At 42.8% G+C, this 137,500-nt stretch overlaps 4 protein-coding genes, 1 long non-coding RNA gene and 10 other non-coding genes across 23 annotated transcripts in view; all 15 read right to left on the reverse strand.

The window, feature by feature from the left end:
- Positions 1 to 2,124: 2,124 nt before the first annotated feature.
- LOC139651124 (uncharacterized) lies at positions 2,125 to 6,961 on the reverse strand. Of its 2 annotated transcripts, XR_011695669.1 has the most exons (15): positions 6,945 to 6,961; positions 6,440 to 6,484; positions 6,165 to 6,215; positions 5,940 to 5,987; positions 5,230 to 5,272; positions 5,057 to 5,105; positions 4,833 to 4,862; positions 4,582 to 4,623; positions 4,345 to 4,387; positions 4,103 to 4,156; positions 3,868 to 3,917; positions 3,290 to 3,340; positions 3,076 to 3,104; positions 2,711 to 2,774; positions 2,125 to 2,239 (listed from the first exon to the last, which is right to left on the reverse strand). It is a non-coding gene; the product is annotated as an uncharacterized lncRNA (long non-coding RNA). The 2 variants fall into 2 exon arrangements; XR_011695670.1 differs by lacking the exon at positions 3,290 to 3,340.
- Positions 2,563 to 2,636, reverse strand: LOC139651133 (small nucleolar RNA SNORD47). Its single transcript, XR_011695677.1, has one exon. It is a non-coding gene; the product is annotated as a small nucleolar RNA SNORD47 (small nucleolar RNA).
- On the reverse strand, positions 2,851 to 2,923 carry LOC139651134 (small nucleolar RNA SNORD47). Its single transcript, XR_011695678.1, has one exon. It is a non-coding gene; the product is annotated as a small nucleolar RNA SNORD47 (small nucleolar RNA).
- Positions 3,183 to 3,248, reverse strand: LOC139651130 (small nucleolar RNA SNORD78). The gene has a single exon (XR_011695674.1). It is a non-coding gene; the product is annotated as a small nucleolar RNA SNORD78 (small nucleolar RNA).
- LOC139651128 (small nucleolar RNA snR60/Z15/Z230/Z193/J17) lies at positions 4,232 to 4,310 on the reverse strand. The gene has a single exon (XR_011695672.1). It is a non-coding gene; the product is annotated as a small nucleolar RNA snR60/Z15/Z230/Z193/J17 (small nucleolar RNA).
- LOC139651136 (small nucleolar RNA snR60/Z15/Z230/Z193/J17) lies at positions 4,459 to 4,540 on the reverse strand. Its single transcript, XR_011695680.1, has one exon. It is a non-coding gene; the product is annotated as a small nucleolar RNA snR60/Z15/Z230/Z193/J17 (small nucleolar RNA).
- On the reverse strand, positions 4,697 to 4,775 carry LOC139651129 (small nucleolar RNA snR60/Z15/Z230/Z193/J17). The gene has a single exon (XR_011695673.1). It is a non-coding gene; the product is annotated as a small nucleolar RNA snR60/Z15/Z230/Z193/J17 (small nucleolar RNA).
- LOC139651127 (small nucleolar RNA SNORD79) lies at positions 4,931 to 5,012 on the reverse strand. The gene has a single exon (XR_011695671.1). It is a non-coding gene; the product is annotated as a small nucleolar RNA SNORD79 (small nucleolar RNA).
- LOC139651132 (small nucleolar RNA SNORD75) lies at positions 6,054 to 6,121 on the reverse strand. Its single transcript, XR_011695676.1, has one exon. It is a non-coding gene; the product is annotated as a small nucleolar RNA SNORD75 (small nucleolar RNA).
- Positions 6,341 to 6,406, reverse strand: LOC139651131 (small nucleolar RNA SNORD75). The gene has a single exon (XR_011695675.1). It is a non-coding gene; the product is annotated as a small nucleolar RNA SNORD75 (small nucleolar RNA).
- On the reverse strand, positions 6,577 to 6,658 carry LOC139651135 (small nucleolar RNA SNORD74). Its single transcript, XR_011695679.1, has one exon. It is a non-coding gene; the product is annotated as a small nucleolar RNA SNORD74 (small nucleolar RNA).
- An 803-nt stretch (positions 6,962 to 7,764) lies between the features above and the next one.
- Positions 7,765 to 41,353, reverse strand: LOC139651122 (oxysterol-binding protein-related protein 9-like). Of its 6 annotated transcripts, none has more exons than XM_071527971.1 (24): positions 41,238 to 41,353; positions 39,756 to 39,806; positions 36,810 to 36,888; positions 29,437 to 29,513; positions 24,883 to 24,978; positions 23,982 to 24,029; positions 22,287 to 22,316; positions 22,147 to 22,197; positions 21,520 to 21,558; positions 17,573 to 17,666; positions 16,172 to 16,276; positions 15,177 to 15,336; positions 14,507 to 14,619; positions 14,029 to 14,147; positions 13,725 to 13,810; positions 13,330 to 13,510; positions 12,786 to 12,870; positions 12,199 to 12,309; positions 12,036 to 12,099; positions 11,797 to 11,937; positions 11,570 to 11,648; positions 11,249 to 11,340; positions 10,590 to 10,725; positions 7,765 to 10,069 (listed from the first exon to the last, which is right to left on the reverse strand). In XM_071527971.1, exons 1-24 carry the CDS (start codon positions 41,346 to 41,348, stop codon positions 9,995 to 9,997), a joined length of 2,223 nt encoding a protein of 740 aa, XP_071384072.1. In that variant the 5' UTR covers positions 41,349 to 41,353; the 3' UTR covers positions 7,765 to 9,994. The 6 variants fall into 6 exon arrangements, with proteins under 6 accessions (XP_071384072.1, XP_071384069.1, XP_071384073.1 ...); XM_071527968.1 differs by having other exon boundaries at positions 13,300 to 13,510; XM_071527972.1 differs by lacking the exon at positions 21,520 to 21,558.
- A 2,550-nt stretch (positions 41,354 to 43,903) lies between these two features.
- Positions 43,904 to 68,898, reverse strand: LOC139651121 (tyrosine-protein kinase ABL2-like). Of its 3 annotated transcripts, XM_071527966.1 has the most exons (12): positions 68,478 to 68,898; positions 55,778 to 55,942; positions 52,618 to 52,913; positions 51,865 to 52,137; positions 51,480 to 51,564; positions 51,169 to 51,346; positions 50,828 to 51,012; positions 50,562 to 50,714; positions 50,021 to 50,110; positions 49,262 to 49,444; positions 46,561 to 47,456; positions 43,904 to 46,515 (listed from the first exon to the last, which is right to left on the reverse strand). In XM_071527966.1, exons 1-12 carry the CDS (start codon positions 68,689 to 68,691, stop codon positions 45,616 to 45,618), a joined length of 3,618 nt encoding a protein of 1,205 aa, XP_071384067.1. In that variant the 5' UTR covers positions 68,692 to 68,898; the 3' UTR covers positions 43,904 to 45,615. The 3 variants fall into 3 exon arrangements, with proteins under 3 accessions (XP_071384067.1, XP_071384066.1, XP_071384068.1); XM_071527965.1 differs by having other exon boundaries at positions 43,904 to 47,456; XM_071527967.1 differs by lacking the exons at positions 43,904 to 46,515; positions 46,561 to 47,456; positions 68,478 to 68,898 and adding an exon at positions 56,387 to 56,579 and having other exon boundaries at positions 48,639 to 49,444.
- A 1,256-nt stretch (positions 68,899 to 70,154) lies between these two features.
- Positions 70,155 to 80,180, reverse strand: LOC139651125 (sterol O-acyltransferase 1-like). Its single transcript, XM_071527976.1, has 15 exons — positions 80,030 to 80,180; positions 78,221 to 78,279; positions 76,381 to 76,529; positions 76,083 to 76,142; positions 75,848 to 75,955; positions 75,380 to 75,659; positions 75,105 to 75,183; positions 74,818 to 74,902; positions 74,650 to 74,695; positions 74,387 to 74,516; positions 74,109 to 74,206; positions 73,892 to 73,990; positions 73,450 to 73,585; positions 73,066 to 73,211; positions 70,155 to 72,280 (listed from the first exon to the last, which is right to left on the reverse strand). The coding sequence occupies exons 1-15, from the start codon at positions 80,178 to 80,180 to the stop codon at positions 72,209 to 72,211; spliced, it is 1,698 nt and encodes a 565-aa protein (XP_071384077.1). The 3' UTR covers positions 70,155 to 72,208.
- Positions 80,181 to 123,507: 43,327 nt separating this feature from the next.
- The window catches only part of LOC139651123 (voltage-dependent R-type calcium channel subunit alpha-1E), a 63,629-nt gene continuing 49,636 nt past the window's right edge, over positions 123,508 to 137,500 (reverse strand). Inside the window, exons 29-46 of the mRNA XM_071527975.1 lie at positions 136,703 to 136,904; positions 135,794 to 135,958; positions 134,378 to 134,488; positions 134,192 to 134,272; positions 133,745 to 133,930; positions 133,041 to 133,132; positions 131,866 to 132,037; positions 131,352 to 131,479; positions 128,881 to 128,977; positions 127,950 to 128,055; positions 127,675 to 127,782; positions 127,350 to 127,450; positions 127,015 to 127,121; positions 126,606 to 126,771; positions 125,686 to 125,814; positions 125,250 to 125,397; positions 124,390 to 124,571; positions 123,508 to 124,120 (exon numbers count right to left, since the gene is read on the reverse strand). Coding sequence (XP_071384076.1) covers positions 123,557 to 124,120; positions 124,390 to 124,571; positions 125,250 to 125,397; positions 125,686 to 125,814; positions 126,606 to 126,771; positions 127,015 to 127,121; positions 127,350 to 127,450; positions 127,675 to 127,782; positions 127,950 to 128,055; positions 128,881 to 128,977; positions 131,352 to 131,479; positions 131,866 to 132,037; positions 133,041 to 133,132; positions 133,745 to 133,930; positions 134,192 to 134,272; positions 134,378 to 134,488; positions 135,794 to 135,958; positions 136,703 to 136,904 — 2,845 coding nt within the window. The 3' untranslated portion in view covers positions 123,508 to 123,556. The remainder of the gene's footprint in view (positions 124,121 to 124,389; positions 124,572 to 125,249; positions 125,398 to 125,685; positions 125,815 to 126,605; positions 126,772 to 127,014; positions 127,122 to 127,349; positions 127,451 to 127,674; positions 127,783 to 127,949; positions 128,056 to 128,880; positions 128,978 to 131,351; positions 131,480 to 131,865; positions 132,038 to 133,040; positions 133,133 to 133,744; positions 133,931 to 134,191; positions 134,273 to 134,377; positions 134,489 to 135,793; positions 135,959 to 136,702; positions 136,905 to 137,500) is intronic.

Here is a 137,500-nt window from a genome sequence, read left to right on the forward strand (position 1 = left end):
TTTTCTTCATTGCTCTTCAAGTCTTAACACCCTAACTTCCAATGAGCACCTCTCTACTTCAGTGTGTTGAGGGCGACACTAAAACATGCCACCTATTCAACACTAGGGGGAACTCTGGAATACATTAGGCTTTTACATGGTAGGCTAATTACATTTACAAAAAAATAATTGAACAATTAAAATGAATAAATAAAATGAGCATATGAAAAGAGAATATAATTTCATTGCAAGTTTTACACAATGCTTTTATGTAGTTGCAGACAGGGATGAACCTCGATCATATCGGCACTGGACCACATGACTGGCAGACTTCTGATATTTACTAAAGGCCAATATCAAAGATGGGCAAACCGATATATCTGTCTCACCCTATACAACCTATTGCACAGATGGACTCTAACCTATGGCTGCAACCTACTGCATGCAACGTGGCATGAATGCACTGATAGGATCCCTTTTTGCAAATATTTAGAATGACATCAATAGCTGCACATCTGCAGTCCTGTCTGCTGTATGTCCTGCACTGTCCTCCTGTGTCTGAATGTGTCCTGTTGCTCCTATATCATCTTAAGTGTTTCTGTTAGTTGGCTGTCTTTGCACCACTGCCAGCTTGCCAAATTCCTGTAAGTTACAGAATAAAGTGGTTATGATTTACAGTTATTTATTTTAATATTTACTGCCTCACTGGACTGACCAACACACTCACAATTACAGATGGACGGGGGCAATAAAGCACCGCTAAAAGAAAGATGAATCTTAATACAGTGTAGTCTGATACCTGTGATGTTGTTAGTTATCCTGCAGTCTCCAGACTCACAGCACTGGCCCAGGCTACAGTACCACTGGTGCAGCAGGCTGATGTAGTCCTGGGGAAAACCTGCCCAAAGGTCCCTGGTAGGAACTGCTCACATCAACAAGACATTTCATGCACAAGTCAGTTTATATATTCCTGTTGTAACAGCTAGGTAACATGTCAAAACTATGAAAGCTATCAAGTGAAAACAAATGGTTATAAGATTAACAAGCACAGTACAGCAATGTGCATAACTGACTAATTCTTGTATTAAACATTAGTCTATACCTTAATTATGATTGATGGATTAGTAAAAATATTAGTATATGCTTATTTGTGTACCAGTATTGTAAAGTATTACCAAAATAACTACATTTATTACGCTTTTATTTGATGTATAGGTAGCCTAACGTTACATGCATTACATAAAACCGTTGGACAACTCCATCCAATGTGGATCTACTGGATGTCCGTTTTTCGCACTGATTTTTAACCTAATTGCCGATAATTAATAAATAGCTATAATTCATTCCGTTCAGAATAATCTCTTACCTTGCTGGGTAGCATCATCCTGGTTTGGCTGACACTCCCCCTCCCATATATTGCAATAAATATAATTAAAATAGTACGTGGACGCGTTTGAAATGCTGTCGAACTGGAAGAAGTCAGCCTCGGCGGACAAAGCCCAAAGTAGAGGCGCAAACGAGAAGAGAAACATTGGTGAAGCAGCTAGTTTGAGCCCGTCAGATGAAGACTGAACACCTCGTCCCGTCTCAACCCCATTTAAAACCTGGCTGGCTGTTTGCCTACAGTTGCTATCCCTGGGCTGGTCACCAGGAAGCGACTGGACGCTCTCTTACGTCACTTCCCGTCATGGCAACCGGCTCCTGGCACTCAAGGAGGTTCTATGATGTTCTATGGTCTAGGTTCCCGGATCTTTAGTAATTATTGGAACACGCAATTTACATCAAATAAGGCAAATTCGACCAAACAGACATCTCAACGATCTTAAACATGACCAAAAATATATAAATTCATACCCCAGGTTTTCCGCTGGTACACGTACCATGTACTGAATAACTGTTTTGTTTAATCTGGTCTCGTAATACACGTTTACACTACAGCAGTAGCGTGTACTCACGTGCGGGCAAAAATGTGTTGAATTTCTTCCAAAAACTGTAGTTTACCTACTTGGGTCCAGTTGGCTAGAGCAAAAGCCTGTACACTTGATATTACATGATTTGAAACCACTGATGTACTTTGGACCAAACCGTTTGTCAACAAGTTCACTATCAAAAAGACAGTTTAAAAATAATAAACACCACAATAATCTGCTTGAGTATTTTTTTTATTGGCACAATATTTCAAGTTACACTTCAAAAACAGGTTCTTAACAGTCTTGAGTCCTGCCACAGCTCCCGGGCCGCCATCAAGCAAGGACAGGATCTTTGAGAGGGGGAAAGAGAAGATTAGAAACTCTGAGCATAGAAAACACTGCATTGATTACACTATTGGTTCAACTTTTCATTTCAAGGGCCCCTAGATCAAAATAGTTCTGCAGAGCCCCATTTGATAGAGGATTTGTCCATCTGAGATAATGTCTCTGCTGTAGGTGGGGAAAGTCAAACTCAGCTCAGGTCTTGCACACCCTCACTGTACTTTTCGTGAATGAAATTATAGGGAAAAGGAACTATTCCCCTTTGTCTGGGACCCCCAGCACCCTTAAAGGACTGCTGGGGGTCCTTGGTTTGGGAACCCCTAGTCTACACAACCTCAGAATTAATGGAACGGTAAGGAGTATAATCAAGAGATCTCATTTGGCAGAATCATTTCTTCACAGGTTGTTCCAACCCCCCCCCCCCAAAAAAAAAGACAACAATACAGTTTTTCAATCCAGACACCAGGCACAATTCTCACTTTTCATTAGGATAGCCAGGTCTCCTGCGTCTGGTGCACGGCTTCCTCATCCCAACACAGGCAACTTTTGGAGGAAGGAAAAACTACTTTAGGGAACCCAATATTGGAAACCAGAAAACACCATGTTGCATTGACCATACAACCTCAGACAAAAATGGAACGGTAGGGGTATAATCAGAAGAATCATTTGGCAGAATCTTTTCATCACAGGTTGAGAAGGTTTATTCAAAAGGCAGAGTCCAGAAGCCCATTATGGCATCTAATCAGTAATATTACTGCTATTCAGTGATATATTTGTCTTTTCATTTTTCTACAAATGAGCAAGTTCCTGGACTAGCCTCATTTCAATTTGATGAAATGCTTACCAAGATTATGCTTAAGATCCAGCTGTCACCTGAAGATGGGGATAAAGTAAGAAAAATTAAGTTGCAACTACTTTCCAACTGGTCAGAGTGAGATTTGATTTACTAGGTTGCTCAGTAAAAGATAATGTCCACATTGATGTTCAGGTCAGACATTTGTGAAAACATCACTGAACCCATTCATGCTGTGTATGTTGTATTAGTCATGCATTCTCACTTTAGACAATCCCATCTTTCAGTCCATGACTTCCAAACGAAGTCACCACACCTGAAGAGACAGATGGACATGAGAACAGACACGTACACACACTCAGCATCAGGATGACAGTAGAGTACTGACCAGCTCAGCTAGAGCTAATATTACAGACTCCATGGTTTACTCGTCAGTCTTTACTCGTCATCACAGAGGCCAGACTACAGGGATCTAGAAAGGCGTACAACACCAACTGAGATCCCGACTACTGTACATGAGCAGCTCTTCAGACCCAGATGTGGCTGAGATGGAGGGACATTTGGTTGCAAGTAGTGTTGGGTATCAGGGAAACAATTTTTGGTATGACAAGCTTTAAAGTGTTAAACTTCTTGTAGTAAAAATATCAGGATTTTTACTATTTTTGAGAATACACAAGGGGATAGCAGGTAGAAATATTTGTTGCAGAATAGGTGGGATCTTTGTGTTGAAAATTAGTTTTAACTTGTTCTTAGTTTTGGAAACAATTTAAAAAAAACTTATACCCAGCCATACTAGTCATCTGGATCTGAGGCGCTCATGGGGTCAGCCATGTTTATACTCACCATGTTTCTGGAGGCATCTTGTGCATGCGACTCGTCATGGAAGTCCACTCCTGCAAAGCCAACATAAACTTCAGTTTCATCTTACACACTCAAGAATTTACAGTTTACACCAGCTAGACAATCCAGATCAGAATGAATGACTTAATTCCTCAACTGGATCAGCGACCTGATTCAAAATCATCACATCTGATTGTCATCGATGCATAATGGTGTTAATCAGGGACATGATACCTACCCATATCAACTGTATTGTGATATAGTCAGTCCATGTTTTGATCACATTGGAATCCTGTATTGGGGAGAAGAAAAAAAAGTAGATGTCAGGATGGATAAATTGATAATGAGCCATCTGTAGCATTCAAGACTGATACATCAGCTAGGAGCGAAAGACATTGATCTTCGTCATGGTTATCGGTTGAACTATGCGATCATCATTGTATCAAGTCTTAACAAAAACCTTAATGTGCAAAGTCTCACCGTTTCAGGGATGTGTGATTCTCCATCAGCAAGTTGTACACATCTGGGAGGAGGAAAAAAACCCAACTTAAGTTTCCATGTTTTAAATACTGAAGGGCCAAAGGGCAATTTAGGTCGATACATCAGCTAGGAGCGAAAGACAAATTTATCTTCTTCACAGATTATCTGCTGAACTATGCGGTCATCATTGTATCACGCGTCATCAAAACCTTGCACTAAAAAACATCTTTCACTCACCTTCAATTTCCCTTCTTTTGTACTAGTCAGCCATTTCTGTTTCTGAAATGGACGAGGAAGAAAAAAAAAGTTAGGAATTTTTCCAAAAACCAAGTGGCCTGACAGGTTGTTGAAGCCGATACATCAGCTAGGAGCGAAAGACATTGATCTTCGTCATGGTTATCGGTTGAACTATGCGATCATCATTGTATCGGGGAGAAAATAGTTTTTTTTAATAGGTTAACGCATCTTAGCACAAAGTCGCAACTCACCTGCAACTGATCCAAGAAGATGGAGACAATCTGTAAGTTAATGTCAAAGCATTAATTTAGGCCAGACAATGTGCAAATGGCATACGTTTTGCAGTTTGCACTGTATCAGTATAAAGTCATCTTTCATTCTTTTTCAGAGAGATTCCCATTGTTTTTAAAACAAGATCATCATTAACAGTGTGAATGTGATTGTGTACATTGAACAAATAATTTGGGTCCATTACCTGTTCTGGATGTTGGGGTTAATGGTTGAGTCCAGCAATTTGAGAGCATCTGTAGAAATGACAAACAAAACATGAGAAATCAAGTCAAGGCTGTGGAACAAATGAAAGCCTTTATTCTACTGCTTCCTTACAGGCATTCAGCAATGAGCCTTCACAAGACTGCAGTTCCTTACCTGGAGACCAGACAGCAGTGCGCTGGCAGGAAGCCATCACCAACTGCAAAGGAAAAACCAATACATTAGTTAAGCACTTAAAGTCATTTAACTTCAGGACTGTTTCAAGTGATCTGTGCCTCAGAAAATGCAAAAGGTGGTTGCAGTTTCGTCATCCTGTCTTGTCAAGAGTAGCAAATAGGGTCATCACAGCAGCACAGGCATCATGTGCAGATGAACTGCCATGTCAAGGGGAATGTCACCCATTTTAAAAACTCATGCTATTCCTGTGCCCAAGGACTGTTCATCCAGTACTTGTGAAGATGCACCATTCTTTCCTAAAGCTAGAAACTGGAGAAGCCTGATTCATCCCATTTGTGATTCAGGATGTAAATTCTCACAATGCGCCATTGAGAATGAATGGAAAATGACTTAGTGGACAATAAGATTTGAGATAGAGTTCTTGCACACAAATGGTTTAAATTCTGGTTTATGTTTGTTAATATGAAAATATTAACTTATACTTTAGTGTGATTTAGCATCTTATGGCTCCACTAAGTCAGCACCATATTTTACATCTCGGTGACATCACATTCAAAGGCCATCTGATTTCTAACTGTAGGAAAGACTGGTCCCAGTTCAGACTGTCCTCGAGCACAGAAAAACACCCAAATTCTTCAAACGGCAATATTCCCCGTTAAGGAAAACTTGTAACTGATGACTTGTCTTACCTCTGTCAGTCTTAGGTCTTTCATTGTGTTTTTCTGCATCTCAGATACCTGTTGAGAAACAGATTTTAGTACAGTGATACTTTTGAGTTTAACATGCTTAGTTGGGAACAGGGAAGTCTCAGTGTTTAATTACTCAGAAATCACTTCTGTCCACTACTCTTATACATGAATCATCATCGACTTCCAGTCAGATTGAACATGGATTCATTGGTAAATGCTGCTTACCCATCAGGATTTGTGATGACTTCACAGACAGCAACAAACAGCAAGTTTAACCTGATGAGAGGAAACACTTCAGTCATGCAGTTCTGAAACATTGCTCAACTGAAATAATGGCGCATGGCACCATGTTTAAAAAAAAAAAAAAAAAGTTCAGGCTTTACTCATACATCTTAGTTACCAGCCTCAGTGAAGAAGTCTCAGAAATCACTTCTGTCCACTACTCTTATAATGAAACATCATCAGCTGTATAAAGTAAAAAATATACAATGTGTCCTTACCAATTGTTGAAGTCCAGCTTGACTTTAGAGATCTCATCAATGGGCCTAAAAACAAGATGAGCCATACATTTGTTAATCCTTTCCCCCAGTTGAGTGTTTTACAAGTTGAGTTTTGAGTTGACACTGGATGTTATTTTCCCATGCAGTCAGAAAGGTTGGCGTTTCCTCAATTTAACTCAGATGTCCCTACCAACACTTATTTCATCATTAATGCATGGGATAATCTGCAATGCAATGACGCCTGTGGTTGAAAATGACTGGATTAGCTTGTGGCTAGTTCGTTAGCCTCCCAGCATGTGCTGTGGGACACGTGGTGCAGGTCAGGCCTGCTGCTACAGAACAAGTCTTTTTTCCAGCTAGCAGGCAAACATTTTAAAAAGCAGCAGCAGTAAAAGCACAGCAGAGTAAACACGTAAACCACAAGACAAAAACAAAGTTAACAGTTGAATACCGGTAGCCGGCCTACAATAGGTTTGAAGCCATGATGTTAGGACAGTGTAGTTACCTGCGACACAAGAGCGAGGAGAGTGAGGAAAGGAAAAGGGTGGAAGTTCTTTATATAAGGCATGCCGCACAGGCTTGTGGGAAAAAGGGACAACTAGCGCCCCTGCTGGTTGCATGCAAAACCTCCTTCGCTTGCATGGCTCCGTTCCTGAAAAACACAAAAAAACACATGCATTTTCCAACTCACAAATACAAAAAACGTGAATAAATAACTCCTTGTTATTATAACTCCGTGTTATTTCCCATAATACCCGTTTTCAAATGACAAAAGCAATACACTATAATTAGGTTCACTGCAATGAAACGTAACGCTCAACTTTGTCTTATGCAGCAAGTAAGTGATTACAATCAAAAAAGGAACACTATTTTATATAGAAATGTATGGGTATAGTCGTAGATTTCCCTCTGAATAAATACTACGGAAACTCAACATTGTGAAATGGTTCAATTGTAAAAAATAAAATGATTCACAAACCCAAAGTCAGTTCTGTAAATCTAGAAACAGGATTGCACCCCACATTTTGTTAGTAGTCATGTTTTTTTGTCACGGAGCTTGGAATATAATCATCAGACAAGACAAGAGACAAGATGACTTTTACCTCCCCATCTCTAGATTGCATGCAACTTGAGCATGTCAGGTTATTAATCAACCAAATTTTAGCTCAACTAATCACTTGTGAACAGTTCAGTATGGGGTGTATTAAATCAGCAGGCTACAACTTTTCCCAACTAAATGAATTTTCTGACACCAAGTAGCCTTTCTATGACTGGATCTTCTTCTGAAAGGACCATCACAAAAACTCTCAGGAATAAACTCATGGAGATTTAATATTATGCATCAATAAACAGGAGAGTCTGATACAATCAATGGTTATGATCAGAATGAAATAAAAAATACATTTGTTTTGATTGCTCTCTATTAAGCGATACTGAGTGATACTGAAATGTATGGCAAGGCCTCAATTCAATATAATTTACAAAGACATAACATGGAGAAAAAAGTAAAATGGCTCCGAGATTTGTATAACCTCTGCAAATTTCAATTGGCTTATTCCCAAACAGAGTTATCTACTTTAGAGGATGAAATTCAACTGTTGCAACTGAGTACAATGAGCATGTTGAGATTTTCACCAAAGGTTTTCGTTTCGTAATATGCTTCTGTCTTTATCGATCCCTTCACCAGGTCTAATTATTTTATTTATAGAGACTCAAACGTCTTTTCATATTCATTTAAATCTAGCAACTTACTTTTCATACCGGCCAAATATCTAGGAGAGGCGATGAACAAATCTTTATTTAACAAGTCAAAGATAACAGGACACTGAAGTGAGTTCAGCACAGTGCTGCGAAATCTCATTCTTGGGCATCATCAGGTGAAAAAGTCAACATTTTCTTTTAGTAACTCATCCCAATATCTCTGCATTAAGATTTAACCTATGTAGCTGTGAATGAGAGAATGAATGAAAGATGGTTTAAACAGGCAGAGGTGTACAGTAAATATTGCCCTCTATGTGTTTCTTATATTGAAAAACATTATAGGACACAGGCTAACATGGCAGCAGACTGGACCGACAAAACACAATTTGGACTCTAGCAGCACTCTACGAAACAGCAGCTGTGTCTCCAAAGTGCGCCCTTGTCTCCTTGTCTCCTCGTCTCCTCTCTCCTCGCCCGCTCACAGCACAACAGTGAACATGAGCTGAAGGAGAGAGGGAATCCCATCTGGCATCAGTGAGGTCTGAGAGGAGACGAGGACAGACAAAAAGGGACAAAAGGGAGACTTTGCAGACTCACTCCTAGCCTTACGTCCTCGCCATCAGATGATCCAGAAAGACAAAAATAAGTTAACAATCATTTTGTTCATAAATGCCTTCAGGTGAAACATTTCCAGACTATTAATTGTTGTCCTCTTGCCCATAAGGACCATGTCCAGATGAAAGCCCCTTTAGCCTTCTCTCTAAACTTTTTGGCCATCTTACTTAAAAGCGTAGTGGATACCCAAATTTATCCTGTGACAGGCAATGTGAAATCATCTCTAAATTGCATATATTAAATAAATCTATCACTACTCTCCCAATCTATGTGTTTAGAGGCTATGGGGTATGCAGGGCTTCCTTCTGGACAGCACTTTGGACACAAAGAGGATGGTGAGGGATCAAATAGGTGGCAGAGGCAAAGTTAAAACTTGAAATGGGAACAGAATGTCAAAAGGGAAAATGGAATGATTCCTAAAGATGTTAAGCCATCAAGTTCATATCCTCAAATATTTTAAACTATTGCCAGAATGAAAAAATAAACAAAAAAAAAAGAGCAATGAAAATAAAAAAAGAGAAGAATATATATTTATATATCCATCATATGTATATCTATATATAAACAACAGTTGTAACTAGTTGTAGGCAAGCCGAGAGTTTCTCCCCCGCCCCTCTGTGATTCTTCCGTTCCACCGGTATAAGGCTGTCAGACTCTTGGAGGGGACAGCAGCTTCCTTTCCTCAGTCACCAGATTCCCTGAGATGTAGAGCGCTGTTTTGTTTGTCAAGGTTTATTTGATCTGAACACCATCACCTCCCCTCCAAAAAAAAAAAAAAAAACCCAAAACATCTGTAGGAAACAAGAAACGAGAGCTGCTTGGGGTCCTGTGGCACTGCTGAAGGGTGCGGCGGTGAAGTTTGACGGACAGAGTGGAGAGACGGGACGCACCTCCGCTCCGCACTGCTCAGTCTCATGGAGGGGGGTTGGAGGGGTGGAGGGGTGGCGGTGGCGGTGGAAGTGAGGTTGGCCAAATAAGGGGAGGAGCTTTACTAATTTTCATTTTACATCTTAGATGTTTTTCCATTGATTTCATTCAATTCAATATTGTTTTACTGTCAAAATGCAAAGCTGTGTACATATTCAATCATCAGTCAGTCATTCCAAGGCTTGGATAAGAAGTGGTTTTGCAAAAGAGTTCTTATGAAGACTCTGTGTTGTGTGTGCATGTATTTATATGCGTGTGTGTATGTGTGTATCAGAGTGTGTGTGTGTGTGTATCAGAGTGTGTGTCGTCTTCTCAGTGCCTCTGTGAAACTATTCTCTTTAATAGAGGCTCGTCGTAGACCCAGCACTCCCCATCCTCATGGAACAGCTGGAGAAAGACACAAGCAGTAACGGTTACTACAATCCAAAAAGTACTACATCCTATTATTCATTTAAGGTGAACAAATACATTCAAATTGATCCTAAAATAAAATCACAACACTATCTAATGTTTCCAACCTAGTATCTAGTCTTGATCTCTGCCTACTACTGAAATAGATGATTTGGATTTGTCTGATTTCACACAAGTATGGAGTGAGCTCCTGTATTTGGCCACCAACACACTGTTTTGCCTTCATACTCATTATTTTGAATGTAAATGACACAGTGATAATGAGGATTGAGTGCAGATTGTCAGTAATTGTTAGTAATTTCTGCTCTTGTTCCCCCATTTCATTTTAGACTTTTAGTATGTAGTCAAAATATTCTTGCAGTGCAATGATTTCATACAGTCATTTTACATCCAAAAGATAAGAATACAAAGCGTGTTACAAAGTGTGCTAATGTCCAAATACTTATGGAGCTTGTTGTATTTTATCATACAATGTGTATGTTTTTTGTGGCCTCACCCTGGTCTCCCACTGCTGCTCGTTCTCCTTCCTCTCTCGGGCTTCGGCTCTCTGTTTCTCCTCCAGCCGGTGTTTGGCTTCTGTTGCTGAGTCGATGTCCTTCAGCTTCAGGTTCAACGTCACGTCTCTCCACAGTCTGATGGGTCAAGGGTTTAAAGTCAAATACACAAACAGAGAGATTCCTTTCAGGGAATGTGGGCCTGTGCAAGAGTGAAAACCTCTACAAGTGCACTCACTTGATTATTTGTGAAATGAACCATGTGGCAGAATCAGTGGGGTGCGTTTGGCTTCAGATTAAATTCAGAGGGACTCCAGTGTAGCTTTCTGTGATATGCTAGTATTTTTTATTATATTTTTATATTTTTTAACACATATGTAGGGTTGAAAACCCCAAAATGGGTTTATAGTGTTAACATAAATTTTACAGTAGTAACATTATAAAAACACTTCTTCTGGTCATCTAAACAGAAGGGGAGACACATTGTGCACTGTAGCAGATTAATTAGATTATACTGAGGTTGCAGATAGACAAATATGAATAGGATAGAATGAATGAGATTATACTGGAGTCAATAATTGGTCAAATTTGTATTGCTGAATGAAGTGAGCTTTCACACTCCTATGGATATGAGTTACCAAGAGAGGTTTTTATTTCTCACCTGCGGGACTCGTACTCCAGCTGGTCTTCCAGCTTCCTAACCTTCTTCTTAATGATGCCCATCTTCTTAGTGTCTATGAACAGTGTGTTCTCCTGCAGGTAAAAAAAACCCATAGCATTATTATCACATGGCACAATATTTAGCAAACGCTTTTTCCCACAGCAGCAAATGCTCTGTGTATTGAATGTCTAAATTTTATTCTGGTTCAACCAAGTAAATAAATGATTATCAATTAGCGCTCAGTGAGGATGCTTTGATTTTATATGTGCTAAAAGCAAAACAAAACTAAATGAAATCCAGTCAATTTAAAACTGAACTCACTCCACTTGCCCACTTGGCGTACATCACTCCGTTCCATTCCCCTTCAATGGAGCAGAAAGACTTCTTATCATTAGGTGGACTGCAAAAAGAGACAGAAAAAATGGATTATGCTTTCCTTTGTAGCACCAAGCTCATCCTTTGTTCACTCTGGCACAGCAGGGACTGTTATCATTAAAAGTCTACAAATTATAACATGAATCATGCTGCAATCATCATTTTCCTCTTACAAAATCTCAGCGGTGATCCTGTGCTTCTTGCCTCCATAGAAAGGCTTTGTGTGGAACACAATGTTGGCACTGTAGCCCGACTTGGAGCAGGAGATGCTGCACTCTCCACCCAGCTCCACCCATGGCACCGTCAGGATTGACCTGCACACACAGGCTCAGGTCTGAGTAAAGGATTTCATGATGACCAGACAGACGCATTTAGTGATGACAAAGACAGGCAGGGATGCAACAACACGTACCTGCCATATCCGTTAGGGAAGGTGAGGATGTAATGTTCGTCATGCTCCAAACACGACACACAGCCTAGATCACAACCAGCAGATAATTATTAGAAAAACATGTAGTGGTGACTAATGAGTGTGTAAAAATGTATATTGTGTGTGAGGCAGTGCTTTGCCATACCTTGGCCAATATTGTGGACGCCTATAGACATCCCTAGGAACTTGGACTTAGTCCAGATGTGAGCGTTGAATTGGATCTTCCTACTTAAACACTCTGCATAGAATGCAGAAACTAGAGAAGGAAGAGAGGAAATGATGAAGAGTTGGTGAAAAAAAAAAAAAAAGGTGTCAACTTCTCAGTGATAGTCCAGAAAATCAAATAAACCAAGCAACCTCAAGCATTACATCATCAGCTAGTATCAGAAAAATTCAGTCAAATGATTTCTGAAACTACTGGTAAAATAAACATACTCTAACCCCACAAACTAAATTTGGCCTTCCATAACCATTTTTTTGGCCCTGAGGAATGAATTTGCAATAACCTACTTATTACAAGACATATTAACAAACACAATGATGACAAAAGACCTAAGAAATGAATTCCTACTTGTTACATCTCTAAAAAAAAATAAATCAGTGTCCGCTTCACTTTTCTTGACCCTCCATCCATGACGCCTTTCAGCCCTTGGGCCTCCATGTCAAAAAGTTTCTCCACTCCTGTCAAATCCCTCAGCTGGGGCTACAACATAAATAAGGTGAGACACTCACTGGGTGGGTGGTGGGAGACCTGCTCTGCTACAAAACACACACTGTGGGATGAAGACCATGGCACTGGACCTTCTGATACTGTCTCCTGGAAGGGCAGAAGAGAGGAAGGGGATGGAGGTGGCAGTAACAAGAGAATAGATGAGGGTTAAATATTTCCATGTTATAATACTACAACATGTGCATAACATGTTCTATCATTATAATGGAGATGAATACAATATTATTTTAGCCATGAAGGGTAAGGAGAAAGGGCCAAGGGTTCCCTAAGAGGCAAAATACTAGAAAAATACACAGAGGAACCACTTCTAATGCAAAAAGACATTTGTTCAATCCAATGGATGCAAAGATACAACCACACTTTACACCGCAATATAATCTTAGAAACTGTTAGCTTGAATAAAAAGTGGTTTCCTTCTCCTTCTTTGTCAATATTAATATGCCATAAAGGCAGCATGAACTAAAGAACATGACATTGTGCTGATCGTAAATAAATCAAGAAGACAATGGTCCTGACCGTTTCAGCCACAGCGTCCTGCCGCCTCGCCGTGTGCGGGGAAGGCTCCTCCGTCTCGGTGGGCAGGTCCCAGTGGCAGTAGAAGACTTCTCCCAGGATGGGGTTGTAGGGTTTCTTGGCCACGGAGCCTTTCCTCCCCGCATGGAAGGCCGACAGGTACCACTTCACCACCTGAACCATGCGCTCCCGCGGCTCTGGCTGCTCAGCGATGCTAGTGGAAGTCATACGAATGAGTCAGTTTTTTGAACTTTCAATATCTTATAATATGAGTAGACATGGGTTAAATAGTAGCTGCAAATAGAGTTTGTTTTAAACAGTGTATTTATTTCTAATGTTATTTTTAGTATTTAGCATTCTAAACATGTATATAGTTCAGATTAAATCAGGATAAATTGCAATGAATAAGAGAGTTGTTTAAATAGTACCTGACGAATAAGTCGGGATGTGCAAAGAAGTCTGCATACATTTCTAACAAAGACCTCCTTTCTAGGATGAAGGTAGGGAGGACCACCTGTGAAACAGACAAATCGTGATTGTGTGGGTTGCTCAAAAGAGACTGCTCACACAGACACAGTTACTGAGTAGAAAGAGGGAGGACAGCAACAGCGAGAGAGAGGCAGAGCAGAGATAGAAATCAAAGAATGCAGACACTCAGACTGGAGTCCAGCAGACAGACAGACAGAGAGTGAGACAGGCAGACGCATGGTTACATCGGTCAGGAGCCTTTACCTTAGTGAGGTCCATGCCCAGCCGGACCTGGGACAGCAGATGCATGATAACGCTCTTGTGCTCCTCCACCGACTCCCCCTCACCTTCATCATCGCGGTCGTCATGGCTATCAAACTGGTCTGAAAACAGCAGCAGACAGCAAGTCTCATATTACTGTAACAACATTATGCTCACACCCTACCTTTGCCACGTGTTAAATATCACTTTTCATAGTACTTTTGACTCTTGGTAAGCTTTTCCCTCTGTGCAATAATTTTTGAATGTAGGTAAACTATGAAGTTGATGCAGTGCCAATGGTACACCTTTTAATGAGAACTTAGTGGTGTGATAACTGTCGCCAACTCCTACTACTTCAGCAGAAAACAGCTTCAACTTAGTGTGTGTTTGTTATAGTTATCAAAAAGGCAAAGCAACAGCTGTGGGGCAAAAACAGTCGTAGCAAAAAGAAAAAAAGTAGGAGTGTGTGTGTGTGTTTTACCTGCATCAGTGGTGCCGTTGGACATGGAAGAGTTGAGGGACTCATTGGTGTCGGGTCGTTTCAGTGCCGTGTCTTCATCACCGAGGGGCAAAGCTGCTGGAGGCCCTGAGGGACTGAGAGCACGAGGAAGAGAAACAGAGTGGAGGAGAGGAGAGGAGAGGAGGCAGGAAGCAGGAGGGATAAGGAAAAAAAATAGACATTTCATAAGCAATTTTGTTGCAAGCTTGTCATGGACTAGAGCGGCTTATCCTGCTCGTTTTTTTACTCGCTCTATGCAGCAGTTTCCCGCTGGTGCTAAACACTGTAATTACAGAGTGTTGCTTTCAAGCTATGAAGCAATAGATTCACTCTATGCGGCGTTGCAGGGATGCAGTGTGTGAGTGAGGTGATGCTGTAGTAACTCTGTAAGTATAGCATCACCCTCCAATGCTGCACTCACTGCACTCACTCTATGCAGTAGTGCAGGGAGGTGTTGCTATACTCACTCTATGCAGTATTACACGGAGGTGATACGATACTCACTCTATGCAGTAGTGCAGGGAGGTGATACTGTACTCACTCTATGCAGTACTGCTGGGAGATTATATTATACTCACTCTATGCAGTATTGCAGGGAGGTGATACTGTACTCACTCTTTGCAGTACTGCTGGGAGATGATATTATACTCACTCTATGCAGTGTTTGGGGGAAGTGCTGCTCTGGTAGAACTCGTCAGCGTCGTAGAACTCGTCCTCACTGGAGGAATAGGAGAAGTCTGGCACCGAGTGGGAGGGGAGGGGGATGTGGGCCGGGGAGGCAACACCACTGCTGGGGCCTGACGGGCCGCTCCCTGACGGGGGGGAAGAGACAGAGAGGAAGGGGTTAAAATATGAACACTGCACGGGTAACACTGTACTGACGCGCAATTTCTGCAATCAAGCAAATTCACAACATAGGGCTTCCTGATTCACACAGTAATTGAGTCATACTGAAACAAATCACATCATCAAACGGAGCACTCTGGTTTCTGAGGGCGCAGTACAGCAGCCTTCTCTCATACAGTAACATTAAGTCGTCTTTAACATGGTGACGGGCTCCTCTGCAGTGCATATTGACAGTGCTCCCCGGCAGCCAGCCCGCCTCCTTAGTGCACAGCACAGCATTTTAATACTGCTGCCTCAGCAGAGAGACAAACACGCAGGAAGCTCAGCCTTTCCTTGCGTTTTTACTCGGCTGTTTAATTTACTTTGTTTTTATGGACACTGCTTGCCGGGCTGGAGAAGTGCTATACAAATTAAGTTATTATTATTACTTTTCTTCTTGTTGCTAGGTTTATATTCCCTTAGCTTCATGTGGCTTGTAAATAAGAATATTTAACAAGGAATACTGACACACTGACAAGGATACACACTGTTCTTTCACCAAATTATGTTTCATTCAAACCTTCTACCAGTTAAAACTCCAGTTTTTGCTGCAGAATGCGTGTTAAAGTCACATATTTGCCCTTTGTAATACAAGTACCAAATTTTGCATAAACCTAAAATAGATCAAGAGAAAGATGTTTAGCTACTGAGCAACAGTGCCTGTGTGCCAAATCAGGAAAATAACCACACTTCATAATATTGATTTTAAAAGCAGTCCAGTGCTACGATATGACTGGCTGCCGGAGTGAAGTGACCTTTCACCTGTGCTGTTGGGCGTCGGGGTCTGCAGACTGCCCATCACCGTGACGACGGGACCCACGGGTAGCGTGGAGGGTCGTTGGTCTGATTTACACACCTGAGAACCGTCTGTGGAGGGAAGAGGAGAGAAGGCGAGTCAGCACCAAGGCCTCCAAATTGAGCTAAATCACATTACAATCAGCCTAACAGCCTGAGCTCCATGAAGCTCAGCCTGAGAAAATGATCATGGATATTAGACGCCTGGACTGTGAATGGGATTACACAGTCCATTAAGAAACAGACTGAAATTAGATTGGCCTACTTTGCAGTGTTAATTTTCACCACATTTTAAAATAAGGTCATAGTCCTTTGACAAAAATAGCCTTTAAATCTAGTCAGATTTTAGTCATGGCACGTTGATTAATTTTACTGAATTTTTTCACTGACTAAAATAGCTTAATACAATTACATTATAGTTGACGAAAATACATCCATTTCAACAGTCCATCCTTAGAATAGAAGTAGTGTAGATTACACTGCAACATTTTAACATTTTCCTCTTTTTCTGTTTATGAAACTATACTCAACCAAAATGAAACACTGTCATTTTTCTGTGAGAATAATCTAAATAGCTTTACCTGGATCAATATACTTAACACTGAAACACTGAAAGAAAAAACCCTAAACGGAAAAAAATCTGCTCCAAGCACAGATACTTAAGATAAGAGGATATAAGTCTTAACATCTTCTTCTTTTCATTTTGTCATGTTTTCATCAATGCTAGAATGAAATAAACTGATTTCATATATATCGTCATGGAACAGAATATTTACTCGTCATAGTCTTTGCTGATGAAATTGCAAAAAGCATTCGTCAACAAGCATCTCAGACATTAATTTTGTGAGGAGATGAACACTGCTATATTGAGAGTGGATACTCTCAATATAGCAGGAAATTGGGGATGACCTACGATATGAACACCAGGGGGAGCTGTTGCCACCATTAAGCAGAACAGAAAACTCTTCCATGACCCCTTTTCAAATTTCCATGACCAAATTTGATGAGACTGAATTAAAAGTTAACAACCATCAACTACACTAACTTTAAGCATTAGTTTGTTTTTCACTTTAAAATCAAGGATTATTCTATTATTTTAACTTCAGTCAGCAGCCAACAATATTTTTTCCTCCAACAGGTCTAGACTGTTTTGGAGCCAGACAGTTTTTTGTCACATTTGACGATCTTCCAAGAAAACAAATGACTTCACGAATACAAATTCATGACTTCTCCAAAACATCTCTCCCTTTTATCATTTTTCATAACTTATCCGGGCCTGGAAAACACAATTTTGAAAGTCTACTATCTTTTTCAGGAGTGTGGGAACCCTGAGAAGAGACAGTGAGCAGGCAGACAGATGTTCGGTACCTGTGGGAAGTGTGGTCTGTGTTGGCATGGTTGTGTTGACTACAGGAGTGTCCAGAGGAGGCTGGAAGATCCCATCCACTGGGTTGATGGTGCTCTGGAGGGGAACACAAACAAAAACAACCATTGCCATCAACACCACAAATACCAGCCTCGCACGTCACATCTGACACCTTCCTGCAACAGTAAGACCCCCATGCCATTGCCTACCTACCAGTCCAAAATGCAAGGGGCTAAAACCAGTATTGAAAATAAATCATGTAAGTGTATCATGTCAGTTTCTATAGGTGTATATACACTCACCGAGTACTTTATTAGGAACACCATACTAATACTGGGTAGGTATCAGTTTCAGCTCAATGTTAACCGACTACCAAAGTGAGATTCGCCTCAAGGTTCGACGTGTTGCATTCTGAGATGCTTTTCTGCTCCCACAGTTGTAAAGAGGTTATCTGAGTTACTGAAGCCTTTCTGTCAGCTCCAACCAGTCTGGCCATTCTCCTCTGACCTCTCTCATCAACAAGGCGTTTCCGTCCGCAGAACTGCCGCTCACTGGATGTTTTTTGTTTTTCACACCATTCTGTGTAAACTCTAGAGACTGTTGTGTGTGAAAATCCCAGGAGATCAGCAGTTTCAGAAATACTCAAACCAGCCCGTCTGGCAGAAAGTCAATGAGAATTTTTCCCCATTCTGATGTTTGATGTGAACATGAACTGAAGCTGCTGACCTGTATCTGCGTGATCTTATGCATTGCACTGCTGCCACATGATTTGCTGAATGGACAATTGCATGAATAAGCAGGTGTACAGGTGTTCCTAATAAAGTGCTCGGTGAGTGTATGTGTACAAGAATGGGAATGTGTGGGAGTATGTAGGCTTTGCAGTATATGCATGTATGTATGTGTATATGTAGGCCTATCTGCATGTGTATATAAATACATATATACATACAGTATATACCTCTTGTCTTGTGTGTTTATCTGAAAATTAATAAAAAGGGAAAGAAAAAAATGGAAAAAAAGGAAAAAAAGAAAAGAAAATTAATCAAACCCTAACCAATCAAGGTTTTCATACTGTCTGCAGTCATGAATGAAAACACCATTTTAGTTTTGAACGTCCAGGAGGTGTGGAGAGCTTAATTTAACAGTAAATAAATAAAATAAAATGAGGCAGTGTGCCTATAAGCTGACCACAATGACATACCATGCACTTAAACCTTTTCCTTTATTATCCAAGCCAAGTGTCTATGTAAGCTTTCACCCTAGATTATGGCACTAACTATAGTTGCATCAGAGCTTGTGTGCTGGTACATATCAGCTTAATGTTATAACTGAGCACTGACTAGAACAGTGTAATAAAATATGCACAACCCGGGCCTGAGTAGATCAATTGCTTTCACTCTATTTCCTGGAAAGAGTGGGATTACCAGATTCCATTAATCTAATCAATACGGAGCCATCTACAAAGCTTGAAATCTTTAACGCAGGCAGTAGCTTTATACAATAACTAAGAGCGGCTCCTGAACTCAGACCAACCTTCCAGTCGGACCGGAGTTAATTAACTCCGCTGGGCTGCAGACTAAATCTGTAACATGTTTCGTCTCTCTGGCTCTTGGATTTCCCCGTGGTAAAAATCTGCAGAGGCGCGCTCATCTGCTGTGGCCTGCTCTCATCAACACTTCTTTAACATCATGTGCACACACATGTATGCACACACACACAAACACAAAGCAGCCTGTTGCCTCGGTGTAATGGGGTCACTGGCACCATTGACCCAGCTGACTGGAACTCTGTCAACAATAAGCGCTAAAGAAAAACCATATCGACCCCTATTCCCTAACAACTACCCCCCCCCATACACCCTCCACCCCACCGCCCCCCCTCCACCCCCCCGCCCCCAATCCCCACCCTGGGGCTCTTGGTAGCGCTGTCAGTCTGAACGTGTCAGATGGACTTAGACCTACGTCAATATGATGTAACCGGTAGTTATTTTTTCGACCTTATTTACACAGGTGTTTTTTTCAGTCATCTGAGATCAACAGGAATACACAAGGGACAGTGAGCCAGTTAAAAGCCAAGGGGAGATTCTCCACCTGTGCCCCGACACCGGGCTGGGAGGAGGAGGAGGAGGAAGACGGCCTACAGGAAAAGACCAAGGTTAGATTGGAAAACCAGTAAAGGGGCAATAGGGCCTCCACAATCCCAGGATGCAATGTTGAGCATGTTGCATGAAAGATGATGACCAGAGAGGAAAGAAGAGCAGTGATGTAAAAGTCATGTATGATTGTTTTTCAGAATGGAATCGCTCCCTCTAATACTATTCTACAAAGCAGCAGGACAGTTTGCTGGAGAGAGATTTCACCCAGGTGGGATGGAATAAAATATCTCACTTCCAATAAAGGAGTGCTGATTGATGCAGCAATTTGATTTAGAACTCAGTATTCTCCTCCGAGTCCAGGAAACTGCCACTACAGTGTCTCCACAGTCAACAAAAATTATGATCAAAGTATGTTCAGAGGTGGAAAAGGGCATGCAGTGGAGAGCAGTGTGAGATCTCAGCTCAGAGGAAGATTTAGGAGAAAATCTCTTTTCCCTTTCTGTTTGGCCTCCTGTCCTCTCTTCTCTCTATCATCTTCCATCTCCCCTCCCTTTCTCCCTTCTCTCCTTTCTGCCTCTCCTCCGCTGCCTGGCGCTTTTTGCCTCGTCCACGTGCCTCCAGGAAAGTAAGGCAATGGCTCCTAATTATAGCCAATTACAGAAATATTGCTCTGTCATGGTGGGACCAGAGAGTGGCCTTGCAAGCAGGCGATGAATCAGAAGCAGGGGAGGAACGCAGCCGGGCAGAGGGAGGGGGTTACAGCTGAAGACGGCTTCAAGAAATGGCTAACGATCAATATATTTATTTTACTGAATGTATTATTAATGCAGCGGTTATCTAGAGCAACAGAGCGGGCCTACACCAATTATGGCACATAAATTATTTGGGACTGACCTGACTTCTGGTGGGCTTGATTTAAGGGATTTTTGCACAATGATGCAGTTTTAAGGTAATTTCCTCATCCTTCAAAGTCAGTCAAACCTGCCGCTAGTATTTAAAGTATTACCTTTAGGCCTATGTAGGCCTAGGTCTACAGTTCATTCAGCATATGATTTACACTGTAGGCCTGCAGGCAACGTGACACATACACAATCCAAACATCTAATGATTCTAAAGCTGCCGAGATATGTTTAGCACAAAGCCTATGGCATAAAAAGCACACGTGCAGTTTAATGTGAGCATGTAGCTTATACTGCCCTATTAATACTCCATAATACTTATGCCTGTGAGATTAAGTCTGCTGTAAGAGCAGTGCAGGCCCCTGAGCTGCCCTGACCCTGTGGGCTTCTTGCTTTAAAACATGAAGTCTGGAGGCCAGTGGAGCCAGTAAACAGCTCTCTGGACGGACTGCCATCTATTAGTCCTTGATGGTTCAATAAGCAGGCAAAGCGCACAGGGATAAATCGATGGAGAATTAGTTGACTCTAATTAGTGGGGGCGGGGTAAGTGAACTGTAACACCCTCTCATATGCAGGCATGCACACACACACATACACACGTGTATACACTATGTGCACATACACAATCTGCAACAAATAATGTGCATTTTTGCTAACAAACATTGCACATATTCTGTGTCTTTATGGAGAGAACAGTTCCCACCCACTGATAGAGGAATTTCAAAACTGAGCAGAAAGCAGGAAATGTGCAGAAAGCAGATAATGTTTAATTTAAACAGAGAATAGAGGTGGCAGACAAGAGGGACATTTGAGACAGAGCTTATCTCCAAATTAGATGGCATGCACTAAAAAGATTTATCTCCTTTTCTACAATGTAGAGTAAATTAAGTGGAAAAGAAGGTTAGGAGTTTGCTTGATTTCAATTTTTGTCATGGACAGAGAATGTCAAACTTACTATAAGTCCGTTTGCGTGTTGCTGTTCGTTACTTTGGTCCTTAAAATTTTGAGAAGACAACGTTAGACTACTTGTGTAGGAAGGTTCAACTGTCATTTTTAAAAAAAGCAGGAAATGAAAAAAGCATCCTGAACATCAGAGTGCAGTGAGATCCATCCCATCCCGCTCATCACATGGAACTTCATAATATTCACTAACTGGCCACATGCAGTAATCCTTTCATCACATGGTAAAATCCATTACTTCTGGCCCAATATCATACAGGTAGAATAGTTCTAACATGCCAATTTCTAGACTAATTTACCCATGTCTTCAGTCTCATTCATGGGAAACTGAGTTCTGAGTTTTAAAAAATGCCAAATGTCTCACCTAACAACCACATGAAGCAGAAATGCTTGCTCCACTTCCTCTCAAAGGGTTGAATGGAACATGTGATGAAATGAGTACTGGGCTACACCCTCATCAACCACCAACCCAGATAGCAACTGTAAGTGGGGAGCTACTTTAGAAACACAGAAAAGGTAACACAGTGCAACGTGAGGTGGGCTCACAAGAACAATGACATGGTGCAATGGCAGACCCAAACTACAGAGAGGTGAAAGACAGATGTGTTGATAATGTGTTTACCTTGGCAATTTGCAGCAATACAATACAGTGCTTGATGGACTCTACCATACTCTGAAAGAGAAAGACAAATTGAAATACAATACATAGACAAAGACTCGAAAAATGAAAGAAAGGAAAAATGTGTTTAAGTTCTGACTTACACAAGTAGTCTCTTTCAAATTTTCAATTTTCTGAAAAAGACAAAACAGATTCACAAATCAAATTACATGTCTAGCTTTCAAAAACAACAATCTCAATTGTTCAAAAGTAGAATGGCTGATGTGATCGGTTTCACTACAAATAAATAGTAAAAAACATTGAAGCACTGATCTCCAACTGGCCGGCAGCAGCTTATTTTGTGCTGTTGGCCAGGTCCAGCAGGACATCTCACATCACACCCATCTTAGCTTCTTTACATTGGTTTCCCATCAAGTTTAGGATTCAATTTAAGGTCCTTGTAATCACATATAGAGCCCTGCATGGCCAGGCACCTGTGTACATCTGTGACCTACTCCATCCCTACAAAATCGAAAATTGTGGCTCCTAAACTGTGGAACGCTCTTCCATTGGATTTAAGATCTGCGGTCTCTGTTGACTTTTAAAAAGCAGCTAAAGACTCATCTGTTCAGACTGGCCGTTGTCTAGCCTCTTGTGTCTGTAATTCTGTGTGTTTTAATGTCCTTAGTCCTTTGTTTTTATGTTTTATTGTTTTTTACTGTTTTATGGTCTTATTTTAACTATTTTACTTGTAAAGTACTTTGTGACTTTGCTCTGTGAAAGGTGAAGGAAACTTTACTTACTTACAATGGAAATCTACCAGGTATTTTCCCCTACTTAAAGGGACTGGTGAAGTCACAGTGACAAACAACTCAAACTGACCAAAAGCCAAAAGACTAATCTCAGGGAGGAAGTGAATCAGACAGCTGCTGGGATAAAACAAAAGGCCACTGACACACTAAGAGGGCCTGAAACTGAAGGCTTCCTCCAATGAAGCTACAAGTTATATTGTATATAAGACACAGATCTGCTTTGGTGGACTGATATGTTGACCTGAAAATCTAGAAAACAAGAAGTGCAACAACGTTAATGTCGTGTGAAATTCAGTTTTTTCCTCCGATCGATACGGTTCATTAAAACACATACGTCCAATAACTAAGTCATCACGTCTTAAGATAATGTTATAAAACAGACAGGGCCTCTGTGCATCAGCCATCCTTGACATCCTGAATGTGCCATTTTTAGCCGATGGGCTAATTGTGTTAGTCTGCGCAGAGACCGTCTCTGATCAGGTGTCTGTCAGTCCGCCTCCCTGCTGTTAACCATGGCTCTAATGATAGCAAATGCAAAATTGCGGGGAGCAAAATGTCACTTTTTGGTAGGATTAGATACGATCAGAAATTTGAATGGCAACATGTCAGATACGATAACGATCTATGTCGAATGAAAGCATATTTCATTACGCAATGGAATAAACTGTTCTGTGTTAGATTAGTACATTCACCTGTTTTTTGTAACAGAATCAGACCATTCTCAAACCATTTTCTCAATAAAAACATGCAGAGAAATATGTGACAAATGAAAGATCTCACTGAGAGAACCCAACGGTTTGAAACTTGGTGATACCCTTCAAACCTTTCCGATGCCTTAAAACCGACGATAAAACGTCAATATCTGCACCATGATATGGTGACCGATAGATATCTGTGCCGTGCCGACAGCTATCGTCCTTTCGTTCCCCAGCGGTACGTGTCAGCCCGCCTCCCCGCCGCTAGCTGCGGCTCTGACGACAGCGAGAGCAGGAGCAGGGGACCGGAGAGCTGGAGACTCAAGGACAGAGCAGCACTGTTGGTACTCACCCTGCGTGATTCATCCTCTTTGCAGTCCTTGATCTTCTCATCAAAGAGCTGTGTGAGAGCAAGAGAGAACAAGAGGGAAAAAAAGAGAGATGGAATATGAGCTGAGAGATGGGTATGCAGTCAAATGAATGTCTGAAACGATCAGAAGGTGAATCTATTCAGACGGTGTGGCTTGAGATAATATGTGGCAAGTAGTGAGCTATTCTCACCGAGGAAGTAGACACTAGTATTCACTTTGCTGTTCTGACAGTGTGCTTGGGAGAGTATGAGACTTAATATACTGCTAGTTCTTCAAACAATAGGACATTTGTTTTGTAAATCAACATCATGCATCAAATCAATTTTACTTTTTTTAATAACATTTCTGCTTTAGCGAGTGGACAGTGGAAATGGACAGGAAATTCACGATTCGATACAGCCACAATATGATAGATAATAATATAATAAATAAAAGTTAAATGACAACAAAGTCTGACAGTCTGTGCAGAATTATGTTTCTTTCTGAGCCACAAATCTTTCTAGTAATGGCACTGGCTTGCTAAAATGTAAACAACAATTTAAAAATGTCACTCCAAAGTGCAAATAATATATTTTGGATGGAGAGCTTGTGAAATTGTGATCGGCAAGCCATCTCATTTGTGATTACTGCAGCAGAATAACATGTAGCTAATATCACAATTCATTTTTCTGCCATTTCAGGCTGAATATTTTATTCTTAAAATTTTTCATAAATTTCACTGATCTGTGTGGTAATCTTTCCTTCAGATGGACCATGTGTAACCTCCAGCACCATAGCCAAAAACACACAAGTGAGCAGTGGATATCCTATATTTCTCATATACTGTATATGAAAGCTTGAAATATTCCAGATGAATGTGTGTGTATCTACACAGCATCTTACCTTTAGCTGGTCGATCAGAATCTGTAGGTAGGCATCAGCTTCAGCTAGCTTCTTGTCAAAGTCTTGGACGCTCGGGACAAATCCTGTCTCTGCCTCCTGACGACAGAGAGAAACAAACACACAACAGAACATTAGCAAAGCTCTGCATGCAGCCTGCATGCATGTATCCAAATCAAAGATAACCAAATCCACATCCAAGAAAAAAGGCATGTTAGTATTTGCACATTCAAATAAAATGTGCAGACGTTACCAATAATCCAGGTCATGTATTCACATGTAAGCCATTCATATAAAGAGCTGTTTGTCTGTCAGCTCCTGGCCAGGTAGGCTTTGTAACTGTTACACAAAATGGTGGACAGAAACATCAACGGTTTAGGAGAATCTTCCAGCAATGCACTGTACCGGGGCAGATATGAATAGTATTGTTTAAAGGCTAGCCAACATAAAAGGCCAGGTCTGTCTGCCTGCTGCCTGCCTCACTAGAGGTCAGCACATTTCAGGTTTCAGCAAAATTGAATCAAGGAACCGAAGGCTAGAGAGAATTAAGCCGTTGACAGATAACAGTAGATGTTCTTTACATGAGAGACATGGGACCTGTGTGTATGTGCATGTGTGTATGTATGGGTTAAGGTGCATTCGAGTTCATTCCGTGGTGTTTGTTAATTAGTTTACCTTAAAAGCCCCATCAGAAACACAGAGTCCACACAGACACACAGACACAGACATACACACACAGGCACAGACGTTTTCATTACGTAATATCCATTAAAAGGTAATTACTAGACTATTGGCTGAACAGACGTGACCAGGCATCTGTCTCTATCTGTCTGTGCTCACCCAAGCGCCCAGAACAATCCAGCTGGCTTCGGCACAAAACCGAAACAGAGAAATGAACGGATACACAGCTGCACACGCACACAACTTCCCTTAAAATCACCCTAACATTAATGTCAGGGTCCGTAGTCACTGATTAAAAAAATATACAAAACGACACTTCTGAAATAGAAAAGCAGAGAGAGCAATAGTAAAAGAGCTACTGATTATTTAAAGAAGGAAGCCCTGTAAGCTGAGTAAATCAAACACTCTCTTATCAAACCGTTCTGAGTGCTACTGTTGCTTTGGTTTTGCAGCGTCGCAGAGTCATGGTGCGTCCAGAGGAGGAGGGGGGCTTTCTCCCTGCTGAAGTGGATGTCATAGGGATGTGAAGAAAAGCCATTAACAGCCAAACACCATAAGCAGCTGCCCCAGCTCGAGCCCGACTAAAGTTTAAACTGTAAAAAACGACTCGCTTTATAGAGAACAAAGTCTGAGTTAGCTCACTAACCATGAAGCCAGCAGTAACTGTCCAAACTTCCTCAAAGGATCAAAGGTGCCTGGTGCTTTCGCTGGCAGTGTGAGTGCAATATATTGATGGCCACTTGGGCGCCTGAGCAAAAAATCAAATAAAACAAACAAAAATCTGCCAAATGTCTTCTTCTATGTGTGTGTGAATACATGTGTACGCACAGGGAGAGCTGCAAAGATTAAAAGGTTATCTCTAACAAACTCCAGATGTCCTGCTGACTCAGTTTGGCCTACTTCAGCCTATATCTGAAGACAAAGATAGGAAGGGAATCAAATGAATAAAAATAGCACTTGCTGTGGATTCTATATCATTATCAACCCTTTTCCAGGCAGGGATATGCATAGTCATTGTAATACAGGCTAGCTACATCCAGAGGATTAGCTTTGCTCGGTCAGTAGGGGGACAGGTTTCAATCACAGGGATAGATTTTCACACTACACTGTGGAAAAAACACTTCAGTTTATCAGAAAGTGCTGCAGAGCATCAGATCAGAATCAAACTTAAATTCAGCAACTTTCTGATCACCAGGATCATGAAAAATACATGGAGATACTTGAAGCTGCTCACACAGCAGTTAACAAAGCTGTATTGACAGAAATACAAAGACATCTGTCTATGTCAATAGATAGCCTACTGTTTCCAAATCAATAATACACAACTGCCCATTTTTGTGTTATGGGCCTAAAAAGGAATGGAAAGAAACTATGATTAAACAGACCCATAAATCACAGCGGGATGATGCAACTGACAAAGTGAACCAAAGAAAAAAAAAAAAACAAGATGAAAAAGAAGTATAAAGAAAGAGCCCCTATCATTATGTAGCAAACAATATCTCTGTTTTGTCAACACACACAATGGAGGGGAAGTGTTTTTCAGTGTGACCAGATAAGCTTGGAAACACAAAGTCAGAAGCAGGTGCTTGGTTTATAAACAGCTTCACAGCACTCACTCCTTTGCTGTTCCTAAAATATTCCAGGCCAAAGAACTTGGTCTGTCTGCACCTCGACTCCCACTCATTCCCACAAGAAAGACTGTGCGCTCGTGTGTGTCGGGGGCATAGTGGGGATTCTCAGAGCAGCTTGCAAAGTCTCACACACAAACGCTCACACACACACACACCCACCCACCCCAGACCCTACAAACAACAGTACCCTCCCACTCCCCTCCCTTTTCTATTTGTCTTTCCACGCGGTGTGACCCAGTTTGGAACGCTGCTGTCCCAGCAGCGCACTGCAGCCGTTGAGTTCCCCTTGGTGCAGTGGCGTATGTGTGTGCGTGTGTGTGTGTGTGTGTGCCCGCGTATGTGTGTTTTACTTACTGGATGCCTTGCTCCAATGGACATGCCTCGTCAGGCCCTGACCGTCTCTCTCACCAAACCCCTGGCCTGGCTGACACAGGATCTTTCCTCCTTCTCTGCCTCCGTTATTCTGTTTTTCCCTCCCTACAGCAACAAATCTCCTGCTCTCTGCCACTGCTGGACTTAATGTTCCCTCTCCCGCCTCCTCCCCACGGAAACAGAAAACAGTCCCCTCCTCTTGCTCTCTGCAGTCTGCCAATATAAACCACAGCAGCCTCCAGACTGTGAGCTAGCTGGGCAGCTAGTCTGGCTACAGTATATCCTTCAGCAGCAGTATCAGCTGAGCGCTGGTATGAGGGCAGACAGAGCCGAGTTAATCCTGGACCCTCCCCTGGCAGGAAGCGCACACTTCCTCTCACGCAGGCAGAAAAGAAAAAAACACAGAGCAGCAGCCAGTGCTGACAGGGACAGGCACTAACGGCTGCTCTGATTGGCTGAGGCAGTGGGGGCAGATGTTTGGCTGATCGAGCAAGCAGGTCTCTGATTGGCTACTGTTGGGTCATATGATGCTATGCCAGCAGCATGCTAACACAGTGTTTGTGTGTGTGTGTGTGTGTGTGTGTGTGTGTGTCAGTCATGCAGCTGCAAGCAGGCACACGCAGCCTGTCAGAAGGATTTTCTACAGAAAGAAGAAGGTATGGCAAAGAAAAGAGGGAGGGAGGGAGGGAGGGAGGGATACCAAATAAAAAGGTTCGTCATACTTGTCATGGGGAAAAAGAAAAGGGGGAGATGGAAGGAAAGAGGTACACGTAGAAGGGATGATGGGAGGGAGAGAGGGAGGGAAGGAGGAGAGAGGCTTGGTTTAGAGAAGCAGAGCAGAACAGAAGGTAGAGACAAACAACTGGAGGGCAGGAGAGCCAGGCAAGAGAATCGCCTGAGACGCACTCAGTCATAACACCCATAAAGCACAGAAACACAAACAGCAAGGAGACAAAACAGCAGGTATGCTACTGCTGTCAACAACTGTACAGACCAGCTGTAAATCAAGTGAAAAAAACATTGTGTGTGTGCTAAATCAAGCAGTCTTTCCATAAAACTAATAAGCACTGGTCTCCATCAGCACTCAAACCAAGTCTAACATCGCCACTAACACCCTCCCTGTTTTACTGCCCCTCTGCTGCAGTGGCCACAGAGGGACACTCATGTTACCAGATTAATTTCCTTTTATACGTAAATGACTCGTCGTTGACCCGTCGTTGCTGTGCTGCTGACTAATGGCCGATGAAATCAGGCACAAGTAAGACACATAAAGCTACAAAATGGCGAGAACAAACCCTAAGATGCAAATCCTTATAAAGCTGTCATTATATGGTTGATGCCATTTATAAAACTGATTTATGAAGTATGCAAATACAGCTGGCGCTTTTATTCTGGGTTATAATAAAAATCCCACAATAGATGATTAGATGTTATCTAAGTAAAGTGTATTTCAGTTAGTCGGCCTAGCTCTTTCTCCTGTGTGAATCCAGAACATCCAAACATGCTCAACAAAGTGAATCTATTATACATTAACACCTAGTTGACTATACACACACAAGCATATTCTTCAGGCATTCTAGAGAATAGTATGTTTACATAGGAAAATAGAGGTGGTAAATAGTAAGACTGCTAGCACAGATGCTGAAATAGGGAATTTGCCTACACAACCAACCAAGTGAACATGGATATATCTGAAAAAATAAAAGATCTTCCATGCAACAAGGAGAGAAGTGGATAAAGTGATGCTTCACAACATTAATTTGTTCCCCTACTCTGCTTCCTAAAAGCTGAAAATTCACTATAATGGATCTCTCTCTCTCTCTCTCACACACACACACACACACACAGATGAGTGCAGGGTGAGTGTACTTACCCTGAGTTGGAGGGTGTGACGGAGGATAGTTCCCTCTAAGGCGTGGATCCACTTCTCCCGCTCGTCTGCATCTCGCGCTGAGGGCAGAAGCACACAGACACACCCAGTGAGCCATGTTTTCCATACAGACACCGTCAGCACCATTACCCCTCTGTTACATATTAATGACACGAGAACAACACTGAAATGACACTAGTGCTGGGCCAAACAGCGTCAGAACCTGTGTATTCATCTCAGACAAGATAGCTGGCGTCCATACTAATTAGCCTATTTATATTCCCTGGGTTCTGTCTAACCTGATGTTCAGGGATTACGTTTCTCCGTTCTGTGCTCATCATAAAAAAGCATCATAAGGGCAAATGAGTTAAAAACTGTCCAGAGCGGTGAGGCAGTTGTGGTTAGCTGGCCTGGTTCCTAACCTGGAGCCTTGAGGGTTGGCTTACTAGACAGGCCAAGGCAAGGCAAGGCTGAGCTGGGCTGCACCCTCAGAGCAAAGACAGAGAACAAACACAGGCTGCCACTGACATTAAACAGTGACCAGACCACAGGCCCTCGACACATGCAGCACACACAGACTGGAAAAGGCACGCATACACTCAGTGTCCAAGGCAGAAAGATACAATATTTTGAACTATGCCATGTATGGAAGAGGATTATGGCAACGTGAAATTCTGAGATTCTGAGTTTAAAGACAGAATTCTAAGAGAAAAACAATCTTTATTCTTATAATAGACCCTTTTCACGTCATCATGATAACAGCTTCCATATTGAGAAACCGGTGCATTACAACTCCCTCCCTTTTATTTTTGCGAAGAGGTAACTTTAGTCAAAAATCTTGTAGCCTGTCTCTAGTTTAGATCCAGAAGTCTACAAAAATAGTCTTTGTACTTCACCAATGTTAATTTTGGGAAGGTTGTGGAGCGATATAGTGAAGGCCAGAGCTGGCAACAGGAAGTTGTAATGCACCTGTTTCTCAATGCAGAAGCTGTTACCATGAAATGTGAAAAGGGCCTATTCTGACTTTAATCTCAGATTTCTGACTTTATTCTCAGAATTCTGACTTTAAACTCAAATACATTTTTCACATGTGGCGCTAATCGTCTTCCATAGACATGACAGAAGCTTTTCTGAGTTTGAATCCATCCAGTTGGGTTGTAGTGGATGCAGATGCTGTATACAGTATGTGCTGTGTATTAAAATTTCAAAGGTTTCAGATAGTGAATAGAAAGCAGCTTTACTACTGATTTACTTTACATGTGGATGATACACATGTAGTCAAAAAGGAAAAATAAAGACATAGTCTACCAAAGCTATGAGTAAAAAATCTCTATAAACTATGCCATTGAATTAGTGGGCTGACTGTATCCTGTGCAAGTGTCATTTTTCATTGAGTTGGGAATGGACAGTATGGTAGATGAATGGCCGGGCCAGCAGAGGCTGAGCAGCGCTACAGTAGGAAAGCTTTTAAAGACATTAAAGGCAGCCGGGCTCACGTCAATCCACTCAGACAGAGGCTCGCTGCCCTCTCACTTTCCCCTCCGCCACACGGACTCTCCAGAGGAGCAGATTACTGTGGCTAATGTTGTTTAGGTCTATTCATGACTGAATATAGGTAGTAACAGGGCCATTCAACAAAAACAAATAACGCCGCTGGGCTGTATGCAACTCAAAGAACTGTGTTGCTTGTCTTATCTTTGTCCTGGTCTGTGGATCACATGCATGACTTATTTATTTTCCCAGGTAGGTGTGAGAAGCTAGCCAGCTATGTCCCATCTCCTCATGGTAATTACTGTGCTAAACAAACCTATAGAGTCGTCCACATCAGTTGGCAAGTCAAGCAGCTAGTCACATGAGAAGGACACACTGTATGTCATGACACCGGCCGTCATCTGACCTGACTCCCTCAGGCAATCTGGAACACCTTTCAAACAGTCTGTTTAACCCTAACCCCAAGATGTTTTCTTGTAAACTTTTCCTTGTCTTGATGCGGCAATAAGGGAAAGTTTTCTGCAGAGTCCCTCTCAATCCTTAAGAAAAGGCTAAAGACCCAGCTTTTTAGTGAATACCTTCTCACCTAATGGCCCGTGTAACCAAACCAAAATTTTTTTTTTGCCTCTATGCACTCTTTGCATTGCCTCATAGTACTGCCTCGTAGCACCTATGTCCTGTTGGACCAGAACTTAGCTTTATAGCACTTACTCTCGTTGTTCTCTCCTAACTAGAACCTTGCTTGTGTTGTATGAAAATCTCATGTGTAAGTCGCTTTGGATAAAAGCGTCTGCCAAATGTGAAGTTGTAAATTGTAATTATAGGATAAGATAAGATAAGGATAAGATTTAAGACAATCTGAGCACAGCCTAGTATAGTAGGTATGTGCACACACCCAGAAGTTGCTGACAAAGAGGATACTGAGACTAGCAATCATATGGTAATCATATGAAAAAAAGATCAGCGAGAATCAGCATTGTGGTTTTTCTAAGGATTTAAGGTATCTGGAATATGCATCTCTCGTTTTTTTTTTTACCTAATGGGAGATTATCATTTGCCTACTTTTTTGTCTTCTTGATCACATTCGTGATGAATACACTTAATCCAAACTAGATGCTTCCCTTTATAGCGAGACAAAGGGATAGAAGCTGTTGCTTTGCAGCTATTATCCAATATAACAGAGGTAGAAGGGAGCAAAAGTCTAAAAGTCGTTAAGTTATAGTTTATTCTTCTCTAACTCTGTACAAACCTGACATTAACAACGCACTCTGGAGTTTTATGATGCAGTTTCAATCCCATAACGCTGTAACACAGTCTCACTGCCCGGCCTCTAAGTACTGTCCTAACAGAGGAAGGTGTGCTGACTAACCCGATTAGATTCTGATGCTTCCCCTCTGCTTAAAGGGAAGCAGAGAGGTACAGCAAGGCCATTAAGGGAACAGACACGCACATAAAGGTAACTCACACCAATAAAGCCCCACCCACCCACACCTCATTACAGACAGACTGAGGCAATTGCAGGAAGACCCACAGAGATACAGAGCTCAAATAGCAGCATGGCTCCAAATGAACCTCATCTGTTTCATCTATACATGGGAAATGGCAGAAAATACTGACGTTGAATGGAAAAAATATCAACATCAATTTCCATGTACAGAAAAAAATGAATTGCAGAGCCATCTGCAGTGCAGTGGTCCTCCGTCAGCCTGCAGTTCACTGCCTTGCTTATGTGCCCTTTGCCAGTGGAGGACACCTTCTGTGCAGGGTGAGGAATTAACACCAAACACCAGACAAATACTGGTAAATTTGAATTATGGCAACTTGATTTTGATCTTGATTTTATCTTTTGTTTTTATTTACTCCTTTGCAAAGTGTTTAGTAACTGTGTTTTGAAAAGTGCTATAAAATAAAGACCATTATTATTGTGTAATTATTACTTTAGCAGGTAACCAGACTCTTTTCCACTCCACTGTGCCTGGTGAGTTTCCTGTCCTGCTTATGTCTGCTTCCAGATACTCGTCAGTCCCTAACTTACATCCACCCGACTCTCTTTCATCTTTGTTAACCTTGATGCCAAACTTAAGCCCTTTTTTTTCCCATAAGCAGTCTGGTAGGTGAAGTGGAGTCTCTAATGTGCATGAATGAAGCTACTGGGAGCAACAGTGAAAGCACATATAGGTTTTATGGAAAGGAGTTTTTGACAAGGTCACATTGGCTGCAGACAGAAAGTGACATTGCAGACAAAGATACAGAGGAGAATGGTATTAATAGCTCTATGAAACATGTACAAGTGCACATACACCACACACACACACACAGATACCTTTCATATCCTGACAAACAGACTTGTACAGTTACGCAGACTAAGCTAACAGCACCGGTGGTGTATCTCTAACTAGGTGAGTCCATCTCCCATCTCTGTGGTCAGGGTATCCATCACATACATTTCCCTTCACAATGCTCTGCCTCTTGCCATACTGCTGCTCTTTTCTCCCAAAGGGCCCTGTGAATTATTTATCCTTCCCCTCTTCCTCCTCCTCCCGCCATCTTCAGACAAACTGATGGAGTGTACGAGCACTGGGGGTGGAGAGGGGGATTCTGATGCGGTGTACTAGTAGCTGTCAATGCTATGAAGTGGTATTCGGTGGGAAGAAAAAGCATCATATCAAAATGGAAAATACTGGTACATGCATAGTAGGAGGTTTTGAGGCAATACATGATCTCATGGTTCAATGTTGTGGTATCCGTTTCCGTGGGTTAGGGTTAATTAATACATTTGCATTGTCTGCTTTGGATTGATTGATTGACTGATGAAGTGGCGTAGTAACAACTGTTGGGGACAGCCTTGTAAGTAAATACACAGGACCAGATGCAGTCCAGAGGGAAAGGTGTGGTGGAAAATGGTGAGAAAGTAGAAATAGGGAAGAGAGCGGACAGTGCAGGTGAAATAGGGGTGAAGGACCCTGGGAAGAGAAGAAGAGGGAGAGAACGTGAAGGGTTCTCTTATCCGGGTCTGATGCTCCAGGCGGGCTAAAGGGCCTGACATAGAGGGAGGAGGAGATGAGAGATTGATAGCTACTGTAGATAAGAGGAGGAGCAGAGAGGAGGAGAGCGAGAGAAGAGAGAGGAAAGAGGAAAAGGGGTAGCTAAAGGGCTCTCAGGCAACTCTGATGCACCGCCGGGGGAGAGGGGCTGATGAATAATGGATGCTTCTCTAAATAGAAAGACAGTACAGTACAGAGCTGCACTCGGCCAGCCCAGAACTATACTTCACCTTCGTGGGCTGGTGACAGGGTGGCTCAGTGGTTAGAGAGACCGTCACATGACAGGAAGTCAAAACCCCTGTGTCAACCCCCGAAAAAAACACCAATGTTGTGTTTGTCAACAGCCATGTGTCCTATTAAACTGTTTGCCCTTACTCACTGTAAGTGGCTCTGGAGAAGAGCATCAGCTAAAAGCCTAAATTGTAAGTAAGGACTAGTCACATTTTTAATCCTTCTGCTTTACAATAACTCCTCCAATCCTCTGCCCAAAGCACACCCTCTATTGGACACACATATGCCATTTAGTGGATGCTTTCTCCTCCAAAGTGCCTTATAGCACTACAGGTGCATGCATTTCTTTGGATTTTTCACTATGTTGTTTATGAGTGGTCCCAGTGCAAATCAACCCCCTAACTTTGGCAGTGTGGATGCTATGCCCTGTCAACATGAGCTACAAAATCACACACAGAGTCCATACCTAACCCATGCCCAAACAGAACGACATGTATGCATGTCTGCACATCTGACGGACACACACAGACACACCACTGTGAATCTGGGGAGCTTAAGTGCGTAACATCCGCACACCAGGATCATGTCACAGCAACTGGGAAATCTCATCTCCCCAACATCCGGTGCATCCCGTGATATCTAGGCTAACAACTGATGTATCTGGTGTCTCATGTTAGGACACGTTTTACTGCTTTTCTGCCTGCTCCTGGAGTGGTGATACAGGCGACAGTACAGCAGTCCTCTGGTATCTGGACAGCAGATGTGTCTTATGATGGCAGAGAGAGTAGAATGGTGATCCTTTCCTCTAAAAATCTAAATTCATGAAAACAGAGTATCATTTACATGTATTGCTGATATTCTCCTGTCCTGACTGTGGTCTAGAAATTTGTCAGTGATGTATTTTTCCAAGGTAACTCAGATGACGTCCACTGACATCCAAACAAACGCAATAGAAGGAATGCACCTTTAACTCATGGAACATTACAGCTGAAGCCAAGCACACAGATTTACTGTGGCATAGAAAATTCCAGAATAAATTAAGACCGTAACCTTTGAATTGGCAACATCATTCACTGACATCAAACACGACGGTATTACAATGTGCATACAATTAGCCCCGTCCTGAGGATGTCTGGAAAGAATTAACTGTTAGGGTTACATTAACGTTTAGCATAACAAGCACAACCACGGCATTTCCTCACATCTTCACTCAAGAACAAGGACTAACAGCCATAACAATAAACATCCTTTTCCAAAAACCACACCTAGCCGACACAAACACTCGACTGACACTGGATACCGTACACACACCTCACCCTGTCATAACGCCTTATAGCCGATGGCTACAAAACAGTCAATTTCACACTACTCTGAACTGTCCTTGAACCTGAATTAACAACCCGATACACCCCAGCGCCGGAGAAACGAACGACCCCCCCACTCCCCTTCACCGCCTGTATATCCCAGAAAACAAACAAACAAAACGCCTCCGTTCCACCTCCGTCCTCCATCCTGACCGGCATGCACGCGGAGCGCAAGACGTGCATCGTTATCTCCTTACCCTTCCTTTTGTAGAACCACAGCATACAGCTTCGGAACACAGACATGGGAGAGGGCATGGAGGAGGTGAGAGGGGCGGGGGGCCCATGGACAGTGGCTGGTGACCGGAGCAGGTGGTGGTGGTGGTGAGGGGTGCTGGTAGTGACGGAGTGGGAGGGGAGGGGGGTGGGGTGATGGATACAATATGGACAGATGGAAGGACAGAGGTGGAAGAAAAAAAGTGGTGGCGGTTAGTTAAAGACCTGGCGGGGTGAAAGAGAGAAGAAGGGGGTCCGTCCACGGTGGACTGGATGGGACGGGACTGGGCAGCTCCCTGTCAAAAAAGGGGGGGAGGAAGGTAGGGAGGGAGGGAGGGAGGGGGGTGTTCTGGGTGAAAGCCAATCTTGTCCCGGTGGAGTGACTGGTTGTCAGATAGCGAGTGGCGGCGGTGTAGCGAAGAGCGAACAGCAGCAGCAACCAGAAGAGACAGCTCAGCTTCTAGCTCAGCAGTATTCCCTTATTATTCCCAGAGGTTCAGCTGCAGAGAAACACAAGCAGCAATCTTCCTCCTCCGGCACGGTCGGGGGAAGAAAAAAGAAAAAGAAAAAGCCTCGTTTGCTCGTTCTCTTCCAGAGGAATCTCTCTCTCTCTCTCCGCTTGCAGTGGAACAAATCTTATTTATCTAGAGAAACGCGTGTGTCAGTCCAACTCCACAAAGCTAGAAGAGTGTGACACGCTGCTGGTGAAAAAGATGGAAGAAAAAGCTCAGATGTACACAGCACGCCTTGACACTCTGCGTGTATGCCTGTGTGCATGTGTTTCCTGGCATTAGGGCAGAACAATCCACCTCTTTAAAAAGGCAGGGAGGGGAAAATTGAGTGTGTGTGTGTGAGGGAGAGAGAGAGAGGGAGAGAGAGAGAGAGAGAGCACGTGAGCAGCAGTGATGGATGCACAAGAGCAGACAAGAGAGAAAGACAGCCAAGACCATCAACAGAGGAAGGTGAGGGACTGATCGCATGAGAGGAAAAAAAATAATAATAAAAGAACAAAAACAAGAGAGGGGCTTCTCACCTTGAAAATGGAAAGTCTTCTGGTCCACAGTGATGGTGAATGTGCTGTCGTCCTCGTCATCGATGCCGATCACAGCTCCCTGGGAAACCAGAGAGAGAGAGAGAGAGAGAGGAGAGAGAAAGAGAGGGGGAAGGAGAAAGGAAAAAAAAACAGGAGCAGGCAGTCAGACAGAGGGACACGTCACACTCTACTCTTGATTTCTCGCTTTCTACCCTTCTGCCCTCCACATGTTCCTTCACTCCCTGCCTTGGTCTCTCTAGTAAATTACCCTTGGTCTGTCTCGCCACCTCACTCTCTCCCCTTCAAGTGCTCCATTTCTTCTTGCTTTCTTGCTTTGCCATCTCTTTCTCACACACACACACACTCTCTCTCTCTCTCTCTCTCACATACAAGTGCAGCCTTTTGGAAGTGGGCAGAGAAGAAGGGAGGAGGAGGAGGTGGGATTTGGGACAGGGGAGGAGGAGAAAGGCAGGGAAGGGTGGAGAGAAACACACATTGGGGACCAGCCGCTAGCGACGAACAGGAGAGAAAGCACTGCAGAGCAATGGCTTGCTGGCTAGCTGGGGCATTAGCACCTAGCAACGAGGCACGGTGTGTGACTCAGACCTGCCTAATAAAGCCAACCTGCAAATAAAGAAAACAAGACAGAGATATGGGGTAATCCTTACTGTGAAGTTGAGTAATAAGACTGCGGTCATGCCTGTAGAAATGTGAGTTGCCTAAGCTATTCTGAAAAAGGCACATTTGGATTTCCCTGAAATGGCACCTGAAAATGATCTGACAACAACACAAACGACCTGTGTGAAACTAAAACAGTGTAGGTTAGGCACTGTTAGTTGAAAATATATCCATCCACAAAATGACGGCTGCAACTTCCAAATTACAAGAAGCATTTTTTTTCTTAGAGGGAAAGGTATTTTAGACATCTTCGCAAACATCTTCCTAAACAACCCGCGGCCTGCAAATTAAGTTACGTTTGAGAAATTCTTCCCTTTTTTTGAACAAATTTAAGTCTTAGCATGTCATTTTCTCGAATTGTCAAAATGCTTTGAACATTGAGCATTCAAATTGCTGTGTCCACATGCATTCATAGGAAAAGAAAAGTCAAAATGTGACTGTGAGCAGTCCTAAAATGGCTGACATTTTACCTAATAGTAGCCAACAAGAAAATCTTCCACTACCTTCAGAGCCAGAACAGACAAATAATGAGGTGAGAAACATAATCTATTTGATTTCATAACACATCACATTACGAATACAAAAGCAAACCGTGTAGGCTTGGATTTAGCTGGAAAAACAATGAGCATTCGCTCACTCATTTACTTAATATGAGAGTCAGTTTGCATGTGGCTGGCAGGGCCGGGCAGGAACAGGTTCTGGCATGGGAATGCTGCTCTAGATTCAGAATAACTGCCAAGAGCCTAAAGGTTAACCACGTGTGCTGCAAAGATGGGAATTTGGATGAGTAGGAAATAAAAAAAACGGAGGACTCGCATCCAACCTCACTACAGCTTTCAGGAAAACAGGAGGACAGACTGAAAGGTGCACAAACCAAAAGTGGGCAGTAAAAAGACCTAAGTCAAGCACAATGACTAAAATGGCTAAGATTTCTTTATTAAGAACGAAAACAAAGGATTAAACCTATCAGTGAAGCCGTCTCTCAGTAGCCGTGTGGCTTTCCAGCGGCTAATGGATGTAGAGGACAATTCTTTGAGCCTTTAACACAAACACATCTGAAGTCGTCATCACCCCATCCTTTATCCCACCCACACTAAAACGTATATATATACACACACACACACGCACACACACGACAGGCAAAGACAGAGCCCTTTGTTAGGATTGTTTTTAAAATACAGAACTAAACAGATTTTTACTGCAAAATCCCACACCTATCCCCTAAAAACACTCCACAAACCTCCATCAGCTCAAAATAGTTTATGAGGTAGAAAGCAGCTTGTAGCCAGAGGTTTGAACACTGCAAAAACCCTGAAAACCTCAAAGTAAACCAACTGCAGCCTGGGCAAATGATACACACTAGCTCACCCAACACCTGCCTTGAGCGTGGACAAGAGACAAATATTATCCTCATAGTCCTACTGCAGCTATGCGATGTTGACCTACCTACCTATCTTCTCTCTGGACATGCGCAATCACATGCCCTTATCCCCTTACAGGATAAACTGTAGATGTGGTGCCATTTTTAAAAGAAAATAGCTTTTTCCTTCATTACAAATTTAGACACAGTCCCTTAGCAGTTAACGGCAGTGTGAGATCATGAGAAGTGCAACAAATCGGACCATCAGTGTGAAGTGCCACAATTTATTTTAAGGAATCCAACTGCATTGAGAATGATCTTTTTTTGTAACTACCCTTCCCTCCACTCCTTGAAGACGTAATAAAACAGATGGTAGTGCAACTGCTGCCATCTAGTGGACATACTTCAATACTGAAAACTCACTGCAAATGCAAAAATGCCTCTGCTGGAATACATACAAAAGTGGAGCAGTAGGGTTGGGAAAATGGCTGCAGGATATCTTCACACAGGTTGAATTAGGCCAACAAATCAGGTAATTAGCATAGCTATTACCTTCCTGCATACCTGAAGCTATTGGTACAAAAGACTTATTATAGTATAAATCAGTCTCTCACCCTGATCAAACAGATGAAACTGTGGCATATTGCTTGTATAATCTACCAGCCTTTTGTGGGTCAAAAAGAAGAATGTGCTTGGCTAAGCAAGCCTTGTCCATCAGAGATCACACACAGGAAGTGCTGCACTGTATTTGGCACCAACATGCCTTGGAAACTATTCCAAATACTTGGGAAAGCAGACAGCAGCACCTCAGCCTTTTTATATCTATAGGAGTCCCAGAGAGAATATGCACTTGATTCATGAACAACATCTGTCAGGAGTCAGGACAGCCGTAATCCTGCATGTCTTACCCTGAGTCGCACACAGCCTCTTCTGGATCCTCGCATCATCTTGTCCTTTGACTGCAAGACAACAACAGAACAAATCAGGGGTTAAGCAGTGAATGCAGGATAGACATAGCCAAGGTTCAGTATGACATTATGCTTAAGCCTGTGCTGATTGCTGAATGACGCTAGGGAGAACTCGTCCGGTACACATATCATGTAACAAGTACAGCCAGCAGTTGTTTTTGTTAAGTTAGGAACATTTTAACAACAATCAGTATGCAGAATTTAGATAAGGATGGTTCCACTTTAGGCTAACCACAAACGAACCTCACAGTCATGTCTTCCTGTTTTGCATCAGGCTATCAGTATCAATGTGTAATTTGAGCCAACTATACAACAGTCTCCCTTCTTAACTTCTGGTCTGTGTTTAAATGTAGCAGAGTTTAAGATGCCAGTTACAGCCTAATGGCAAAAAATATCAATCGTATCAATCTGATACGAAGGTGGACTACAATGTGGAGGAAATGGGTTTTTCCCTGTAATGTAACTGGAAAGTTAACCTGCCTAACTACCTGACATCTCACCTGTCACTCTTCCTGGTCCGTCACACTGACTGTTTTCACGGTTTATCCAGGTTACCAGTGTTATCTAAGCCAAATCATATTCAATCAGAGCTTGGGCTTTAACGTTTTACGGGCATTGTATACAAAGGAGTTTCTGTAAAGTAAATACTAACAAGTTCTTCCTGAGCCTGGCTAAGTTGGGCTAAAATGTGTCAAAGACGACGAGGGAAGAAGATGACCTAATGCTTTATTTTGACGGTTCATACAATCATGAAAACGCACTTTGAGAGGAGTGGACCGCACACACTGCCGGCTTGCTTTGCTAAGGCACTGAGCTGAGTGATAAGATAACTGTTCGGTTCACCCTTGACAGTATAAATCAGTGTACGATTTATTCGTTGCCCTGGCACTTGCCAAACAGCAAAATAGCAACCTGTCTCCTCCCGTGCTGTCATGTTAGCTCTTTGGCTAGCAAAACCAGCGAGCACAGATCTCCACTCCAGTTTCGGATTGCTATTCAAGTATTGGGGACAAACACAGACTATCCAATATGAGCAGGGAAGTGTTTAATAAACCATGCATACTTCAGGCTCTATCATTCAATACAGCAAACTATTGACAACAAGACGAGAAGTCTGACAGTGCTACTGCTAACATCTTTGCTAGTAGCTTTGCTAGCTAGATCACTCTGGAATCTTGACTCTAGGAAGTGGGGAAAATACTGTCACGCGATTCGTCAGTTGGTCCTCATGCGTCGTTACGATTGGTCAGTTAGGGCTGTATCACACACAATGCCCGCCTCTTTCTGCCAGCTGAGACTCCCAACTCCTGACAAACACTAGGCCCTTATCCCACTTGGGTTTGACAACCAGTGGCAACTTCTACCATCTCTTCCCTTGCACTTAAACAGTTTAGCGATTACAAGTCCTGAGAAATTACGTACCGTGTAGTATGACAGCAAGCCAGCGTTGTAGTCCAAAACAAACCAACGGTACTGCCAGCCTTTCATGACGTTAGTCCACTTGCTTAGCGGCCCCTCCATGATGGACGCCATCTTTACAATAGGCTACGATTGGGGAGGAGTCGGATATGGTGTGGCCAGGCGTCACGGCGGGATGCTGCTGAACAGGCTGATGATGATGATGAAGAAGCCCCCATCCCATCCCATCCCAGAGATGCTGGGGGATCAACTTCCCCTACCAGAGTATTATTGCACACACATTCAGAGAGCAAAACTGCACAATGATGTTCAGGGTCAATGTGAGGATTTCATAATGGGCCTTTGCTCTGGAAGATTTGCCTAAAATTAATTTCTAAACGGACGCTGGCTCAGGTTTCCCTCACAAGTCTGTCAAGCTGTACTGTACTTCAAAGTAGAATGCTTCGATAATTATGAACCTCTGTGAAAAATAAATGCACAGTCTACTAAAACTGTTGGCAGGCAGATAAAGGATTAATCAAAAACTCTGCAGTATTCATCAATATCTTTATTATTTACAATATGTTTAACACTGATAAGGAGAACTTCACAGTAATATAACATATGTGAGCTTTAAATTAAAAAAGAAAAACACACAAAATATATATTTTGTACAATAAAAAAGTTAATATGTTAACATCTCTGCCATTTTTCATCCCTGTTTAGATTCACATATTCCTTTATGGTGTGTGTTTCGGTTCTCATTGCACTCGTACAACTGAAGAAGTGGCCTTTGGTATAATGATGTGTACATACATGTTCTCCAGCACTGTTCTCATCAAACAGGGAGAGAGGGGAAAAAAAGATATACAGTATAAATACAGGCAGCATAAATAAAGATAACGCAGAAGACTGATCATGAGAATGAGCAGAATATGGATATTTGTGGTCAGCTCAAATATTAAATATACCATGGGTTCAGATATCAGATTTGAGGAACAAAAACACTGGCACCAAATGAATCTGTTGACACTGTAATCATTGATTGAATGTCTGCATGTGTTTTACTCCTCCTTTACTCCTAAAACAACAACAACAACAAAAAGATGGATCTGTTGGTCTTTACAAAAGTCCAAATTGGAAACAAATGTAGTGTTGGATTCTGGCTAGTTTCAAGGTCTACCTTCACAGGCAGATTACGTTTCTTTGAACAAAGATGAGATGGGGTTTTTTTCAGTCTTTAATAAGGCTTGATGTATTTTGGGGAAACCAGCTCCACAGGAAAGATGCACTAAAAACCAAAAGGTGGCAAGAGAAGAAAAGAGGCCAAATTGGTACTAGGCAATCATGAAGAATATCACAGAAAGCAAACATTAGAAGTAGTTTTGAAGCGGTCAGATTATGAGACAACAGAGCAGCTTGGGCTTTGTGCACCGGCCTCATATTTGTCATTTGTTGGAGAGGCAACACTACATGGTGCAGTAGCAGTGGCCACAAATAAATGATCTAAGTAACCAAGTATCCAAATACATCATCTAGGAATACAAATTGCACTTTTCTTTTTCAAGTTGAGTCTGACCATAAACCTACCAATCATAGAAATGCATGTTGTAGTGATAACCGTATCACACAATCTCATGGCAAGCATTAGTTATCTGAAAGATCATAACACAGAATGTTTTAATTCTGTAATATTACACATTGCCATACCTGTAAATTCTTGCAGTGATCGTGCACTGTACATAAACGATTTGTTCACGAAAAGGCACCAAGAATCATGAGGAAAATATTACTGGATATATCTTGTAGCAAGAAAAAAAAAAAAAGATAATGGCATCTCTTGTTCTTGTTATTTGAGCCTCACAGTGAGAAGAAAAGAAACAACAGTTTGTTTCATAACATCCTGTTTGGCAAGAAATGGGGCATCTTACTGAGCAGAGGCACACATGCTGAATTAAGTGGAAATAATGGGCAGAATTCAAAATGTACCACAAAACTAAATGACAAGAACTTATGTCTGGAAATTATCAAGTGTCATCAACAAAGACATTTAGAGAGTGTTATAGACCTATAGTGTTTAGACATGAACTGTTAGAGCGGTAGTATTTGGATGCAACATGTGTCAATGAACCAATGTGTCTGAGGCCTTATCCAGTGTACATTAAGATTTGAGCCAAGGTAAAAAAAAAAAAAAAAAGAAAAGAAGAAAACAAAACCACACATTCATGTGGAGATATGCGATATGGAAGCTGAGTGTTGTATGTGTGCATATGCGCGACCGGCACGGTACAAATTTTAGTTTGTAAAATACTATATTTTGGCCAAACGTGCTCAAAAAACAGAGCAGCTGTTTCAGGACTCCATTTATTACATCTTAATGTGACCAAAATTAAAACTAAGGGCCGATAAATGAAAAAAAACAAAAACAAAATGGCACCTTTCTCAACTGAGGAAAATAAAGATTCATGCAGATGAACATTCAACCTGGTTGAGAACTGAAGAACAGAAGAATAATACATTCATAAAGCAGATATTCAGATGTGGTTGAATGGGCCTCAGTCTTGCAAATACATCTCTTCAGTCAAAAACATTTCTCTTTATGTTGTGACCACACATAAAACTTTGTTTCCTGGATATGAAATAAATCAAATATTTACATAACATTTTTTTCTTTCAAAATAGGTCTGTGCTTTTAATAAAAAAAAAAAAAAGAATAATTTAAAATTCAAGTTCATACGTAAAGACATTCTAAAAAGCATTTTTTCTTTGAAACCAAATAATGTACAAATCGCTCATGTGCTGAAGACATACTGCAGTTTGTTTGTTGAGAGATCAGTACTGTGTGATTACGGTGAGTAGGTCGCTGTATTTTGCAGTGTTCATACATTGAAGAATCGGAGGCACTGAGGCCATGACAAGGCTACAGGGAATCCAGCACTGTCCATACTCAGAAGGACACTTATAGAGATACTGTCCCGCTTCACCTCCCCATGCTCTACCCTGTGCTCTCTCTCCTCACTCTACTCTCTCTACTTCCCAATATACAAGAAGGAAATGTACTGTGCAAGGATATAAATATTGAAATGCTTTAGGGGATTTGGGATTTTTTTCCCCGCATCCATGTGGCACTGTGTTAAGGTGTGAACGTTAGTCAAGTCACCAGAACAAAGATAAATGCTGTGGATATGATAAAACGCCCCACACTCTTTCATTATGTTTTAGTAGTTGTGGTGGACAAACAAAATCGATTCATGTAAAAATTGCAAATGTGTCTTTCCTTGTTTTAACGTGATTCTTTTTCAATTCAATAAGCATGTATTTGGTATTGCTGAAAGGTAAACTTTTCATGTTTCATTTGAGCCTATTTACACGCTTGTCAAATGACTTTTAATGGAGATGCCAATAGTGTTAAGTGATCCATTTCCCTTGTCCAGCCTTAATTAATGTCTCTCAGCTTGTAGCGACATCTAGCAATGTCACAGTCAAAATAATTCCAACTGTGAGATGATTCTCAGACTGAAAACAAGGTGATAACCAGATACCAACAAGTCAAGCTGTTAAACAAACACCAACAAAGACAGTTTTGGGGAACTTCAGAGTTATTGAATATGGTTTTATCACTTTTTTTTCTCCTTCATTCCTTTGAAAAACAATGACTGTCAGTCTATGAAATTGAAATGATTTGACAAAAGATCTGCACTGAAAATAAAATGGCGTTGAATTGTGACCCCAAAAAACTGGAATCAAATCAAATTGTGATGTTGCTGCCGATTCCAATCCTTCGATTTTAGATTAAAATGGCTTTCAAAAATGGCTTTAGGTCACTCAGTTCCCCAAACACTGAGAAAAATACTGTACTGTAAAACAAAATACTCTCAATGGATGATCCCCATAGATGCGTGAATCACTTTGCTTGATCTTAGTCAGGGAAACGGACGCCTAATATTTTCAGTGAAGCTGGGCACAACCACCATTGTTCCTGCTCAGTGTATGACAGACTGACATAAACAGAATGAGCTTATTCGTTACCTACTTTCTGGGCTGGCTACAGACAGCTGATACACTCCACATTCATTTAACAAAGAGGCCTTTATCACAACCAGGTGGAGACTCGGGGCAGAAGATTTCATGGCGTGACTTGAACCACATTTAGTTTGGTATAAACATTTTTTTTTTTGTATGTACAGGTCAGAGCAACATTATTGTCCACACTGGCATTTTATGAAACAGTCCTCTGTAAACAATAAAAAGATAAACAATTTGTAGTGATTTCTCTGAGGTACTTTAGAGATTCCTCTCATTTCGTCCCCCAAAAAGCTGTCATTAGAACCAGAAACATAAAAAAGGGAATAGAAGCGGTCTGTCGGGTAGTGTGGGGTGACGGTTGGTCTTGTCACAGTGGCTACCTCTGTACTACATCACTAATCTCTTTAATACAGCTGTGCAGGTTGTCCAAGGCGGGGCTAGGCCCCAGGCTGCTCAGCCCTCCGCCTCCGGACGACGAGGCCCTCAGTTCTTGCAGGTTGAGCTCCAGCTTCCCCACCGCCTCCCGGAAGGCAAACTTGTTCCTCATCTGAGGGATGCAGTCCACGTAACCTGAGCAGTAGTCTAGCAGCTGGTGGCCAGCGTCCAGCACCTGGCTGCTGGAGGGGCTTTCGGAGCTGGCGTGGAGGGCGCTGCTCAGGCACTCAGCGCACTCCAGCAGGGCCTCGCGGCTCACCCGCTCCAGAGGCACCCGCTCCGCCTGCTGCCTGGTCCGCCGCAGCGCCACTTTGGAACCGGCGGACGGTGCTGTGTGTGAAGAGGAGGCAGTGGTGGTGGCACCGTTGGCCATTTTGGTGGGAGTCGTGTTGTTGTTGGTAGCAGAGGAAGATGAGGAAAAGGAAGAAGGTGCAGGAGGCACTTGTGGTGGTGGCACTGACGGTCTACCCGTCACCGCTCCTCCTGATATTCGCCCTGACCTATGACCTTTTAACGTGTCTCCGTTGACCTCCACGGGCGCTCCCCCTACCTGCTCCTCTCCGTCGCCGCTGTAGGAGTGTTGGAGGCTGCGCAGGGTGGGAGGGGGAGGAGGAGCACACTTGGGCTTGACCAGTCGTGGCCGGTCTCGGTCTGCTTGGTGCTCAGACAACAGTTTGAAGCGGTTCCCCTGAGAGTCCACCCCCACCAGGTGCACGTCAGCCGGGCTGTGCTTCAGCGTGGGGGAGATCAGGACCGGGACCTTGTGGTTGTGAGTCGGTACACCTGCAGCAGCTGATGACGCACCCGAACCAGAAGTCTTAGAAGGAGACGACCACCCCTGCTGCCTGTCCTGCCCTCCCCCACTCTCCTCTCTACCCTCCCTGACCCGGGAGAGACTGTCCGATTCCCCGGCCTCACCCCCAACCCCTGGTGCCCTCACCCCTACGGCTGTGCCCCGGGGCAACAGCTTGGCTTTGGGCCTCTCCCTGATCTGTGCCGTCCCCTCATCCATCCTCCTCAGCAGGGTTTCTGAGGGCCGCGCTGCCCCGTTCTCTGGCTGGGAGGTGGTGGAGGCAGTTCTCTCCAGAGGGGGTTTAGCACTGCGGTTCCTAGGTAAAGTCAGAGCCATGCGCTCCAGGTCAGGCAGCCCAGCTGACATGGAGGAGGTAGAATTGGACCTGGGGAAGGGTTTGGGCCCTCCAACCATACTTCCACCCTCCTCCGAACAGGTCGACTTCCCTGTCCTTAGCCCCAGGGTCTTTTTGATGAGTCTAGGGGTAAAAAAGCCAGCTAGGCCCCCCCAGCTGCTGCTGCTCCCCACCTGGGACCCAGGGCCTCCACCAGAGGGCTTCTGTCCAAAAGTGGCTCCACAGCAGCGGGACTGGGCCTGGGTGGGTTCCCCGTGGGAGTGGGAGGGAGAGGCAGAGAAGCCCCCCAGACTGTCTGACTGGGGCAGGGGAGGAGGAGCGCTGAAGGCAGCCGTGGGCTCGTATTTCTTATGAGGTTGTGTCTCCATCTCCCGGAAGGAACTGCTCCTCTTGGGGGGTGTCGGCAGGTTCTGTTGGAGCTGGGAGGATGGAGAAGAAGAAGAAGAGGAGGAGGAAGATTTCTTCTTCATGAAGGAGCTAAAGAAGCCGGTCTTTCGGTCTCGTGTGAATGTGCCCGTGTCCTGTACATCCTCCAAAAGGCTGCTGGGGGATTTATCTCGAGGCTGCTGTTTTCGGGGCAGAGCTGGGGAGCTGCCTGATCGACCATCCCCTCCTAGCAAAGTAGAAACCAGACCTAGAGAGAGATGAAAAGAATGAATTAGGCCCACCTTAATTCAGTCAAAGTGTGGTTAACATCCAGCTAGATAGGGGTGGATATTTGTCTGAATTATTTTAATCTCTCAATTTGTTTTTCTGTATACATTAATGTCACTCATTTTATCAGGCAACTGCAACTGCAACTGCATGTAATAAGATGGATTTCTATTCTCTCCGTCTTACTAAAAGCTGTTCTTTCCTCCTTGGGGAGTCATGAGAAGTGAAGAAAAAGCATTTCAGGAAAGTGGATGGAAAGTTTTAAGCCCACGCCAGTTGCACACACACACACACACGCACACACTGACGCCAATCTAATGATTTACAACTTAAGCTTGTGAAAGATGGGATGATGAATATACCCCAGGGAGCAACTTCATAGCAGACATCACTGCTAGGATGCGTAAGCATGCCAAGCAGAAACTGCCCATCCACTGTTACTACAAATGTTGCATAACTTTGCTCCAAGAGGAAAAGACATTTTAATAGCCTGCTAGCCTTTAAATCAATCCAGGATAGTGCATCAGTTTTACTAACCAGTATTTGAATTAATGGATAATGGTGGAAAAAACAGGAGCAGTAGCAGGCAACAACACCAACTAGATTAGCTGAGAATGTTTAAATTCCACCTCTACTGTTTGCAGAAGTCCTACTTCTCTTATCTTCACAGATGTGAAATAACTAAGCATGATGAATCATCTTTCCTAGTTAATTGTTTACATCCATAAAGTAGTTTTGTGGAATGAACAAGAGCACACAGCAGTTCACTGCCAACAGCTATGACAACTCTTTTCATTTATTTTTTTATATACACTTCTAAATCCACTTGTTAAAATGACTATTAGTAAATATAAGTAAAAAATGCAGTTTGTGTTTCCAATCTTTCCCATTACATTTTTTTCCTGTGTAAACTTTCCTGATAACATTAGTGAAGAAACAAGGAGATGTTTTGGAGCAGGGTCTTAATGGTGTTTATGACTTTGGGAAAGTTGCTGTATGTTCACAGCATTAGTGAAGATGTATGTTCTATGAACTAAAACTTAAAAGCTAAATTAAATGGTGGAAAGGTGATAGAAAAGGGGAAAGCAGAGGGCAGATTCGATTATCCCTCTTTTTCACATATCAACTAAACATACAGTTGAAGAATTTTTTATTTTCAACATTAAAAAAAAAGCAATAAATAAAACAAACAGACAGTTTAATGCAAATTTAATATTAGGGTTGGCCAATCTTAATCCAAGTCCTGTTACCAAGCATTGATGGTTAATACGTTAATTATAGTGATGTAATTAGTAGGACAAGACAGAATGAGGCAGATCTTCAATCCTTGTGTTAATTCAAATCACAGATAACATACATGCAAATTAATACAAACAGGCCTCATGCCACCTTGGGTCAGAGTAGGTGACAGGGGAATCAAATGCTTTATCACTATGCTTTCATCAAGGAAAATGACTGTAGTATTCAACCCCTGCAACAGCACTGACGTGTTGTTCCAGTGTTGTAATCCTAGGCCAATGTGATTCTTTCATGTGGCCAATGTGACTCTTTCAGGCTATCCTTGCTCTGCAACTGTTGTGACAGACTGGACTGGTTGATCTACTGGCTGCCGGCCAGTTGTTGGGCCTGGTGGTCAGTCTTCCAGGAAGATGGCCGCCCTTCTCTTCAGACGGCGGGCTTGGCGACGCTGCAGCCTCTCAGAATGGGTGTGGACTCGCATACCTGCAGAAGCATGACTGTTTGCACCTGATTGGTTGGTACTGTGGTAGGCGTGGCCGGCTGTACCTGAGTGACCGTGCGTCCCGTGGTCGGTCCGCCCGTCGAGCCCGCCCTCAATGTTCTCCTTGTTTTCTGTGTGCTTGCGGAGTGTGCGGGATTTGGAGGGCAGCAGGGGCATGTCGTGGCCGAAGGAGTGCAGCGGCCCGCCGTGACCAGAAGAGGCCGTCTTACACAGCTCCTCTGCTACCTCTGCAATGAATAAAGAGGACTCAGTTAAAGGCAGCCACAATCCAAAGCCACTGACCCACAAAAACTACAAAAATTGGCATGAAAATGTGTCAGCTCTCTCTAAATACTTTGTGAAAATCTGTGGGTTTTAAACCTCTCTCTCACTTTTTCCTTCACCCTTTCAGCTCTCCAGTTACTGTATCTTTGTTAAATTATTTATTGTAATTTATCAATATGTTCTTATCCTAAATATATTCTTCTGTTCCAATTATTTCTTGTACTATCTTAAATACTCTCCAGTTGTTCTTTTCATACCTATATTGTATTCTGTACTGCTGCAATGACCCAGTTCCCCAACAGGGATCATTAAAGTTTAATCTAAGACCTTCCACTTCCAGAAGCTAAGGTGGATAGACTGCGGCTCTTCATAAAATAAATAAATAAAAAGTCAAGAAGGCTAATCCGAGATCCATTTAGTCTCTTCAGCTTAATCAGTGCTCCTATTTTTAGAAGCTTTATGAAAGCAGGCCTTGAGCTACAAAAAAGATTGACAGTTGATCTGCATGCCAGCTGAGGATAAGCGACATGTGACTGTACCTTCAGAGATGCTGGAGTCGTGGAACATCGTCTCAAAGGCTTGGTGGATCTCAGCAAATGAAGGCCGGTCCAATGGGCTCCACTGCCAGCCTGGTAGAGAGGGACACGGGAAATTGCAGTCACTCACACATAGCATAACTGCCCATAATGGGCTGGTGCACCCTTAATTTATATTTTCTACTCTTAAAATGATCGACAGACGTGTTAATACAATAAATGACCATGTTTGATGATTAAAGATGACTTGGAAATGGATTTTGAAGTGATTTGGTTGCAAAACAGGCATTTCTTCCACAGGTCCTCTGGTTCAGAGATCAGAGGGCAGGAATTTGTTTTCTTAAAAAAATGAATAAAAATGGGTAGCTTCCAGTATTTTGTTTTTCATGACAGGATACAGTGAAGTGGAACACAAAATAGATCTGAGAGAACTGGCAAACCCTACTGATTCATGTCTATGCAGTCAAGCTCTATCCATGTCTTCCCAGCACAGTGCTACCACTTTGTGGATTAGGTCACGGTAGATAAGTTAGCGGTTACTCACATGCCCTCATGAGTTCGTAGACCTTGGGTGGGCATCCTTCAGGCTGTTCCATGCGATAGCCTTTCTCCAGGAGGTCATAGACCTGAGACAGGTCGATGCCCGGGTATGGAGACATGCCGTAGGTGGCAATCTCCCACAGCAGCACCCCGAATGCTGCAGGGAAGAATAATATGGAGAATCAAACATGAGCATAAGAGAAATATGCTGTAAGAGAACCAATGAATGCTGTGTGTGTATGTATGTATGTATGTGCATGTATTGCTCACCCCAGACGTCAGACTTGATGGAGAAGGTGTTGTACGCGAGGCTCTCCGGCGCGGTCCATTTGATTGGGAACTTGGCCCCAGCGTGGGCAGTGTAGGTGTCACCGGTCATCAACCTGCTAAGCCCGAAGTCTGCTACCTTCACCACATGGTTCTCCCCAACCAGGCAGTTCCTCGCTGCGAGGTCCCTGAGAGAGGGAGGGGTGGAGGAGGGAAGGATGGAGGGAGAGAGGAAGTGAGGGAGGAAACAAGGGAGGGATGGCAAGAAGAAAAAACTGAAATTAGACTACTGTGAAATATGAGATTTCAAACGCATACAGGGAGATACACAGACAGCCCCTTACCTGTGTATGAAGTTCTTCTTCTCCAGGTACTCCATGGCGGAGGAGATCTGTGTGGCCATGTAGAGCAGCACCACAGCGTTCACCTCCTCCCTGTCACACTCCCTCAGGTAGTCTAGCAGGTTGCCGTGGGGCATGTACTCTGTTACAATGTAGAAGGGAGGCTCCAATGTGCACACACCTGGGGGAGGAGCAGAGGTCTGAATACAGTTGCAAAGATAATAAATACTGGAATAATGGAAATACTGGAATAAATACTGGAAGGAACCTTGGTGGAATTAGGTTTTAAATCAGGGTTATCCATAAGTACTGACCTAGTAGCTGAACGAGGTTTGGGTGTTTAACCTCTTTCATAACTGCTGCCTCTTTCAGAAATTCTTCAACTTCCATGGTGTCCTCCTGTCATTAGGGAATTGAAAAGAAAAAGAAAGAGAAAAGAAAAAAATATTTTATTAATGAGCTGGACATATTTAGCAGGTGGAACAAATTAAAGATATCTACAGTGATATCACATGCAATACCCAAGTCCACCTGCAGGTGGTGATCTATGACCATGGTTTTGCTCATGCCTCGTCACAGCCGAAATGGGGCTGGGAGAATGACCATCGCTCCCAATTGTGAACAGGATAATTCTATAATTGCATTTCTTGAAACAAAGTTCAGATAAATCAAATCATGACTACAAGAGTGCCTGCTGACCTTGAGCGTCTTGACAGCCACCGTGAGGTTGTACTTTTTCCACACGCCCACGTACACCTCGCCGTACTGGCCTCCTCCCAGCTTGTGCTTCATGGTGATGTCGGTGCGCTCCATCTCCCACTTGTCATGGATGGGTGACACACCGTACACTGTGGGCTTGTTACATTTGGGTGCCGGGTAGTGCAGTGTGGTGACCAGGCCGTCGGCTACAGTGGAGTGGTGGTGGACCAGCTCGGCCAGGGTGGCAAAACGGCTCTCAGCCGTCACATATACCTGGGGGGGAGGGAAAGAAGGTAGGATGGAGGTGGGCAGGGAGAAGGAAAGAGAGAAGAGGACAAAGAGAAAGAGGACATAGTTTAAAAAACCTGGTAATGTCCTAAATCCAACTACTGCAAACAGGACTTTAGGGCTGCACAGTTAGGCATGATCATACATCAGAATGTCATCAAAATGTTGATATGAACAGACACACACACACACCAAAAGGGAAGTAAAATAAATTTGTTCCTCAAATCATCAAGACTAACCATTGTGATTAATAACTGTCATCACAAACTCTAACCATTGTGATTAATAATTGTCATCACAAACTCTAGATAGATTCCCGAATTTCCCCACAGGGATTAATAAAGTGATAACTTATCTTATCTTATCTTATAATCAGGATTGTCATTTTAGTGATAATTGTGCAGCTCTACTCAACAACCCAGACACCACCAAACCCCAAACACACTAAACTGTTCCTGGTTCTACCTTTCCATCGGAGGCTGTGTTGATCCGGTAGTGGTAGACTCTCCCCTCATAGCGGAGCGAGATGGACAGCTGCCCGGGGCTGCTCTCGCTCTCCCGCACCAGGAAACTGCCGTTGATGAGGGAGGAGAGCAGGTACTCGGCGGCGCTGCGGGACACAGGCCCGTGGTACCAGCTGTGCTTCTCCAGGCTGTTGACGGGCGTGATGTAGTTGGAGGGCACCCAGCCCTGGCCATTCTTAGAGCGCACTTCACTCCACTCGCCATTCTGGTTGTAGCCCAACACACGCAGCTTCTCACCTGGACACAGGAGAGGAAACAGAATAAGGAAACTTGTAAGACTAGATCTGATGGTGATCTGATCGCTGGCAGCGTGGCCTAGCGGTTAGACAAACTGGGTTATAAAGTCACAGGTTTGATCCCCACAAAAGCCTTAGCCAAATGCCTAAAATGTAAATGTAAAAGATTAATTCTCTGATCACAAGTTTAGAAAGATGCTTTTAACGTGCTATGTAGTAATTACAGGTCCAATGGGGATTACAGGTTTTCATTCTTTCAGAACAGAGCTTTTTGGTCCAGCACCATGTGTCCAACACTCCACCTTTTCTTTCAACTGAGTTAGAAAGAGAACAAGTAGAGAGAAACTTTCTCATCAAGTTACAGCCCTGGTCGTTATGCTTTAATAACAGATCACATCCAAGGGAGAGGAGTCATAGATACGACGTGCCTCTCGCTGAAACTAAATCAACAGCAGAGGAACAATGATAGGGTTGGGCGTACAGCATATCTGTCATAGAGGGCTAGGTAAAGCTAGGCATGTCGTGACTTGGTCTGTTGTCTCTATCCGTCTGTCTCTGACGTCAATGCTGGAGACAGGGAGGGAGCAGAGCGGCTGGTGTGCTGGAGACTGGAGGAAGCAGGGACACAGCAGAACAACAAACAGAGACGACTGCCTGCAGGACACTGAGGAGCAGAGACCAACCCTGCCAGTCCTCAGCCTGCCTGCAGGAAGGGATGGATGGATGGAGGAAGAGAGAGGGAAAGGAAGAAAGAGTAAGTTAAGGGGGCAGTGGCTGGCAGGGAGTGACGGTGAGCTGGTCTGGCAGAGAGCAGACGGTCAGACCGCCGGGGGAGGGAGCAGGAAGTACGAGTCTGCCAACCTCTGCACTTCCACCACACTCGTCCTCCACTCTGCTTTTTCTTCCTGTCTACATTTGTCTTTATCTCTCTCTCCACTTAGACTCAAATTTCACAATCAAGGTATCCCTCATCCCCCAATGATTAACACATTCACAAAAAAACTGTTCATTCACAAATTTCAGCCGCTCTGATGACTACACAGTATCTTAGCCCTGAGGCTATTGTGACACAGTAGCATAATCCTTGTTAATCTATGCCTAGAGGGACATGCCAAAACTACAGGGGTTTGCGTAACATACTGTAACATTAAGCACTGTGGAATGTAATACTCCGACTCAGTAGAGTAAACATTAACCAACAGAACGCAGTCAGGTTAGCGAGGCAGCCACAGCCTCCTGACAGACGCGTAACAGTCAAACAGAGATGCAGGTCTAGCTCATAAAACTAAACACACTATCATAGCAATCCTACATTAGACAGAGTCGGCAAGCCACGACCAGCCCTCCAACCCACCAGTCTCCTCTGTGTCTGTCGTCTGTGTCTGTAAGTCTGTGGGAGTGGAAACACTGACTGCCTCCCTGCCTCACAGTGGGAGCCATGTGTGCTTTAAGCGAGGCTCTGGCCTGGCCTGGTTTGGCCTGGCATGGAGAGGAGACAGTGATTAGCCCCAGACGCAGGCCTGTTAAGTCCCTCTCTGTGATCAGCCCCGGCCCGCTGCCCTCATCCACCTGTTATTATTACAGTTGAACGGATTCCATATTAACACAGCATTAGAGGCATGCCATGGTGTGCATGACTCCAAGTGAGAGAGAGAGAAAGAGTGGGACACAAAGAAAAAGTGCAATAGAGACTGTAAGTGTGCGCGCACATGTGCATGCAGGAGGGCAGGAGTCTCGGATTTGGTCTGTGAGTCAGGGTCTAAGCATCATTTCCATCCCAGGCAGCTGCTGTGCAAGTCTTAAAACGATGGATAATTAACACACTCCTCCATGTTTAACGCTTTAGATCGGTTAGGGACACAAGCCTGGCTGTCTCTGGATAATATTATGAGGATATTTTAAGCTCATTACTCAGGGGGGCAGCTGGTTGATTGGTTAACTGCTGCTGGTTGAGAGAGAAGAGGTTTAGAGCAGAAAGAGAGAGTGACAGAGAGGGGATTAACATAAGGATACAAGGTGAAAAGATGGTCTTCCAATCTCCTCACTCTCAGTCAAAGACAGTGTACACATCATTGGCATCTTGGTTATTTAACTTGAGCTAACATGTTCATCCACCAGCCACATTGCCCCACCACTTTCAGTATTAAAAGCTTAAAATGATTTTTCAACCTCCAGTCCAGACAATGTTTGGTTACCTGCCAAAGTGGCTGATAGAGTAGAAATAAACTTTTGGATGATGGCTGATGTTAATTTCCCACCCTGTTTATAAGACCAAACTACAAGTGCACACAAGTTACAATATTATTTTAACATCACCATGAGAGAGTGAGAGAGCTGTGGGACATCAGAGGGGAGGGGCTGCTGCCGCCACAAGGTGAAACTACAGAGGCGGTTGGGTAACCTCTATTGATACACAACATTCCTCTGGCATAACTACACTTGCACTCAATAAATATTCTCTCTAGGCGTAAGTGACCTGCCAATCACTGGCGGGCCTAGAAGTTTTTACTGATGACTCTCTGGTATACGATTCAGTGGTGCCTGTTAAAGAATCACCCACTGTACTGTTGCTACAAATGTTAACAGTGTTGCTCAGCAAGGCGTGGTTGAGAGTGATCAGTGACGTGGAAAGATATCTGTCGGAGGAACATCACACTGGGTAGCCGAGCAACAGCCTCTAGTGATGATGTAGAGGAGAGTCTAGTGGAGTCTAGTCTTTCAAGTCGAGTTTCAGCATGTGACATGACTAAAACCTTCTTGTGTAATCGGAATTTGTGGCAGTGAGACAACTGATAAGTAGACAACATACAGATAAACACAGATTTTGTGTCTAAGAAAAGTGCACAGTCCCATGCCGTTGTTTACCTTTAGTGATGCTGAGCGTGTTGTCTCCGCTGGCTACGAAGTCGTAAAGTGCAACGAAGAGGTTGGGGTCGCTCTCGGCCGCCCCCAGAAGGTTCTCCTTGGAGCTCCAGCGCACCGCCTCCGTCAGCGCCGCCGAGTCCAGGCCGAACGGCCTGTGGAGAGCTTCTGGAGGGAGAAGAGGAGTGAGGGATGGAAAGAGAAAGGAATAAACCGTGAAACAGAGGAAAAGAAGTGTCACTGACAGTGCAACATCATTCCCAGCCTGTGGAAAGCAAAAGTAAACAGTGAACACAAAGATGCACACAGACACATGCAGTGTACAGTAAAACACATCCAAATAGACATTTTGGGCAGAAAATATAGGCAGTTTTGAGGCAGCTTGTCAAAAGAACACCCTCCAGTGTTCAAATTCCCATGTGGGAATCCATCTACACAAAACACAAGCTGATCACAACAAGCTGAGCAGAAGACTGTCAATCCATGATACTGTTTTAAAATAAACAGGCAAAACTGGATAAAGATGCTGTCCTGTAACCGAACGGTCCAAGTTCAACCCTCTATCCTGCAGAATATTACATAAAACCCCTGTTCTGAGATCTGTGTGTCTACCTGTCTGTCCGGGCCCATTCACCGGCCTGAACCCCGTGTGGAGATGACCACTCAGTGCTGTCCACTCTTCCTCAAAACTGCTGCTGGCCCCCAGGCACCTCAAAAGCATTACTTTAATCTGTCCACTCTCTGAAGAACAAAGTTATCGCTGGCTATACACACACGCACACACCCAGACCTGCCGTGTCTAGCCTGAACAGGTACGAACTGAAGGGGGAGGGTTTGTGTATGTGTGTATTTAAGACAAGCAGGAGCTATGGAGGAGGAGCTATGAAAATGTGATAGGAAAGATACTGCCTCTTTTCAGAGAATGCCTCTATTACCATGACCACACACACACACACACACACACACACACACACACACACACACACACACACACACACACACACACACACACACACACACACACACACACACACACACACACACACACACACACACACACACACACACACACACACACACACACACCTCAACATGATCTAGTGCACGTATACACAACACACACTACGCTCAACAGTTGCTGCCAAACTCTACTGCATGTCTGGACAGCTGCGGAGGGAGTGGGAGACTGGGGTGGTGAAATAGGGGAACGGAGAACAGAGGGTACGGTACAAGAGCATTTAATGATTAAATGATAAACTGTTAGTCATAGTAGTAACAGTGGTATTAAATAGAGGGGACTAACAAATGCAAGAGAAATGGCAAAAACTGATGTAAAGCTTGTAAAAACCTAACTTGATGAGAAGCATAAATTATCTGACAAAAACAGCTGACAATGAAAAGTAGGCTGAGAACAGAAGGACTGTGAGACTAGAGTAGATTGTATTTACTTAAGACTTAAGATTTCTTGCAGGTTTTTGTTTTTTAAATTACACAAATGGGTACACAGATTTGCAAATGTTCAGTCCCACCCAACTCTTCAGCATCAGTTTATAATGAGTAAGTCAGTGAGAACGTTGATGCAGGATTTTCACTCTAATCCCCTAAAACATTGTGGCATGGCTTCAATTGTGGTTGAACCAAGTTAAATACATGATTTCACCATAGTTAGAGCAGATTAGGCTGTCCCAAGGAAATTTGAAGAATGGAGTGAAAAACTCATGTCATAGTTCTGGTATCTCTCTCACAGCACGCTGATCTTGCAAAGTTGGCTGGAAATTCAGTTCAAGAAGTCTTGTAGCGTTTTCCATTGTTAGTCTACACACCATGTGGCAGCAACATGCCATGTGTGCTAGCGAGAGCAACATCTGAGGTTTTCAGGGTTATGTTTCAATCAACACTGTATGATATATAAACTGAAATAACATCAAGTAGTAAACATCTTTCTCCTCTACCAAACAGTTTAGCTCTACATTTGTCTAGTCTGTTCCATCACGCCTAGATATCTAGACACTGGCTCTCCCACCTTTGTTCTGGACCAGCATGCACTGCAGCGCAGCAGTGGCCGTCACCTGGCTCAGCCACAGTTCCCAGTACATCTTCTGCCTCTGGTTTGGTCAGCTACCAGTCACAGTATCCCAACAAGCACTGGGGCTTTCTCGATCCACTGCGCTGACTCCAGGTAGTTGGTTTTAAACTTGTCTATGCAGACTGACAGACTATGGAGAATGAAAAGAGCAAGCTTACATCTCCTGGCAAAAAACCCACTAAGGAGCATGGGCTAGTTCTCTAAACCATCTCCTTCGCTGTGGGAGGACGAACGCCGCACGCGAGGCAGTCAGAGAGAGACGGAGACCCCCCAGACAAAGTATTTACCCACGCTGCCCTTGAATTAGACCGCCTAAACATCTGAAGCTGCAGTAGTGACTAGCAGCCTCCTGCTGAGAACTCCCTACTGGCTTTGATGTGGCCTAGGGGAGTCAGGATTTCCAAGGTCCATCTGGAGAGCACAGAGATCCATGACTGATGTTCGCTGTGGTTTTACACACTGTGAGGGACGGCAAAACGTGGAGAGAGGGAGCGAGAAAGGCGTGTGGGTGGGGGGGCTGTGCTTACAGAAGTTGGGGGGAGGGCTGGGTGTATGGTATGGAGGAAAGTTGAGATGAATTTGGTGTGTGTGTGTGTGTGTGTGTGTGTGTGTGTGTGTGTGTGTGTGTGTGTGTGTGTGTGTGGTGGTCTATGAGAGTGTGTGAGGCATGGGCCAGTCCTGCGGTCCACAGCAGATGGTCTGCTGGTCTGCTTCCCCTATGGGGGAGAAGTCCTATTGACCCACACTTTGCCTCTGGGGGGAGCGGGGGAGAGAGAGAGTGTGTGTGTGTGTGTGTGTGTGTGTGTGTGTGTGTGTATGTGTGCATGTGCATGAATGCAACTGCTGTACTCAAGCTGGGCCAACTGTCAGAGCTGCTCCTCTTACATACATATCACACCACTCTTCCCTGGAATGTTTTTTTTTTTAATGAAACAGTGATATTATGCCAGATATGGCTGCAACTAACGATTATTTTCATTATCGATTATTTCTTCAATTAATTGATAAATCATGTCTATAAAATGTCACAAATAATTACAAAGTTAGCAGAGCCCAAAATGTCTAAAAATTGCTTACTTGGCAGACAAAAAATCCCCAAAGCATTCATCATTTTAAAATGATATGAAATGGAAAAAAGCAAGCCAATCTTAGCATTTGTGAAGCTGTAACCTGCAAATCTTTGGTATTTTTACTTGATAAATGATTAAAATGATTAATCGATTATCAGAAGTATACTTGATAATTTTTCTGTTGATCAACTAATCATTTCAGCACTAATGCCACAAGATATACATTAGTCAAAAGACGCTGACTGTATCCTCCCAACTGGGAAATCTGAATTCCAGTCAACAGAGGCTAACAGCAACACAAAAAAATGAAACTCAACCATTGATTAGTCAAGTAGTCCCAGGCTCCTAGCCAAGAACCAAATTACATGAGACTTTTTCCCACCATGATCCAATTTCATGAACTTGATCATATTTCTTAAATCACTTTTAAATCCTTCTTAAACCAGGCTCATGATTGATAGAAACAAATCGCTAGATGCTGTTCTGCTTGGCCAAGCTCAAGCCTCATGTGTTGAGACGTTTGATTGAGGGAGCAGTTGGTCTGCGCGGGGTACGGCGTGTGCCCGTCTGGTGCCTCTGCAATGTGTGTGTGCTGTGAAGTGCAGCACATGTGTGTTCTGAAGAAACCATGGCTTTGTGTGAGAGCGAAGGGCTGAGGGTGTTTGTGAATCTGAGTGGCAAGCCAACCCTACACCCCCAAGACAGCTGGGACAGAGGTGACCCCGCTCCTGACACACACACACACACACACACACACACACACACACACACACACACACACACACACACACACACACACACACACACACACACACACACACACACACACACACACACACACACACACACACACACACACACACACACACACACACACACACACACACACACACACACACACACACACACACAAAAACACTTGCACGTTGCGCACACACACCTCAATGGTGATATTGAATCTCCTTGGCTGTCCCAGGACCCTGCTTCCCTTGCAGCTGTTTGTGTGTGATTGTGTGTGGAATTGCGTGTGTGTGTGTCTCTATGTGTCTATGAAGCCTTCACTTCACCAACCGCCTACCTTTTGCCAAAGTATTAACAACAACACCATAACATCACTCACACACCCTAATCAGAAACAATACGGAGCATATCTGTAGCCCTTGGCCAAAGGGGGGAGGGTTATTTTTAGCTACTGGAGAACAAAACATAGCAGCATGACATCCAGAAATAACCCTGCAGAGCATAGCAGAGTGATCGGGGTTCTGAGATAGACGGCTGCCTGCCTGGAGGAAGTCCTAACAATGAGCCGAGACAATGTCACGGATGAGACCCACATACACACAAGACATTACACAATCCTATAGGACAGGCTAGATCCTGTGGCGGCCACAGACAACGGAGGGCAGGAAAGAATGAGGGAAATTCACAGACACCTGACAGAACAGGAGGGTTGGAGCCTGGACAGACTGGTGTACAGCAGTCCACATCTGATGCGTTTGTTCTCTTTTACCTCAATTTAGGTCTATTTGTCATCTTCTGCTCTGTAAAGCACACTGTGACAACTCTGTTTTGTTATAAGTGCCTTATAAATAAATGAAAAAAGGCTGTTAAATGAGCGTTACAGTCCCATGTTCCTGTCAGTGGATTTGCTGAAAAGGGCTTGTAGACTCTCAGTCCAAAACTAACAGGTTTTTGGACAATAGATTCCAGGTGGCATTTCATTACACCAGAATCCATCTTGATGAATCATTGTTTTATTTGTTAGACGCTGCAATCTAGATGGGAATTCACCAATACCGCTTACTCAGTGTTGTCACCGACTGAAATGTAGACTGAAATGTAGTTATTGACAGAGACAAAGTACCAGTTTGATTCATTACACCTTATTCACCTTGACAATAAAATAATTTAGACCATTAGTTTGGGATATTTAGACAAATATAGGCTAACCTTCCTCCATTTGTGAGATTTAAGATCCTTCTGTGTGCAAGAAAAGAAAAAAATCAAGTCACTTTGCTTTGTTTTCTAACATGTTACACATGGCTTTTAGTATCTGTTAGTATTGAGAAATGTTCCATTACCAACATCCTGCATTAGCCTGGTATTGATCCAATATCTGATACCAGTATCAGTGCGTTCCTGAATCTAGTAACTAACACTATTCTTGAGCAATCCATCTACCGTGTGAGAAGCAGTCTATAGAGTAGGCACTGCTGAAGTGGAGAGAGGAGCCAGCTGTTGTTCATGAGGACAGGACACAGGACAATAGCCTCATTGATGCCACATCACAAGTGTGTGTGGACTGGATGAGGAAGGCATTCCCTTGTTCCTAAGGACTTGATATTCACCCTGTCAATTCAATCACAATATGTCCCGTCCGCTCACAGATAGATTGGCCATTAAACCACACTAGAACACAGTGCAAGTACTGCATATGCAACTACTGCAACCACATACATGTACGCACTTGTACACTCCGTCAGATTCAAACGTCTCCCTCAAACCAAACCCCCGCCTTTAACACATCCTTGTGCCGTAAATCTCTCTGAGTAATTACACACACACACACACACACACACAGGTCGCTGCCGGGAACGCCTATGGATGTTCTCTGTTCATCTCTGTCTATACGGTCGCCCTGTCTGCTGCTCAAATGGAAATGCACCAATTAGGGAGAGGACAACGGCCAGGCTGGGCCTAAGGGCCAGTGGATCATCCAGGAATGGAGAAGAATGGAGCCCCAACCCACAGCTTATCCAGCCCTGCCCCTCCCGGCCCAGCCCGGCCCTCCCAGGGCCTGTTATGGGTTAATAATGGGCTGTAAGTGCTTCCCTCTAGGTGTGCAGACAACATGGCTAAGTGCTGCTTTATGTGACAGCAGAGAGGATGAGTGGCACATGATGACTTGAAGGAAGTTCTCTTCCTTCTGCTGTGGTTTGCATCACACCTAGGGCCAACCAGCCATATGGCCTGACAAGCTAAGGCTGATAATATATTTATATATGGTATCTTAGTCATCTTTCAATACCAAATACAGAGTAGGCTATATCTGAAGTCACCTTGTCTCTCTGCTCAGTCTCATAGCTGTCGACCTGTTTTAGGGCCACAATAAAGGGATGTTTACACTTAAACTCATTATTTTCAGTCATCCTGATGTGAAAAAAATGAGCAAGAACATGCGTCTGGATCGCTGACAGGTATTTCCACTTCAGCCTTGCTCAATCCCCAAGTCAAATGAAAGCCTATTGTTCCTGTCCAACAGACAGGCATGAATTCATACAGAAGTACAGAGAATGGAAAAATTAAGCTGACATGACTACGGGAGATGTCAGAGCGCTGTCCTCACTGCAGATCTGCCCACTCTTGTTAAATGAACCACACAGTCAGGATGATGTAAAATGTCTGGCTGAGGTATGTGTGTGTGTGTGTGTGTGTGTGTGTGTTAGCCAACTCCCAAAATGACACAGGTAAAGAGGCGTGTTCACCACAATAGATCCCTGCAAAGCCCAGAAGGACACACTCATTTTGTCCCCCTTTGCCCTTTTCCTCTCTCTTTCTGGTGAGGGTTTACAGAATATCCAGGACTAAGCCTTATGTCTGACCAGCTAATCTGTGTGTGGTGTGGTTAAGCTGTGCTGGGGTGTAGGTTTATCTGCTTTAGGATGGCTCTCAGTTTAATCGACAGATTGGGGCCCTAACCAAGGGTTTTGCTTGTCGTCAGATAGCCGAGATGCCTCTGGCTGCCAAATCAGCCCAGCAGAGCATGGCATCCAAGTTGAATGCCCATGCCATTCGATCACCCACTCATATGGTTTCTCTGTCCATCTCACACACACTCTCAAATTTACATGATCTATATTGCATGAAATACATAATATCATGATAATGTAACGCAATAATGGAGCAGCAAGGTGGCCTAGTGATGTCTGTCCTTTAACTGGAGGACAGGGGTTCAAACCCCATGTCAGCAAGCATCCGTCCTACTGAAGCGTCCTTGAGCAAAACACTGAATCCCTACCAGCTGCTCTATAGCTGATCCTGTGTTTGGCCCTCCCTGGAGGGCAAGCAAAAAGAGAATTTCCCTACACAGATCAATAAATACATTGGTATCTGAACAAAGAGAAAAGAGAAAACAATGGTGGAAAAGAGGCATTAAAATAAAGCAAAAACAGAAAAAAAGTCAGTCTTGACAACACAGTAACCATGACAATAATTAGATAACTGATAAGTAAATTGCCATCAATCATCAATCCAATCAATGAAACGAGTAATGTAAAATCAGCAAATACTCGCTCTCTCTACTGTCCACACACCACAGCGTGTGTGTGAGCCTGGCAGTGCCACAGGATACCTAGATTAAAGCCTTCTGACTGACTGGTCAGCTGGTGGGTGATTACACTGAAGTAGATGGGAGAGGACACACTGGATAATCCTCAGACAGAGCTGCACTCAATTACAACTTCACTAACAAGGAGAGAAAGAAAGGAAGAGAGGGTGTGTGTGTGTGTGCATGAGTGTGTGCATGAATGTGTGAGTGTGTGTATGCTTAAATGTGTGCAAGTGCTCATTCCGGGCCAAGTCTCCAGCCTGCAACCCAGAAGATAAGCAGCAGTGATAATGCCAGCAAAAGAGGACTGATCCTGGAAGCAAATCAACGCTAAACAGGCTTGGCACTCAAACTCTCCTTCCCATATCTCATTTTTTCCCTGCTGCACCAACACAGCTCGAGAGTGAAAACCGTGATTTAACCAGTGGCCACTACAACACTCCTCTCCACAACGTTTACAATATTTTGAGTGGTCAAGCTGACAGATGCAAAGGACGGTTTCTCCATCTGCACAGCCAATCACTCAGTAGCTCTGCTCTGATTAATACTTGCTCTTTAATGATATAAGCTGCAGAGAGCTGGGGCCAAGGGATGAGAACTGGGACTGTGGTTTTGGGAGCTGGAGAGGGCTGACTGGTAGCAGATGCTGAGGCTAGAGGCTGCAACTGGGGGTTGGGGTACAGAGGCATGCAGTCACCAGGGCAAAATTCAGGTTGAATTAAGCTTTGCATTGAAAAAAAAAATCAGCACATGGCGATATGAAGCCTTTTATAGCCTCCAGCAATTAATCTGTTCACTTTCTTATAACAAAATGTTGTTACTACGCAAATAGTTGCTAGCACGTTGTTGTGATTTTATTTATCCCCAACATCTGTAAAGAGGGGGGAAATTGTGTTTGCTGTGTGGCAACATTAGTTTACGGAACATTCTATCATGAAGCACTGGGAATTATTGGGGGTTTTACTGATTTTCAGTGGCATAGCGCTTCTTAGATAGATGACTCTGGGACTGAGGCCAGTGGCAACAGCCAGGGTCCAAGAGAGAGGGCTGTAGGGGGCTGAAGGAAGGCAGGGCTGGGTGACTGCAGAGGCTAATGGCAGAGGCTTGGGCTGCGGGATGCACAGGCTTGGCAGTCAGTGGTAGTAGGGGCTTGAGTTGAGGCTGAAGGCACGGAGAGACATAAATTATTAAACAAGCAACCATTACAGAGTACACACAGTTACATGCAGTCTTCAGAAATAACCCATGTTTGCTATGTTTGACTATGTTAAAATAACACACATACGCATACACTTGTGTGCTCTGTGCTCCTACAAACATGTCCATCTAGGGAAGGCAGAGCATCCCTAATCACAGTTAGTGCCAGCTCCACTACTTCCTCATCAGTTTTGCATTAATTTCCACCCTGTTTCACCTAGAGGAGGTGTGGCCATGGCTCCTCCTAGTGGTAAACGCCAGACACAAGGAGTGACCAACCCCTCTCTATAAAGATATCATCTTTACTCCAGGATATTAACTTTTAAAACCTGTTAAAGTCTCACCCATAGCCACCAAAGCCTCCGAAACTCAATTTTCCACAGATAGTGCCTTGCCTGCTGTGTCACTTATCATGGTTGTTGGGGCTTTTGCACATATAGCCTACAGAAAAGTGGATTTGTCTCTAATCTAATTTCACCCCTGATGCAAATCAGCTTAGGCCTTTGGATCCTGGATCCAGGCATCTTCCCTCTCCTCTGGGCAGCTTTCACAGTGCTGCACTAGGTAGAGTGTTGGCTCTACTTTCACTATCAATGCTGCTGCCAAAAAATACTCTGATCTGCTCATCTGCCCCAATTTCTGTGATCTGTTGAAAGTATAAATAGAAACGCCTATTGCTTTGTTGACGTGATTATATAAAAAGAACCTTCAAAAAGGACCCTCACTGGTTGCTATTACTGAAGGCATCATGCTTCACTCAATACAGCGATCACACTGATTCACACACATTTTCACATGGATGATATAGCATATCATATAAGAGAGGCAAGATATAAGACATGAGAGGCACAACAAATGAAAAATAATAGTAATAATAGTACTTTAACCACGCAACAGAAATCCAGTTAACCATGAGGCTGATTTCCCAGCAGGTTCACCCCTCTGTGGCCATTCAATAGCAAAGGACTCTTCCCACTGCAGTGTGTGTATCAGATGAACCCACTGCAGTGATGGGGATCTCTGAATTCCTGACAAGGCTAAAGGGGGTGGAATCATCAATAGGATGCTGCCACTGCTTCACCAATACTGCACTTCAACCAATACTTCCAGAGAGGTGGCTGGCTGTCTGGCTCCCTCTGAATCAGCAGTGATGCGGCCTGCACCTCATCTATCCTGTTAGCTCAGTGTTTTCTAGCTGGGCTCTCTGTCTGTCTGTCTGTCTGTCTGGGGGGGTAAACATCGTCTTTGTAGGAGACAGGGATGTTGAATTAGCGATGAGCTGAGGAGGAAAATGGCAGTGACCCGAGGAGGGGACAGGAGCTGACTCACCTTGCCTGGAGGGGACAGAGAAAAGGACAGACTAATGCAGCAATCTACAGACATTGACTGATTCTTTACTACTGAGGAGAGAGACACGAAGGATGAGGGAAGGCAGAGGCCATTAGGCTAGCGAGCAGATCTGCAGCTGATTCACAGGAACGGTTGTTTGCCTGTTGTCTTTGTCCCCCTACAGTGACTCACTGGTTTCAGGCATACCAGTAGAAAGTCTAGTGGAAGCATGTGCACATATGATACACACTGATACTCAATGGAAAGGTAAGCAGCATCACACAGACATCAGTTAAACAGACAGACACACATTCCTCAGACAACCTGCACCTTTCAATTTCATCCTAATAGAAGTCATCATTTAGTTCTGCATGACATTAATTTGCCAAACCTAAGAAGTAGGCTTGTCTATTACAAAGTGGTCTGAAGCTGGATTAAACTAACCACTCAAACGTGTCATTCCCTGACAGCTTTAAGTGGGAAAGACTCTGTAATCACCCTGCCTTCAGAAAAAAACAATAAGAGGATGAATCAGCTTTGCCGTCAGATCACAACTACACCCCAACAGTCAAATCACAACTTCTTCTCGACAAGACCTGGTGACACGATGTCTAAGCCAGATCAGGAGAAATCAAATCTTGCCATCTCATCAACCCCATCACCACTCACTCCCTCTCTCACTGAGACAATCAAAATGGCCTCATAGAGGAACTCTTAAGGCCTCACTATTACCCACCAAAAAAGTGCAAGGTAATGCTGTATCATTATTACTATAAATAGCCTGCTATAAAATGGGCATTTTGATAGTCAGTGGAAGACTGAGTGCACAGTCCCAAGCCTCCTCACTTAGAGTCATTGTTCTATTATTGTGTGCTTTGAGGAGTAGCAGTCTCTCTGCAGAGTGGCTATGTGACTGCACCCTGGCTGCTATAAAAAGGCCACTCCTGCCCTGACAGAGGAGAGAACAGAACAGTGCCGACGGCGAGTGGCGCTGCACTTTGCAGGTCTGTCAGTCTGTGTACGCACTTGAAGCTGAGGAGGTTTACTGTGGAGATGTGACAGCCAGGAACTGCAAGCACGTTCCATTCCCAAATGCTTGAACCTTCCGTGTGTCCTTGCTCGCTGCAATAGTGTGGTGAAGTTAGGTCTGGGACATGGGTGGAAACTAGGCAAGCTATGCCAGTAGCTTTAGATCTATGCAGTGCATGTGAAGTGTGCACAAAGGAAGATCCATTGGAGGAAACATCTGAGAGAATAACTGTGTGTAATGGTATGCAGGCAGCCTAGTTCTCTCTCTCCAGTCAGCTAGGCCAACAGCAGCAGAGACAGAGAGACAGACGGACCTAAAACATCTCACCGACTTTACAATCAGAGGGCACAATCAAGCCAAGCAGTCAATGTCACACACAGAGAAAGCTGAAACCAGTGTCTCAGAGGATGGGTGAATAGTCAAACACGACACCCAGTATAGAAGCCCTGGCATCCTGTCATCCCCATTACTTATGATTCCAGATCAGGCTTTGAGTGAGCCAGCCTGAGGGCAGAGGGCTGGGAGGAAGGAGACAGAGGAGTTAAAGCTAGGCTGTTAAACCACAGTTTAGAGAGGAGAGAGAGATCTGTGCTATTCTCCACGGTTCACAGCACAGATAACAAAATTAATGTACAGCCAAGGCTCTGAGGGAGGAACATGGGTGATGGGAGGTTTGGTGACAGTTGGGGTGACTGCCGCTATCTCTGTCTTGTAGTTCTCATTCCTTTCATATGACTGATAATCTGCATTCTTCCTGTAATACAGGATTTACCAAATAAAACTACTCATCTACCATATGAGACAAGAGAGAAAAGGTTCCGCTAAATAATTCAGCACTGGGTATTAGTCTACAATGATCACGTGTGGATAAAGAATTACACAGCAGAAAATCTGCTTCCAACCGCAGCTTTAAACTTTCATGTTTGCATGGTTGTAATCACATACTAACAGAAGGTGACTTCAATTATTCACAAAGATCCCCATAGGATCAAAGGGTGCAGTCAGCTGATCATTAATTCCATTGCTTGCTGAGTGTGTTGTAACAGTAGACATTATCAGACAGGGGTTGTAAGTGAGCATGTGAAAACCACTCGGTGTAGTAATGTGAGCTTGTGGTAGCTGCTATAGTGAGTTAATGGAGTGGAATTGCTACTCAATCCCCCGAGGCAAAGATCATTGTTTACCAAGCAAAGTATCACAAAGAGGGACCTTAGAAGTGAACTTAACTAGCTAACTCCAAGCCTTGTCCCTCAGGCAGGGCACAGCTGGGCAATCCTCAGATGACTATTTCTTCTTCTGGATCACCAGCATTATCTCTCTCTCTCTCTATGGGATCATCAGATCACATGCAACACACACACACACACACACACACACACACTCTAAACTGCCGTGTCAAAAGAGAGCAGTGCTATTCACCTTCTTACTAACTGTCTCTTGTCTGCACTCCCAGATATAACGGGCAAATTAACACTTGAGTACAAATGGATGAGACATGGATAGCAATGTTGGTTGGCATGGCCATTTCCGCTAACGCGTCGTTGTCAGATTAGCATGGACTCGGCTAGCAAACGCTAATAGCAGCAAACAAAATCAAACTAAAAACTGACTCCCTCCTCGTCACCACACCCACACCCCCTTTAATATCGTAGTTATCTCATTACCTGAATGTTGCGTGAATATATTGATCCCTGGGTCGGGCACGTTGACCGCAGCTGCCCTGCCTGGCGGTGTCCCGGTGCTGCTGGATTCTCGGGGTCTCCTCCCGGCGCTGCTCCCCCGGTTCCCCTTCCCTTGGTGTGGCTGTGACGCGTGGGGCTGTGGTGGCTGGAGTCCGGTCGATGTGCCCTCACCGACGCGGCCTACCTGTTGTCCCATCCCGGTAGTTTGGTGTAACAACGATCGGGACTAAGCGAGCAAACCCCTGCGCACCTCTGGTTCACATCCCCCAACTGGAGCGGCCTGGTCCGAATAGTCTTCCTCAATCCCCCTCCCCGCTCTTCTTCGCCGATTCGTTGCTAGCTAACGTTACTAGCCCGTCTTAGCTCGCTAGCTAGCCAGTTAGCTAACGTTAGCAGTTATCAGTGGAAACCCACCCACCCTGCCTCAAACAATAAAACCGAAACCCCGGCGTATGACAGCAATTGTCTCTATTCCAGTGGTCCAAAGGATATCCAGACGGAAATTTACGGTACCCGACGAGCGAGATACTGTAAAATTTAGACCGTTTCAGGATCGTTTTGCCGTTGTCCGGCCACTGCGCGCCCCCTCTGACGCCGCCATCTTTACCGCAGAATAGAAGGAGATGTGTTTCACAAGGCGGGGGGTTCGATGCGATCCCCGGTCACCGTGATCCTCCACCTCCCCTGCACCGCGTCCAAAAGCTCCACAGCAGCGGTTCCCAAAGCGGGGCCCGGGGCCCCTGGGGTGCCTGAAAGGGTCCCAGAGGGTCCTTAGAAACATGCAAAATAGCTTAGAACTTCAGTAAGACTGTTATCTCATTCATTATAAGTTAGCACAATGTGAGACTGTGGAAGAATGACTGCTTCAATTACAGGTTTCAGAAATGGATGGGGGGTCCTTTACATGAAAAAGACTATGGGACTCTTGTTCTACAGACACCCAAGCAACCAGTAGCTGAAATGAAAGAGCATTACTAAGACGACAGATGTGAAATGAATATATAAGATGTTAAGTGAATTTATATTATAAGGGAGCTGCATGGGCATACCCTAACACAATACTTTTATATTTTAGGACACTATGCGAATATCACAACTGTATAAGTCCCCTAGGAATATTATAGATAGGCTGTTGAAAACACCATAAAGCATGATAAGATCACCATTAACTCACTATCAAGGACCATAGAAGTCCCTATAGGAATATTATAGTGATTTTTTGTTAGATATGTTAATATTGGGGAATTTAAATTACAGGGAGCTGGATGGGAATAGATTATTAGCGCTTCATTGTCATTTATCCAAGAAAAAACCCTGCAAACTACCTCTCGGGCACACAACAGAGTCAAAGTTGTTGAGATGTAAAATAGAATAGGGGTTCTATCTGAATTTGTGCAAAATGACTCTTAACAAACAATATTTCACTGGAATAAACACCATTATCAACATACAACACTATAATAAAGGTGTACAATAGAGGCAAAGGGAACACATTTCATTTTTTTTTATTCTCAGTAGTTCATACTTTGGTGTCTGTCTCTGTAGAATTGATCAGAGACACACTATTTGTCTACATCCCCAAACAGAACAACATATAAATTCTTAAAATTAATTTGTCAACTGAAACAATATCGAAGACCATAAAAAACAGAACGTTCATACAGTGAGTGAAACACTGCTACCCAAAATAAACATCTTACCAAACAAAACAGCATTTCAGCAACCTGACTCTCGTCAACACTATAAATATTCTGCTTTTTTAATCATACCTCAAGGGCATAAAGCAAGATAAAACATCATATGTGGACAGTTCTCAAAACAATACAAGCAATGACAGTCCTGAAAATGTCAACAAACCACTGTAGCTCAATCTCACTAACAATTCTGGTACCACTCTAATACCTCTACTGCTATTTGTACACAATTATAAAAAAGAAAATTGCTGGTATGTCTGTCAATAGTAATTTTGTAGGACTTCAGGGAAGCATCTCTTGCCCATTGGCCAGAAGACAGCCAAGTTGAGCGAAGGAAGGATTAAAACTAAAACCTTTAATACAGTGCCACCTTGTGGTTGCACAGCTCTTAGAAGTGCAGAGTAGTTCATTGCTGGTTTTTAATTTGTTTTGTGCGTCTCATTCTACTCGAGCATAAAAAACTGTTCACTTGCATGGAAATCTCACTGAATTGGCAACATTAGTTGTGCAATGAATGATTTTGTAATTTCTTACAAAAACAAAGTAACACAATTGTGTAAACATACATTATTTCAAACCCATAACAACTTGTAAGTACATATACTGTATCAAGTTCCTCATACAATCGGCTAGAAATTGAAATGTCTGTTCTGTGTAAATCTATCCATATATGATTAAAAAAACCACCATCTTACTTAGTATACACAGTATCTGACAAAGCGACATACTGTAGATCTTAATGCTAATCAAGTATCTCGTCTCACTGTTTAGTAACATTTAAGCAGCCAGCTGCAACAGTTACAGTAGTAGTCGTACTAGATTTCTACCAACCCAACATGCAGCTGAAATTACTGTCACACATACAGAACTTTCAACATTGCTCATGAATAAAATGTACATAATTTAGTTTCACAAGAAACTTTTCCCTCTGCGAGACTGGATGTGTTCAAGTCAGCTCAACGGAAAAAAAAAACAAGGGTCATCAAGAATACATTCAGCAGTCACACAATATATTAACTCCATAGAGTAGCATTCGAATCTCCATTCTTTTGAATCATTTCTTACTTCAAAGCTAATTTGCTCATGATTTTCTATCCCAACATGTGGCTTGACATAGCCGGGGATAGACAGAAAAAATAGGATTAAATCTGATTAAGTAACTAACCAAGTTCCCAGGGAAACATTAACTGAGTTCATGTGCACCACAACGGTCTGACAAAAAGGTCTCAATGCCTGAAACATCACATTCTCAGTTTTTCCATAAAATGACTTCCCAAATATGTCAGAGTATTGAGTGCCGCCTTCATTGTCTGCTTCAGAAAAGCCAGCATTGCAATGTTGAAGTTACAACACAGCAGCCACTACAGAGCCAAGGCTCCCTGAAGATTTACACAGTAAAACAAACAGTGGCTGTTTGGCAGGTTCCTTGACTCCTATTAGCAGTGAATATAAATAACATCGAACATCTTTCCAAACAATGTGTCCTTAGAACAATTAGAGTAGGAATTGCTAATTTGGTTAAATATAAATCATTACTGCATATGTGAGAGAAGAGTATAATGTAAGTGTTTGCATTCAGCTGCCATATCATGATTATCATCTTGGCACAGAGTAGTTTCACAGAGTTGATCAAGGCAAAAGGAATGGGAATACATCTGAAAAATAAATAATACATAAAAAAAACAGTTCACATTTTGTTTTATGTGAACTTGTAATTTTGTAAAGGGGTTGTCTTTAACAACATAAAACAAACAAAACAAAAGATAAGTAAGGCATCATTGTGAATTTTCTGTCAGAGAGAGGGACACCAGATACTTATCAGACTTTCTCCATACATTGATAAATAAACTCAGTCATGTCATTAGGAATTGACGTCAGTGCAATAAAACAAAATGGAACATAAAAGAATAAACGTCATGACAGTAATAGAAAGGCTGGTCCCCTCCCCTCTCTCTCTCTCCACTTCCTGATCAGTGATGGTCTTTGATGTCAGCAGTCCATTAAGGAGGTCACAGCCTATCAGAGAGCATCACCAGGCTTCTGGAGGTGACAGCTCCAGGAGCGAGGCTTCAGCAACTCTATGAAAGAAGGCTGAAACGAAAAACACCATCATATTAAGCTGAATTTCTGTCTAACCATAAAGGCTAAGTTTGGCTATTTTGGACTTATATATAATTTGTCTTTTACATGCCTGTAGTACTTGGACCCACAGACAATATTGACTCCTGAGTCAGCTAGGCCTCTTGCTGCCAACGAGTCCAAACAGGGTATGAAAAAATATCTCCAAAAAAGCCATTTGTTGGCTCCACAGGGGCGTTGAGAGTAAACTGAAAAGTTGCAGTAGTAAATAAATTAAAATTAGCTCTGATTTCATGACACAATTCCATCATTACACACACTTTCAGTAATCAGGAAATCACAGAACTATTTTTCTCTGCTGCAGCACAGACTGTTGTGGGGTGAAAGTGCGTTACTGGTGGCGTGATCTAGTTTTGCGGACAGTGTGCGGACTGCTTTCCAGGGCTGTGGATATAAATACGTCGGTTGGTTGCCATATCGTTTTCACAGACTGGCTTTTTTGGAGATATATTGACATTTGGGCTCATTGTTAGCAGCAACAGGCTAGCAACGGACCTCACCGTTTGAACTGACAGCTGACTTGGAAGCCAATATTGTCTGCAGGTCCAATTACTACAAGTATGTAAGAGGAGGATCATATATATATAGATCCAAAATCACCAAACGTATTCATTAAGCTCAGCAAAGCAAAAACAACTGAATTTCAGCTGAATTATAGCCATGGGTATAAAACATACTGAACGTGTTTTGAGTGCAGCATGTCAGCAGGTTGCACTGGGCAATGCTCTAGACTTTACCTCCTTCAGGGGGCAGTAGCGCTGGGCATACCACTCCTGGGAGTACAGACAGATAATGACCCCCTGACCCAGGAAGAGGGATGTCCACATGATTATGTTCCAGATGGGACCTTTCCTCTGGTCATGGAGGATGAAGTTAAACATCACTGTGAGGAGATGAAGAAGGGAGAAAAGGGTGGAGGCATAATGAAAAGATAATGTCAGAGAGAGTCACATAAATTGACCAAATTTTTGTGTGAGTCTTTTCAGTTGGTTTAACTAAATTTGACACCAAGTTTAGGATAGAATGATATATTGAGAATCTAACATGTTTGACATTGTCCTGCCAAATTAATGTATCTTTAGAGAGCGGTAAAGAGTGGTGTGTAATGTCTTTCCCCTTACTTCCAAAGCACATAAAGAGGCAGAAGAGGACGGGATAGAAGAAGCCAAAGCAGATTGCTAGAATGTACTCATGGACCACCGCAGACACCGTAAACACAAACAACATGGCTGCCACTCTGAAACGCTTCCGGGACATCTGGAACGATGACAGGAGAGAGAACGGACAAGTCAAAACACCAGTGGATGGGAGGCAGCTCATAGATGAACATAAGCCCATGATAACGCATCAATGCGTTTTCAAATCAGTGATAAACTTATGTAAAATGTGTTAAGGACATTTTGAAATGGTGTTTCATACTGAGGATATAATTTGTGCAAGCATTAATAAATAAAATAAAAATCAACATCAATATGGTAGAGCAGAACGTTGCTGCTGTGGTTTTAACTATGTGGTTTTCAACTATGATAGCGTATATATTGCATCATTAGCAAAACCACTCACCCACAGGAAGTCCCGGTACACATAGTAGTACAGCCAGTCATGGACCACTACATTCCAAGTGCGATAATAATTGGCAAAAGAGGTTGAATTCCACCAGTCCTGTGATGTGGAATCAAAATTAATTGCGTCAAGTGTAAAATACATCAAGAAACTAATTAAAATTTTGTCGTAGTAGATGACTAAAAGTGACTCTGCAGAATTTCTCTAAGTAAAGTACCTTGTAAAACATCCTATCAGCAAAACAAAGCATCTCAGCAAATGCATTGAGCCAACAGTGGAGGAAGGCAAAGAATGCCAGGAAGAGAACCAACACTCCTACATAGGAGAGAAAAAGAAAGGCAACTTGTCATGAAAATGCAGTAGATAACACATATTTCTGCACCTCTCATCTCCCTGTATGAATACATGAAATTGAAAAGAATGAGCGAAGTGAAGGGGTGTATGCAAAGTTTATCTGTTGTAAAGGTCATCCTGGGATCTACTGGCTGGACCTACCTGGCAGGATGGAGTTGAAGACACAGAGGACCATGGCCCTCAGGTCGAACAGCTGCAGACTGATGCTGCGGAACTGAGGGATGCACAGCCGCACAAACACGTAATAGGCATAAAACAGACAGCCTAGTACCTAGGGGTGAGGAAGGTGGGAGAGGGAGAGAAATTATCAGTCATGAAACTGGGCCGATATCTTTTTCCTGCACTCTTCAGCAACCAATGCCTATAAAAACAGGTTAGGTCTGTTATTAAACAAAAGTTGGTACCTGAAGTAACTTTGTGGCCACATAACCCCATCTGATCACTGGGTTCCTGCATGAAGTGAGAAACAAGGTTTTATCCATCACATGGGCTGCAAGAAGACAGTGCTCTGTGTTCAGTTATCAGAGGACATCAACAGTGCCAGTGGAAAAATAATGAAAGGCTCATTTTACCTGGGATATTTGTCTCTGTAGATGAGAGTGGGTGCAAACAAGAAGTAGAGATACTGAGAAATCTGAGGGACAACCGGACCGGGACCTGGAGATAACAGGAGAGATTCCTTATTAATCAACGGACAAAGAGAGAGAAAAGGGGAGTGATCAGGGGGAGAAAGCCAGTAGCTATGACAGAGGAAGAAATTGTGCCAAACGGCAAATACAGAACGCATGAAACACACACAGAAACAAAACTAAGTCAAAGAGAGAGAGAGAGAATGTGTTGTAGTTGGCAGGTTACATACTGGTCTTGTCTTTAGCCCAGGCCAGGACTCTTGGAACATTCTCCCTGACATAGGAGTGGGCTTTCATCATCAGACGCACCTGGAATCAGACACAGGATCAAAACTGACACGGGCGCCTATTAGAGACCATTACAAGTTCGACCACAGTCTCTACTCAAGTACCAACGCTGATCTCCCATCCATTTGCCTTTATGTCAAAGTGTAAGACCTGTGAACCTAGATCAGCTTTCTAACTGTGAATGATCAAACCAGACCCAGCTATACTGGTCAGCTACCTGTTCCAGTATGATGATGAAGCAGGATGCAGGTGGCATGCTGTTGCTGACCACCATGTAGGTAGGCAGGAATCCCAGGCCCAGAGCTTGGTAGAGCAAGAACACTGAGCCAAACATCAGGCTCCACAGCTTGGGGTGACTGACAGACTGGCTCTGCGACCACAGCTGGAACAGGGTGTAGGGAACCAGCAACGCAGACAGGAACATGCAGATCCACGTGCACACCACCAGGGGGAACTGTCCGAACGCATAGACCAGCAGGTCAAAGTCCAGCACCAGTCTGAAGCAGAGGGAATCAAGACAGACAGTAGAGATGAGAAACTTGAAGCCTCTGCTCAAGACATCTTTCATTGTTTTTATGTTCCAGCCCTCAGACCAAGTTCAGAGACATCAGTGTTAGACAATGCATTCCTTCAACAGAAATCCAAGGTGTATTTCATAGCATGCCAGCCAAGGTTTATATATTACCTGCCTTCGTCAATGAAATCTACCACCAGCGTGCTGAGGATGAAGAGAATGAGCAGGGCGATGAACATGTGGTAGATGGTCCTGATGTGATTCACCTCAAACAGCTCACTGTGGAAAAATAGGCAGGTGAGATGAGACATACAAGTATATGTCAAACAGCAGAGATCTCAGTGGTTCATACTTCAGTCACATGCAGTTACATTTACATTTCATTTACATCCAAGTGTCAACTTACTCTAAGAGGGACCTGCGATTGACAAACTGCTTGCCCTGGCCCTGGGGTGGCCGAAAATGCCTGAAGGGAAACAGAGTGACAACGGTGACCAACAAGTCTGATTTGTTGGAGGGGAAGGGTGAGCAGGACCAAGAGAGGAATAGGAAATCATTGTCCTGATGTGGTAAAACCCCATATATCTGGTACTCATGCAAGTTAAAACAAAATTCAAGAAATATGTGCAGATACTATTTGACCCACATCCGGTGGGTCAAAACAGCATGTGAGTTGATAGGCTAAAGAAGGGGAAAGGCAATACCTGAGTTTGCTCCTCTCCTTGTCTGACAGTGGGGGTGAGAAGACAGCAGGTACAGGAGCGGGCTCCAGGCTGGCCGACTCCTCAACCAGACTGTCCACGAACTCACTGACCTGGCTATCAAACTGACGCATCAGGTCACTCTTCAGGTGCTGAGCAATGGCAAGAGACAGAACAGGTTATCATTGCAACTGCAAATATTATAACAAACACACATTGTGTACACTTCCACAGCGCATTTGTGGCAATGACATATAGTTATTTCTGAATACATGAAGGGGATTGTAGGAGTTGTGTGAAGATTTGGTGTTAAGGTGTGAAGATTCATCATTACAATTACATTTCACATTGCTTTTTATTATTAGACACTACTTAATAAAAGACGTTGAGGAGAAAATGATTTTCTTAAGTGCTATCGAAGTGCCCTACAGCAAGCCACTGACTGAACCCCTACCTGCTCAGTCAGTGAGCAGCGTCCAAATTTCCACAAAGTGGAAGTGTATTTTTTTGAAATGCTGCATGGTTGTAGTATTCACTGGTTCATCAGCTCTGTAAATCAAATAATGCCAGCGAATAATGCAAATCAAATAAAAGAGAGTGAACAGTGAGAATTCTTTCAAGCCAATAGGAGCTCTAAATTAGCATGATGATGGCACAGTATCTGTATCATTTATCACTGTATCATTTTATAACATTGTGGTGACAGAGTATCGACTGGGATTCAAACCCACTTGATGATGATATCCATCCAACAGACCCGGGAGGTTATTGGGCTTCTTTTGTAAACAACTGTTAATTCACCGTTTTGAGATTGCTGAAGGCCTCATAAGAAATTTTCTTAACTTTGTCTCATGCTCCACAGGGACAAACCATGATTAATTTATTTTCAAACATGTATTCATTTTCTGATGAATAAACTGTTGTATTCCTTCCTTAAGGCATAACAGCAACTGCAAAACAAGTGAAAGCCAGTTCCACAGAAATTGATCTCACCTCTGATCAAAAGGAACTGATCACTTTCTCATTCATTCTACAATTTCTATTCCTGTTGGCCTCTTAGTCACCTTGGGTGTATTGGATTTACCTTGGTAAACAAACAATGTCTGGTTAACAATGACTAATAAGAGAGAAGCCTATAGTTATCCATCTCATATCTGGTTTTTAACTGGCCTATAGCACATTCTGGCATAGCATCTTCATAAACAATCCATAAAGTCTCCTGTGAGAACTTTGTCAGGAGAGCAATGTAGGCTAGATGAGAGATCACTGCATCATCCTGGCAATATTTCTGTTTATTAGTTCCTTTTCCTAATGTTGGAATAATAACAGGATTTGAAAAGAGTTGGGCCAAATCAGATTGCTAGGGTTTAATGATAAGATTAGAGCTCACACAGGATTAAGAGAGATTGAATCAGTCTAGCAGGGATTTGGCTCCACAGTGGATATCTCGAACAATGTCTGTTTGAATAAATCAGCCAAACTGTTTTAACAAGTAAATAAACCTAACAATTGAACCAACTGGACTTTGGGATTACTCATAATTTAATCAAAGCCTTAACACATTATTCTATGAGACGAGGTTACAGTATATGGTAATGTCTGTTCTAAAAATAGCAATAGTCCCTAAAATAAAACAAAGCTGCATCTCTGACACTGGAGGTGTGCTGTAGATCTGAGCTAAATGACTGGTTGTTGGCAGGATAGTAAAACAACCCTGGTGGAAAGCCTTGAGCAGTTATTGGGTTATTCATGTTTTTTCCTTTAACAGGGAAAAGGAGGTTGTGGTAGAGGCCCATTCTAACATGCAGGAGAAGCCTTTTCCAAACCAAAATCATTGACTAACCTCTGCTTTCCTTTTCAGTTGTAGTTTTTTGCTGATCATATGCTCCACTTCAATTTTTCCTGAAATTGAAAAGAGAATACAAAACACATAGCATACAGTGAGGTAAGACTCATATCAACCAGTTGCCCTGTAAGAGGCAGATTGCTATATCAAAATGAAGCTGACAGTCCTTTGGACACACCCAAACTGACAACAGAGCCAGCTGAGTTGCCAGGTTACCCCGTCTTAAAAGAACCTTGACCTGTACTCACTGACTCACATTAAATCAAATATTTAGATAATGACCAACAGATAACCTGCAACAGGGGCATTGGATGAGAAGGCATGTGAAAAGAAATCCCAATCTTCTTCATGCAGAATTAAAAGTCCCTTTTATTAAGGGATATAAACAACATTCCATTTTATTGATTTTGAAACACTTGACAGTTTGTCAGTTGTGGTGTCATTCAAGAGTAAAGGTCAGGGGAATAGCAGGAACCATTGTGTCATGTATGAGTCATATCACAATGGTCTCTAGATCCAATGTCGCAAAACTAAAAAAAAAGTCAAACCTCAGACCCAAGACAGTGTCTGGGAAGTAGAAATTAGTGGTTGTTGTTGTACTGACTAGCTAAGTAACTTTGACCGATTGCCTTTAAGGTTATCTCCGTTTATTCCAAGCAGTACAATTGCAATCAGTCATATTCTTGGTAGCCCTCTTTCTTTTAGGCCTGACGGTTGTCTGACGACGATGTGACAAAATACCTTGTAAAGATCTCATGATTGGAGACTTGGGCAATCCTTGTGACATGACTGACCTCTGATTATATGGGTTATGGTGGAAGTGATTCATTTTGAAGTTCACAAGAAATGCGGTGCTGTAACAATTCCAACTGAAGGGTATACGGTTACTAAACCAAAGGTCAAAATGTACTGAATGGCCAAGATGCTTCATGAACAAATTATAACATTTGCATCAAACTCTCAAAAGTATTTAACATCTTTTGGATCCGGTGAATCATATGGGTGATTTTGTTTCGTTTTAAAACAGCAATAATGCACATGACCACCAAAATAAAAGTTACAAAATATTTTAATGCCTTCAGATCAAGCCAGATCAAGGCAACCAATAAATTACACAACCAGATGAGCGTAACGTATTTTCAATAGGGTTCACTTTAGGTTCCTACCGCATTTTGGTACAACCCCACATTAAGTTACTGACTTTATTCACACCTACAGTGCTCTACCCATCCAGCAACATATCAATGAACTCTTACATCTAACCTGGGCCAAACAGTATAACAAAAACAACTGTCTTAGACAAGTAGCTTATTAACTTATACATTTTATTAGCTAACAGTACATTTTATTTTCAAGTTCTACACCTTTGCTTCTTAGCTGCAAAGGTGTGGGAGTTTAAAGCTTCTCATCTAAACTGACAGATGGGTCATGTCGCCCCATGAGACACATCAGTCCAATGTTTCACTGTCATCATCAGTTCCAATGATCAGTTAACTTACCACTGTTTCCTGTCTGTTAAGTGAGCAGTCATTATCTACCCTGGTTAACCATACAAACCATACTCGAGTTCATAGTACAACACATGATCTCATGTCCTTGGCCATGTCAGCTATGTAGAGTGATAACTAATGGGATAATTACTAACTTTTCATAAAGGGGAGAGATGAGGAGGCAAAGTATTGTTTTCCATCAATGTCCTCTGAAAATCTACACTCAAAATGCACCTTGCATCTCATAATTTGCATTAACAAAAAGGGGGATACCTTCCCTTGCCCCCTGCTGATGAGGGAGTTCAGTCTCTCTCACCATTGCTGGTTATGTGGTTGTCTCCATTGCCTTGCTGATCCTCTCCTGGACTACTGTCCCCAACAATAGAGCTATTTAGGTCGGGGAAGATGGGCATCTTAGGGAGAGCTCGGGTACGGGACCGGAGGCCACTGTCATCTTCACTATCCATCCTGAAGAAAGAGGACGAAAAGTTATGTTTGAGAAAGAGGAAATAGTGATACACTTACCGAAATCAGTTCCTTCACAGCACTGTGTTGAGGATACAGGCAAATAAGCAGGCTAACGCTAGCCAATACATCGCTCCTCACGCCACCTCACATGGATAAAGAATGCCAGGGATTTTGAGTATCCCACCAGACAAAGCAAGCCCAGTCCACAATACGATCAGTCTCGCATGATACAGACACGTAGCAAATAGCTAGCTCACGACAGCTGATTTTAAATGGTCAGTGTGACAGCCAGTGGCCAATTAGTAAGCTAAACAGCTGACAAGTTGTGCTAAATAACCGCCTGGTTTAGTGGTGAACATAAGCAGTGCTGTCTCTGATAGTAGCTCATGCCTGGTAACGTTAGCCTGGGTAAAAGCCTGTCAAATTAGCCAACTTGTTGAGGTTATCTGTCGTTAGCTAGCGAACAGGTTGAGAGAAATGTTGGCTGGCACTGTCTGACATAAAAATGTTTTGCGATGTCCTCGATACTTACTCGTTTCACCGGCCTGTCCCCCCTGTGCAGTCGATGTCCAACGTGCCAAATATCTATTTCGGCAGTCTAACTTCCTTTATCACAACAATCTGAGCTGCCCACCTTCTCACTGAGTAAATACTGAAGTGATGATGATGATGAACGAGCGGCTGATGCTGATTGGCCAAAAGTCTCTCCTCCTTTTACGTCACACCGGCGCCCTCATGCCGCTCTTGTGGCAAAGATCTGAGGAAGACTTGTCTTGTAGGTAATGCATCTAAAATCTTTCAATAGGCTATTTAAAATTCCTGCTTGCTTAAAGACATATTCTTAAAATTATTTTGCCAATGCACTCTTTTTTCAACGCAATGCATGTTCAAATAATCCAAAAACATGTTTTTTAATAGATTACATCCTGCCCTCTAAGTAAGACGTGATAGCTATGGTGAATCATGTTGTTAAACAATTTGAATGGGTCTTTTGAGTTGAGTGTGGCGAATTCAGTTAACTGCAGAGACACAAGGATACATTTGTGAACATTTTCAACAAACACATATCTTCTGCATGTCATTCCATGTGAGAGCAGATCATAACCACAGATTTGCTTCCTATCTGTGATGCATATGGTCAGGGGCACAAAACGGCCACACATGACGTGTGTGGAAAATAATGTTGTTAGTATATTTCATTCTTCCTAACCGCCAGAGGCAGTGTTTAACACTAATATAGTCTTAAACAAGCTAGGTCCAGAATGTCAAGCGTGACCACTGATGACGCAGGGCACAATGTCTACATAACTTTATGTCTCTGTGATCAGGAAATCTGTTTCCTGAAAGTTTCAGTATGTTCAGTTGGGTAGGTATAGTCTAGCTACAAAAGTAGCTGTAGCTAGTTGCTTGTATCCTCAAAACCTGCTATTGGTTGGAGCCTTGTTTTCCATCTTCCAGAGGCGGCAACCAGCTTTTTGTTTCTCTTCCTCTGCCCACCTTTCCTCACACTGGTGCTCCCGCTGGCTTCATAGTCCAGACACAGAGCTAATTGGATTGCTGCGATGGCACACCTCAGGTCAGTATTTCCCTCTGTCTTGTTTGATACTCGCCACTCAGGGAGGGAACTGCTCCTGGTCCGCCATACCTAGCCTTAAATGCTATTAGGCCTAGTTAGTCGATGTCCACTCACGCTCAGGTGGCCTCGCTCCGAGTCGGCTAACTTTGGCTACCTTTCCTGTTAGCTAGGCTTACTTTTCCATTTTGCTCTCAGTCCCCCTCACCTACAGTGGTTGGCTACCTATACTTTGAGTGTCTTTGCTAGTTGGTTGTTAGCTGAGCTGGCTAGGCTAGCTATTCACCTGGTTTCCTAGGCTAACTTCTCGCTCATTCAGCTCCACACAGCTGCCTGTTGGAGCGTGCTCACTGGGTGCACTGGGTGCTCCCACTCTTTGTCGCTCCATGTTTCAGCATTTTGGCGCTGGCTAGCTAGCGCGCTGTCTGTGGTTCTGAGCATCTGAGACAGACTCTCACAGATGTTGCCTGTATGAAGACTTACAGCTTGCCTTAAAGGTTACTCCTTGAGGGCCATTGGGCTAGCTGAAGTCGAAGCTCTTCTGCTAGAGAGTGATCCAGCCTGTTCCCTGAAGCACAGCTCAGGGGGCCCCTGATAAGAAACCCTGGGACGACACTCACACGGTGACATTGCTCTCTGCTGAACTGATAAAGGAGATTCTTCTTGCCGCCCAGCATGGCAGTGCTGAGCCCAGTCACCCCGCACCTGTAGCCCCTGGGACATCTCCCCCAAACAGGAGGATGGCACGCTGTCCACAGCCGCCTTGTGCTCTCAGTTCACATTCCTAACGATGATTATGGCTAGTCATCACAGAGGAAAGAACAAAAATCTACATTATTGCCTAAAATGTAAATTGTAACTAAATTCAGCATTGACTGCACAGTTATGCTTGTATAAGTCAAACAGATGCACATGGCTCGATTTCATCCCACATGTTGAAAATGATCTTTTTATTTTAATAGTGCTGTACATCATGCCATTGATGACAAGGAGACAGAATGGGTTGACTTGCAGTAAAAAACTTTTCAAGTTACAAGGTGATTTCATTTGATAATTTGGGGCTACATAAAAATACAATAAAAAATAATAAAAACGTTTCAGATTTTGACAGTTAAATAAATATACACAAAATACAGTACAGCACTGAGGAAAGTAATCCTATCAAAATTGTTCATGCAAAATATCTAAACACCATATATCTCTACTTTCTTTATGAAAGACATATTTACAGAATTTCATTTTATTAATTTTCATCAGAATACATTGTTCTATAATTTCAATTGTCTCACACACACACACACATGCACGCATGCACACACACACAAACACACACACACACACACACACACACACACACACACACACACACACAAACACTCATAGGCTACAAGAAGCAGAGGGGTCCTAAGATAGCAGTGATGTCACTAGCGTGGTGCGATGCCCCCTTCATCTCTACTCCCAGATCTCTGAGAGGAAGTAGCTCCATATCCCCTCGATGGAGTTCGGTACTGCCCCGAACCCTCACTGCCACCTCCACCTGGAGAGGGGTCAGACAGAAAGGAGGACATAGGGTAGACAAACAGACATGTAGATTGACAGTAAGAAACAAAATATCATCTCTACAGAGAAATAAAACACTGTATTCTACATTCAGTGGCAGTCACTAGATAATGCAGAATAAGACCCCTTTTGCCTTCAGAACAGCCTGAATAGAGACTTTATTAACCATGAATGGATTTTTTTCCTGCAGTACATACAGAACAAGCACGACTGCTTTGCTTTGCATTGCTTCATAAAACAAAAGTTGCCGCTTCTGGCCATTTCATGGGTGTCTTTTGTGGACAAGCATCCAAGACAATTCTCAGTTTGTTTAAAAATTTTAAAAATGGCATGAATTTACGTCAAGAAATTCAGCCAATTCTAAGCTGATTATGAAACCATGGAGAACAAACCAAGGTTTTGGTTACACAATGTTTATGTATGTTGTTATGTCACAAACCTAGATTTTCAATATTCATTCATGCCAATTTACAGCCCGATGCCTCATAACCAGCAAAAAGCTGGAAAATGTCCTTTTATTTTTACTTTTTTCTTTAACTGTCTGAGTGTAACACAGTATGGTCTTCTGCTGCTGGAGCTCATCTGCCTCAAGGTTCGTTTCTGAGATGACCTTCTGTACATCACTGTTATAATGTTACTTACATACGTATGGCCTGCCTGTTAACTTGAACAAATATTGCCATTCTCGTCTGACCTCTCTCATTAATGAGAAATTTTTGCCCTCAGGACCGCAGCTGACTGAATGTGTTTTTGTTTTTTACACCATTCCCGGGAAACTCCAGACACGTAGTGTGTAAAAATCACAAGAGATCATTTCCGAGATGCTGGAAACTCCAGACACATAGTGTGTAAAAATCCCAGGAGGTCATTTCCGAGATGCTGGAAACTCCAGACACATAGTGTGTAAAAATCCCAGGAGGCCATTTCTGAGACGCTGGAACCAGCGCTTCTGGCACCAACAGTCACACCACGTTCAACACGTCTTGTATGTTCTAACATTTAGTCGAACAGTAACTGAACCTCTCAATCCCGTCTGCATGCTTTATACTTGGAAGAGTGAGCTGTTTGCATAAACAGGGAAGTGTACCCAACAAAGTGGCCACTAAAAGAGTTTGTCTTTTGGTAAGAGGCTGCTGTTGTAAAAACAAAATATCCACCTATACACAGATATCATGTTATTCCTATGATCTCAAACAGTTCAGTCTCAGTTTGTGAACTTGAACAACTCTCATCCAAAGCTAGAAACTACAAACTCAATTTTTGACGTTTTTGGGAGAGAGAGAGAAAACCTCAAGCTCATCCAGTGGCAATGGAGATTTTTTTGATTTATACAACATGTGAATCTTACCTCACAACCTTTCCTGGACACTGTGGTAAAATGTGAACCAATCTCTTTGCTGGAGTCTCCCAGGAAGTAGAGAATCCTATTGGTTGAATTAGTTTTTAACACTGTCCTGGAGTGGTTTGCTGGGCAGCTGATAGTCACACTCTGGAAGGATGTGTGACTCTGTAACCGCAGAAACCTCAGCTGGACGACATCCAGGCCAGCATACTCAAACTGTAAGAGACAGAAATCATTTACTCCAGTCAGAGAAAATGCTCACTGATATTTAACACAAAAAATAAAACTTCCTCAATCAATGCAAAAGTGTCAATCATTCAGCCTCACCTTATTTCTACCATGTTGCTGACTAAACCACTGGACAGGCTTTCTTGTTTTCTTCTTTTCGGGTTCCCATCTCCCTGTAATCTACAGAATAGAGTGTTATATCACTGTCAAAGCTCATCTCATCTACTTTCATGTCAAATGAGACACCAAGGGATACGACATAACACCATGTTGGGTGGTGAAAAATGCTAAGTTTTATTAATATCCTCTAAAGTCCATAAACCGGTTATGGCACAGATCACATTACCTGCTCAGTATTGCACACAAAAACAAGAGGTGGAATTACGTTACTGTTCTCGTGACTGTACCATGATAGAAATTATTTCTCACACCAGACTCATCAATGTTAACCCAAGTAGGTGAATATGAGTGTACCTGTGACTGCAGAGGGTCTATGCAGGTTGTTCCTCCTGCTGTGAAGTTACAGAATACCTGCACGGCGTCGTAGGGACAGCCCTGGTTTGGATCCATGTAGAAGTAACCTGAAAGATAACCAACTGTTTTGTCACTTGAATGGTCACTAATGGCCCTTAACAGAATTATTTCAACACTACTAGAAGTTCATTATAACTGATGAAGAACTAACAGAGCCTACTCTTGTATTAGCCTCACTGGAACTACAGCAAACCCACTCCAAACGGTGTAATCTCTCTCAATTCAACGAACGTATGTTTCGTGGTTATAAACATGTTCAGAAACTCACCATCATTCAGGTGCGGATGTATGAGTCCCAGCTCGTGGCAGGTGGTGGCAGGGCTGTCTTTGGTTCCCTGGGGCCAGCTGAAGGACTCCTCAGCCTCATCAGCCAGAGATACTGACCATCTCCTGGACACTGGCCTGCGGCGCTACAGAGGAATCCATCACTCAGTCAATCAGTCATTCAGTCAATCAGCCCATCAATGTGTAAATCAATCAGTAAGCCAACAAGAAAGTCAGCAGTTAGCCAGCCAGCCAGTCTGATAGACAACCAATCAACCAACTAATCAGTCACAATAAAGCTGTCTTGACCTTTCTTGTCATAAAGCATATTGCAAAGGCAAAGTGAGGACATTGCGTTAATAAAGTGTGTATGAGATGAAAGCTTGTACCAACTTTTTGTGCTCCTCTTCTTTGTTCAGGGAGTCTGGGTCTTTGCCGAGGTCTTTGTACGGTTTTCAGCCCAGGTCTTGTACTGGATCGTGGTCTGGGCCTTGGTTCAGCTCTTGGACGTGCTCTTGGCTTAGGTTTTGGTCCATGTCTTCGTCTAGGTCTGAGTGGGCCTGGTGCACCAGGTTTTCCCTGTGAAACAAATGAGTGAGCTCTGAGAAGATGGTGCTTCCTGAAACGCCCAGGTACTCTAGCATTCAAACCAAAGCAATATTCAATGTCATCAATCTTGAAATGTATACTATGACATCCTAAACTTTATGTTAGATTTAAGGTTGTTGATCAGATCCAACAGTTCACTCGTATTGTGTGAGCTACATGTCTTACTGGAAGTCCTCGCTTGCCCCTCACTCCCTTTGGTCCTTTCCTGCCATGTACGCCTTTCATTCCCTGTAAAGACCCAAACACAGTCAGGCTCTGTGCAGAGAAAAACTACCAGTCTGCTGTATCAAAACAATTGTGCAGATCTGAAATCACTGAAAAAGGTATAAAAAATATGGTTGAGGCTTAATCTCATCCTTCACACCTATGACGATAACAGAGACAACTGTAACTATTAAAAGATTAAAATCATTTTAACTAAGAAGAATGACCACCACAATTGTATCTATCCAATCCAAGTCTGTGCAGAACAACAAACGTTAAAGGCCATACTGGCAAAAGCTACGAGAATAATGTCTTAATAAGACAAACTAATCTGAATCGGCTTCTCACCTTCTTTCCAAAGAGGCCCTGTAAGGCAGAAAAAACAGAAATTACTTGAGTAAACTATTCAGCTAAATTTATTCTATTTCAAAATGCAGAATATCAAAGTGACGTACAGGGAGTCCAGGGAAGCCTTTTCGCCCGGGTGGACCACGAGGACCAATATGTCCCTGTGAAAATCAGTGAATTAATTAATTAATTGTTACTCATTAAAAGCAGTGTGAAAAGAAAAAGGGGAACAGAACTAACCTGCATGCCTTTGGGACCAAATTGGCCTTTCAGCCCCTCCAATCCAGGATTCCCCTGAGATAAAAGTCAGAAATACAGTAGATCAACAAGAGATGACTCCTTATGCAATGAATGGTCAGACACTACATGGTATTTCTATTTTCCCTGATTTTTTGTATATAAATGGACATATTTTAATGATTTTGTGTTTCATTTCAACCAACCTTTAGCCCCTGTGGTCCAGTTGGCCCCAGTATCCCTCCGTCACCTGGATGGCCCTTTATGTGAAGAAAAGAAAGAGAACAAGAATGGGTTACAAACTTAACCCCCATAGAGAAGTTATTATATGATTCCCAGGCAATGAGATCTTAAAGGAATAGTTCACCCAAAAATGAAAATTCAGTCATTATCTTCTCACCCCCATGCCGATGGAAAGTCGGGTGAAGTTTCTTAGTCCACAAAACAGTCCTGGAGCATCACAGCAAAACAGCGTTGCAGTATTCTCCTAAACAACCGAAGTTGCTGGGGACTTGTTTTAAAATGTAAAAAAACAACCCCAAAAAAACCCATAAAATGGCTCCATACAGCTTGTCCGGTGTAGTCCAAGTCTCCGGAAGCCCCAAGATCCCAAGTTGACTTGAAAAGATGTAATTTCCACTCTTTTTTTAGCCGAAATCTTCACTGTAGCCGCTGAGTTCAAAGCACGATAGCGCGCACCCCGTCTGAAGTGGGTGCACAAGCTCGAAGGCGCGTACATGCAGCGCTAGACGAGCTCAACGAGAACTCGCGATCTCTGCATACCTCCGTGTTTACACTGCTACCCAGAAGCTAGCATGCTAGAAAATGAAACTTACTCTACTGAGAGTGTGCCGTTTGGTCCTGTGGGTCTTGGTCGTTTCTGCCAGTTGATTTTCGGTAAATGGAGCACCATCTCCAGAACACCACGAGTTATTAATGGCGGAAACTCGAGATTATCGATAATGCACGGTCTTTGAACGGCAGCGCTCTCGTCAATGGAGATATCAAGATCCTCCAGCGGTGGCATGAACAAATCCCATTCAATGCAGTAAAGGCTCTCTTCTTCTGTTGGCATTGGTTTACATTTCCTCCAACTACACCACCAGGTTCCCAATGCTTTCTCTCTGTAGTCCGCTGCTGGCTGTGGGTCTGGTTGAGCTGCTGTTCCAGCTGCTTCGTCCATCTGTCTGAGTTCCTCAGTCACTGTGTGTGAGCAGAGCTCTCTGTTGTGTGTGACGCTAGCTTCTGGGTAGCAGTGTGAACACAGAGGTATGCAGAAATCACGAGTTCTCGTTGATCTCGTCTAGCGGCGCATGTACGCGCCTTTGAGCTCGTGCACCCACTTCAGACGGGGTGCGCACTAACGTGCACGCGGCTTTGAGCTCAGCGGCTACAGGGTGTAAATGACGTCTTTTCAAGTCAACTTGGGATCTCGGGGCTTCCGGAGACTTGGACTTCGCCGGACGAGCTGTATGGAGCCATTTTATGATTTTTTCCAGTTGTTTTTGTACATTTTAAAACAAGTCCCCAGCAGCTTTGGTTGTTTAGGAGAATGCTGCAACGCTGTTTTGCTGTGAAGCTCCAGTACTGTTTTGTGGACTAAGAAACTTCACCCGACTTTCCATCGGCATGGGGGTGAGTAGATAATGACTGAATTTTCATTTTTGGGTGAACTATTCCTTTAATATGTGTGGGGTTTTTCATTGATGTTTCTCAGGGCTTATGGTGAAATCCTTAATCGATGCAATGGACAACTATTGATGGACTACATGCAGCAGTAAATCTTATACAAACAAAGCAAAAATTAATACAGAATATGTATGATATGAAAATATACAAAACATAAAATATACACAGTATAAAATTGTGGAAGTGGAAAAAATATAAAGAAAATATCAGTATATATGCAATATATAAAATAGAGATGGATACAAGAATATGAACAAAAAAAATGTTGAAAATGTTGAAAATTTTGTTTGTACCCAGAAAACTTGCATGATAGTGTAGTCATGCACGTAATCTCTGACGTTTACCTTTGAACCAGTACTTCCAGTCGCCCCCTTCCTTCCTCCCAGCCCTGGAATACCCTGAATTGAGACGAGAAGTGATGCGGAGGTTTGCATGAACAGGAACATGTTAACTTAAACAGCAACCTTTACATTATGCAGTTGGGTTAGTAACAGTATTATATACCCTTGGCCCCATTGGTCCAGGAGGTCCACGTCTTCCTTTTGGTCCAGTACTACCCTGGAAAATACAACAAGATGTTAGTAATCCACATATTAAACACTGCATCTTCTCAGCATACAGTAAGAAAATGCACTAAAAGAGATCATGTCTGTGTATGCACAAGGTTAGCGTGGATACAAATATGTTATTCATCTGAGATTTACATAAATGACATGGTGTTGTACCTTAAACCCTGCTGCTCCAGTGTTTCCACTGATTCCAGGCCGCCCAGGTTTTCCCTGGAACATTAAATTTCTTTAATATCCCAAAATGCATCTGGAGGCCAAACTATGATGAATGCTTATAAATGGGAAGAACTTCTCACAGTTTTATTTTGTATGTTGCATGTTACCCAGTCTTGTATTTAACTTACCATCTTGCCCGGCCTGCCAGTTGCTCCAGGAGCTCCACTGTAACCAATATCACCCTTTGGGGTAAAGTAGGGGAAGGATTAAATTTAGGAATGTGGTTAAACAACTGAATAAATCACAGGACATTGAATGTTTCTTACCGGATCTCCTTCAGTTCCCTCAACCCCCAGTAACCCATCCAAACCGCTAACACCCTGAGAACATTAACACAATACAAGAAAACAATTATCAACACTGATCAAAATATTCCTCAACTAAACATCAAAACAGTTCATGTCAGAGGTACTTTACTGTTTAATTTGCATGTTGTCACATTTTGATTTGTATGCATTGAAATGAGCACTAATTTAATTTAGCAGTGATTTTTATCAGTGTGGTCAGTAGGGATACTTGCGGGCTTTCCAGGTCTTCCAGCACGGCCTGGTCTCCCCGGCGGGCCTCGAGCTCCCTAGAAAACAGATTTATTTGGTGAGATCAGGGCCCAGGCAATTTTTCAAAAATTTTCAGTTTCAGTAATCAGATTGGATTAAATCTGAAAAAATGGGTATTTCAAAACTGATCAATAAGATTCTGATCATTCAGATTGAGATTTGGATTCTTTTGGATTTGGGATTGCTCTTGTGAACCTTTATTTTTAAAAGGTCATTGAGTTACTGAGTGAAAACAGTTTGCAGAGAAAGGGGAAGTTTTATTTTCAATTATTTTTGGGTTCCAAATTTCAACTTTGAATTTAGTCTATAAAGTCTCATGCATTGTACTTCTGCAGATAAATCAGTAAAAGTAACATACAAACTGTCTTTTTTTGTTTTCATCCAGTCTATTCACCCATGTCTATTGGCCTAACATGTTGTTACATGATTTTTCCATCCAACAGATTGCAAGATAGAGGTTGATTGTGGCATCTGGATCAGAACGATCCTATCTGGTAATGTTTATTTGGAAAAACTGACTCATTCAGATTAAACGTTTAAAAAAACATGGCCCTGGTGTTTTATTATGACAGTGAGTTAGGGTGCAGTGAATAATGAAACTCACAGTTTCTCCAGAAGCTCCTTTGCTTCCTTTTCTGCCAGACTGGGCTCTTTTTCCCTTTTATAAAGAAAAGGACAGGAAAGAAATCTCAGAATCCAGCAACTCATAAGAATCAAGAACTATAACTATTAGTTAATCAGGCAATATGTCACGACTTATACCTCCAATATGTCAACTTTTCAAGAATTACGAAAGCAGATTTATGACCGTCATGCACTGTTGAAAATATGTAATAGTTTTTGAAAGGGTATCATAAGTTCAAAATTCCAAAAAGAAATTTACTCAAGAGGGAACCATATCATTCTTGAATTCAAGTCAAAACATGATAATCAACAAAACTGGAAAAATATTTTCACCTGAGCGTGGCGATGCGTTTCTCTTACCTTTGGCCCCTGAACTCCTTTAGTTCCTGGATGACCAGGTGGGCCCGCGGGTCCAGGTCGACCTTTAGCACCTGGAGAGCCGGTGAACCCCTTCTTCCCCCCTGTCCCCTAAAACAGGCAGTCAGACACTTTGAATGACACCATAATATGATGTGACCAGAGTTTTTACTGCAGCGATTGATTCTTTTGAATAGAGAATAATAGAATCGTTGATACAAAACAGAATTACAAACACTGAGAATTGTAATCCAACACTTTGAGAGTTCAGATCTATCTTACCATTGTGCCTCGTGTTCCAGACTCTCCTTTTGCTCCCTTTAGACCCTGTAAACCCTGGGAATGAGAGAGTGGCATACAGAAAAGTGAAGTCACTCAGGTTACATCCCTATATGTGCCATTATATTATTGCTTTTTCCAGAATGCAACAGAAAATGAAATCCCACCATGTCTCCTTTGACGCCTGGATGGCCGAGCTTGCCACTCTCACCATGGTCGCCCTGAAATACAAAAACACACAGCACAGACAGCATTACACACCAGTCTTCCACTATAGCACTCTACTGCACTGATCACACTTGGATCACTGATAGTTTTTTACTGCATCAGAATGAATGAATGGTACATTACACCTTTGGCCCAGGGGGTCCACTTTTGCCATCAGCCCCTCTGTTGCCTGGCAAACCCTAAAAAAAAAGACAAGAAATTCTATTTTATGTGTATTCTTTGGTGAAATAAAAGTCTACTATATTAAACATCAATAAAATATTAAAGCATGTAATGTAAAATGGGTCAAGCCTTAAGTCAAGTCAAGTCAAATATGTTGGTATAACCCTTAATCACAGCTACAGCCTCAAAGGGCTTCACATGCCCCTGTTTTAACACAGTCAATGAAAAATGAAAAACGCCTTAGTGTATTTGACATAAATATTATGGGGTAAATCTATTAATGTTATACTAAGTCAAATAAAACTTACTGGTGCTGATGGTCCAATCAGTCCTGGGAGACCCAGACTGCCAGGAGGGCCCTGAAATGACAAAGACCACAACTAACAGTTTTCATTTCCAGCTCTGTCACATTCAAACAATAATCTATACAGCATCTATTTCAAAAGAAACAGTTTCTGAGTCACAACTAAACAGCTACACCTACATTTTAGCAATACTGTGACACTTGTAAAACAGGCAAGCTTGCTCCAGAAATAAGATTTAGATACAGATATGCATCATGCTGGAGTACAGCAGTGTAAAAAGTGAAAAAAAAATCAGCTCTGTATCTTGTTATAGTGAGAAACTTTAAAAAAAATTCTTGTTCTAACAAGATATTTTCACGTTATGACATCTTTTGTTGTTATTACAACATACCAACTTATCTCGTTGTAACAAGAAACTTTTCGTGTTACGAGATAAGTTGGTATCTCTACATCTTTTTCTCATTATAACAACATATGAAATTTAACGACATACCAACATTTAACAACATACCAACTCGTTATTCTCGTTATAACGAGATAAGTTGGTATGTCGTAATAACAAGAAAAGATAGCGTAAGATAAAAATAAGAAAAGTTTATCATTCTAACAAGATACTGCGAATGTCTTTTTTCACTATGGCAGCTGTATGCTGCCGTACTGGAGAGCTGGGTTTGATATTAGTTGTCTTACAACATGGTGGGCATCATCACAGACCAAAGAATCACAGTCTGTTTCTCACATTTTGTCCCCGGAGCCCCTTCTCCCCCTTGGCCCCTCCCACGCCAGTGTGCCCTCCTGGTCCGTACTGCCCAGTCCTGCCTGATGGACCTCTGATACCTGGCTCACCCTGTGAATGTATCAGCAGTATCATCATCATCATCATCATCATCATCCTTCACCTCCTCCTTATCATCATCATCACCTTCTTAGCCTCAGCCAAGAAGGTGCTTTTTATTCCACATTAACTTTGCAGCGTCTAAAAACCCCCATGGTCAAAGTCCATGAATTCTCAGGTCAAGCACTACATCATTAGTCCGACCATTTTTAAGCTGAAGTGACTTTACCTTGAGCCCTGGGTCCCCTTGTTTCCCTCGGTCCCCTGCAGCACCCCTGTATCCCTGGAAAAGGGGGAGACAGAGACGACAGGGCACAGGGAACAGATCATCGCCTTTTAATTCACACTTCGCACACAGTCAGTGGGTTGGGGCACACTCCAGTGAGTCTCAAAAGCCCATATTAATATTTCAGAGAACAGTGGGTAAGGTAGGCCGTCTCACTTTTGGATTTTGAAGAGCTTAAGATCCATTTTTCAGCATCAGAAACAGACTCAAAGCGTCCCTGATGGGTTAAGAATGCCGCTAGCCTCGCCCATAATTAATCTCACATTGTATGTAAAATAAAACTCAGAGGTACGATACAATATTCAAATATACTATACTTCAGAAATAACTACCCACCTCCTTCCCCGGTGGCCCCTTCAGCCCCTGCAGCCCTCGATTGCCTCTGTCTCCCTGATCTCCCTTTGCCCCCTTCTGTCCAGCAGGTCCAGAGTTCCCCTTATCACCCTGAAATGTATGGGAAAGAGTTTGTTTCAATGTTTTCTTGAACTGTATACTGCATTTTGACAAGTTTAAGACAGGTTGAATGTGCAATAGAATGAAAATAAAATGACAGTTGTATCCACATTTACTCACAGAAATGCCTTTTTGTCCAGCTGGCCCCTCAGGTCCCCTCAATCCGACCGGACCCTAAAGCACAGCAGCACTGGATTGTTCTTACACATGATCATGCTTAACTCTGTCATAGCTGCAGAGGCCCATGTTTTCTCTGTTATGTTTGATAGACTATCAGAAATTTTGTTGATTTTCCATTCAGTTGAATGAAAAAAACAGAACAATGAAATCAGATCTGTGATCAATACAGTCTAATCAATCTACCTCCTCACCATCGAGACCAGCAACTCCCTTCTGCCCCAAAGCTCCTATGGATCCCTGAACATGTAGAGACAGACAGACAAACAGAAAAGACTGAGTGATGAATCACTGGATAGTTTGTTTCTGAAGTGATTGCACAGATCACTCCATCAGTAAACAACACTTCTGCACAGTATTTTCCCATACCATTAAATGAAAGCAAGTGTACATAGTGTAGATACCTGAAGCATAATATTCAGGTTAGGTCAGTAGAAGAGAAGCTTTACCTTATCTCCTTTGACTCCAGCTGATCCAATTGGTCCTGCAGGCCCATCTTTACCCTTGGTGGGGAGAGATTAAAGCAAATGTTAAATGTTTCCAGGGGGCTTGAGTATCTTCCCATTCACTCACAAAGGGCTTTGATGGAGGACAGGATGCTGGCTGCTGTAAATATTAATAATCTTTCAGGTAGAATAACAAGATGACTGCCTAACAGTTACCCTGTAAAACTTTGGTTCAGTCATGGTGCTTGTATATTTACTGTATTCAGTTTCATTGTATTCATTCTTTTAGATGGTGTTCTTTTTTATTTATAAAGTCCTTTATCTCAAATGATGTTTTATTGATTTTTTAAACTCTTTTCTTGTTGTAAAGCACTTTGTTACTCGGTTTTGAAAAGTGCCATATAAATAAAGTTTATTATTATTATACTGTATGTCTAAAATCTGTGTGAGCTTGTTGATTGGTGTGGTGAGTTTAGTGAACCCTGTAATACAAATAAATCCATCATTTGCAATCTGGAAACTACAAAAAACTCTCAATATCTTATTTCCAGCTCTTCCTCCAACATTATCTTGCAATGTATCTGTATGAGATTTCAGTGGTAGATTATACTCTGCTTAATTACCGTATCACTGTCATATGAAATACATGGTTGGCTAAAAGTATCAAATAGCCTTAAACCACCACACTCCTGCAAAATGGAAATGCCTTATGGTATGGATCACTATAGAAGTTGTCTGCCTTAATGTTTCTATCAAACATTACCCAGAATAAATGAGCAATGACATGTGATGATTTGAGGCAGGTTTGATCGCTCAGGCACTCATTCACTGAAAATATCATCCGTGTATTCCACACTGCACCAGAGTAATTTACAGCAGAATGTAGTCAGATCAGTTCTCATCATGATACCTTGAGATGATATATTTATTATTATATTTATATTATTTTATTGTTGACTGGAGGACCTCCTGGAAATATACATAAAGAGTTTGTGGGTGTTTTTTAAAGTCATGAATATTTACAAATATTGAACGTCAAGAACTTGAGTTGGCTTACCCAAAATCATTATTTCATTTTCCATGTGCAAAATGCTGTAATTTTAAATGTTCTTAGGATTAATTTAGATTCTCTCTCATTAACGCTCACTGTCTGCACTATCATTTGACCCAAAGAGAAATAATATACAAATGTATGTCTGTATATGTACTGTATTATTTCACTGTATATCAGAGTTTTATGCAGCAGAATTCTCAACATGATCAATTCCATAATATGATTCCAAGGTTGTCATCGCAGACAACTGAGTAACTCCAGGCACACTGTGTTATCTATAACTGAAGTACAGTTCGATACCAGAGACAAATCTATCAAAAATCAACACAACGATGGAAAAGGTAAATCATTTTAGCAGGTGGAAAGTAGGCAAGGCCCAAAAGATGAAAATTAATGTCAGGCTGTGAAGGCTCTGCTGATGACCTGTTTGTTGTTATTGTAGAAAATTCATTCATCAGTAAGAAGGCATCCACTGTTAAGAAATTAATTGGGCCTTGCTGTCCTAACGTCTAGATCTATAAATTAGTTCATGAAAAAATCCTGCAATTATTTTATGTGAGGGAATCATCCAAAGTTAAACTATATCCTCTAACACAGATAGTGGAAAACAAAGCTGAAGAGGACAAATCCTTTGTCTACAAGTGCATCTTGGTTAACAATCCCAAAAACCCCAATGACATCCGGTTGATTCTGAGGAAGGTGCACAGCACGGACGATGAAGCTCCATCTTACACCTGGACGTCCACCATAATTAACGATCCTAAGAACCCTAGAGCTATCAGGATGATCCTGAGGAGGATCCAAGTACCAAGCTCCTCTCTGACACGTAAGAGGGCCGCCCAGCCTGCAGACCTGTCTGCTGGGCAGGCTGACAAAAACCAAAGGGCTCCCAAAGAGTGTCAAACCCAAGAAGAAAGTGGTGCTGTCTGGCCCAATGCCAAAGTGGGTCAAGAAAATCTAGGTCATCCACAAAGAGAGGAATCAGCAGAGAAAGAAACGGTCTGTTCTCTCATCTGATAAGGCTTCTGTCAGCAGCTGCCACAAGAGACGATTCAAACTGCCAATGTAATTTTGCAAAAACTGAGATGTTTGAACTGATTTTTGTATTAATTTTACACACACAAATGTCTCTCAGGCAGTAAACAGTCAGAGAATACGTCCTGTTTTGAATTTTTATTTCTCCTGCTTATTTCTTTCTCTTTCTAAACGGAATTAGTCTTTTGACACTAGCACCATTCTGTCAAGGGTAATGAATACATATATACTCTGTGATATGACACGTGTTTTCTGTGGGTAGCCTTGAAATTACTGTGTTGAGACATTTAAGTGGAGCTGTGTCTCTCTGTCTGTGTGTGTGTGTGTGTGTGTGTGTGTGTGTGTGTGGGAGAGAGAGAGAGAGACAGAGAGACTAAAAGCATGCATAGGCCTAAGCAGGTTGCCTTGGGTCTTCTTGATTTTTGTCGGTTGTCATCTGATTTCTGTCATCAGCTCAGTCTAGATGTTAGAAATTATTGGAAATTATCAGAGTGTAATTAATATCCTTGAGTTTGGTACTTTTAGCTGTTGTATTGGCCAGCTTCACAGACCAAATAGGTGGTGATCTTGAAACTAGCACTAAACGAGTTTTCACTTGTTTCTAGTTCTTTGTCAGGTATTTGATATCTGAGTTCACACATGTTGATAGTACGCTCAGATTGTCATGACGGTGCTTTCAGAAGTCTCCATGTGGTCGTAGTATGGCCACTGCGCTCAGGCTGTTTGGTACGGTATCCAATTATTAGATCATACAAGTTGAAAATATGGGGTTGCACACGATGCTATACTTTGTTAAGCACTTTTTTCAATATCTTTGGACAGTGACAAATTTTTCTGATGCTGTGGCTCTTTGAACTCTGAACGTAGTGTGTGGACAGCGCACTCAGAAGGCTCTTTTCCCTTCACTGTTATAAAGATAGTCTTTGTCAATATTTGTGATGAACTAAGCCCTTGTTTCATCATAGCATTTGGTATGAAGCAAGCCTGTCTGCAAAAAATCATCTGGTAAGATATAAGGGATATGACTCAAGTTCATGTGGAGAATTCACAAAGTGAATGATAAATCTACACCCAACTCCTAAACTAGTTAGATGAGTTTATATTTTTCAGATTATTAATACATTTTATTTACTCTTGATTTGCTCTTGACTTCTTTATTTAATTTTACTTGTGAGCTTTGTAACCATGGAAACAACATTCCAGTGGGTTCATCTTGTGCTGATTCATTCTTTAGTGCACGCTACCTGTCTGCCAACGACACACAGTTGGTCAAAAACAAGGTTGAAGAACTCACTTTAGCTTTATTTCGGTTGAAACCCCAACCCCAAAAATGTGTTGGCATGATATGAAGTTTATACTTGACAACAAAAGAATATACAGAAAGACTTACTGGGTAACCTGTAACCCCCCGGGGCCCAACTGGACCTCGGGGCCCCTGGTCACCTGGAAGGCCACGGAGCCCAGTCTCACCCCAGGGGCCAATATTACCCTGCATACCCTGGAAGAAAAAAGTACCATGTATTCATATAACAAAAGAGAGAAAAAAGAGGAAAAAACGTTATGCACATCATATCAGTCGAGAGGTGTTGGTAACTGTAAGAAAAATATCAACAGAGCAAAAAATGCCACATATCTATGTCTGTAATTGAACACTCAAGGCCCAGAACAATGGACTTGGACTTTTATTTCAAGATCATAATGAGCTACATGTTTCACTAATAGCTTCATCAGGTTCATTCAGGGTGCAGGAGGTCAGAAGTAAGGAAACGCATTACCTCATTAGCCAATTAGGCATTCATGATTCAATCAACTATTAACATAATAAATTGCAAGTAAGTGTTAGGCTATGATTGTAAGACAGCAGTTCAACATAGAAGCTGAATGAATGAAATTTAGAATGAATGAGTGAATGAATGAATGAATGAATGAATGAATGAATGAATGAATGAATGAATGAATTAAATCATCTTACAGGAACTCCTCTGTACCCCCGTGGTCCAGCCATGCCCATCTCGCCCTGGAAGACAGCAAGACACAATCTCAGTGAAGAGCTCAGAAATGAAGTGTGTTTCTTTTGACTTAAACACTCAAAACCAAACACACACTATTGTACTGACCGGCTGCTCATCAGGACCTTGATTAAAAAAATCATGTTTTACAGTTTTAACTGCAGCAGTGACACCGATTACAAACGAATTCACTTACTGGGGAGCCTTGTTTCCCCCTTGGTCCATCTTCTCCTCTATTCCCCTTCATAAACAAATTCAACAGGGTCAACACTACTATAAACAGATATGTAAAATGTATATCATGAGCAAGCAATCAAAATAACAAAGGTGTCCAACATGACAGAATGATGCAGCATATAGGTAAACACTGATTGAATCTAGAGTGACAGGTTCAAATGATGAAGCTGATACCTTCAGTCCTGGGCTCCCTGGAAGTCCTTTGGGCCCTTCTTTACCTTTAACCCCCTACAGGAAACCAGCAGTCCATTATTCCCAACATCATCATGGCTGTGTTCAAAGTATCTGCAACTCTCACTCTTTTCTTGCAGCTCAACCTCATCTAGTATCTCAACTTGTATCTCAACAATCCAAGCAGAAGTATATTTGAGGGACTTCAAGGTAAGAAATCTCAACAAGATGTGATGATGTCACTTACTCTCACTCCTGGCTTTCCTGGTTTTCCTGTCATTCCCCTACTGCCAGCATCTCCCTGTTGACAGACATGAACATGTTCAGTTAGATGGTTTGACACGTTCAATCAGCACCAAATCCTAATTTAGTATTTTTAGTGGCCAACAAATCTGTGGTAGTACTTCACAACTTCCAGGTGTGAGTGTGTGTAACCCTCCTTCCCCACTGCAGCACTACTCCCCTTTGCTTGAAATAGAAATGTGTTCTCGCCTTGCCTCATTAATTAAATAAGAATTGAAACACACAATACATAATAAAGGAGAATGAAACTCACACTCTTCCCCACTGGTCCTTGGATCCCAGAGGCTCCCGTCTTCCCAGGCATTCCCTAAGGCAAATATTCACCCAAACATCAAATGTAATTCACTTGTTCCACTGTAGATGTCCTGCAGTCAGACCCATCAGACATGTTCAATGTTTATTGTAGAAAGAAATACTTTTACCCTCTGTCCTGGACGTCCAGGGTCCCCATCCATTCCATTTGCACCCATGGGTCCCTGGGGGAAAGATGTTTTATTAATGTAAAAACATATAACTTAACATATTTAATCTGCCATACACAATGTCGTAATGAATAGAGTGCAGTATTACATGGATAGGCATAGCTGGTTTTAGATATAAAATATGAATATTAAAATTTATGGAAATCAGTAGGTTTACAAAATATATGGTTGCAATGCAACTTAAGAGGTGGACAAAATAGCCTTTTCAAATATAACTATGATAACAACCAGAGAGTAAAAACCAATATGAATGTGTTGATATCTACAGTTTAACAGAGACAAAATACTCAATAAAGGTTACCCTCTATTGTATTATTACATTGTCTTTTTTCACACAATACAAATATTGCACTGTTGTTGGATTATTTTAATTGTTTATTGTTGACGTATTATTTAATGGAATAGATTGTTCATACATTTATTTTTTTCTGTCGTGGAATTCAGACTAGGTTTATTAATTCTAATTTACCAATTCCTGGTTTTGAGGTGAGTTTGTACATGTATATCTCAGTGAAAACTAATCCTGTAGCAAAAAACACACTTTACACACCTTCCCTTCATGCATTTGGGAAAATCAGTTTAACGTATATTTTGTGTCTCTCTAGTATGGAGGCTGAAGCTACTTTGACCATGTGGTTGATGGTTAGAGTTAGGATGTGTGTTTGGCCTATATGGGTGTATCTATTATTAACAGTTCAGATGTTGGTCTTACCGGGGCTCCATGAGCTCCATCCTGTCCCCTGTTTCCCAAATGACCTTGCAGTCCCTGAGATCGTATTAGAGAGACAGCATTAGACCCTTTCACATAGTTTTGTTCTAACAGATATTTGCTAGGAATGGGACAATATATTGAAATTCAATATATGACAATCCAAAAATGTGACAATACATATCGTGGGACAGAAAAATGAATTGAAAACTCCTACAAAGTATTTTGTAACTCAAGGGTTCAAGATAGGTAATAACTTTAATAATATTTAATAATTTTTGCTTTCAGAAGGTGTCATTTTTATATATTTTCTGTAATATCAGGTGAATGTTGAAGGTTAGTTGACAATATCTGACAATATTTATATTAGTGGTGATCACCTTGTGGCCTTTAGATCCAGTCACCCCTGGGACTCCGGGCGTTCCCTATACAATCAGTTTAACACATATTAAAACATGTGGCTCCGTTAATACTCCATTAATATATACAATATAACATGCGTATTAGCATCAATCTGAAAGATACAATACAAAATTTGTATGCACATCTTTTTGGATTTTGGACATCAATTTTGGATATAATCACATGAAGAGTTTGATTTACAGATGGAAAATAAGCCTTTTATGAAGTTAACAGGACATCATAACTTCAAATATAAATCAGGTTTAATCCAATGTTTACTAACATTATAATTGTAAATTATTATTTTACAACTTCAAAGACATGTAAAACCCTTGTTTAGCTGCCACATATGATCAATCCCTCAATAATTTCAGAGTGAAAAGCCAATAAATCACTATGTAAACAAAGCTGGCAGTGTGATGACAGTGTTTCAACAGGCGGAACCACACTGCAGTTACAGACAGACTGGGACAGGCCTTTAACTTAAGTCGGATTAACATTAGGAAGAGAGCAAGAACATTTTGTGAGAGAACATCTTATAAACTTCACTTCATCTAAACTTCATTTCGGCTCAGATAGCAAGTGTTGTAAATAACTGAGAAATATCAGTGTATATAATGTATGTTATTGCAAGTATTGCAGTCACATGAGGGTAGAATAGGAAGTGTAGGTACATAGGAACCTTAATACCGGGTTCTCCTTCAGGTCCTCTTTCTCCGGATTTCCCCATCTCTCCCTGCCAGCAGAGAACACACACAGATCACTCATGTGGATTGAACAGATTGTTCTTTCCCATCAAAGCGATAGCTATCACAACAGTGTTCAGGCTAATAGCTCACCATGAAAAACAGAAGATGGGGGTCTAGAATAAATGTTTATATACATTCAGTTATACTTACAAAAGGACCAGGCAATCCAGAAAATCCCACTCGACCTTCTCGACCCTTTAACAGACCAATAGTTAGAGTTAGAAGTGACAGCATCTGTTGAACAATATCATACTGACACCTTGTGGCAACATAATTACACTAGTGTATATTCAGAATTATATTCCATTTACATAAAATCTAGCAAATCTGAATATTACCTGGATTCTGATATTTTGCTGTAATCTTAGCTCTTTAAAGAGTAACTAAACCCCAAAACCCAAATTTGTATAAAGCCTGACAGCCTGATCTTTGTTGCCAGGTGACATCACCTTCTATAGAGGACAACAGGTAGTGACATCACCTGGCACCAAAGATCAGCCAATAGCAGATGTCAATTTCAGTAGCATGCCTTTTACCATTAAGATGTCAAGTTTTACACAGATTTGGGTTTGGGGTTTAGTTAATTACTCTTTCAATCCTAACATTCTCATTAACATCCATATGTTGGCCAGAGTGCTTTATTTATGTTACACAAACACTGAAGTGGGCAGAGATGTAAGCCTTTCATCAATTTTAGTCAATATATTCTTCAGGTTTGATGTATACACTTCTTCCAAGACTTAACACAACTCACTCAGCATCCATCCTGCTCCTACCTTGTCGCCTCTAGGCCCAGGAACTCCTTGAATACCGGTTGGCCCTTGATCTCCCTATAAAGCACACACACACACACACACACACACACACACACACACAAAGATACGCAAACATTAATATTTTAATTAAAAAAAGAGCGACCCATAATTCCGACAACCCTCTCAAAACCCACCTTAGGCCCGTCTTTTCCCTGCTTCCCTTGCTCTCCAATGATCCCGTCAAAACCCTAGGAAACAAAACAAAACTCCATAATTGCAGATTGTATAACATCATTCTTTAATGGGCATGTCTTCATTCATCATGTTTATTCCACTCACGCTGGGTCCAGGAGGTCCTGGTGGCCCAGTTGGTCCTGCCAGTCCCTCTAGTCCCGATGGGCCACCACGCCCCTTAAATCCCCGTTTACCTCTAGGCCCTGGGGGGCCCTGAGTACAAACACACCAAGATGATGAACTGATTTACTGGTTCACTGACTGGAGGAGAGACTGACTGAAAGGAGATAAAACTCACCAAGTCTCCCTTAAAACCTGGATCACCCTTCTCTCCTCGCTTAGCTTTAGTCCCCTGGTGGAAGAAACCACACACACACACACACACACACACACACACACACACACACACACACACACACACACACACACACACACAAACACAAGCAGACACAGCTACACATTTAGTTCAATAGTTGGAGTGAACAGGAACGATATAAAAGAGCTGTTGCAGTAAAAGAGAATGACGTTACTGTCTTGTTGATACGGTTGATATGATCCAATACTGTTCGGCTTCATAGTAGCTGCAAACATTTCAGCAATAGTCAATAATGAAATTGCTTTAAGTAATCTTACGGGATCACCTGAGGGTCCAGGCTTTCCTGGCTTCCCATTGGCTCCCTGAAATGAGAGCGAGAAAATAACCTCAAACTCTAATGTATAACTCCATAACATGTAGGCTACTACTGAAATGCTAACAGACAACAGCACAACCAAGTTCATATCTTTCATGATAATTAATAGTAGCTAAAGAAGTTTTGGACTAGGTGTCTTACATTAGCTCCAGGCAGTCCAGGTTCTCCTATCCCCCCCTCGTCTCCTGGATCACCCTGGTGACACACAGTGACAGTGACAGAGTCAGTAATGAAATGATAGTTTCAGTCTAAGACTGGATTACAACCAGTGTTTCCTTTTTGAGGATTGTTGTGATACCAGTATGATACCAGTTGTTTTTCCTTGTTTTCACTGTACTCACTAGGTCTCCTTTAGGACCTGGAGGTCCATCTGCTCCTGGATTTCCCTGTGGGAAGAAATATTTAGACAGTCTCAACATTTTGTTTTCATTAATCATACATTAGTACCTTCAAGTGAAAACATAATGACGTTGATGATGAATCTTTTTCTGACTCTGATTCTGTAGCAGTATGGAGTGAAACCCTTCATATGGTCTTACTATACCTGAGGACCACGGACACCTGGGAACCCAATCACTCCATCAGGACCAGGTTCTCCCTGAAATAACAGACACAGGAATGATGGAAGCAGATTGTCAGGCTGAAGTAGGCTATCACAGGTTAATCATTATTCTGTTATTTATTATTCAACAGACTCCATCTTTAAGCGTATTTCACCTGTGATCCAAATGCTCCTCTGAGGCCCAGTTCACCTGGCTGACCCTGAGAACAGAAACATTGATTTCATGATATAATTAACCTCTAATTCTCTATTTTGATTCCTACTTAATGATTTACTATGTTTTTACTCACTGGAGGCCCATTGACTCCTGGTACACCTTTTAATCCCCTGGGGCCCATTTTGCCCTAAAGAGAAGACACATAAATTGATCTACTTGTTATAACAACTTATTATTTAATCCAACATAATTATTTTGTCCAGTATAATGACTATGCAGTAGTGTGGTGTTATGCCACTTACTGGTGGGCCTGGTGATCCAGCAAAGCCTGTAGCTCCGATCTCTCCCTGAAACATAGAGCAGTTTTGTATAGAGCTGACTGAGTGTGTATCAAACCTGAACATCCGTCCCATATGCTGATCTTCAAGTTTGGGTTTATTTATGGTGTTACTATGGGTGACTGTCACCCAGTGAGCTGTGTGACACTGACCGGAGGTCCTGATGATCCTGGAAAGCCAATGGGACCCCTGGCTCCTGGCACCCCCTAAAAACAAAGAAGCCACTGAGGTGTTGCAATATATCCCTCTGCTTTACATAAGGAGTAAATGCAATGTAGGAGTAAATGAAAAGCTGTAGATGAGTTATGAATGCCATTTGGTGATCACTTCAAGGGAAACAACCACTGATACAAACAAAGAAAAAAACAATTACATATTCAGCACAGTATTCATTTCTAACTTATTTGACAAATGACATTACTCTGTGGAGTTTTATGTACCACCTCACTGTATTGTAGGCTATGAATTTAGATCATAAAGATTCATCTCAGCAAGAACATTTAGGTACAATTAATTTCACAATAAAGGAGAGTAGCTTATGTGGGTTTACTCTCCACTACCGGCCTGATAAGAGGTGCTGATAGTGTGAAACAATATCCAACATCATAAAGTCAGCACTACTCACGATGTAGCCGGTGATCCCAATGAGGCCTCTGACTCCTTTATTTCCCTGGTTAGAGCAAAGACAGGGAAATTAGAATCAGACATAACAGCCCTCAAAGAACTGTGTGTGTGTATGTGTCGGTGTGTGTGTGTGTGCGTGTGTGTGTGTGTGTGTGTGTGTGTGTGTGTGTTAGATGCTGAATCCGACCTTGTCTCCTTTCCGCCCCCTGTCTCCCTGTGGTCCAGCCTCCCCATGGTAACCCTGCAGGCAGAGGAAAAGGGGATCTAACTCTGATATTTAGTCTTATCAGCTAAGAGAAACTAATTAAGACAAAACCAAAGAGAATAATAAATCAAACGTCTGCTCCAGTCCTGCATTATAGTTATGACCCATATGAAAGAATGGGATCTTCACAAGGCTACTGCACTACCCTAAAACACCATACAAGTTTGGCACATTTTCCCTGACTAAGTAAAAGTAAGAGTCAACAAATAACTAAATAATCGGCTAAACAAACATGCAAGATAGATAGATAGATAAATAGATAGATAGATAGATAGATAGATAGATAGATAGATAGATAGATAGATAGATAGATGAATAAATATGGTAATTAGATCTCCACAGTTTTAATCCCCATAACATTAGAAGTCCTGGCCATTCTTACCCACTCACCCAGCTCCCCTTTGTTTCCCTTCTCTCCTCTGTAGCCCTTGGGGCCCTAGAGGGACAAACAGGGGGAGGTGGAATTATCAAGCTGCATTAAAGGCATCTGTAACTTTTATTTCCAGGTGAATACTGTTGTATATATCATGTGGTTCTATATCTAGAAAAACATTCGTATGGGTTTCAAATCCTATTTGACAGCATTATGCTTCAGAAAACAACCACATTTGCTACACCTACTGCCTGCAGCCTCACCTGTTCTCCAGGTAGGCCTGGAGGGCCTGGGTCGGCGTTTGTCCCAGGTGTCCCATCTGTCCCGGGTCGGCCCTGGGGACCCGGCATACCCTGTGGTCCGGGACTGCCCTGGAATACAAGACAAGATAATTCAGAGAGAGTTTACCTGGGCACATGAGAACTTGAATAGATTGATTGACAATAATTCAATTAGTTGTTCTTTTTTACATCACAAAACATTCTATAGTGTTGTACTGTATTGTATTGCATTATTCTATATCATTCTATAATATTCCATATTGTTCTCTATTTGTATTCTATTATTGTTCCATATAGCCCATCATCTTCAATATTACTCTGTTCTTGTTACAGCCGTGGCCGTACCCCCAGAAGATTCCCTAGTGTTTCCTTGTGTTTCCCCTTCCCTGTGGAACACAGGGAAGGGGAAGTGCTCCCCTGTCTGTCTCTCTCTCTCTCTGTCTATGTTTTGTTTGTGTGCATTGCGTGGTGGGTGTGGTCTCCCTTCCTTGTTCTCCTGGCTCCCGGCTCTGCTCATCCTGCACACCTGTCTGCAATCGGCTCATCACCTCTCCCAGTCTGCTCACCTGCCTCTCATCAGCTCATCTGCCTGCAGTATATCTACCCCGGCTCTTCAACCGTTCTTCGCCAGATTGTTGTTTCAACCTCAGTGGTAGTTACGCTTCAAGGCCAATCTAGTTAGAAACTCCTAGTGACTTTGTCTCTTTGTGTTTCCTGTGAATAACCAGCCTCTCTCGTATCCCAGGACCATCACCCGCCTGCCTGTCTTCCTGCTTGTCTCCCTGCCTGTCTGCCAGCAACCTCCTAGCCTCCAAGCTACCCCTGCCTGCCACGCTTTCCCTCTTCCCACGCTCACGCCAAGCCCCGCTCCTCCTCACCATCACTCACCCCTGCTGCCACCGGATTCCCATTCCCTGCCATCAGCCCCTCATCCAGATCCTCCCTTACAATAAAACCTTTTCCTTAACAACACCACCCTGTCCGTGTCCTGCGTTTGGGTCCCACCTGTGTTCATAACTGTTCATAACTGTCCTGTCCTGTCCTGTTCTGTTCTGTTCTGTTCTGTTCTGTCCTGTCCTGTTCTGTTCAATCTAAATCAGTGTTACCACATTGCAGTGCAGTCAGTGGGGTTATAACCTGCTACCGGCTTGTCAAATGAATATGCTGAATATGAAATGTAAAGGATGTCCTGCAATCGCATGATGCTCTTTGTATATTATGTCAAATGCACAGCAGTATATTTCATGTAGAGTTTGTCTGATGGTCTGGAATAGAGTCTGTGCTGCTGTGATGAAGAGGCTCTTATTTTGTTGAGACACTGTGCCAAAACACTTGCCCAGTCAGTTGCATCTCTTAGACTCTGTTCATAAGTTCAGTACATTGTCACTGGCAGCCACTCCTTGGCCAGTTTCCCATCCTGTGTGCAGCTGCTATGCTGAGCCTATTTGTGCCTGGTATAACTAGCCAATAGATGTTGTGTCAGGGCAGAACTATTCTATTCTATTCTATATTCTAAATGACCATGATAACTGTGCAGTTATGGATGGACTTTGAACTTTAACCTCCTCGTCAAAATGCATAGCAGTGAGTTCAGTGTAGAGTTTATCTGATGGGGAGTGTGGAGACTATTATAATACACAGCAGGCTCAGTATTGTCATTTTGAATGCCTGAGGCTTGAGGTGTTACACAAACAGAACAGACTGTAACCAAACAAACAGGTTGGCAGGCTGACAAAGGAAACCTCATTGTAGGGTCTGATCAGGTACAAATAAAGCAGAGATACCTACGATTTTCCCTCGATCTCCTTTTCTTCCTTGCTTCCCAGTTATTCCAGGTGGCCCCTGGAATACAAAATAGAGTCCCTTTATAATCAACCGGCTGTTCACTGTCTGTACATTTTGTATTGTATGTGTAATAGGCTAAAATGTAATGTGTAAAAGGTTAAACCCAGATAGCTGTACATTGCCCTTCCAAGCAATCGTTAAAGTTTCGAGGCGCTGTCGCTATATCTTTTTCTTTATACTTACAATCGGCCCGTTGTCTCCGAGGGGTCCAGGAGGCCCCGGAGGCCCCTTCAGTCTCTGAGGATGAAGACATCCAATCTGTTAAACCCCAGTCACTACACTCCTCAGAGTATTCTATTCTATTCTGAGTGTACAAAATAGTAAGGAAACCCTCCTAATACTGAGTGGTACACCCTTTTACAAAAATCCATGCCTCAACTGTCTCAAGGCATTCCTCCTCCTCCATAGAGTGTTAATAGGTGAAATCAATAAAAGATCACAACTTTCACATTCACCAGGTTGGTCCAGTTCATCGAAACAACTTGTGGTCCAAATGTTTTGTATATAATATTATACTATTTAATGTTTTGTCAATAAGAACACCTACCGGCCAAGAAGAAACCAGTTTTTTGTAGATTTTCTTTTTCTGCAAGGTAATGGCAGAGAAAATAACAATCAGTTTCCTTTTCTCTCACAGATTTCTCTCACAGATGACCCTTAAACAGACAAGCCTTGAAATCAAAAGTATACCGAATATCATTTTTTGTATGTGTTTTCAATCTATTCGAGTTGCTAGTAAATTGTCATATAGCTTAATACAAATTCATGTTCATCTCAGGATTAAATCAAACAAATGCATAGCACCAAGAACTTTTGGCTCGACTGGTGCAGAGCCAGGACAGCAGCCTACCTTGAAAGCCTCCCACTCTTCCTCAGAGGTTTTGAACACACCAATGGCGGGCATCCCAGGAGGACCGATGGGCCCTCTGTATCCTGTCCGCCCTGTCCGGCCCATCACCCCGGCATAACCCTAAAGACAGAAAACAACATGGAAAACACAGTCAGTGTTGATTACAATGTCCACATTGAGAAAGTAGAAATGGGAATTCAGCATTTAATTGTTAATATGGACATACTTTATCTCCTTTAGGTCCAGGAGGTCCTGTTAGCCCAGGTTGGCCCTGCAGTCCCTGAGGAAACATCAGGAGAGCATTACCAATAATCACCACCAGCAAAAATAATGCACTACAATCCACCCATTGAAAGTTTATTAATACCAAAGGGCAAAGGTCAAAAATCTAGTTTAAAACATGTGAAAATCGAAACTGGAGCAGTAATGCAGACCTTCTCCAAGTGTCCAAGTTCTGGTACAAGCAATGACAAACACACCTCAAATTATTTGATGAAACACTACACATTGTATATCTCATGTCTGATGTATAAATATAGAATATGTTCATAATCATCAAGCATTTGTTTTTGCATTTAGGCATTTTAGCCGAAGCTGTTATCCAGAACTTCTTACAATGAGTGAGCAGATTTGGGAATTTGTGTTTGTTAATGTACCTGTATGTTATGTGAATTAAACCTGTGATCTTGTGGTTTCGGGACAGTCTAACTATATACTATATGTGTTTGTACTGTATATGTTCACTAGTCAGACATGCCGTATATAGTAAGATGTTGATGTTAATATTTGAGGGCTACAGTACCATAATTCAGCCAGAGGAGGGAGCTGGTGCATAATTTACCAAACCAATTTATGTCTACGCCTCCCTTCTAACACACACACACACACACACACACACACACACACACACACACACACACACACACACACACATGCACGCACACACACGTGCACACACACAGCTTTCTGGGTTATAAAATGGACACAGACATATACTGCCACCTCAATAATCAAATCAGCTCCACACAAACTCACTTACACCCAAGGTCTTCTCAGAAAATGAGATGAGAATATCACGCAAATGTGATGAAAATTTCCTATGTGGTTTGTTTATGCTTTTATAACACCATTACTCCTCTCTCCTCGGTGTCACTGTGACTAAAACCTGACTAAAAAGTTTAAAGGATGCAAATACATTTGCGCTAATGACAAAATCACTTGAAATGTGAAATCCAGCTTCACTGATTGTTAACAGTCACACAGTTACTGCAAATTATAATCGATGCCTTACCCTTTGACCTCTGATTCCAGGTCTTAGTCCCGCCCCTTGATGTCTGACTGTGTGTCGAGGTGGCTGATTGGCTGCTTGGCCTCTCTGCGCTGGGGATCCAGTCTCTGATTGGATGGTAGAGTCTCTGGTGCTGAACTGGTTGATCTCATCTAGTGCTGACTGATTGTTTCCCTCATAAATACCAACGTCATCCTCATACCTCTCTTCTTCCATCTCTGTGTCTCTTTCCACTTCCCCCTCTGTCTCTAAATCTCTCTCAGCTTCATCTGTCTCATCTATCTCTGCCTCTGTCCCGCTCCCTTGTTCTTCACTGGGAACTGGTTGTAGCGGTGAAACTGTATGTAGCCTGTCTTCAGTTTCCCTTCCACTTTCTGATGTGGGAGTTACATCAGTCAGAATTGGGGTGGGATCTTTTCGAGGTGCAGCAAAGTCCCCTACTGCTGCTCTCTCCGGTGCTATCTCTTCTTCTGTGGTTCCATTGTCCATCGTGTCCATCTCTCCCGCTGAGACGGAGACTTTCACTGGATGGGTTACTGGAGCTGGCGGCGTAACCGCAGGTGTCGAGGCCTCCTGACGCTCCTCCTCTGCAACTCCCCCCCTCTTTCCCCCAGATTTAGGGCGCACACTTGGAACCCCAAACCCTGATTCTGTGCCAGAAATAAGTGTGGATCCAGGAGAGAACTGAGAGCCCTCTGGCCCAAGAGAAGAAGTTCTTTCTGGGCTTGAAGTTTCAGCATCTCCCCCTGCTCGTTCAGATAAGAGGCCTGGAGCTGTGGGGTTTTCAGCTTGAATGTTAGGGCTTAAAATGGCCGTCTCAACATTTTCCAAGAGAGATGCATCGGTTACTGTGGACCCCTCCTCAGCTGCTTCAGAAGGATGAACTTGTCTTGGGTGCAGAGCAGTTCCAAGCATCTGGGCGGAGAGTGTCCTGGTTATGATACTACTTTCTGTACCCAGCGGTTCCTTCACTGTCCCTAATATGTCAGGGTGTGAGTTAGAAGACTGCTCATTTGATTTCCCATTACCAGTCAGCCCATCAGATGCAGAGAAGAGAGACTCTGGTTCATAAGTTTGACCCTGGCCTATTTCTTTATTCACAGTTTTTTGTTTGTCTTTGTCGCTGTCTACTAAGCCAGTCTGTGTCTGAGTGTCCACACCAGCCTGGGCTTTCACTGTTGCTCTGATGTCTGAATCCGGGAAGTCTGGAGAACGATGTGACTTGATTGGCCGGGTCAGAAGGGAAGAGCTGCTCCCTGGATCCTGTCTTGTTGGAGTCTGCTCACTCGGGCCATTACCCAGAGTCGTGTTTCCAGAGGCTTTTTCTGGTCTGGATGATACTCTGATCCCAGGCTGAACTGTCACCTCATTAACAGCTCCAACCTCCTGGAAAAGGTTAACGTGAGGAGAAACATTACCCAGTGTCTCCAGCCTGTGCTGTATGCACTGAACTACACATTGTATATCAATCAGTTTCCTTTCAATCCATTTTACAGTCTCCAGTTAAAGTCAGTTGGTTAGTAAGCCATGAGAGGATCATGAGGGTCTAAGGTCTTACTACTGTGAACTAAATAATTACATAATAAATTAGAAATTCTTTCAAGTGTTGTGCTATTATGTAATTACCATTCATTTACATGTTAATGTAGCTCTAATGCATAAGTTGATGAGTCTATTCAAGAAAATAATGTAAACTATAAGTAACAATAAATCATAACCAATAACAATAATGAATGCACAAAGGACAAACACACTGAAAAACTGGTATACAAGAATGAACACAATACTTCTCAAATTTCCAAGCTGATACACAGCTTGATATTGTGCTATGTGAGAGAGTTATGAGTCAAAATCAGAAGCAGGAACACTCCCAAATAAAAATGGCCCTGGTGAGATCACACACAAACATGAGAGGATTGGACCATGTGCAGTCAGTGTCCAAAACAAATCCAATTTTTATGATATCAAACCTCTCAGACACACACAGCCAGTGTCCTCATGTGGGACGCAGACAGACAGGAATGCTGCGACCATAGAAGCTAAAACCAGGATGTCCTGTGGTCAAACATGGTGAGAGACCAGGCATTCACACAAACATATCCACAATACAAATCAATATACAACACAGGTATTAGGGAGAAGCTGCATTTTAAATTCAGCTATCTCTAGTGGTATCAACTTAGTGGTAGAAGAACTGAAAACATGGGATGGGTGTGAGGAGAGATTACCAAAGTATGATCAATTACACAGAATCATCATGACTATTACAAATGAAAAGCAACAAAAACCTCATATTTATATTATATCTGAGAAATGTTTGATGTTAAATATCTGAGGGTGCATGTGCCCCCTCAGTTTGAAAGGGCACATGTACACACACAACCACAACCAACCCATTATTAATCAAATACAGTTTTCTTTTTAGCTGTCTTTCATTTTTTGACATTTTAGACAAAAGGAAAACACTTAAAGAGCAAGAGAGCAAGTGTTATCAGGATATAATCTCACGGGTGAAACACTGCGGTTCAGACCAAGTAGTTTGTAGTCGTGTCTCGTACCTGTGTGTCTGTCAGAGCTGTACAGGTGGTGTTGTAGTCTTCACAGTGCTGTCTGGCTGCTGCAGGATCTCCCAAGACAAAGATCATCTGCTGGATGAAGCCCTGCACACAACACACACACAGGAGACAGGAGACCATCAGGATGGGAACTGTGCTCAGGCTCTATTCAAACTTAAGTGTTAAGATAGCTAATAGCTTCAATATTATTCAATTGTGAATTTTATTTTCATGTTAACACTCATTTTTGTCAAAGTAGGCTTTCAATTTTTCAAATAAAACTTTTCATGTCTTGATGTTTATATCATTATATAATTTCTAAAATAATGTTTATTGGTGTTACTATAAATGTGTAACTACAACTTTTCAAAATTTTTCACAATTTTTCAAAGTTTCACAATTTTAAAACAGCAGAAAAAGCAGTAGATTACATAAAACTGTCCAAGGGAGAGAACTTTATGATCTTTGAGACTATAGAGCAGAATGGTTACAAGCCACAATAAAAGCTTTATAATCTCCCTCAGTTAAAAGCACTGAAGTGTGCTCTATTGTTCAAAACCATAAAAAAAACCCTAAAACCTTCATTCACTTTTGTAGAATGATATCACGCAGCATAAAATGCAGCCACAAAACATAACACATAACATAAATTAAATTCATGTAGTTGAACTGATGAAGTTATCTTAGTTCCTAAACCACATGAGACCTGGCATAGATTCAAACAAATCTAAGAGAGATCAGACCATAAAATGTGATGTTAGTTTGGACACTTTTGTTGTGATAGAAATAGCTAAAACATACAGTGCAGTTCATAACAGACTGCCCAGCAGATTGGAGGTGATTATTTGACCTGACGTGGAGCCGGATCATATAATGGTTGCCTCCGACTGCCTGGCAGTTTAGAAATGATTTTATGGTTGGACCATGTGATGCTAATGCTAGCCTCCTTATGTCTGTCTCCTCTAGCCAGTGACCCCCCTCCTCTCCAACAGGCCTGACTGCGCTGTGGATAAAATACTGCCTCCAGTCCATATCAGCTCTTGCCAGCTGACTGATGGAAACATGCAATATCTTTCGGGAATAAATGGATTCAAAAATTAAAATTAAATTGAGGCAGTGACTGCCATGGAAACATGCAAAAACACAACATCACTATGGGAAACCAAGGAGAGGAATCTGAGCAGGACTGTAGTTTTGCCAATAGTCACTAAGTTCAACCATAAATTGTGAAAAAAGGTTTCAATGGCCAGGTTTCAAATGAAATAAGGGTTAAATGCAGTAGGAGAATCATGACAAAAAGGTCAATGGCAAAAGGCAAAAGTCAATGTGTAACCCTGTGAGTATGCCAAGAAAAATATATAAATTTTTGGCGGGAATGCATGCATTGCCGCTTGAAGTAATATGTGTATCACTCTCAGGCCTCCCAGTGCATCCCTGTTCAAGTTTTTATGGTTGACCCTTCTCTCTGCAGGGAGATGCCACAGTGATGCCTTGCCGTGGCGTATCTGATGTTTACCACAGTGAGAAAGAAAGAGACGTTTTCTACACAACAATTTATGAGACTTGCCTCTTGAATGTGAAAATCTTCCCCTGTCCCTCATCCACTCACATGCACATGTAAAAAGCCCCCAAACCTGATCCAGGCATATTTGAGCTAAAGGCGATACATCATGTAAAAACCACATGAAGATGCTGGGGCACGACCATTATGAGTATCTACATCTACAGAAAACCACTTAAACCACATGAGATATGGAAGGAGAAAAGCTGGTTGAAGATAGTAGATTTAAATGTGATTCTAAAGGTTATGAGATGATCTTACGGATAATCAGCTAGCATTCTACTTTAAAGAAATAAAAGATGAAGTGTATTTAGCCTTTATACTCTACACAGCATATATCCAGCATGCAGCAAAGGCAAAGATATCAAGCTCAAAATGTCAAAAAGATAATAATACTTCCAAATCATCCCGATGTCATGAAATACTCTGGAATAACATTTGAAAGGATATAGTGAACCATTTAAAACTGAACGAAGGCCTAAAACCATATAAATAATCTGCAGGAAACATTTTTTGAGCATTAAAACTTTGCAACAATTAAGAGTCTTACGCCTATACACACATTTGCAAACTATACAGACACAATTCATCTTTCTGCTTTTATGCTCTACTGCATACTGTTGTCATTTTCAGCAAATTAACGCTAATGCATCAGCAATATTGCCATAGAAACAAATGATACAAAACAAACAACAAACTTACGCAGCTCAGCAGCAGCAGCAGCGCCACAATGGAGCCCTGCATGGCTTCTGATAAAGTTGACTTCAGGACTCTTCTGGCTGCAGACGGACAGTAGGTGTCTGTACTGTAAGTCACACTGCCTGCCTGCCTGCCTGCCTGCCTGCCTGCTTCACACACTATCCCAAAAGCTGCACTAGAAAAACACACCCCTCTCTGGAGGACTGGGCCCAGCGCTGGCCTGGCTGCCCACACACTTACAGCCCATAGCACAGATGATGAAATCAACAGGGAAAACTAGACACCCAAAGCCGCAGCGAGAAAGTTGTCTCACAAAACACACACACACACACACACACACACACACACACACACAAATATATCCACTGGTTGACTCTGCTTCCTGTGGCAACACAGTGCCAGACAGTTCAGTATCCACCAGTCAATGTGCTGCAGCAGGCCATCAAGTGGCTATTGTCCAAGCAGAACTTTAGTGCAGACGCTTGTGTGTTGTCTGATGGGCCTGATGCTGTACAGTAGCTGTACTGTAAGTCCAGTCCTGTGTTTCCCACGTGGTCCAGACTGCCAGAGCCGGGCAGGTGGAGGGAGAAGGTGAGACTTTATAGAAACGCTGCCTCATCATCTATAAGCGCTGTCACTGGCCGGAGCCCGGGATGACGGATGAGATTTTCCTAACCTGACAGGCTCCTCTCTCCAGCCCCCCCCCCCCCCCAACCCCTTCATCTTGACTCCCCCTTATTCCTCACCCAGCCTCATCAATCTACACAAAAAGCCTGAGTTTACAGATGTGTCAGCACAGAGGTTACTGTAAGTCAAGCAGGACGACTCTAAAAGTCTTGCGTCTGCTCTAATATCAAATAGTACATACACTAACACTCAATTTCCACTTTTTCCATGAGGTTTTCACAAATAAACCAAGAGAGGACTACACTGTATAGTTCATGGGGGTCTCATGGGTTTTTTTTAACCTCAACCTTTTTCATACCTAGGACCCCTAATTTAGTACACATTTGGGCCACGGATCCCCATTTGATGAGATTTTGTCTCTTGGACCCAAATCTGAAAATATTTTTATTGTTTGATATGATTTTGTGCAGAATTCCATGACTATCTGTATTGTAGGTAGAGAGATAACAGTGAAACTATGATCGTCATTCTTCTACATTCTCTAATTGTATTAACTTCTTGTAAATGAAATGGTGAAGTTTAACAATTCATCAATTTGCTGGGGAGCCCCAAAATCCCCTCAAGGACCCCTGGCGGTCCCCAAACCCCACGTTGAGAACCACTGTTTCAAAAGATGAATCTCCAGTATATCATATCGATTAAAACTTTTCTTTATTTTTGTTAACCAATTAACCAACTGACGACATAAATTTGGATTATGGTACACCAAACGGCAGCTATCTGCTTTATTTACCATTGAACTTTACCTTGAGCTCTCCCTCTTCCATCCCGCGTCCCTCTCTTTTCTGCAGGGTGGGGGCAGAGAGAGGGAGGGGAGGAGGGGGGGAGGGGGGGAGAGGAGGACTGGGCCCCAGGTGAGGAATGTGGCAGGAGGGTCAGAAGAGCGAGGGGATGTTGCCTGAGGCGGGGTGTGTGTGTGTGTGTGTGTGTGTGTGTGTGTGTGTGTGGGGGGGGGGGGGGGGGGGTGAGGTGTGGGGCTTACGGTAAAGGGTGTGTGGTGAGGTCGAGAGGCTCCTCCCAGCAGCGTCAGGCCCAAGGTGTTGACCTGCAGTCCTGGACCGTGTCTCCAGGGGGCGCTCTCCTGTCGGCAGCAGTCCAGGTAGAACTCCAGTCCGGACAGAGAGATAGACAGGGACAGGCTGTGCCACGCCCCGTCCCACAGACGACCAGCAGGGAACCTGGCAGTTTTATTGAACAAATACAGTAGAGAGGGAAATCAGAGAGGATATGGATGGAGGCTTTAAAGGGGCAGTAAGTAAGATTTGTACCACCCCATAGCACAAAATGACCATAATATATATGGGGGGAGTTGACAGGGTTGTTGATCTACACTAATTGCTCAATGATTACTTGGCCAGGTGCTGAGATTTATAGCTTTCAACATTCAGTTTCTGGCCTGTGCTCTCTGTTTTAATTTCATTTCATTGATTTTCAAAACACTCCCAATCGCCTCACCCCACACCAACTCATTTCAGCTATGAAGGCTACAAAGCCTTGTTATCAAGCCAAAAAAGCAAATGACAACGCAATATTATTATCAGTATTTTGTTTCCTCTTTGTTTCTGTTGGATCTCTGGTCTAATTAGCTAGCTTCTATATTGTGAAACTGAAGCTTTATTTTTTGTGTCAATTACAGGCCACTGTAGCTCAAGGGGACAGGTGGGGTGAGAGGTGAGGTTTCTGCCAGAGACTTGTGTGGGAGGAAACAAGTGGCCAAAACCACGGGTGAATTTTGAAGCCAATGCGGAAGTGGTGGCATCAGCACTTCTTCTAATGTCCGCTAGAGGCTGGCTCCAAAAAGACTCCCATCCAACTCCATGCAAGTCGCTTTGGCTGCTGCAGCTCCAAAAAATGTCAGCATGGCAGCAACCATGAAAACAATCTTCAGGTTTTAAAACAGCCCAATGGGTCACACTCACTACATATATCTTTTTATAGTCTATGGGAGGTAATTAGTTCTACCAATGTTGCAATTCCTGTTGCCTATAGAGGTTGATAAAGATATAGATTATTTAATCATAGATCATAAATGATTTAATGCCCCTTTAAAGAAAAAAAATGTCCTGATGAATAATGCTCCTATTCTGCTCTGTACCCACAACTGTACTGTGCCAACAACTGACTGTGTGTCTAGTGTGTGTGCCTTCTGTATGCATACATTACGTCTATATTAGTTTGTAGTTCATTATGTCTTTGTCTGTCTGTGTGTGTGTGTGTGTGTGTGTGTCTCTGTGTGAGTGTCTGTTTTCTCACTCATAGTATCGCTCCCAGGTGCTGATGACGGTGAAGAGTCTCGGCCCCACCCTCAGCTGCAGAAGCTCCTCCCCTTCCTCCCCTAAAACAGCCAACAGCGTCCGCTCCTCTGACCAGCAGTGACCCAGCCGCAGACGCATCAGCACACTCAGCTCATCTGGAAACCTGACATGTAAACATTACCACATGCACAAATAAGTTTACACAGAGATACACAGATGGACTCACAAACACACACACACACACACACACACACACACACACTCACACACTTCTAATTCATCATCCGCTGGACATGGACAGTTGTGAGATGAGTCTACAGGACAGTATGGATTTTAAACCCGCGGCGTGGTGTCCGAGACAGAGCGCAGACTTTCTTCATAGAGAGCCGTTTCACAAGCCGATGTAAACTTTACCACAAAGCCGACAGATTCAGAGGGCATTAGTGCTCAGTGTGTAAACAGTCAAGGTCAAGTTTAACACCAAAACCATGAGGTAAATCCTTCCAACCTACACTTCATGGAAAGAAAATCCACCCAAGGTAAATAGGTTCACTAAAAGGAGGCATGACCTTGTCAACTCTATCTCAACGTGAAAAATATCTTTCACAATGAAAAATGTGTTAATTTATTCAGATTGTCCACAGAGGGATGGTAGTAGGCTATGCATGGTATCACTTTATCTTGTAGGCTAGTTCATGGGCAATTTTGTTCCAGAAATGTTTCATTGGCTAAAGCACACAAGAAAGACTAACTAATTTAGTTATGTGACTTAGTAGACTTAGTTTGAAAGTAAATAAATTGTTATGATATCCTATCTGGTAACCATAACACATACAGAGGGACCTGGGCTGGATTTGTCTTCATCAGTTAGTCGACTATTCAGTCGTTAGGGTTTTAGGTGACAAAGTAACCAGATGTTTTTAGTTGATTTGTCAGAATATGTTTTGGAAATCATATTGCATCAGTTACTCCTTGAAAATTATAAATACATTGCTGGCATCAGAACAAATTCACATATATATATATATATATATATTAGTCTTCTTAGAAATACCAATTTACATGATTATGTGTATTTGGGGCAGGAAATGTACAAGAGAAAAGGAGAAAACAAATTTAGAGTTTTTGCTTTAAGTGGACTGTCTGTTTAGTCGAGATGTTGTGATCCAGTGATCAGTATAGAGAGGTAAAGTTGTGATCAGTGTTGACGGCTGTGATTCTGGGATGCCAGAACCACAACCTGTTGAGCACTCTGGAGGTGATTTCAAGAAGACGAATTGAATTAAACATCTGTGATGGAAGATGCCCACTTGATAAACCCAGAGACACATCTGCTCTCACCAACCCCCTGTTCTAATACCCAAGTTCAGCTGGAACATAATGCGAGGAATCCCACTGCTAAGATGCTTTTGAAGAACATCTCTGGTGTATGGAGACTTACTGAGGGCCGAAAGCTGTGACTGTTGGTAGGAACAGCGTAGCGTACTGTCCTATCTGATATGCTGGACAGCCTCGGTCATCCTCTGCTGCTGAGACATTGTAATGACCGGCTGTCTGCAGGTCCAGCAGCTCCAGCAGATCCACCTCTGGAGGGAAACACAAGACAGTTATCTGAAAATAAGTGGGGTGATTTTCAAAAAGATGGATATTGTCAAAATTATTCACATATGTTTTTTTAGGAAATAGCAAAAGTTATGTAAGATTTGGTCTATCAAGTAGACATAAACAACAAATAACAGACTTGATATAGAAGTTAAAACTCCAGGAACTGATGAGTAGATGAGCATAAACAAGCCTGATCTGATCATGTTCTCCCACATCAGTGTGACCAGCGTTATTCCTAAAGCAAACCAGCCAGCTCTGCTGAAGTGCTTGGCATGTTATTGGAGTAGCGAGCTGGTCCACGGCAGATCGTTTTCAGCAGGAGGAAATCAAAGACTTGGAGCTCTAGCCATTTACTAGAGCTGTCTGTGTGGAATGCTGAAGTGGAAACACACCAAGTATGAGACCATCGCTATAAGATGTTGGTGGATGCTCTGCCTCATATGGACAAGGCAGTACAACAAGGTTTTAGGTTTTTCTACATGGGCAGATCCAGATGGAAGTGGAGAGTAACAGTTTCACTAGATTCCACAATTATCAGGAGGTAAAACAAGATGAAATGCAACTGATATCAAACTGAGGATAGCAGAAAGGTCTTAGGTGTTGAAATTCTAAGTTATTAATAATATGCCATGCATCAAAGTAATAGGTGACATCATCACAGTCTGCCTGATTCATCACTTCTGAGTATCACCAGGATATCAGCAATTAGGCAATCAACAAATAAGTGGTCATGCATTTGACATTTTTGGGCAAAGTAGATGAGTAATGCTCTCAGTAGCGGGTACCAGGCTCAGACAAAAACTTGATTCAAATGTTCATTAGCTACAAGCTGTTCCTATGTGGTGAAAGCAACAATGATGAGGCAACTCCTTGGGCACTGTTGCTTGTCAGAGTTGCTCAAATAGTTGCTTTGTATAGCATTGCTTTTGACACTGAATGAACAAATAAGTGCATCCTGTGTAAGCTTTTTTCCTGTGGTTTCCAACATAGCTATCAGATATGTATCTAATCCTGAGGCTTCTTACCTCTCACCCGTGCTGATGGCGTGTTTCCTCTGCCCCTCCCATGATCCTCTGCTTTAGGATGGAGAGGACACCGCCATGGTCTAGCCACTTCCTGAGACAGCCGGTCTACTTTCACCACAGACAAACAGGCTTGAACCCAGAGCAGCAGGAGCAGCCTGACAAGGATTCCTCTGTAAATCCCATCAGACCAGCCGCAGCTTCTGCCACCCAGACGGAGCCATGAGGAACTCCACATCATGTCCACCTGAGACGGGCAGAGAAGATCCACATCTGCTGGAGACAAGCAGCTGCTGCTAGAGAGGACCAGAGGGGTTGAGCCTCACTGGCATCCCTGTCTTCCCTCCTCCACTCTCTTTCTATCTCCCTCCACACACACGCACATGCACACACACACACACACACACACACACACACACGCACACGCACAGCTTAAATACTGATCTCTCGTCAACAAACTAGATATCTCACCTACTTCTCTGCTGGGTTTCCCGTCTACTGAACCTTTCTCACCTGGTTATTTTGGGTAGGTACACATATGCGCACATGCACACACTTACACTCACTCTCTCTCTCTCTCTCTCTCTCTCTCTCTCACACACACACACACACACCCAAGCACGCTGTCCTTTAGCAGAGTGAGTTCAGCCAAAACTATGAAATCATAAAATAAATTTGAAGCATTGTAAAGCCTGTGTGATTTATCCAACCAGGACTCAGGCTGCTATTTTCTTTGTTGCTGACAGCTGAGATTATACAACAGGCAGTTCCAGTCAAGTAATCTGACTGCTCAAAAACATGTTTCAACCATGTGGATAATTACCTCAGGTACAACTACTCATGTTTTATTGGTAGCTAGCAAGTAAACTTAATTGCTTTCTTGTTTTTTTAATTTTTCTACTAATTTGGGGATATATTTTCAGACACACGTTATAAAAGCCATGATACCCTTGAGGGTGTTGCTGTGATTATGGGCACCCAAACTAACTTCACATCTAATATATGACTTTGAAAACTGCTATTGACAAATGAAGCTAATTTTGAAAGAACACAATTGCAGTTACATCAGCCAGTAACAGATAAAGACAATTGATCTCTCTTTAATGGTCCTTTAAACAGATATGCAAACACTTCTTCGTCAAAGTCATAGACAGGCATCATGATTAAAATACAATATAAACAGTGCAATAAATTAGACATGGATTTATTTTGTACAGTTTATCCTACATATTTAACAGAATGCATCTCTATCCAGGAAATCCAGGCTCAACAGGGAAGTCTTTGGGCCGGTTTCCCCAGGCACAGACTAGGCTGCTCTGTACAGATTGATATCGAGGTTAGTCCTAGGCTGTACTGTACATGTTAAGCATGGTCCTAGAGACTGTAATCCTAACCTGTATACTGTAGAAATCAAGCCTTGTACTCAACACACTTCAATGGAGATTTCTCCACTAAAAGAGATATTTTTAGTCCGGGACACTCTGTCTGGACTCCAGCAGGTTTCTGTAAGTGTGACAGAGGGAAATACCTCTTCTGGCCTGTGGAACCTCATTCCAGATATGTCCTATATTCACATTTCAGAAACATGTCAAACTGAACATATTACAATAACACAACAACACATGATATAAATTTACATAAACTATCTTATTTAGGGGGAACAGTAAGTGTTCGAAAGCTGGAATGTTCAAAGATATTGATAGTGAATGCTGGGATTGAAAATAAGAAGCGTAAACATTTCTCTGTCTGGTGTTTGATGAAAAATTACTTTGTTGGTCAAATAGTTTATAAATCCTATATAATGTAATGGAAACAGTAAAATAAGAAAAATCAGGCAGCTCTAAAATAGACACATCTTTCATCATCATCATCATCGTTATCATGATCATTACCATCACGCCAATGGAGATTTACTACAACTCAACTACAGACCAAAAAGCAAACCTAGTGCGGTGTGATAGAAATAATGTGGCAATTAACATACAGACAAAACCATAGTGTGCCTGTGATTCTTCTTTTGTAAAAACATCCATGTTGTTGAAATCATTTGCATCACATGTATAAAGGACAGTTAGTTTTCATCATTATCATCATCACACGAAAGAAGGCAACACACCCTGAAGAAGACACATCCTCGGCTCTATGTACAGGAAGAAAAATGGCTTTAGTCGACTCTCTGACTCGGCACCCGGCAGCACATGACATCGACAGTGGTTTTCCAGCACAAGAACATTTACTGTGGAACGAACATCAGTTTGCCTTCGCATAGTAACAGGACCCGCACTGTCTGTCCCACAGACGGTCATTATAGTCCACGAACAGAACAGAACAGGCCTGTGTTAGTTCTGCGCTGGTCCAGTCCTTGTGACGGTCTCGTCATGATGGATAATCTCCTTACTGACGTCCTGTGTACCAGAAGTGCTAGGACACTCATCTAGTCCCTCAGATTTTCACAGATCTTCATTTTTGGGTCCGAGATACACCTCTTCGATTTCAGTGGGAATCATATATTATACAGCTGATGCTCCAGTATCCCGAGGCAACACATGACTCATATACTGTAATCTGGTTAGGGGTCATTAGCATCTTTTTCACACTATAGTGCCGACCTGAACCTGTACTGTGCTCCAGATTAATCTTGTTCACACTGTCATTGCTATCAGCTGGGGCGTCACTGGAGGGTTTAGCTCAGTTTAGTTTGGTTTATGTCCTGGTGTAATATGTTGTAGTGGTTGCTTGGAAATTGACTTCCCATAATGAGTATTTATCCATTAGATATGTGACTGTATAATGCCCGCAAACCATGTGGATGCTCTTGTTGTTGACAGTAAGTTTGGGATGGCTGGTTGCCAGTCGTATACTCAGAATCAACCGCTGTTTCATTGCTACTCGTATAACTATACACAGTAAGGACAGCAACCTTCTCAAATTACCTGGACATAAGAACCAATAGGCTAAAATACATTCCTCATATTACAGTTTAACATGCTACTTGTATGTTCACCTACCCGCAATGCACTTAAATCGGGTTTCTGGGGTCCAACGAGCAGTTAGGACACCTTGAATCTTCGTTTCACCATATTTTTGTTCAAATAACAATCAAAACACCAACTTGGCACCGTGTGGGTTTGCCTGCAGTCAGCTACTTACAGTACAGTCTGTCTCAACTTTTTCTCTTGATTTGGCAAACTTTCTCTCTTGAGAACACACACACACACACACACACGGACACACACAAACACACATGCATGTTCATACACACCTGCATGCCTCCCGAACCCCTTTGTCAACACACACACATACACACATGGACACACACTCACACAAGTCCAAGCATACACATACATAGTCCAGGCACTCAGTACTGGCTGTGTAATGCTACTAGTACTGAGACTGTCCAGTTCTCAGAGTCTCTGCTGAGTCTCGTGTGGCGGAGCGGCTCTGAGGTCACCAGTCATTCTGTCCATCCTCTTCCCTCTCTTCTTCTCTGGCTCCTAGCAGCGGTCGTCCTCGTCCGTGTCGCTCAGCAGCTCGCTGGCGCCGACCGGACTGGCCTGGCCCAAGTGCTTGCGGAAATGCCCGTTAGGAACCTGCCAGGAGTGTCTGAGCTGAGGGGCGGAGCTTATGGCGTTGGCCCGTCCCAGGCTGGTCGCCATGGCGGCCTCAAAGGTAAGGGTCTCCTGCTTCTCGCCTGCCTCGCCACTCTGGAAGTCCTCGTGGAACGGGAGGTAGGGCTCTGAGATGTAGCGGTGAGGGGACGAGTGGCTCGCTCCTGAAATCTGACCTCCCTGACCGCCGGACGACCCCTGACCCGCAGCCAGCGGCCCGCCCTCCTTGTCAGCCCTCCACGGGGTCTCCGTCGAGACCCCGGGGCCGTCCTGAGGCTGCGTCCGTCCCTCGGAGGAGGCTGCTGGTGTGGGAGAGGGGTGGGCCTGGCAGACCAGAGGAGAGTAGGAGATGTGAGGCCGCGGGCGAGAGGGAGTCTGGGGCAGCTGGCGCCGACTCCGCGGCGTTCCGGACTCTGAGGCTGAATGGGCGGGGCTGCCTGATGTGTTGACCTGCAAAGAACACACACACAGTTATAATGTCTTTATGCAAGAACAGTACTGTGGAAAGCACTGGTGTATACTACAATTTTAGCTTTGTTTAATAAAGTGGATCTCAATCCTTGTCATTGGGACAGACCACTGCTGGTTTTCTATCCTATCAGGTAGTTCACCTTGCACCCCAAAATAGTGCAAAATAGCCTCTGATTAGACGATTAGAATGAAAACCAGCAGGATTCTGGGTCCCTAGAACTGGGATTGAGAACCATATGTACTCCCACCTGTCTCTGTAAGGCATGTGTGCGTCCCTCGCTAGGTGAGCGGGACTGTCTCCTCTCTCGCGATTGGTCCTGGCTGCGCTCCTCAGAGTTGCAGCGTGACACGTCAGGAGACAGCAGGTGGCGTCGTTCCTTAGACCGCCCCCGCTCATGAACACCCGCTTCTCTGTGGTTGATTTTGGGGCCTGAGAGTCGAGGTACATTTCAGTTAGTCAAAAAAAAAGATGAAGGAAAGAACACCACCTTCAGTTTTTTGGACTTGCTAGAGAAAAATAATTAGTCCTTGTACGAATACCATGTAATCTGGATTTTATTATTTTGTCATCTGGGTTTAATCAAAGGTACCTAAATCCACCAGTAGCCCAGCTTGGTGTTTCCTTCCAAATTTCCAGAACATTTTATTTTCCATAATTTTATATGTTTTCATCCAAAATGGCTACCTCAGATCAATATGACACCAGAATTTAAAACCAAAACAAACTATCTATTGGTGTAGGAAGTACCATAAGGTTTGAACCTCTTAAGAACATAAATCCCATCTCACAGTCAAGAACACTGTGCCATTTTGGATGTTATTGACTAAATTTTTTGATGACCACACATGACCCTGACAAAGGCTTTTGTAGTGTTGGTTCTAAATATTAAAGCTTTAACGATTGTTCTCCAAGAGTAGCTGAATTTTCATGAACCTTCCATGAACCTTTTTGCCCTTTGTACTTTCCATAACTTTGCCTGTAAAACAGACACTTCAAATTCCATCACTCTCAGGTTTTCCACAACCACAGAAATCCTGAATAAAGGAGAAGAACCATGAATATAAATTGGACTATAAGTGTTCCAGTGTTGCGGTATGGGTAACTGACCTCTGTAGCTCCTCTGTCGTGGCCTGTATGTGCGGTCGGGGCTGATTCTCTCCAGAGAGTGTTCCTCCTGCCACAGGCCGTTCACACACTGGTCTCCGATGGTGGAGAAGGAGCGCTTCATCAGCTTACTGTCTGCTGTTGTCCCAGACTACGTACATACAACCAGATGAGGAAACACATGACCAACCATGCATGACACCACATACACACACACAAACACACAGAACACATTATGTGCTGAGAGAACAGTGTCAATTGAAACTATAATTGCTGTTTTAACAAGTCCACACAATCCTTCAAGTAAGAGAAGCTAGTAAGGAGTGTCGACCCGCTGTACCTCACGTAAATGCTAATTGTTTTATCCTTTGTAAAACACTTTGTGGCACCAAAGTTGTTGAGTACTATTTAAAAACTGACTTCATTACAAAGTATTTACCTGTGCATCAACAGCCAGTCTGGGCATGGAGGACGCTCTGATAGACGCTGTCCGCTGAGGCGATCTCACCACTGTGCCGTCCTGCCTGGCCTGCTGCATCACTCGGTTGTACTCCACTACCTCTGGCACCTACGCAAATACCACAGAGGGGCGGGCTGAGTCTCATTCACTTCCCCCACCAAGACTGAGGAATCAAACTGGGGACTTTCCAGCCACAAGCCCACTCTAACTTTCAGGCTACGATACCCATGAATGACAACAGAGGACAATGGGCAACCCGAGGAAATCTGGGAAGTGAGTAAATGAATCATCTGACTTAGACTGAGTCATTATGAGAATGCTCTGATGATGGTCTAATAACAGAAAGTTTAGTAATAAAGACAGTGTATTGTAAAGAGTTTCTGCATGGAGTCCTTTTTTTCATTCCGTTGATAATATTCTCTCTTTTTGTAGCAGCAAAAGCAGAAAATAATGCAAGACTACTCTATTCATACTGCTAGCAACCACATTGCCGTGTTACTGTCCGATGGTTGATTTGAGCCAGATAATTGCTAGCCATCATGCATAGCGGTGTTTCAGCTTCACCATGATTGGCTGCTGGTGAGTCATTTCAGAACAAAATTTCAGTTTCTGTGACAACAAACTAGGAAACAAGACGACCAAGGCTGACAACATTTAAATTAAATAAAAACACAATATTTAAGTTCCCATGTGATTAACTCCCATTACTTTTACTTCCTGGAAAACCCTCACTATCTTAAGTCCCACTCCAGCTTCTTGTTTCAACAGGAAATACATCAAATCAAGAAGTAAAGATGGCGTTTCATGGGGTCTTCAATGGAATTCTGGCGACCAGTTTCACAAGTTGCCGACGGTGACTATGACCAGATATTCTTGTTTTGTTGAGACCAGGTCATTACCAGTGTGTGTAAGTGGTGGTGTTGGTGATGGTGTGGGTGGTGGTAGTGGTGGTAGGGCAGGTGGTAGTCCTCCTCCTCCTCCTTCTCCTCCATGGTGTGAGCCAGCGGCTGCAGGAACATCTCCTGGGGGGAGATGGGGCTCAGCGCCACAAAGCCTCCTCTGGTGCTCTGAGGGGAAACACAGAGAGAGACTCAGACAGGGCAACTGAATGACACACACCTCACACACACACATACACACACAAACACACACACACACGTCCTTCACTGTTGGTGATGATGCGGGAATACAGGACATATTGGGAATAGCAGAGTGCGTAGCATAGCAGAATCCATTATGCGTAAACAACAGCATTTGCATAAAAAACCACAAGCCAGTATGAAGAGAGACTAAAAGTAGATGGTTTACAGAGCAGATCCGGCACTATGTGTGAGGAACGGCAGGGCTTTGGCACTGCACAGGATTTCTTGAGGCAGAGAGGAGGCGTCCATACGCTGGAACATAGGAGCATGTTTCTGTGGGGAGGAAAAGGCATATAAGAGAGAGATGGGAAATTAAGATATGCTACAAATAGTCTGCTACCATTGCAATGAATAAAATCAAGTCAAAACTGTTCATAATGCAGTTCAAAAGAAAAAAATGCTTTCCAAAGCATCCAATTTAAAACAACGGGTAAGCAAGCAAATCACATACTGTATAAAATAAGAATGAAAAGGAGCTAAAAATCCAGATCTGCACAGTACCTGTTCCTCCAGTTGTTGTCGCAGCTTCTTGGCCTTGCTCTGTTTGTAGTAATCCATGATCATCATGGCGGCATAGATCTTTCCTATGGTCATGTCACTGGCTGGAAGGGACAGAGCAGAGAGAATTTTCAGCAGCAGAAATGGTCCATACACTGACACACATAACGCCTCTGGTGGTAGCTAATGTGGATCCATGCAAAAATGAAATCAAATTTTACTACTACTTCAACTACTACTACTACTAATAATACTGCTATAAATCATTTTAAACCCTCCAGATATGAAGTAATCTGCTGTTTAGTGGCAGGAGTAATGCTGATGTCACCTTTGTGGATGGGAACCAGCAGGTCCAGCGTCTTCTGAGAGAGGTGAGGCCAGATGACACTGATCTCCTTCTGCAGGTCAATGTCCATCTGACCTCGGTCCTCCCCTCCTGGAAATACACAGCCACACAGTTATACACACACACACACACACACACACACACAGAAAAACACACACACACACACACACACACACACACACACACGTTTAACTTCATTTCTTTGGACATGGAATTTATACCTGGCTGTCAACTCATGTTTTGAGTTTTTCTCTAACCTCTGGCTATCTTGACCTCCAGAGCGGTGCGGATGAGGGCCATGAGGGTGGAGGTGAAGTGGACGGACATCCCTTCATCCACAGGCATGTTCATCAGAACCAGCCTCTGATGGCAGGAGGGAGAGGAGAGACGGTCAGTCACAACCCACGGCACCAAACAACAATGATACATACAAAACAAAACTAAAGATACAAGGTAGAAGTGTTCAAATGTATACCATAAACTGACATAGCTGTTTTTGTGAATAGCTGATCTATAAATTCTGTGATTGGTTAGATTAAATTTACTATAGATTCAGTATACTGACTGAAGCCTATGTGTATTGTTTATCTGGTTTGGCAAAACAAAAAGAGACTCACACAGCACACTGTGCGGAAAGAGAATAGCGTTCATCTGTAATGGAACATGCATGCAGGCTAGAAGACTCATACACACAAACAGTCACACACACACGTTACACACACACACTGCGCTGAGGCAGGAGGCACATGCAGACAGGTATATGTAAGAAACAGAGAAGGAAGAATGAAAGACATGTAAACATTTGACAGCAAACTTCCACCGATAACAAGTTTTAGCCTTTAGATGTTTAACAACTTGCTCATTAAGGCCTTCTGACTGGCTTAGAAAAATAAATTCCACCAAGCCTCTTTCATCAAATAGCAGCAAACAGATAATGATGTCTTAGTTCTCTGCCAAGATGCAAAGCGATACCAAAACAGGCAAATCATTACTATAGCACTCATCCTCTGCCAATGGAAAAAACACTGGAACATAAAACTGTTTAAACAAGCAATACTCCATCATGTAATCAACAGAAAAAAATGCCTTTGCGTATCCAATGTATGACACACAAAATGAGGTTTCACAGTGCTTCTCCTCGATTAAAATATGAAGGCAGTGCCTGTCAATCTCCAGTGTTTAGTCTACCTTATATGCCACCTTGGAGGGGCATTTCTTGCCGAGGCCTAGAGGTGGCGACATGTTGGTCAACATCTCATACATGTCAGTGTAATGGATACGACCACTGGGGGCGCCAGGTAGCCATGAAGATGAGGACAAGAAGGGGGATGAGGAAGAGGAGGAGGAGAGGAGGAGAAGGAAGAGGGGGGATGATGAGAAAGTGAATAACGGTGGAGGAGTCAGGGAGTGCATTCCCAAAGGAATGGAGGAGGAAAAGAACACAGGAGAGGAATAAGGGTAAAAGAGAGGAACAAAAAATGGAGGAGATAAAAGAGAAAGTATTATTCCATGTCATCAGACAGAAGGAGAGTAAAGAAAGAAAAAAAACACAGGCTGTATTCTTTCTATGCTGCCAACAGGGCATAGAAATCTGGGAAAGGAGAAAAAACCTTGGACAGGATGAGCAAAGGAATGACAGCCTCACTGGATCTGGTGTAAAAACCAAATACTTACCTCGTAGATATTCTAAGTGTGTGTGTGTGTGTGTGTAAGTGTGTGTGAATGCGTGCATGTGTGTATGTATGTGTGTGTCTAGAGTACTGAATGCCTGCTTTAAGCCAGATCCAATGGGTAGAAAGAGACAGGCTTCCCCCGAGCTTCAAAAGCGAATTTAAAGTGCTTTGATAAAATAAATCTTATGCATGTTCACTCAAAAGCCTGGATGTATTAGGGATGTCCTGTGCCTTAGTACCCTGAGACTGGAGTGTCGTCATTCTTTGACCCAGGCAGAGCTGAGTAACACCCCCAACCCCCCTAAGATCAGGCAGGGTGGTGAGAGTTGGTGAAGGGAAGGAAAGGAGGGATAGGAAGGAAGGATCCCACGAGGAAGAGGCAGAGGGGATTTTGTTTGACGTGGGGGAACCAAACCTTGCATGCCACCCTGTGGGGGCAGTTCTTCCCAAAGCCCAGGGGAGGTGAGATAGTGCGTACAACTTTGTACATCTCCTTATAGTGGATCCTACCACTGGAAAGAACATACATGCGTTTAGTTGTGGGTAATTACAGAAGTATAGTCCACAACAAGGCTGGATGAGGCGGAGGCTGCGTCCTCTGGCGTAAAAAAAACACTGAAAAGAATAGTTTTAGGACTTGATAGCAGCATTTCGACAAAACAATATGAATTAGTGGTGGGCACAGATATGAAAATCCCATATGAATATCAGTTAAATCAACAGAAAATTGTTTATTATTGGTTTTTGTTAAACAATACTTTCTACTGGCTGGTATAATCCTCTTTTGCAGTCACTTGCTCCACATGGTTGATCACCATTAACGTCTGTTGCAACCAGTTCAGATGCTGTTCGCTGATGCTAGACAGCTACAGTGTGATTGTTCTTCTAATCCTTATGAATAAAGAGACAGAAGAGGTGATAAATTCAAGGCACAGATTTTTTAACAACTTCCCCAAGTGTCTTTCAGACCTTTCCTGAGTTGTTAAATATGCTTGATTAAACTGCAGGGGAGTTAAAGTTGATATTTTGCTTTTAAAAACCCTGCTAAGGAAGCTAAACTGATACATTTTGATATTCATTTTCATACTGATAACAGATATGCCAACCAGTATAAATTCTGTAATATGGTGGTACCCACCACTAGTAATGCGTATTTCATACCGTACATTACCGCTGCAACCATACTGTATGCCTTGCTGCCTACAGTGCTATAATGTTGGCTGTATATACACTCACCAAGCACTTTATTACACCTGCTTATTCATGCAATTATCCATTCAGACAATCATGTGGCAGCAGTGCAATGCATAAGATCACGCAGATACAGGTCAGCAGCTTCAGTTAATGTTCACATCAAACATCAGAATGGGGAAAAAATGTCATCTCAGTGACTTTGACTGTGGCATGGTTGTTGGTGCCAGACAGGCTGGTTTGAGTATTTCTGAAACTGCTGATCTCCTGGGATTTTCACGCACAGCAGTCTCTAGAGTTTACACAGAAAGGTGCGAAAACAAAAAACATCCAGTGAGCGGCGGTTCTGTGGACGGAAACGCCTTGTTGATGAGAGAGGTCAGAGGAGAATGGCCAGACTGTTTGGAGCTGACAGAAAGGCTTCAGTAACTCAGATAACCTCTTTACAACTGTGGTGAGCAGAAAAGCATCATGTCAAACCTTGAGGCAGACACTGAGCTGAAGGCTGATACCTACCCAGTATTAGTATGGTGTTCCTAATAAAGTGCTCGGCGAGTGTATGTAGAGAGATATGTATAGTCTGCTGTCTATTGAATGTATTTGAACTGAATGTGAGGTGGGTATGTGTGTTAATAGTGTGTTATTGTACTACCTTGGTAGTGATGTGAGTAATCTGGGGTTTGTTGTCTATGTTTATATTTCAGAGTAAGAGTGTAAAACAGTATCATTGGACATCACTGAACACTGGACACTCCCCCCTGGGTTGGTATAATATAGAGATTGAGAGACACTGACCAGGCGGCGCGGTCATACTCCCCCCAGATCCGCACAAACTCATCCAGGTGGTGGGGCCCCAGGATGGACGAGTCTCTAGTCAGATACTCAAAGTTATCCATGATCACAGCCACAAACAGGTTCAGCATCTGGATAGGAGACAAACAACATGTGTGTGAAGGTAGAGGGTTTCCCTCAGCTTCCCTCAACAGTTAGAGGAGAAAACATGAACTGAATTCACAAAATATTAGGAATGGTTGGCCTTTCCATGAAATACACTGAAGGTGAATCCGCATGAGAGCTTTGAACCCATCTACTTCAGCTGTAAAGGTTAAAGAAGCATTTGTAAGCTATGAGACAATTGAAACTCATGTTGGGGTTTGCAACTCAATACCAGGTCATTAAAAAATATTGGATGTAGTAAGTGTAGTTAAATCTTTAGACAGACTTGAACAAGGCTGAAATATTAATATGATTACATACAAGCCAAAGATATCTTTGTTGACAACCATAGTAGTTACTTTGCCTTTCTTACCAGGAAGGAGCTGAAGAAGATGAACGAGACAAAGTAGAAATAGGCAAAGTCCGTCCCACAGCCCCCCTCGTGGTCGGAGGTCAGTGTGTGTGGGATAGATGGGTCCGTCTCACACTGCTGTCCCCCCAGACACGACAGCATGATCTCCTGCCACGACTCCCCAGTGGCGCTCCTGGACACATTCATCACACAACACCCGGATGAGTAATTGATTAGGACCCCAGCCATCCAGCTCACAGTCTGTTCTCAATTCTGCCATCTGGAAAGCGCTATCAAAGCATCAGGACTCGCACCACCCGCCTCACAGACAGTTTTTACCCTCAGGTGCTCAGAATCATCAGCAGTGGTCATGCGTTCTGTCACACACACACACACACACACACACACACACACACACACACACACACACACACACAAGTAGGGCTGCTTGTTGTTGGTTTGTTGGTCTTTGTTGGTCTTAATGCCCTTTTTATGCAATTACCGTTTTATTGTTTTTATTATCCTTTTAATGCATGTGTAATGCACCCAGAAGTTTCATACGTACTTGCATGATTTTTTAAGGGCAGAGAGCCAGGGCACAAGCTTTTCATTGCAATGAAATGTACAGACTGTATTTTTTTCAATGCACATGACAATAAACTTTAACTTGAACTTGAACTAGGAGAAATAAGCACAATGTCAACACTTAGCGCTTTGGCCTAGTTAGCCACTTCAAGGCTTGATCTGCGTCTCCTCATCACCAGATGTAGAACTCTCAAAAGAAGAAGAAGTCTCAGAAGAAGAAGAAGTCTCAAAAGCTGTTTGCCAAGTGGCTAAGTGGTACGCAGCAGCATCTATCACCCCTTGATACTGAATGACCCCTTCAGTATTTACCTTCTCTTAGCACTGTCACCTAGCAACATCATTCAAAGCACATTGAAGAATGCTGTTATTTAGCTGGAATCAAATGTGGTTTGGATCACTGCCAGATCTCAATTTAACCGAGATGCACAGGCAGTGGCTACACTGGAAGGTTCAAGCTAAGTGGCCACTGGATCAAGCGCAGCATTGAGTGGCCAAGTGTTCAATTTCAGATTGGACCAAGACTGTCTATGACCCTGTCTAACAGCATGTAGCATCAGTATTGAATAAACAAATATCTGAAGAATGGGACTGCAGATCCCAGTGTGTCCTACCTGAAGAGCAGCATCAGAGCACCAAAAAAGGTCTTGAAGTTGTTGTGCTGGTTAATGTGAGTCTCCCCATTCAGCTTAATGTTCCCAAACACCTGATTCATACAAACAAATGAGACAAGGAATGAGACAAAAATTGCTACCAAAACACACAGACAGGCAGATAGTCACAGGTAGACAGACAACATGCGGATATACACACACATATCATCGCTTATCAGGTGAAAACCTCCTAACTTTTCATGTTTTAACTTCTTTCATGTATCAACTGAAGTATAATATCTCTCTACAGGATGAGAACAGTCTACAACCCTTGGGCTGATGAAATCCATTCAAAATCAATCAGATAAACTCAAAAATTCATGGTGGTCCTTTTCTTAGTTCCTGAAAAGACTATATTTTGGAGATACAAGGTTTTTACCAGACAGCAGTAAAAATACATATATGTACAATACATAATAAAAACCACATGGGTTGCAAAATTGTTTGTATGTTGTCCTATAATAGCTCTGTTGGTAGGGGCATAGCATTAACACCGCCACTGTTGAGAGTTTGATTCCCCTTGGGGCCACTCGTGCTAAAAATAAATGCACTCATGGTGCTGTGAGGCACTTCGGATAAAAATGGCCACCAAATGGTAATACGTTAAAAGATGTGTCTGGAGAGAGACAGAGACTGATCACGCATCTGTCTGTGCGCCTCCTGACCTGCATGCCAATGATGGCGTAGATGAAGAAGAGCATGGCGATGAGCAGGCAGACGTAGGGCAAGGCCTTGAAGGACTGCACAAAGGTCCACAGAAGAATCCGGATGGTGTAGCCCTGCCTCAGCAGCTTGATCAGACGAGCCGCTCGGAACAGCTTCAAGAAGCTCATGTTGAACGTATCAACAGACTGGGAGAGGAGAGAAAAGAGAGAGGGAGATGGTTACTTGTGATGGTGAGTGATGTCAGCCTGACATTGTTACTGCACTGACAGCATCACACTTGATATTCACAGGTACAGCAATGTTCACATAAATACTAAAGAGTGAGGGAAACAGACAGAGAGAGACGTACTGTGCAGACAAGAGGATAATAGGGTATAAAGCCATTTTTCTGCACACACTCTACTACACACACTTTCATTCATACTTGTTCATGCTTTTCTTATTACCTGCAAGTCTACCACTATCTCAGTGATGCTGCCCAAAACAGTGATGAAGTCGAAAATGTTCCACGTGTCTCGAAAGTAGTTCTGTAGAAATAGGGAAGAGATGCTATGAGTAATTTCCAAAGGTACAATAGCATGATATGATCTTGAGTTCGTGTGGACACTGTGTTCAGCTCTTTTTCCTCTCACCAGGAAGCCAAAGGCCATGATCTTGAGGACACACTCGACGGAGAAGAGAACAGTGAAGGCTGTGTTCAGGTGCTTCAGTACAGCCTCGTACGCCGGCGGGGCCGAGTAATACTGAAAACACAAAGGTGGCAGAGTAAATAATCTGTGTTAGGAATAAAAGATACAACGACGGGTCTGGCTGGCCGGCCTAACAGCAGCTAAAAAAAAAAGATTGCTTTACGTTGGCAGGCCCCGCACTCTCTGCAGAGACAGCAATGGTTACTTACTTTTTTGGACATCCTTCACATGGAACAGTCTGTTGCACGGATGCATAGTGCAAAATATAGTAATGTAAATAGTTAGTGAATGCTGTTGAAAGCATAAAGGTGCTACTCTGCGTTCCTTGGAGGCAACAGGTTTCAGTGTTTCAGTAAAGGGTTGTGGAAGTCCTGTGGGAGGGTCTGGCTGGATATGCTTGTTTGTCTTATGTCCTGTGAGGAGTGGTTTTGTCCTTTGTGTAAAAGATTTAAATGAACAACAAAAATGTGATCACAAAAAAGGATAAAAAGTGTAATATTCCCTGACTGATTCACTGTACCCCACTGTAGCTCAACCCACCTCATGATAGCGGGGCTCTGATCCGCAGACCTGCACCCTGCTGAGCTGCAGGTTGATGGAAGATTCCTTCAGACCCATAAATAGTGCCTTAGACTCTGAACCTCTCATCTGTGGCACTATAAAAGGAGTCATTCCTCTGGGGGCGGCAGCCACAGTTAATGAGGTCATGCTAAATAGCAGCCCCTGGACATTATAGATCAATATTTAATACAGGCTGAGTCACCCTGCGCCTGTCTGTCTGCCATTCTGTCTGTCTGAACAACCAGCACAGCCCAAGAAAAGGCCAGTTCTGGGAATAAATAGCGGTGAGAGGGGGGATGGAAAAAGCCCGAAAATATCAGCAACCAGCGTCTAGAGGAGAGATCAGCAGACCCAGATGCAAACATCACAGCCCGTGGAAGTGCTGCTGCACAACTAAAAAGGACGTGTCAGTTTCTACACGTCCATGTTTCTAGTTAGGCATGACACATCTTATGGTTACTTTAAAACCAACGTGTTAACAGTCGCACGGCCGTAACAGTGTGTGTTGCTGTTAAACTGTTTACGTATCATTGCTGACTTGTGTTTTCCCTAATAACAAACATGGATGTGCGGAAAGTGACACCATTCATCATTCACACATCGTATTTAAGAGTGACGGCAGAGGGAGAAAGAGGAGATGTAGACTAGATACTAATTTGGTTAAACTTGAGAAGTGGCTGATTTGTCATCTTTTGGTCTCACTGACCATGGTCCTGTAAAGAAGACAGATGTTCATCATTATGCCTCTTTCTTCTTGGATTTTGTTTGTTTTTCTTGTTCACTCTTCATCATCCTCACCTTCATCATCAGTACAATGGTGTTGAGAGCGATCATGGCCAGGACCGTGTACTCAAAGGAGGGCGACACCACAAAATGCCACAGACGGTACTGGAAAGTGTGTCGGTTCTGGGGCATGTAGCGGGTCAGGGGCTTGGCGCTGATGGCAAAGTCTATGCATGCCCGCTGAGAACAGAGAGAACAGGAGAGAGAGACAAGAAAGAGAGAGAGAGGCACAAAAAAGTCAACAACACGGCATGGCAGTCAAACAATCTGTGTTTTTCTTTTTTTATTAAGACAAGATTTTCTGTTTTTCTGTTACTCTTTGCTTGTAAGTCTTCAGGGAGAAACAGATGTTTTCTACAGGAGCGTTTATTTATTTTCAAAGAGAGTCTGAGCACATCTCATTTATACTGTCTGCACAGACTAGAAGGTGCTTTCACAGTTGCTGCAAATCTTTATTTTGCATAAAGGAGAGAGACAGAGAGAGAGAAAAGGGATAGAAAAACACAACATAGTTTCTCTTCTTTTAAATGGGAAGAGAATAGACAGCATGGGTCATTATAAGCATAATTCCCTTGTTACATGTGAAGGAGATCTCTGGGATTTTCTTGTCTATTGACCAGGAGTTCCCATATGACTAGTCTCTAACATCATCGGCTGTCAGGGGGAGAAGAGCGTCATAAACAGTGTGTTACATTCCACCTAGCGGACCTGATCACCGGCTAGCACCTACACTGAAGCCTCTCCAGCTCCCTATCACTGTGTTGTGGCTCCCTGCCAACACCTCTAAAGCTGAATAATGCTGATGTTTAACTTCGACTAAGAGCTGTATGTAAGAAAGACAGTCAGAGAGAGAGAGAGAGAGAGAGAGAGAGAGAGAGAGAGAGAGAGAGAGAGCTTTGCCGTGTCTTCATCTATCTCCCTCACCTCATTCTTCTCCAGGCTGCACTCCTCCATCATCTTATCCCCCTGTTCCTGGAAGGTGATGATGATGAGAGCCACGAAGATGTTGACGAAGAAGAAAGGGAAGACAACGAAGTAGATGACGTAGAAGATGGACATCTCCATCCTGTTGCCACGGCTCGGACCTCTGTCCTCCTCCGTCACATCTACTGAGTGCTGCAGGACCCTGGAAGAGCACAGACATAATAATAACAACAATAACAACAACAATAATGATAATAATAATGATAATAATAATGATAATGATATAAGCTACAATAAAGGAAAGATGACTGTCCACTGTTCTTTCAATGAAGGCCTGGTCAGCAAGACAGAAACAGCAGAAGAATAAGTAAGAGTAATTATATTATAACATTAGACATTTACATACAAAAAGACTATAGGCTTGAACGTCAGCTACTAAGTAATTATCAAATTGAAAATGTTTAGCATGTGTTTTAATCCATCAAGGTTTAGCTAGATAGAGGGAAGGCAGACAGCTGAACAGACAGACTGCTAACATTGGGCATTTCAAACATGTGCAGCAGCCAACCTCATCAATGCACATATGTGCTACAGCTGCTGTCAATACAACATGCCATCTATTTTATCAGGGCTGGCACAGACTATTCAGGGATCTGGATTTGGGGATTTTGTCCACTGACACTGGGTTCAAATACCAGTTTGGCATTTTGTAGTGGCAATCGTTTTAAATTTTTTCCACAGCACAAATCAATTAACTATAGTTGAATAGTACAACCTTGTAAGCATTTTCAGTGAAAT

The sequence above is a fragment of the Centroberyx affinis genome, unplaced genomic scaffold (assembly GCF_046629955.1).
Source record: "Centroberyx affinis isolate AG114_WGS23_722 - 3 ecotype Tasmania unplaced genomic scaffold, CSIRO-AGI_Caff_v1 ptg001598l_1, whole genome shotgun sequence".
In the NCBI taxonomy this organism is placed as follows: domain Eukaryota; kingdom Metazoa; phylum Chordata; class Actinopteri; order Beryciformes; family Berycidae; genus Centroberyx; species Centroberyx affinis.

Coding starts and splice junctions, on each gene's coding strand:
- LOC139651122 (XM_071527968.1), bottom strand. CDS start 41,348: ATGGCGTCCATCATGGAGGGGCCGCTAAGCAAGTGGACTAACGTCATG. Junction 39,807..41,237: donor GCTTGCTGTCATACTACACG/GTACGTAATTTC, acceptor GTTGTCTTGCAG/TCAAAGGACAAGATGATGCG. Junction 14,148..14,506: donor CAACGGCACCACTGATGCAG/GTAAAACACACA, acceptor TGCTGTTTTCAG/ACCAGTTTGATAGCCATGAC.
- LOC139651121 (XM_071527965.1), bottom strand. CDS start 68,691: ATGGGACAACAGGTAGGCCGCGTCGGTGAGGGCACATCGACCGGACTC. Junction 55,943..68,477: donor TATATTCACGCAACATTCAG/GTAATGAGATAA, acceptor TTCTCCCTCCAG/AAGCTCTCCACAGGCCGTTC. Junction 49,445..50,020: donor CGACTCCAGCATCTCTGAAG/GTACAGTCACAT, acceptor TATTCATTGCAG/AGGTAGCAGAGGAGCTGTGT.
- LOC139651125 (XM_071527976.1), bottom strand. CDS start 80,180: ATGGATAGTGAAGATGACAGTGGCCTCCGGTCCCGTACCCGAGCTCTC. Junction 74,696..74,817: donor TACAGAGACAAATATCCCAG/GTAAAATGAGCC, acceptor CACTTCATGCAG/GAACCCAGTGATCAGATGGG. Junction 72,281..73,065: donor GCTACTGCCCCCTGAAGGAG/GTAAAGTCTAGA, acceptor TTTTCGTTTCAG/CCTTCTTTCATAGAGTTGCT.